We start from the raw sequence: 116,235 nt of genomic DNA, 5'->3' as shown, positions 1-116,235 counted from the left end.
ATAAAATTATGATGGTATTCAGCATTAACAAAATTGTCAAAATTCAATAGCTCGATAGATCATATTAATATCACAAAATATTACATAGTGCGTACTGTATAATTTAAGTAAAAACAAAAAATAATAAAAAGCCAATGGGGGGTGGATCTGACCCCCGCGTCCCCTTTGTACCTCTTACCTAATCTAACGCCACTGATAACATTATTCTTCAATTAAGCTTTGATGATTTTCCTTGGTATTTATTTTTGATATTTATTTATTTTATAGAAAATCTATGCTAAATGCAAGATGTATAAAAGGAAAATATGATGATAGATATGACAGAATTATTATTATTGAATGATATGATGAGGGAAGTCAGCCAGGGATGAATCCCAACGTAATTTTTTTTTATTGTGTACTTATTTGCGTAGGTCTCTGCACTATTGACATTTCAAACGGCGCGTTAGATTTCCGGGTACAGATTTACAGAGAGAAAGGAAATTGAGAAAAGGGCTAGGGTGTGTTTATAATTTTGAGTGGAATGTGGAGTAGTGTTTGGAGGCTAGTTATCGTACTGTTTCGATTTTTAGATCGTTATGGAGTGAGTCGTTGGATGTGTATCAGTGAACAAAAGTGATGAGATAAAGGGCTATTGATTGAAACGCCTGTGTGGTACCGGTACGGATTTGTGAAAGTTTGGCACAACCCCAAATCTGAATATCATAAGCTCACATAGGTCTTAGGAATAATTTCCCTTGATAGTTACCCTAATTTCACAGCCATTTTAGGACATAAGTAGCTTGTATATATACTTATATATAAATATTCATGAGATAAACATATTGACTTAAATTCAATAGGTCATAAATCATAATAGTAATTATTAGCACTTGCCAATTTGCCTTTTATTTCCATACATATAATAATTATTGTATTATTTTCTTTATTTCACTTTTAAGTCAATATTTTTTACTTTCTTCTATATTTCTGATAATTTTCTCAATAGCTAAGATAAACAATATTAGATAATCGCCTTAATATAGCCCAGTCTGTATTAAGAGTTGTATTAATATTTAATGACTGAATCGTAGTTTAAAGTTGGTTCAACTGTTACACATCTTAATTGATTTTAAATATTTATGAAATATTCTTAAATTTTTCATTGCTTTCCAATGTTCTTCCTTATCAATTTTAGTCATATGAATATTTAAATCCACAAATACTAAGCGTAAGTCTTTGTTATATGCATAATATTTCCCTAATTTTCCTACTATTCAGCGGATTGCGTGTAAGTGTATGTCAATGGTTAATTTACTCTTTTTTAAATGAGTATTGATATTTCCCAATTATTTCAAGGACATAAAGATTTAATTATTTTATTACCTATATGTCTTGTCAATATTTTATAGACTCAATGTATTACAAACATTTCTCCGTAGTTTCTATTTATCATTTGCTATCCATTTATCTTGGTTTTTTAATAAGGTATGTTATATAGGTTACGTCAGGCATAAAAAGGTCATAGATTATTATGAAACTAATACATTCATCGCTCTGCTCAGAATCTACAATGAAGGAAAAATGTATGAACAATAATGAAAAACAAGACAACTAGGGTTTTAAAATGAGAAATAATTGTTCCTATTGTTCCAAACTGCTATAAAATACCTATGTGAAAATAGAATAAAATATTTAATATTGTATTTAGAATATTCAACTGTATATTGATGATCTGAACATAATTTAATGAAGAATTAAGACCATTTAAAAAATTGAAGAATTAGTCATCATTCACTTTTTTCTAATACTCAGTTTAGTCAAACTTGAAACAATTTGTTATTTTGTTTGATACAACCGCCATTATTTTGCATGTTACAGTGCATATGCGAATCGAACTTGTAATTAAAATATTGAAACATATTTTTTTCTTCGTATAATTTGTATAAAGTAACGTTGTCGAAACGATTTTGAGAATCCAAAATCCTCAAAATAAAAAGTTTCAAAGTTCAAGTAATCCTCGTGACATTGATTCGCGGAGAGATTGATCCCGAATTCGAGAGCGCATTAAAGTATCCAGGAGAGGAGGTTAAGCTCATCGTCGTGCTCAACACTACATGCGATGCTCGGGACGTGTATACCCCCAACGTGTACTTTAGCCAGAATTATTTGTTCCGACCACCACAACGTGCGTCCTATAGGTATACGCCCGTCGGTCTGATAAACAGCGGGTAGCACGTGATCTACAAAAACCACAGAATTTCTCTACATAGTACATACACACAGATGTTAAACGATAATTTTACCTGCAATTTTATAAATCGTTTGCAATGTTTGCATACAAATTTTTAAAATGGTCGTAGTAGTATGGTACGTTTGTGCACAATTTAAAATAGCTATCGGAAAATTGATTTACGCATAGACATCAAATAAACCTATAAACCATTTGTACATACAAAATAATAATATACGATTATTGGTTTTGATTTCTAGTCGTGATTTTGACATTAAATTATTATACTAATGATGCTATAGGTATGTTATTACTTATTACTATGCACGATACATAAACATTCAAATCCAAATATAATTTTGTTTTAATTTTCAATTATAAAATAATCTTTATTTGTGAAATTTGTAAATTGTAATTTGTGTTGTTATTATCAAATAAATAATTATATTAAATTATTATACCAAACAACTCTATATAAACGATGATTTACAAAATTTCTGATAAAATGTTTAACATTTGTTTAAACAGTAGTCACTCACACAAGACGATGTATGATTGTATATTATATTGATAGAATTCTTCACGTGTCCGTATTTTATTAATACCTATTATTGTGTACCGTTTATAAACGGTCTCGGCGTCTCGCTGTAATGCTGTATTGTTGCAGTACACCCGTCGTGTTATTGGTCAATAATGGGATGATAGTAGAACGTCGACGTCCGCCGCTTATAATATTCCAAGTGCACGCATACGTCGCATACAATCACGCACTCACGCACGTCGGAACGTGCAACTACACGCACGCCCACGCACGTTACAATAACTTTAAAGTCACACGTTTTCCCTTCGGCATGATATAGAATTATACAAGCGTAAGTATTTCTAGTACGCATTGACTACGTAAGCGGTGACCTCCTAGTTTTTTACTCGCAATCACATCAGCATATTAATATTTTAGACAGTTTACGAATTGGGGACGTGGGTGTGTGTTGGGGGAGGGGAGAGGCTTTAACTATTTCATTTTTTCATTTGAATGATGACTGATGGAGACGGCACAGTAATGACCGAATTATTTTTTTTAAACGTGGATTTACATTTTTGCCATTATTATATTGTCGATAAATTAATCGGAAAAATGTGATCAATATTACTATTATTATTATTATTTTTTATTTATATTTAATCGAATTTGTTTATTTTGTAACACGCCAGTACAATTTCTACCGTTCCTATTCGTGAGTTGTGGGGGTCCATCTATCCGTCCAACGGGCAACGATCCCTTTCTTTCACAATTGCCGAAAACAATAATAGTTCTACCATATATTTATTGCTTATGTTTACAGTTATAGGAATTTTTGTTCGTTTTTATTCAATTGTCATTTTTTTAAGTGACACTAAATTTAAAAAATGTATTAGATGATAGACGAATATAAATATGGATTCGATTTTTAGATTTTTTTATTCTTAAATATACAGTAGAAAATATTCAATATTTAAAATAATGTATGAATGCTTTGTGATGTTGGGGCGTCATTGTATAATAACTCGACACAACCGATTTTACGAGAGAAAAAAAAATCTATACTCATATTTTATGTCTGTATATAACCGTTCAAAGGGCGCGCACACTGATATATATATATATATATATGTATAGCGTGGTCCGAAACCATATAAACCGCGAGACGGGCGTGACTCACTCCGATTCTTTAATATTATTATTAATATAATACACTTTATCATATTATGTACGCGTTCTTTTATACTGTATTCTATTAACGATAGTGCTATACATATATATATATATATATATATATATATATTTATATAATAATATCATAATAAGGCGGTATTAAAAATATAATATATATACATTTTGAAGTTTACGTCGCTGGCTGGCCGGCTACCTCCCGGGCGACGGCAATAACAGTACTTCTATAATAATAATAAAATAATATTTATTCGGTAGGTATATATATTATATATTTATACATAAATTCGAATGTTTTCTTATTATTAAGTTTGAGCATTAAAATTATCCACCGATAACACGGTTATGGCATATTTTGTCGGGACGCAATCAAAGAGGACGCATGCGGCGGTATTTGATGTCTCGATGCGGGCGGAACTTATTAAAGCTGCGTTTGATGTATTCTTACCCACGATATATACCACCTACCTCTACTTACCCACGTCATATACATAATTAATATCGAAAAGTACATCGTGGTATTTATCGGAAACTAAAAACAGTAGCTGGACTTAACGGGCTGTCTTGTTTGTGCAAAGGGATTATTGGCGATGAGATGGTCGGAGGAGAGGAAAATCGTTCGAAATCATTAAAATCGCTTACAAATATTGTATATTTATATATATATATCTAAAGGTTTATGTATATGATTTACCTACCTCTCGTTTGTCGTTACGATGACAACGACGACGATAATGATATTATCGTAAGACTATTTATATAAATATATATATATATACTATGAGATTGCGGAGTGGTAGCGGTTCAACCCTTATATCACTGCAGTATTATATATATAGGTAGGTATGCTATATAACACGGGGTGACCTTGGTCCTACCGCACTACGACCCGGATCGACGGAGGGATACGCGAGCGCCGCAGCTGTACATAATAAAATAATAGTAATAATAATCGTAACCCCGTGTGTATAAAATATAATATACCTACACGGGTGTATTTTATCTAGCTATATATATATATATATATACATTTATATATAATATGTGTGTCGGCGTTGGCCGATCGATAGACTTTGTCAGCGGCGGCGGAGCCGCGAACGCGCTCGAGGGGTCGGCGCGTAAAAAAAACTTAAATGAAAAAAATTCACACATATACTCACACACACACCATACTCACACACACACACCATACTCACACACACACACCATACTCACACATTTATGTAATATCGTTTTATATATAGCGTAGTGTGTATGTGTGTTCATAGAGGATATCGTCATCATCGCAAAGGCCGTTCTTTGCGGCGGTCGGTCGCCCGGGCGCGAGCGCGCGCGCGCCATACAATACGCCGACGCACCGCTCGGCCGTTGGGAAAACCCAAACAGGCGAAATACTGGTTTTAGGGGCTGAGGATCATAAGCGCTGCCCGTCGTCCCTGTGCCGCCACCGTCGTCCCTGCCGCTGGAGGCACACCCCGTTCGCGCGTCCGCGCACTTTTGCGCACAGGCCCCGCACACGTACATATACATATATATATATATATATATAATATTATTACACTACGTATATATATATATATAAACTGTATTGTACATTATACATGCGATGTACATAATATATATTATTATACCGCGTACATACACACACACTACATCGCCCGCAGGCACGACAGGGTGCAGTGGGTGTGTGTATGTGGAGCCGGGATGGGGGGGGGTGTACGTGTGGTTGGCGCGCAATATTTGTCGTGCACGTTATAATGTGTGTACGCGGCGAATTACAACGCGTCCGCGGGGGCATTGTACATCGTATACGAATTTACGTTTGTGTACCTATTATGTACGTATATAATATGATGTTATTATAACATGTACGCGATATAGTTGGGTACTCTGCAGCGGGTACCCATTATACGACCTGGGTGCGCGCACCCACCCGGACGAGTGCACATCGGCTCGCACGCCGGCGCGCGCGCGTATTGTTTACAGGGCGATCGTTTTTAGTCGTGCGGCCCAATATATAATACAACGGCGGCGTGTGACCAGACGATTTATATAATGCCTAAAAAATAATAATAATATTATTTAATATTGGTAGTGGGGGGGGGGGGGGGGCTGCACGTTACCGCCGTCGCGTGCAGAGTCGCCGCGACACGGTCCTCCCGAACCGTTCGTGAAAATCTGCCTCGGCGATTTTTTCATCGCCTCGACGGAATTTTTTCCGACGATTTCGCGTGTACAACGCGCGGGAGCCGAGCGGTTTTTCGTATAAAAAAGTTCAAACATCGGACGTCGAACCCACACCGCGGTCACTGCGGTTCGACCGCGGTGTATAGAAGTGGTTAAAGTATATATATATATAAATGCGTATTGCGTATGTTATGTGGAGTGTAGCGCGTCGACATTTAGCGGGACATCTCTCCCACGCGCTCTCGTACGTGCTTCCGCCTGAATCCACCACTTAATACTGAACTTTGACCTTTAACGGCTACAATGGCAGCCTATAACTATATCAGTTCGTCGACAATCGATATACCCCAAACACCAAACGTTTTGGAGTAAAACCGAAATAAAATTTAATATATTATCAGGTGTAGGTACGCACACATTTTCTGGATACGTTTAATTATAATAGCCGTGCTCGACACGAGAAACACTCTGTATAATCAGTTATTGTATATGCACGTAATAACTATAAGTGTTTGAATATTTTTTTATCGCCTCTCCGCCGCCCCCGCCTCCTCACCCCACACCCTTCTTTAACTCGACGACCTTTTTTTTTTTTTTATTCCGGGCGTTCTCTTCCGTCACATTCCGAGAAAACTTTTATTATACTTTTCATTCCTATCACTGCCGCGCGTTCACCGCCTACGTGCGTCACAGTATTACATATTATTATTTATTTTATACATATATATACGTAAACAAAAAAGTATACGCACACTAACAAACAGCTTCCACCTTAATCTCGTAATTGAAAACGATGACGATTTTTTTATGGTTTTCGATAATTTCTTTATTGTCGCTTTTATAGAGCCTTTGGAGTCGGCTTTATATACATATATATATATACAGAATATAGAAAAACAATACACTCTAAAGTTCAATAAAACAATTTTCCGAGGGTATTGTGTTCGAAAATATAATATATACCTAACATACATAGACACTTTAAAAGAGCAAGCCTTTTATCGTTGTCTTTTATTTTTATTTTTTCCCTTTCTCTCTATCTTTATGTTTAGCATTCTTCTATCAGCGATGGATTTTTTTGTTAGCGTTAAAAATAATGATTATAATATAATATTTATTACCTATAACTTCTATCGAAATACGTATGCAACCGCATCTGTAAATCGTTATTATTACTGTATACATTTTTATTAGAATGCCTCGCAAGATATTTACACAATCGCGTGGTCAAATTCCTTCTGTTTAAATGTAATCACGATAAGCTCACATTTGTATAAATCCAAACAATTACTAATTAATATTCGTAATTTGTATAATATATTATATAAGCGTAAAATAGGCCATAGTTTGGGACGGGAATACAATTCGGACAGGCGAGTGGTCGTTTTAATTAAATTTCAAAACTGCAAATCATCGCATTTGATGAGCAATTATTAGGAACAGACACTGTTGAATATTTTATTCACAAATAAATCACGATTTACGTATGAGGCATTCCGTATGAATTTCATGAAATTCATTTAAATAAATATATACTCATACGTAGGAAAATTTAGGTACTGCTATATTAAATTTCTAATGAAAATTTAAAAATAATTATGTATAGGTAGAATTTAAAAGTTGACATTTTTTTTTTAGAACACTAATAGTCTAAAATAAGTAATAAAAACAATAATTAAACACTATTTATAAAAAGACTTTTTAAGCTTATGCTTGCAATTATTTGGAAAAAGCTTTACTGTTGATTAACAACTCTAAAAGTTACCATTTTTGTAGCAATTAGTTTATTAACTTCAAATTACTTATTAGTTATTACTTATTTGTGTTCACAAATTATAATTACATTCTCCGTAAATGTGACGTTTGCATATTAGTTATTGGAGAGGGAAATCAATATCGTGAATAATTCGTAGAACAATTAAATGTGGGTGATGGTGACTATACATAGATTTTCCAATTACCTATACATTAAAAAACGATGAATAATGACCAAGTTATTACCATATAAATCGTACCAATTTATCCAGTTGATTAAGTAAAAGAGGAAGAAGTGTAGACAATGTAATAGTACAATGATGTATTTTTACGAACAGTTTTTCGGGTAGAAGAGGAGTTCTCGAATAAGTGCTTTGTGTGACCCCTACCTATCGATTGGAAATCCAGTGTAGATGGTATTTGTGAGAGGTCATTTTTCGATTTCTCATGCGCAGTGTACTCTCACTATAATCGTAAGAAAAAACTATAATAGCACAATTGTTGGAAAATGTCGTTAACAACTTTGGTTAACTCAACTAAGAATTGTTTTTTAAATGTTATACTTTTAATCAAAAGTAATTAACAAAAGTAGTTAACTTATTACCAATAAAATATGTAACCACACCCGTGGTTTCTGATTTCGTTAAATATTTATTTGCTTACATTTACAATTCACTCAAAATATTATTAATATATAACTTCTATAAATTATTGAACTTTTTAAAGAAAAAAATAAAAATAAACAGTTTTAAAAATATTATACATTTATATGTATATCCAAATATATAAATATTATGTACGAATATATTCAAATAATGCAGTTTTTCGTATTTTGATTTCTATATTAGAAAACATATAATCAAATATTCGTAGTACCAAAAATTACTCTTTATCAAAACTGAACATAAACGAGTTAGTAAGTTGAAATTAAGTTTATTTTAAGTTTTCAACTAAACTAGTTATTTTTAGTATTCATTATCAATTTAATTTAAAACATATTAACTTAAAACATAATTAAGTTAACTTTGAATTAAACCCTATTAATATAGCTAATACATTTTATAAATTCTAAAAGTATTTAATTTTAATTTTATAGTTTTAGATTCATGAATAATAACCTATTATCAACCCATCACATACAATTAAGCTTAATTATTTTAATTTTATTATTGTTTTAGATATATTAATTTATGTTGACATCCCTGACAAATTTGTTAGCCGGAAGTCAAATCCCTGCGTTAGGAGAAATGGTGTGTAAACAATTTTTACTAAGCTTAAACGTTATTACGTTAATTAATTATTTTTTTCAAACTTAACTGAGCTGAAATTATTAATTAACTTACCCAACCTTGCTTTTCTCTGGTATTTATCAAAGGGCGGAAACCTTATCGGCCATTACACTATTATGATTAACAATATGAAATAGAATAAACTTTTAAAATTTTAAAATATTGTTTTTTATAAATCTAATGTACATAAATTGTTAATATATATATATTAAATGTTGACCTCTTTTTAAAATTAGGAATTTTCAGGAAAAATAATAAATTATATTTTTACCTAATAGTATATATATGTTGATGCGAAAATATTATAGGTTTCATATGACTCGTCTGGTAATGCATAAAAAACAAGAAATTATATATTGTGTTTATTATATACTCTTATTTAGGTATAATAAGATAGTTATTTTTAATTGGATGAATTTCCGTGGAAAACCGAAGAGAGTTGGTTTATATTTTTAAAAGTTCAAATAAATGGTACAATTTCTTTGAAATAATATTACATTTATTTGATATAATTGTATGGTTTTTCGAATCATTTAATAAACATATCAATATTTATGAAAATTAATTTCAACTTAAAGTATTAGGATTTTTCTTATGCATAATAATATGTGACATTTAAATTTGTAATAAAGTATTAATTCTTAATTAGTTAAATTTCACTTTATTCTTGATTTACATATTATTATTACCTAGTGTTAATATTATTATTATGTATACTTTTAGTATGAACACATGAAATAATTTTTGAAATGTCAGGTATAATACTAACATCATTTAATTTTTAAATTATATAATAAATTAGTTAGTTATTTCTTAATGCTTATAAAATATCAACGAAATAAATTATCAATGACACGTAATAAATGTATATATTATAGATGATTCAAAAAAAAAAAATATTTAAGTGAGATATTTTCCTCTGTGCATAAAATATAAAAATAAAAATCGCCATTTTCAAATGAAAAAAAAAATAGTTATTTGGATATCTGTCATAATTTTGTAAATTTTATACGTATTATTATAACATTAATTAAGTAATAACTAATAAGGTATACAATTATTAATTAATATTATTTACTATACAAGTATAATATTTACTATAATAAATGAATAAGAATTTGACAAACTTAGATAAGTCGTCAGAGACTACAAATTATAACAGTTAAGTATTATCAAGAATAATCTTTAAATTACTTAAAAAATGTATTTTTTTTTTTTTTTAATAATTTAAAATTTAATTTTTAACAATGATTAATTCTTAGTATTTCAAATTAAAAAGATACCTTATATTTAAGTATCTATATAAGTTTTTATTATTATAAAATAAAAAAGAGCATAATGGTATGGACCATTAACTTTGAAGCATATTATCGAGAATTAAAAAGTTTGACGTTAATGAAAATAATAATCGTATTATAATATAAATGATTTTAAGACTAGTAGGACTTCAATACTACTGTAATAAATAATTAAAATAAATAACGTAGGTATACTAACTATAGTTAATTAAATAGTTACTTGAATTGTGGGGTTGACGAAGTTCCTCTTCATTTAAAAAAAATATTTATGCGTACCCCTTCCAATTATATCATTATTAATAATATATATTTTAAGTATTCAGGTACTCACATTTTTTACACCTTTGCATCTTTTTTCAAATTTTATCCAATTTGTTCAAGCACAGATTATATATAAATGATCAATGAAAATTAAATGGTATTAGAATTAGACAATTCCATTGCTTATAGCCTATAGGTATAACTGTAGGTGTAACTGGTGTAAGTAATGATCTTTATTATATAGTTTACTTTTAAGAATATAATGTTATTAGGTACATATTTATATTAAATTTGTGTACTATCAAGTTGAAAAATGTGTATCTGCGATTAAGCGTTTTAACTTTTTCTATGGCATAATTAGATTTGAAAAAATGTATTTATAAAGAACGTGAGAAGAATTTTTAAATCTTAAGCTTTTGTACCCATGCTATTATATTTTATAAAGATAACAAAAACTAGGTTATTCTTTTATATAAATATTTGTAATTGAAAAAGTTTTTATTTTTAAATTACATCGAAAACATATTATTTAAAAAGTAAAAATACACAATATAATATTATCATTTTGTTTAAAAATAATTAAAATTGCCTATTTAAAACTCCTTAAAAATCAGGAGCAAGGTGTTATCTATCTGCTCCTTCACTCTTAATTATCTAAATTTATTAAACTAAATCCATTTAAAGAATACTAGTTCTTTTTGTGAATTCTAGTATTTATAACAGATACAAAATAAAACATGAGCACTAAGGTTGTCCAAAATAATAAATTACGTTTTTAGTATATTATTACCCGTGTACTAATGTCAGTGTGCCATGGTTTAGACAACTTTATCTTATGTTTTATTCAGAGCGTATAGCAAGATAACTGGTATATAGTTATCTATCTTATAGGACAACATAATTTTGGAGTGACATCACTTATACCATAAGTTGCATAATATATTAAAATTTTAGATAAAAATAAGATTGAAATCGAGTGGTAGAGGTACCTTTTTATTGATTGCGTTAAAATGTTCATTGATACAGATAATTTTAAAAATGTATAATTTTAATATTTAAAGTATTTTGTTATTTTTTTATAATTACACTTAAAACCAAACCTAGTAGTATTCAATTAGAACTAGATTACAAGTGTACCAGTGACGTGTTATCAGGACGCTATCAGACTAAAAGTTATGTAAAGATAAGAGATAACAAAAAACAAAAAAGGTCATTAGTATATTTTATTATAGGTTGCCTAAATTTAAATATTTTCTAAAATTGGTTTTACGGTAAAAAGTTTGGGAACCTTTAATCTAAACATTAAATATTTTTTAGAATATTTCATAAAATAATGAATGAGCATATTTTTGAATTTTTAGTCTGAGTTAATACGTTCGATTGTTGACTTTCTATTAAAATATAATATTATGCAGGGTAAAAGTGTAAAAGTAAAAATAAATATTTATCAAAGATTATGCAAATTCAGTGTTTTATTTATAAAATTTAATTTGTGTAGATGGGTTGTTTCATTGTTTGTAATTTGACCGCAGATTCATGTATTCTATCATGCTGTAATGCTGTATTTGCTAAAATTTCGAAGTTATAAAAAATGAAATAAATTATAGATACAGTAGTTTTAGGTGCTTCAGTACTAACATATTATATAAACATAGTAAATTAAAAACAAATTTTACTTTTAGATATATAACAAACATTACAAGCTTTCTACCAGTTATTTACGAAACGTTTTCAAAAAAATATAAATGTAGATATTACTTGAAGAATATTACACTTATGTAAAAATATCTTATTTAAACAGAATCTCGATCATTTTTGGGAAACTGAATCTCTGTCCGGAACACGAAATTTTTATAATCATAACTTTTCAATTGAAAAATTAAGTTATACTTTGCATTTGCGACCAAGCAAGCAAAGTAAGAGAAGTATATCTACCTTTACCTGATATATAGATTTATAATATTTATTCTGTATTAGATAGACGATGACGAACCGTTGAGTGTTGATCATAATCCACAGGGAATAATTTTACTGGTTTTGTAGTTTATATATTGTACGTTTGCGGCTTACTCTTATATACTCGAAAGGTATTTTGCACCTATTCTAACCAAGCTAGGTAGGTACTTAAGAATTAAAATTAAAACATTAAAAGGTTTTATTATTTCTTCAGTAGTCTTGACCTAAGAGTATAAAAAACATTTGATAGTAATATTATGAGATAAATGGAAAAATGTATACGTTATATGCTGCAGCTTTAATCAATTTTGACAGGTATGCGGAAATGATATTTTGCTCTGTGATTTCATGAATTGAAAACCACAATGAAAATAAATAACCTATATATAATACAAAACATTCGGTCTTGTTTCGAAAGTATTTCTGTCACATCAAAAGGAATGTTGAAGATGTTTGAAGTCTAGAAATAAGAGAAATATAAAATGTAGAAACTGACGGTGGTGTGCAGGTTACCAAAATTGATTTTTAGAGGTGGCATATAAATTCCATATTACACCTTTTCATTTTACAGCGCAGAAATGCTTAATACCTAAATAAGCTCTTTTATATTCACGCAACACAAATTACAAATTTAAAAATGGCGTAAATTGCTATCTCCAGTCTTCATTATAATAATTATTATATGTACCTACTGTCCGGATTTTTTAATATAAATTTAAATAAAGTTTGAAGAATAGATTTTCAGAGCGAAACGTATCTCATTTTATATTAAATAGAAATATAAAAAAAAAACGATTCTTTCTACTCTTATATTATACAGCCAAACGACGTTTGAAGTTATAAAAGGCTGTCAGAATTTCATGTCCCGAAAAGCATTTTTTAATAAAAATAATGAATCATTGTTAAATCAATAGTAAGGCGATTGCTTACTCTACATTGCTAAAACCATAATTATATTTTATACACAATGGAAACAGCAAGGAAATAAACATTTTAAAATAATTTTAAATATAATTTGATGTAGAGAATTTTTTAAACAATTATAACAATTATAATGGTTTTGAAAATATCAGTAAGACAATGTAAATTTAATTATATTGTTTGTAGAATGTAGATATACGTACATATTATAATATATTATATAGTATAAAGTGAATACATTTCTATAGAAGAGGGGATACGAAATATAGAATGGTGAATTCAATATAATTGGAATTTAAATTGTTTATAATTAATTAATTATAAAGCTAGGACATCACAGTGGAATGCTTATACGCTTATACATCGATGTGTATATATATATATTACCACAGTCTATAAATACAATATATCCAAAGGAATATGTAACAAACGCTAATAATTAATAAGCATATTACCTACCGATTTTAAAATGCTAAAAAAATATCATAAAAACATTTTCATTTTTATTAACTGCAGTCGGTAACTAATAGATATGAATAATTAATTAACATCAATATAATTATTAGTTATTTATTATATGATTATATTATATATATATATATAGGATTTGTGTGTATTATAAATAATATATCTTACTGAAATACTAATAATAAAATAAAATATGGTCAGCTAGAATACATATAGTGGCATCGAATTGGTTGTTAACCATTTAGAAGTAAAATTATTATTAAAGACTTTAAAAAGTGTTAAATATTTATTTGTATAATATATACCGATAAACTATTTATGTATTATTATGAAAAATATATCTGTGTGTATCTATATTTGATATACAGTATTCCAAATAGAAAATTATATAAAGTTATTTCTTTAAAATTAAAAACGAATATACGTAATATGCATTAAAATCTACTGTAAATTTGTTAGCAATTTTTGGTATCTAGTTTTACTTTAAACCATTTAAATATTTCATTCTTTGATAATTTAAATTGTTTAAGTATAATCTTATATTTTAAATACGGTCAATAAATCAAAATTTTTCATCAGGTTTTAAGTTGCTTCTGCTTCTCAAATAATAATAATAATAATAATAATAATATAAAATATACCTACTAAAGATGTACGTATTAAACAGTGATTTTCGATCTCATTACCAAGGTATGCCTGAAGAATGGACCAGTTAAAATGAGTAAATAAAATAAATAATACATTTAAATAAACTTATGTTATTAATAAATAATAATGTTAGCTATGTATGAATTTAAATTTTTAATAAACAAATATTTTAGTTTTTTTTTCATATTATATTTTTTATAGACAGGTATCAAGCTATTTATTAGTGTATTATATAATTATGTTTTACTAAATAAAACCAATACATGGCTACCGTTTAATATTTTATAATAGTCAGATGCCAAGGGGGGTTACAAAAGTAAATAAATAAAAAAGACGGCTCTCATAAAAAAATACAGTTTTTTATTTGGAAATTATATCATATCTATAAAATGGTAGGTAAGGTTAAATATTTAGTTAAAATTTCACGTTCCTGTTGTTTTTTAGTTTTTAGTTACATAAAAAATAAGCCATATCGGTTGTGTCAAAAATTTGTGTTGGGTTTTAGTTTTTAAACTGTATTACCTAACCTAACCTTAGTTTAATTATAGGTACCCCAATATCTAAGTGATTTCAGTGATTTCACTATCCAAATTTTTGTTTAATTTAAATACATAACCAAAATTGTTTAATTTAAATTTATTTAAAATGTTTATCATTTATTAATATGGTTGAGGGTTCGTAGGCGTATGTTTTTCCTAGAAGCGTTTAAGGATCACCAATTAGATTAATTTTATTTATAGTTAGATAGATAATAAATTGTTCACGGCACAAAATATGATCAAAATTGTCGATATGCGGCTGTAATTCAAAATATTCACATTTCACAATCAGTGTTTAGTGCGTTTTTAAACGGTCGACTGTAGTATACAAATATACGTACTCATACGCGTTTTGTTAATTTAATTTTTAATTTTTCTCTAAAAATACTAGAAGTTTAAGTATCTCTATTACCTATTATTTTTTTTTTAAAAAATTCGTGTAATACAAAATGCATATTTTTAGCGTTTAAATGCATATTTAGTATTTTTTTAGTGCCACAGTCCTCTCCCTAAATAATAAACTGTAGTAAAACTATAGTAAAATATACATGTCTCACTTCATACACAGAAATTTCAATATTTTATTATCATAACTTTATTAGGGCCAATATACATTACATAGAATTTAATGACATTGGAATCAGTAACAATTTATAATTATAACAAATAAATTACTATTTTGTTATTTATAAATTATAATTAAGTGTTATAATATCTTATACGTAGAGCATAAGACGTTGAATAAAAGCTGATTTCGTATAACATTATATTATATTTTAAATATTTTAAACTATGAATTATAGGAATATGCTGCTTATAATGTTTTATACTTAGGAAATTTACAATTTTATATACCCTATGTATGAAAATTAAATAATAATAAAATATATATTATAGTATTATACAATTTAAAACTAATAATAAATGTTATAAAACAAAAAAATATAGCCCAATCATATTACATTATTACACCTTTGTTCTACTTAATTTTATTATACTTTTGTTTTTTTAAATAATACACTGTCATATTACATTATGATAAATTATAACTACAAATTTATTTGCTTTTATATATCGAAATTACAATCGATAACTGAGATAATATTTATTCATGTTATATATTGTATACATACCGATACGAAATATTTTCAGTTTAATATAAAAATCGTTTTCATATAAAAATAGCAATATACGTTGGCGACAATATTATTCGATTCTTATCGAATACGAGAATTTAATGATTTTATAATGACGTATCCCTTTTTTTTTTTTTTTTGTTAGTTGTCTGTAAACACTTTGTAGTAATCTAATTCCTCGAAAACTTTGTCAAAGATAATGCGGTTGGATTTTATATGTTATTACGTTCGTTTATTTTATATCAAAAGCAATACTGTTTACAGAAGAGGGTAAACTTTTCATCAACAACAAAAAAAAAATATTACATTTCAAAAAAAAAAATATAAATATTTTGATACAATCTTATTGATTGAGTCAAATAAAATAGAAAGCTCATATTTGATATTTTTAAGACTGAAATAAAATAAGTAATCCAATCATAAAATGGAATATTTATGAAAAACATAAAATGATCTCAAAAGTCTCATGATTAAACATTCTTACGATAGAATAAAAATCTGCATTTTAATTAGCAAACAGATATAAATTACCAGCCCCAGATTAAGACAAAATATTAATCAAGATAAGACCTACAACGGCTACAAGGCACCATTACAGCCTTTACACACTACAGCTGTCAGTTTATATACTTTACTTACTCTAGCACATTATTTATACTCATGAGTTAAATAATATATGTATTTTAGGTACCTATATTTATTTAAAAATAAAAATAATCAACATAATTTATTAAATAGGTACTAGGTAATAAATAATTTAATTATTTTAATAATTGGGCAAAATTATTTATAATTTCATTTATATTGATTACCTACTTAGTGACTAGAAGGAAGTTTTTGATTTAATATTTAATGAAACTATATATTTTAAAAATTCAAAAATCCTCTTTCACTGTTGATCTCATATAGATATTAACTTTTTTTAGAACATAAAAAGAGCGTTTACTACGTTCACCAAAACAATTTTTTACTGCAGTGAACATTCCGAATATTATTTACAAATTAAGAAAAACTTCTTCTAACCTTAATATTTTATGTTAACATAAAGTATGGCAAAAAGCTTTTATTATACTGTTTTTATTTTAAAATCAGTTGCTTAAGATTTATTCTCAGCTAATTTAGAACCTTTAATGTCCTTTAGACATGCTCGACCAATTAACTGAAAAGTTTTTTTTTATATCATGAACTATGCTCTTCATTAATTATTTTATGTAGTCTTTTTTAAACTAAAACCATATTTTTCACACATTATACATAGTTCCGTCTTCAACAAAAATCAACTTAATAAGATAGATTTGAAACTATTATTCTTTTTTTGTAATGGGTATATTTAAAAACTATATATAGCAAACATGTAACGTAAGTATTCAATAATAAGGCATAATATTTTTTAATTATTATCTAAAATGTTTTTAAATTTATCTTACCTATGTATTCTTATTGAATAATATTAATATAAATTTAAAAATGAATTTATTAAAAAAATATGACTGGAATAAGTTAGAAATATATCAATAATATATAATTGAAACCTAGACTATACCTATCAACGGAAGAGTAAAAAAAACTATGGGCGCTTAAAATGTGTTGTGTTACAAATTAATGCTAAAAATAAGTTGGATTTTTAATTGTTATTCACAAATGCAGAAGTTCTAAATAAAATATCAAGATGAAGAACTCTATGAAAAATTTGATAAGAAGAAGACATTTTTAGATTGACCATATGAATTGAGGATCGTTAAAATTGATTATAAAGGGAGTATTGGATAGAAGAACTAAACAGGAAGATCTAGGTTGGGATATATAAAACAAATAATAAAGGATCAAAGGTATGACTGGTATTTACAGCTAAAATTAAAAGTGGACGACAGAAACGATTGGAGAGAATTGGCAAATCAATTTAGGAATTGACAAAAAGAGAAAGAATTTATTAACGTTTCAAAATGTCTCTTCAAAGAATATTGACAAATTATCCATATACAACTAACAAGTAACCTTAGAAATTAACTTTGTGTATCTAATCATTTTAACCTGGTATTGCAGATAATTAAATAAGCTGATATAATAAATAAACGTCTAAATGTATGCCCAAAAAAATACTTAATAAGTTATTGAACACAGGCCCGGCTCAAGGGGTAGGCGGCAGAACAATTAAATATAGGTACAAAACCGTCGTCGGGGGTTGGTTATTTATTTTTAACTTAAAGTTTAGGTTAGGTTTAAAGTGGAATTAATCTACACAAATTTGAAAATATTTTAAGGTATAATATAAAAAAAACTCGAATTATGTTTTATATATTAATATTTTATAATTTTTTTATTGTTTGATAAATTAAGTACCTAATTTTATAAAATCAATAAAAATAATTCAAATATTTTGTTATTAATGGCCACACTCGTATTTAATTTAAATTAATTTAGTAAAGAGAATAGAACAACATTTTTCTAACATGTCATTAATTTTATAACGAATTGAACGAATACAGATAGTAAGTTAAAATGATTACTAGAATATATTTAAATTTTTCAAATTTTTTGTGTATGATATTTATATTTTTAAAACTTATTATTAATTGAAATATTAGATAGTTATTATTATGTTAATTTTATTATTATAGTTGAAATTGTCAGAATATATTTGTCAATATATAGTTTTATTTGAGTTTACAGTTTTAATTACATAGGAAAATAATTATTTTCACAAATTTGGCTATATTAATACATTTTTTTCTTTTAAAATATATGAATTTATATCTTATGATAGCATATGGTACCTGTAAGAGATTTATAATGTATCGAACATTTAAGCAAAGAATATATTTTTACCTATTTTAAACATACCTAAAACTAAAAATTATATATTTGTTGAAGTTTAAGTATTAGGATAATATTTGTTTCGCTGTGATCTGTTTTTATATTTAGTTATTTAATAATTATCTCCGAGTTCCAAAAGTTTCATGCAGCCCTATCTATATGTTTAAAATTGAACACAGATGGTACTTTATTGATTTAATAACCTTTGGACCACGGGAGTAGAAAACAGAAAACAGGTTAGGTAATATATGTATTATGAATTTAAGCAGTTGCAGCAAAATAAAAAATATTATTTTATGCAATAATTTTTATTTATTGAAATAAATCGTATTGGAAATTTAAATGTCCATAATATTATATGAAGATAAAACAATTATAACTTTTACTAAAAAAAATTATGAGATTTTGAACTATGTTGAATATAGTTAATCTTGCCTAACCTAACATATTGGGGGTAATTTCTTGAATATGTTCTCCAAAGTTTTAAAGAAATGTATTATGATCAATTTTATTAAAAAAATAATTTATGTAAATAAATTACATCATGTATAAATGACCGATGAGCTTAAAACAATCAATGTAATATTTTTAATGTCAAGTAGCTTTTTTGATGTATTTATATTTTGACTAAATATTTTTCAAGTTATATTAGATCTATAAATTCAGATTGATGTTGATTTTAAATAATTCATCAGTATTTATAACATGAATAAACTACACAACATACAATTATATTAAACATTAAAAAAATTAATTCTAAGAAGTATGTTGTATGAACCTCAATAAACACAATCCTTTTCAGTATACATTATTATTCCCTAGCTACATAGAATTCCGATTATTATTTGGTAATTGACAAGTAATTCAATTATCAATTACAGAACCATCCTGAGTTCGTCGCCCAAATACCATTCCAACCACTGCAATAACGAGATGAATCCCTTTAAATGTTCAAATTAACACATCCATAGTTAAACCTGATTAATCTGATAACGTCTAACAAACCACTGACTAATAAGTCCAAAATACAATCTCACATAGTTCATAATTAATTCTGTAATAGTAAACGTTCAGGTTTATTTCCACTAACAAATCTGTCAATAAAGTCGTAATCACTGTTTTGTATTCATGACCTGCAAATTCAATCAAACTGAATTGTTAGTTGATACATTGACAAAAACTATTACTATCCTCGGAAACTCAACCAAAAAATAAATAGGATACAATTTTTCAAGCTATAACAAAGCATTTTTACCCCAAAAAATCCAATAAGACGATAACTATATCTGCCAACTGAAAAATATCAATTGTCTTCATCTTCTTACCCATCACAAAATTGTATCACACAACGTTGATTTATAAAGAATTTTAAAATTGAATAAAATCTATAACGGGCAATAATAGCCATTTATATAAATCTAATTTAAAGAAAATAAAACTTTCAATTTCGTGAGTAAATTGATATTATATCACAATCAAACTACTAAAGAAACAAAGTTAAGCATTATAAACGTACCAAGAAAATAAATAAAAGCCAAATAACTATAAAGAGTAGTTTTAAAAGAATCTAGACCCCTTAATAATTTTTGACTATACATTAAAAAAGAACAATCAAATATAACTTTACATTAATCGAAAATACAATATTAATTTAAATATTTTGATTCACCAAACACGATCAAACCCATTTTATACTTTAATTGTAATTTACGAATTCACCCAAATTTTGATTTTTGAATTATTGGTACTAATTGAACTAAAAATGTAAATAAATTTATCATATTCAGTTTTTGAAGATGTTATATATAATCTATAAAAAAAACTAACAATCTTTATAGTTTATATAATTATATCTAACTATCTTATCTGAACGAGAATAATTTAGGTCGTCTTATCAATGAAAAGTAACTAAATAGGTAATATCATTGATTATAAATACTAGTATTTATGTAAATTGTGGCGGGTTAAGTTAGAGGCAGCTCACAGGTCGAATTGCCAAATAGTGTCCTCAATTGACAATCTAGTATCATAACTATATACCCAAGTGTTTTGACCTACTACACAAACCTGACGTGTCTGTGTAAGAGAGCGATTCTTTGTACAAAGAATGAAAATGCAAATTCGACCAATACTATGATACTTGTATGATATCAATTTTTTTTACGTAAAACAGGAAAATTGTTCCATAGACATTGATGCGGATAAAGCTGTTAATTATTCAACAAAGTTTATTAACACTCTCTAATATACTACACCATCTCAAGCTTAAACTGTTGTGAAATTTTGTTCACCAAAATAGTTTAATGAACTCTGACTGCGTGAAGAAAATATTATCTCATGCATTAGCAAGAATTATATTGACTGGTAAGGAAAAGGGCGGGACGGTGTATTCCTCGTACCCCATCATTAATTTCAGAATATATGCCTTTAATATCAAACACAGTTACGATACTACTGGTATTCTAAATAACCATCAGTAAGTCACTGCAAAGGCTAGTGCTTAGTCGAATAAGTATTGTAGTATCAACTTACTGTATCCTTACTTCATTTATGTTTCACCTGTATGTGGTATATTTCTTAGAAATATCATATTCTGAGAATCTTTATATTTTAGTAATCCTTTGAAGTAAAAAATACTGTGTATCATCAAGTACATAGTGCAGGGAAACGGTAATAAAATATCTTAATCTTTTAGTAATAATGGTTTTTAATTATCAAAAGATAAATACCAGATTTACTATTATTTTATTTGATGTAATTCAATAATCAAATAAAATGTATACGAAATTATTATATAATATTTAGTATGTACAAAGGAAAATAGTTAATCGTTTCTTATGGTTGTAAAAATAGGGAAGAGAATGTGATTTTTATACAAATTTGTAATATGGAAATTTATAAAAAAAAATCAATCCAGGATCCACTTGAATGAAGCTTAGTAATTCAGCAAGTATAGTATATAAATATTATAGTACCTACTTACTACTTATATAATGTATTAATAATATACCATTATCCTACTTTATTCCTTAAAATCACTTTAATCTATACTTTAACTGTACCTATAATACATATTATATAAAAACTATAAATGTACCTCATATTATATATATAATATTAATTGTATTTTTTGTCGAATATTCGAATATTTAATACTAAATAATACAGTTTTAATATATAAATACGTGTGCTTAACGTTGTTCTTTAAGTGGAAATAATGTAAATATAATGAATAATGATTATATTGATAATTTTGTACTCTCAATATTGTACCTTTAGATGTTTTCAGATTCCAGTTTATAAATGCTACTAATCATTTAGTTTTCATTTATTTGCTAATAATTAGTTTTTTTTTAAATATTTAATAAATAATAAAGTTGACTTCACAGTGTTAACGGCATAAAAAAATACTCAAAAGCATGCTGAATTCTTTTAATAGCGCGTTATAGTAAAATATCGGATATAATATCTATCTACGATTACTTACATCTTTTTCTTTTTTATTGTTCGATATTTTGTTCTAGCATTAGTTGATCAATGAAATAAATTAAATTACTATGTCAATGTCATCATAATAAGCTGCGTTCACTCCGGTAATATAATAGGAACAAATAAAAAATAAAATACGTTATATAAGGTATTAAAAGTTCTATAGACGATTTAGAATGTATTATAAAAATCATATATTATTATTGGTGTGTACAATATATGTATACACAAGACATACGCTTTATATAAATAATATATTATACGTACCTATAAGACTGTTCAAAAATGTCATCTATTATATTATATTAATTGCTAGAGTCGGCAATAAATATCACGGCTAAATACTAATAATAGGTACATTGATATTATTTATAATTTATAAGTTAGGCGTATGTTATACACCCATATCACGTATATACATCCTGCATTAGTACTCACTACGCAGTAATAAAATTAGTGTTTTAAAATCGAATGAATATATTTTATTTAAAAATAAAAAATAAATTATTTTAATTTAAAACTACATCATCGAGTCACCTGATTATTAATAATGAATCAATAATATTATTCGACATGAAATATAATAAAAATTATATTACTTAACTACCTACCTAAATAAAACATCTATATAACTATTTAAAAAAATTTAGGAAAGTTAGTCTGCTAAATAGTATCTATTATAATATACTGGAAACCTTTCTTTAACTGCATGTATACGAATCAGCGGTACATCGATTACGCATCACTGTTATACATTTCGACTTTTTTTGTTGGCCAACATTCGATTTTTAGAACATGCACTTTTTGCACATCACACATTTACCTTACGTCAAATTATCAAGCAACATTTACGCACCAGTGAATTTAACAATAGAACTGGAATAAACTGGGAATACACAAAAGCGCAAGTTGTTTGCTTGCTTAAAATTTGACGCTCGTAATATTGAATTTTCAAATATTGTAAAGGTATTTCTATTTAAAAACATTTCCGTATATTACGACAAGATTAATACATATTTATCGTAGTATATCGTATGTGTAATATATATTATAAATTTAGCTATTAGTTTTTATATTATACTAATTATACTTAATTATATTTAGGTATGCAAGAATTATTGAATTTTCAAGTTCAATCAGCATTTAAAATTTGAAATTTTGTTTTAATACATGATATACAACTTAATATGTACTTAACTATATATTTCAAACATTTTAATTTATATAGTTCGATACGTTGATGATATTTTGGTACACGTAAACAAACGAAACATAAAAGATGATCAACAAAAGATAATTCTGGAAGAAGACTGTCTCTGCTTATCTATTGTTAATTGTAATTAATATATAGTATATTTATCTATATGACTATAACTTATAAGTGATTTATTTTTCTATATGTTATATAAGTATAATTGTTAAGTTTAGTAGGTTGAACTATAATTTTGACAGAATTTGAAATTCAATTATCAATAAGATCTATAACAACTAAAAAAGAGTCAAAATATTTTTAAAATAATATAAATGCTAATTTTCAATGGACATAATTTTTGAATTACAAAAAAAAATTAATTGATTTTATTAGAAACTAATGTAATGGAATATTCCCGATTTTTGTTCATTTTAACCCATAATTTTCTACTTTTGACTTTTTTTACTTCTACCCTCCTTAATCATAAAGATTCAATTTTCAAAAACCATCTCTTTAAAGATAAAGATTGAGGTATTTTTATTGCACCAAACAGTAAAAAAAAAATCATAATATGTGTGATTCTGGTGGTAATTAAAATCAATTAATTAGCTTTTCCATAACTGACTTAATTAAATATTTTTCACCATACAAACTTTAAACTTTTTGATTAAATTCATTAATTGTTAACTATTAAATTATAGTTTAAAATTATTAACGTTTAATTAACTTCATATTTTAACTGCCATTATCTTCTTAAATAAATAAACAAATACCTAAATATATAAACAAATAACTCAAGTTAATTTAACTTGGCACTTTTGTATATTACTATAATAATGTTAAAATTAAATTAATAATATTCCAAGAAACTTTAACAACCAATGGTAAACAAACATATTATATATTATGAAAATATAATATGAATACAAATGAAAAAAAAATATTCATAAATTTTCAAATGTTTAAGGAAAAGTCAATACAGTATTCAACGGTAAAACACTGTCATAACTACTGAATATTAACATTAATTATATGAGTACCTATTTTCCAGTCTAAAATAAGTTACATATATCATTATTATGTTATGCGTGTAACAACTGTAACATAAACAAATAATAAAAATTCCATGATATCTAATGTAAATTTATTAGTAAAAAGCAGTACAACTAAATAAACAAATGAAAAAAAGGCAGATTCAACATTTAATTACCAACAACGAAGAAATATATTCTTTTTAGCTTTTGTATAGTTATTATATATTGTTTTTCAAATTATTCACAATATATACTGTAACATTTAAACATTAGCATAAGTAAAAAAATCTATCTTCAAATATCATAATTATATGTATACTTAATATTTAAAATATTACTTAAACTATTGTGGTATTATATATTTTATTATATGTGCATGTATGTATTTATCTTTTTGTCTTCACAGATATACGATATAATACTCCGGAATTTAGTTCCATATTTGATATTAATACAATTTATAATGTGTAACATTAATATAAGATATAATATACGTTTTATAAATACTTATACATTAAAAAAAAATTAATTTTATATTTTATTAAAATGTTTTGTGTATAGGGCTTACAAGTATAAGTCTTAACTGATATTAAACATTTATTTTGTACTTCCACAAAAATACAAACAAAACATTAAGAATATTGTCAATATTTCACTCTTAAAAGTCATAATTCATAACTCTAAGTACAATGGGTATTACAATATGATGGTGTATACGACGACAATCCTCTAGATTTTTGCTACGATTTTATGGGGTATAAAAATGCTGAACAACATGATTTAAGTATTATATATTATATTGTATGTTACAATTACTTTCGGATAGGTATAGGTACTATAGCGAGCATAATAATATTTTAATGGATTTTCGTGTTTTTTTATGACATTCTATACGTAGATAGTATCTATGTATTATATTATATGAAAGGAGGTTATGGTGTCCTTTTGGCTTTTTGTGTATTATGAAAGTAAAAACAATATTATGACGTTAAAAGGGTAATTTGTCCGCAAACGCATGTAAGGTACTTTATATACATGTATATCAGCGTGTTTGTATGAGTGCCGTGCATACTTCGATCTCACTTGCGTCATTTAAATGGTTTTAACTGTTTTAAGTATCCGACCGGGCTTAAGTCGACGGTCATCGCTAATGCCAGTGCGGCACAGTTACGAGCTATATAGTAAATTGGTAAATACAAAGGCGATTTCAGTAGACTGCACGTTTTCGATAAGCCCTGTATTAAAAATTTCAAACATTGGACAGCCAATGAGTTAATGTTTAACAAATTTCGTTTAGAAATTCTGCGCACAAATTAAGTGATTATAAATTGTCGTCGACTGGAAAAGGTTCAAGGCCTTACTTCAGTTTCATAAAACAATGCTTAAAGCCTTAAAATATTTCTATTATAATATCTATTTTTAATATTTAATGATTTTAATTTATGATTGAATACCTATATACATTTATTAGGTACTTGGGATAACTTCTATTATAAATATAAAATGTAGCAGCTTTTTTTTACCTTCCAAAAGTTAATTTTTTTTTTCTTTTCTTATTTTTTTTTTCATCGAGATGGCATAAAAATGTTTTTCCTTGGTGAAACCCTTCTGTAAAAATTCTCCCTTAATGCCTGCCAGCTACAAGCATAATAAATCATCGGTTACGACGGCTTTTACAGTATAATCAAACTATTAATTTATAAACAAACATTACTGCAGACTATCAAATCTGACACCATTTCGGCCGTCTGTTATAATGATATTATATATATTATATGATTATTATTCTTAATGGACCCGCTGTCATTAGTAATGTATATTGAAGTATTATGCATTAATTCTAAAAATCAGATAAATTATAAAAAATAATTCCTAATGGACTTACATCACACATAAGGTACCTATACGAATTTTTCGCACGGAGTCAATATTTATGGGTGATCGCAACTGCAACTGCCCACTAGTGAAATTTTATAATGTATACTTATGTATGTTCATTATATGTAATAAGTTATCATTTATATTTAAAAGGTAAGAAAAACTCTGCCTGGAGGCGCAAAATATCTAAATTTAAACTTGTACATATATTAAAAATAGTTAATAATTAATAATTATATTATTATTTAGAACTTTTGCTGCAAGACAGTAGATATATTTTAATTTACGTAAGTTGAGTGTAATTTAACATTTAATAAATCCTCGATTCACATTCAATATTACAATAGTTGCGTGTCAACAATTAATTTCATGGAATAATTAAATTAGACAAGTTATAAAAGTATCTCAACACATAACAAAAACTCTTTTGTGCTAAAAATACATCTATTATTAATTGTTCCTTGGTTTCTTTGTATATATGACACCAACTGTGAATAAAATGGGGGAGAATGGATTGATATAGTTTGATCACGTTACGAGGAGAGTAACTCTGAGGCATTAAGAATGATTATATATAGAAATAAATATAAAAAGAAAGAAAGGAAGAGGAAACCCGAAAAAGATATAGCTAGACAAATTAGAGAACGAACGAAAGTAGTTGGTGTGAATAAAGGGAACAATATGACTGGGCTGTGGGAAGTGAGAGGTTAAGCCCTAGCTGTAGTGGTGTAGCACAAGAATGGGCAACCCCATACAGTTGGAAGAGAAAGGCGAAAAATAAGAAGAAAAATATATTGTATGTTAACTATAACAATATTAGTTCATGGGTCTTGTACATTAATACACTTTTGATATATCATCAATGGGTCTCATTATCTTCTTGAAGAATAAACACAATATGATATGTAATGTCCATATAGAAAGGTTTAAAAAAATATACGATTAATTATAAAATGTTAAAATGAAATTCGTAAATTTAAAAATATATAGTTTGGTACAGAGAAATCTTATATATGTAATATTATATGATGATTATTACAACTTAAAGCAACTATACAAATACGAGTAGTATTATATATTATTCAATATTGTTCAGATATTTGAATTATTTGAACGTAAATCGTGATTAATACTCAACAAAATATAAATGTTATTTTGACGCATTTTGAATTTCAAAATCTAATACCTGCGTCATACGCTTTATTCATATAGTAATTATTCACCGAACTCAGTACAAATGTTAATACCATTCGCTCCATTTATTCACTTCAAAATCGACAGGGTTGTCTGAGTTTCAATTGAAATGTAATCTCTGCATCGTTTTTGTTTGATAAATACGGTTAGGTATATAACATTATATATAATGTCAAAAGGTGAATGTTTCAGTGCAATTTTGAGAATGATCTATTATAATGTTTTGAGTCAAAAACCTATTTTGCGTTTGGTGAATATATTAGGGTGTTTAAGAATGCTCACAATACGTAGTTAAGTTATTTTGTTGTGTGCATATTGTAATACCAAATACCTACACCGTAAGGATCGTCATTTTCCAAAATCCCCATTTTGTTATATATCATATGATTTTTGAAATACATAAATACCCGTGACGATCGTCAGAAAATTGTGTTGTTCGTTGAATAAAGGATTCTGGGGGATGAAAAGTCTCGTAACCAATCATTCGATCAAAAAATATAATAAATTATAGCATATTAATAAGTATAAAGTATTTAGTGTGTTTTACATTTTGATGTATGAGTATAATTAGAATTCAGCTCATAAAATTTTAAATATAACTATGGTACAACATATAGGTACTATAACTATGATTATTATTATAAAATATCATTTTAGATAGTTGTACCTATATTGTATAGACAAAAAATAATTTTTTGTACTTGGAAATTTATCTTTATATTTAGACTTACATTTTCCATGCCTATTAACTATAATAATTATTAAAAAAACTCATTAAAAAATCGAATTAACATGTAATCATATTACATACACACACAACAAGACATATTTCAATATGTTTTTGTAATAAAAATACACAAGATTTTAGTTATCTGCAATATTTTTTTCATAGTTTTGACAAATCCCGATACCAAGGGTTTGAATTTTAGTTATCAACTAATAATTATATTATAGGTAAACTTAAAACTCACATTCGAAAAATGCAAAATAGATTTTTGATTCCACTAATTGATATAAGATCATTAAATATATTTAGTGCACATACAACTTTAACACACTGTATATTATATAATTTATAGTAGACGACGCAGTACAGTGACCGAAAGAAATTGTATAATACATGTATATAGTATATATATTTACAAGTAATAGCATGTACAGTGTACACCTACGTGTCACGTCCACTTGACTGAAATCGATATTTTCATCGGAGGACATCCGCCTTATGAAATGTCGTCGTCACGGTATATCGTGAAAATGTCGTTTAACTGTAATATTATACACACGAAATACGAACTATGGTATTTTTATCTTTTCGCGAAATAGACAAAAGCTTTTATCCACATGGGCTTTTGAAAACCTTTAGGTTTTTAATACTTTAATGTTTTCCTGGATAAGTGTATTTTACTAAATATAATATTGTCCACAGTATTATATTCTAATAGTTATTGTTTACTATTACTTTTATATTTAACAGTTGATTCGTTGCTGAGCTATTATAAAATTAATAGTGTAAAAGCAATACAAATTTGTATTAATAAAAGAGTTGCATTAAGTTATTATTTTATTACAGTTTTTAATAATATGATGTTATTTGTTATTTAATCAGAGCTACGAAATATGGCGACAACTATCATATGACAGTTTTATTTTTTGACAATAAGTTTTTTTTTATTTGCCTAAACAAGAAGATAAGCACTGGTCCCCAAATATGATTTATATTCTTGTGACAAATGATAAACACTTTTTCTATGAATGTTTGACACATTTTCACACTATTCATATTGCTTGAAAAATGTATGTATGGGTCCTAACTTTAATAAATTATATTTTTTTTTCTAATTAATAATTATTATTTAATATATGATAATATAAAATTACAAGTGGATGAAAAGGCCAACTGTCGACTTTTCACACTGCATAATAACAGCAAATTTATAAACACCTCAGTTTGATTAATTTTTATGTAAATTAATAATTATGTAAATAACAAGAAAAAATCTAAATATTATATGAAAAGGCTCTGAAGTAATTAAAAAATGTAAAGTATATAATATTATACTGAAAGTCGAAATATTTATTTTGGTATTTTTTTTTTTAATCTACATAAAAATGTGTACCTAAATATAATATTATTGTTAAGTCCAAACATTAGATAGTGCCATAGTGGATAAAATTAGTTTCATATATTTCATCAAAAATTGGTCTTATCGTTTTAATACACCGTAAATAAACGTCATTTTCACGATATGGATACACTTCATGAAATAAACATATTTTGCACATCACTTCACTAAGTGGATGTGACATAATATACAACACGGTAGGGTCGGCATGTCAGTGCGCATTCATGGTAAACTATTATAAGTCGTACCTACATTTACCGTGTTCTATAATATAATATAATATAATATAATGATACTGTGGTTCGCGGGTTATTTGCATTGTATCATAATACACGTAGATATTATGGAATTGACATTAATTATCAAGTATATAATATTTAGATATAAATACCAGTTACAACATATATTTAGAATACATCATATATATTATTACCAGCTAAGAGTGCTAAGACTACAATTAAATCGACAATTAAATGAATCATATATGAATAATAAATATATTTATTATATTCACCGTGCGCTGGAAAAAATATTCACGTATAATATTCTGACCTCATTCGTCGAATGTTGATGATTGTTGTAAATAAGGTGCGGGTACTCTTCCCCAGCCATTGCTATAGATGAAACTAAAAAATAAATAACATTTTGAAAATATTTCAAATAACCAAAATCAGAAATTCAACTAAAGTATTTAGAATGTATGTGGTGTTTTTATTATGTTAAAGGTTCAATAAGTCGTATCTTTGATATAGTGAAGCGACGAAAATATTTTATACATTCACAGCAACCCAAAGCTTCAAAACTCGTGATCAGTAGATATGAAGCTATGGAAACTTTCGTGAATTTACATATTTTTTTCTCTTAGATTTTTTATTGTATTCTAATAAGTAAAGGGTAGTTTGTAGTATAAAATACATAACAATTTTTGGTATGCATATTTTGATGTTTTAAAGCTTAGTGCATCCATACGATAAATAAACACTGAATATTTTAATACTTTGAGGAAATAGCATATAATTATAAATATTTGTCATGGGTCAAAGTTATATTCATCTCGATTGCGATTTTTGTTTTAAAATTAATCGAAAACAAAATATAAAAATATGCAAATATATTATATTGATATAATAATGATATATTCTGATCACTGAAGCTGTTGCATGTTACACAACTTATATGCCTGTAATTATTTGCCTTGCAATTTCTTTTATATACTACTCCTAAGAATCGAAATAAATAACCGATAAACAGTTATTATTTATTAGATAAATGCAATGTAGAGTTATATAACACGTCCTATACAATAATAAGTATAATTTTGTTTAAATTTGAATGCGATTTGATAGCGACGGGGCTATGCAGTTACGCCGACGTCGATATCGAAAAGGAAAAAACCAAGAATATCGACCGACGAGAAGATGATCACTCTGTAGGTACACTGCAGCGGTTCGTGCATCGGTGTACATGCGGCAGATAAAATGAAATACCACGACGGGAGTGGTGATACGAACGGGCGTCGGCGCCTCGCCATTTTATTTTGCCAACGAACTGTGTAATGATATTATGTGACCATATACACACATACCACATACCAAATTGCCATGTATACCTACATCAGGTTAGGTACCTATCTATAGTTGGTTATAATAATCAGTGCGCTCACGAAATACACGTGTTCGTGGTTATAGACGATATGGGTGCCGCTATAGCTAATATTATTAATTAGATGCTCTAAAATGCTGAGGATGGTGATTATGACGATAATGATAACGGCGATAATAATATTATATTACACGTGGGCGTGGCAATAAAAACCGCGAAAGATTAAAAATCACGGACGAAAGAATACCGCTTATATGCAGAAATTAGTATATCTATATTATAATAAATTATGTATAATAATATTACAACTATATTATTATGGACGTAGGTGCAGAGTAGGTGAAATTATTATTATCGATAGTCGATACACGAATATTGCCGTCGCTGTATCGAAATTTTTTGCCGAATAACACACGACACAGTAGGTATAATTACTTATAAGAAGGATGTGTTCACATATCATTAAAGAGTCAATAGGACAAAAAAGCTCCTTGAATTACAGATTACAAATTAAAACAATACACAACTGTTAGATTTAAATATTTAGGTGCCAATGGATAATGGATAAACTTAAGCAATTATAGTAATTGTATTCTACTTTAAGTTTCTGAAAATGTTTATTATTACTTCAGTATCTATACCTACCTACATCTTTTCAATATGTATCAAGTTTAATAAAAATTAATATAACATGAATCGGCCAAATGACATCAGTGTCTATATTATTATGAGTTATGAAAAACATAATATTATTGAAAAGTTACTAATATTTGAATAATAATGAATTTTTAATTATCTTATTATTGATATCGCAATATCATTGACAATATGTGTTATGTGCAATGTGCATTGAATAAAAAACAAAACAAAAAAACAATCAAATGCGCATTAAGTTTATTTACCTATAACTAACTACTCTACAATAGTTTTTTGAAACTTATTTAGAATGTAAGCAAAAATGTTTTTATTACTTTCTGTAGAATTGTTGAGGAAAATTCTTAAACATTTTATAGCGGGGAAGGGTTTTAAACTTTATATTCGCATTCCAACTCCTTACGCCTATCATAATAAACGTTATAGTACAGTGTAAATTTACAAAAACCGTTTTATGTACCTATAGGGCTATATGATAAATGAATTCACTACCGTCTCTGAAGTTCAAAAAGTTGCTAACCCAGTAACCCATACCATCGAAATAACCTAGTTATATAATATACAAAGTATCGTATATTTAAATATTCAAATATTTTTTAATGCATTTTGAATGGTGTACCATATAAGAAATTTAAAAAAAAATAAAATACTTAAACTCATAAAATACTATTCAAGTAATTACACACATGATTTATACATATATATATAAATAGTATGCAGTAGCCGATGGTGGAATGTTAAAGAGCTGTTATTGTAGAAGTAAAACGTCCATGTCTAGTTTTTAGTGCAAAACGAATTCGCATATGCAATTGTATAATACTAAAATATTTAACAATACGTTACGGCTGTTACACGCTACAGTGGTGGTACGTACACGAACACGGCATTTCTAGTTACAACTTTTGGCAACATTTTCAACCGTTTATCAGAACGTGTAAAAAGAAAGTAACATTTTATTCATAAGTGTATCGTCTATGTATTCAACTTTACAAAATATAAATAGTTAGTACCTTTAGGTATGTATTATAATATTATGTAGGTTATCGGTTATCGCGGTTATAGCCGGTTAGCTGTACAGCCGTGAGTCGGTTCCACGTACGCGGCAATCGCTATTTTATATTTGTATATTATAACATCACTATTTATTTCATCTTATCTCATGGTCAACAGCGATAGTGTATATAACAAAATACTCACAGCGAGTTGCAGCTTTATTAGCTGCTTAAACATATTGTACAACGTGCAACGTAATTTCGTCAAGTATAAACGCGAAATCGATAAACTATTATACCGCTGTTATACTATAAGCCATTACGATTCGCTTTACAAATTTCAGGAGCACTTCCCGCAGCGTCAAAACCGAAGTATAAATAGAACGAAAACCTGAGCGTATTATGTTGGCTTATACTTTTAATTATCGATATTATTAATATTATACTTTGTTTCCAAAATCAATTTAAAGGAAATGGAAGTTTTTCAATAACCGTTTGGGTTATATATTTGCTTTACACCTTATATATATTATCAAAGTGAGTGGCGTGTTTTCATAAATTTTCTGATGGATGCCTGGTTTTCATAAAAACAAAAATTGTTTAACCATTTATCAACAGTAAATCTATTGATTGAAAAGGTTATTAATTATTATTTATTATACACCTAATAGTAAAACAAATTTTACAAATTAATTAATTATGTAGTTTTAAATTAAATTTAGATTAGAAAACTGTTTACAATATTTATTTCTATCAGAAAATGTAGAAAATATTTCTGTTTTGTATCGTTAACAATAGTTTGTAATAGATAATTGTATCGTATGAAAAACAAAATAAATAATTAGGTAGGTAAATTTAAATTGTAGTTAGGTATTTAGTTTTTGATACAGTGTTTATCAATAAGTTGCCTCACTAATATATATTTAAACAGCCACTATTTAGATATTTTTATCACTAAGTAAACATAAAAAATTTTCCTACCCCTAAAATTTGACTCTTGGGGATTTTCCCTAGTCACTTCCTTAAATAATCTATTCGAAAAGGGTAGAATGTTAACTAATTCTTCAGGCATTATGAATATCGCAAACATTACAACTGTGCAGTTAACCAGTGTATAATGATTAATTAATGAATGAAGTTATTTAAAAATGTTAAGTATTTAGTATTTACTTAGATTTATTGTGTTACTAAAAATACTAAATTCTAAATAAGTCGAGTATAAATAGTATTTAAATATTTTTATTACAAGATTTAATTGTATTTAAAATACTATTCATCCCTGGTTATAACTAGCTTTTAGACTATACATTATATATAAGCTTGCCAAAACATCTAGCCTTCAAAATAAGCATTTAGTTCAATATAAGCATTTAGATGATTTTATAATCGAGATAAAAAAAAATAACAAATGTGTTCCTATAACGTATATACGATTGGCAACTTTTACTTATGTATAATGTACTGTAAATATAAATTTTGTAATTCCGTTAGGACCCACTGCAGGTGCATGAACTTTGTCTGTAGCGCAGACGTACAATATATTACAACGTCACAAAACGTAGGTGTATCATATTATTATTTTCAACTTTCCTATATTTATTTATTTGCAAATATATGTTTATTTTCATCTCTTATTTCTCGATATTTGTATCCTCGAAAAAAAAATACTACGTAATATACGGTACAATACAAAATAATATAAATGAGCGTGTATATTTATATAGGTTTATGTGAATATATATATATATATATATATGTATATGTACAATACCAAATTGTGTATAAAATATGTAATATATTATGCTGCATACCAACTTATTACCTAGATACATATTATGTAATTGTAATATGTACATGCGAATAGCGCGATGCAGGTAATAGAGCGTATAACTCGACGGTATCGAGTATATAATATGCACCGAGTCGGTGTGTAACGAGGGCGGCGGCACACAGCGGTGACGGGGTTGAAAAGTTGCCCGGATCGACGAGCTCTTATATAATATACATCGTACTATATATTATAACAGCAGCTAGTAACGACGCAGAGTCGATTCATGCATATTTATGGGAACGCGTTTCCCGGGCATTTAATAATATATATATATTTATAGGTATACCTACGTCGTACGCGTTGGAGAATTTTCCATCAGATTATAAATATAAAATTTCGTTTATCAAAAGAGAAACGTTTAACACATACACGCGCACATCAATTGGTATATATACGTATATATATATGCACAGGTAAATAACGTATAAGATATCGTAGTTATAACTTACAACGTTATATAATATATATATATATATATATGTTAGACGTGCTGATATATTATAAAGGTAGTGTAGGTACACACATTTATATTTTATGTTTATTACATTTTTAATTTTTTTAGTTCGAGATAATGAGCGAAGCGAAGAATGTCGAGATTTTTATTTTTCTCGTAACCTACGTAAATAGTTATATAGTTGGCCCTGTCTGTTATCATTCTTTCTATAATAAAACGTATCTTATCTTTTCATTGGGCGCATAATCTAGTCGTCGGTTAAGGTCAAATCGCACTTATTTTTGTCGAATTTCATTCGAGATCAAATTTTTTCACTCGTTCTGATCATTATACATAAAGGTAAAAACTTATTTAGTAAAGAATCAACAGTCTGGATAATTATTTGTATTTAATAGCTTAAGTTAATTGTTTTTATTATAATAATTACATAGGTATCTAGCATAACATTTAAAAATAATAAAATATAAAAATATTTATGTTTATTTCTAAATTAATTGTGGTATATACTAACGTCATTATTACTACTAAATCGATATGCATACGTGTAATTTTTAAATATAATTATTATTTATAATATATCTATAGAATCTAATGATCACAGATCCACCGAAATTCGATAATTTTTGTTTGGGTAATAGAAGTGAAGTTCGACAATCCCCATGAGTATACAAACTAAAAACTATATCGACAAATTATGGATGGTAAAATTTACAGTTTTTTGTACAAAGAAATCGTTTTTGCAACTTTCGTAATGTTATTGGAATTAAAAAAAATAATTACTCTAGATATAAACATTTTTACCAAATATTTATTTAAACATTTCTGAAATTCTAAGATTTGACAGTTGAGACATTCTTCAAGAAAATTTAATCATTTTTAAGCCTCTAAGTCTAGAATGTTATATTTATATGAGTTTTATAATTATAGAATTTTTGATTTTAATTACTTAGACTATTAAACATGAAAATGTCATATTTAGTTAACCATACGTCTATACGTTATTTGCACTTATGTTATCCATAGTAATTAAAATCAATGTCAACACATTTCTTATAGTAGTTTAAAGTCTGGTGAAATGGTAAATTTGTCTAGGTACCGGATATTTCGATATCTACTACCGATATAAAATCGATAACCGAAATATTTAAAAACAAAACCTTTGGTCAAAACCATGAATGGATAAGTATACATGATAAAATCCATTTTATTTAATTAAAATAAAAATAAAAAAATATTATTTCTTTTTAAGCAATATACAAATTGTCGAGTACTTAATAAACATAATATAGAAATATTAAAAATAATATCTTTTAGAATTAAAATAAAATACAAATAAAATGTAAATACTTAAAATCCTAAAATAAATATTAAATAATAATAACAAATAACTGATAGCTATAATGTTTATATTGAAAAATTAAACATACGACAATACTACATATATACAAAATAAATATAAACATTAAAAAACTATTAATACAAGACACAAGTAGAGTCCTATATCAAAACAACTGGGAAGTCATTCTGCTGTACCTTATTATTAAATAGGTCACTGAAATGAATGCATAACATTTGAATTTAATATTACGTTATTGCATACGAAAAACGATTCTGAGCGAAGACAATCTGTCGACTATCAGTTTATATTACTATTTATTGAAGATATCTTACTATTGCTATAAGCAGTGACCAAGAAGTTACCAAGAAGTGCAATTTCACTGGTAATTATATGGGTGGGTGGATGGGTCATGATTTGAAATTTTAAACACACTTTGCTGATAGAATATCTAAATTTATACCTTTTAAAGAATATACCTACTGAAAATAATGTATATTTATTCCAAGTATTTAGATTAGTAAATAATGTAATGTATGTGTTAGTAAATTTAATTATTGATATATAAATATATGTAGTTATTATAATTTATTCATAAACAGAATAATCCTAAATCCCTTTAACAAATATTTCTATTTATACGTTTTATAAAATAGGTATTACAGACACCACGGAAAGTGTATCAACTGAAAGATGTAATTTTGAGATTAAAAAAAAGATGATTTCCAATTATTCAAGAATCGTCTTATGTCAACAGCGACAAAATGTACCCGATTGGAAAATCTCATAATGATGGTATAATGTGAAAATTATACAGAAATTAATATTATAATAATGCAATTTAACATTCATTGTAAAAAAAAAGTAAAATAATTCATCACATATTTAAAGTTTTAAACTTAGAAAGCTGTATACCTAAATATTAGTATCTGTATTTTATATATTACATAATAAAAAATTCTGTTGAGTTAAAATGAAGGGAATAATTAATTTCATTTTTACCAGTGGAAAGGTAGGGTCCCATTTTATTCTTTACAACTTAAAACTATTTATTAACTTGTAGTGGACAACGGTGTGTTTACAGGAAGATCCCGCGGTGCTTCCTATAACCTAAAGGAACAACTCACACTGCGTGTATAATAAGTGTCAAGTGTACCTCTTCATTCAACATAGGTCTCTACTCACTGCAGTAATGAATATGTTGCATTTAATTTTAACAATAAATCATAAGGTAAGTCCATAAGAAAAACCATTCTTAGCGAACAGTTAGCCTTTATTACTAAGGAATAAGGATATTTTATTATACATTTATATGGGTATATTGTTATTATAGTAATTTATTTTTCTATTAGCAATGTGGTAGATAAAACTTATTATTCACAATCTTATATTATACTGATGGTGATTATTATAATAGTATTAGCTACATAGTATCGACTTATAAAGTTATAAGTAAATATCAACGTATACCGTAGAACAGTGTTTATATTTTGTTCGTGGTATCTATAAATATTTTGAAAATTGAATTGTGTAGTTATAATCACATAATGATGAAAAGCTTCAAGTTCGAGTGAATAATTTTTTTTTAATTATAAGAAAATAATAATTATTTTTTATTTAAATATTCAATTTCCCACAAAATTTAAATTTAAATAATCTCAAGTAACTTACATTATTTAAGCTTTTATATATATAATATAAGTATATATATATTTTAGAACGATTTAAAACTTAATTAGGAAGAACCTTAATTTAATTTTTCCAGTCATAGCTATGAAAATTAAAAATTAAATGGGTTTGTAAATTTTAGTCATTATATCGAATTTTCTCAAAATATGAACTTCAAACACTTATATATAAAAAAAAAAAAAACAGTACAAATGTATTTTAATATTTTTATTTTTGAACTACTGTAGGAAGTATTTACGTGGAATTTTCAATTTTGTGTAACATTTTCAAGCTTTTGACTGAGTATATTTTTTTTATTAACACTTATTTGAAAAAGAATTCGAAAATTTCAAATACCTATTAATAGTTTAAAATTAATATAAGTATATATATACTATATATACTACTAAATATATTTAAAAACGCCATTGTGTATAGAAATTGATAATTTAAGTAATAGTAAAATGATTCAAGTTTTTACGACAATACCTTTATAATTCTACGAATATGCACAATGTGAAAGGTTTCAAGACTTTATGATAAATATTTTTGAATAAATAACGAAAATTGCAAGTGGATAAATCGTTTTATTAAATATTTGAATATCCAATGTCGTTAAATTTGTACTTCAATTGCTCATATATTGCTTTACACTAAACTTTCTTTTATTAAATTCTAATAAAATACTTATAAGGAATCTTGTACTGAATTTTCAAGCCTTGGGTATTAAAATATGTATATATATTTTACTATAGGCACCATTATTTAAATATTTTAGTGATTTTTATGGATTCCTTAAAAATTTTAACTTTAAACGTTTGTACCGATATCGAGTATCGGTTTTAGTTTCGGCCCATCCCCACAAATAAAACTCGATAATGTTATTTATTGTGATTTCTTTTTGATTTAATTTATTGTATCATCCCACGATGATTTATTATTACATTCAAATTGTTTTTAATAACACACCGCTGTGCAGCGCTGCGGTGAGCTCATTGAAACGATTGACCCCTCTTTTCACCCAACATCCAGGGTTCTGCAGCGGTTCGTGAAATGTGTATATATTATATATTCATATATTATTTATTATACAACAGCAAATCAACAATACCCATTACCCGCACATATACTATATATGCAGATAAAAGCGCAGCGAATCCTTGCAAGTTACATCAATTAATTTAAAGCATGTGTGTTGAAATCGCAAAATGTCAGTAGAGAACAACGGAGAACTGTCACGAAAGAAATCGATGTTAACGCGGTGATAATACAATGCGGTACTTTGGACTATTTAAAACGTACACTGAAAGTCACACTTCCTGCAGCATATTACATATTATGCATTATAAAGGGCAAACAGTTGGCATTTAAACGAGGCACTTGGAACCGGACGCTCTCCAAAATTTCTGGATAGTCTACCTTTACCATAATACCATACTATCATTGTTAATTTATAGACAAAATAAGACTGCACATCTAACTGTATAAATGTATTTTTATTATATATAAGCTAGGTATGCCTATTTAAATAGCCTAGATTGGACGTATATTATATAGTTTTAATAAGGTTAACCTGAAATATTCATTTATGGTTATGTAAAAGAAATCCTCATTATCACAATATACCTATTGTATTATATAAATGTAAATAATTATATTTAAATTATTATATAATTTATTTATTATGTACATAATATTATGTATTAAATTAAACATTCATACTTATGATAAACTTTATTTAACAATAAGCTTCATTCTTAATTCTTATCTATGTATTATTACTTTTTTTTAAGTATATACCTATAGATAAAAAAAAATAAAAAATTTTTTTAGATTATATATTATAACTTTTACATGAAATATGAAATAATAAAAAACCAGTATTATTTCTTATTGGCAATAAAATATTTACTTAGAAAAAAAAAAATCACCAAAACAAAAAAAATAATAAATGAATGAAATGTTCACAAAATTACTCATATAAGCATTTATTTTTTCTTAAAAACTAATTTATATAAATTATAAATCAAAATTTGAAAAATTATTTTCCGTGTTATCAAACGTTATATTATATAAGAATAATATAGTATAATATGTAGTTATTTAAATTTTGATTAAGATATATTAAAATTCGTAATTTAACATTTTAAAAAAATATATTCGCTGAATAATTAAAAATAAAAAGTGTGGTACTCATTTGAAATATTTTTATAATGTTTATTGTTTATATTACCACAGAACACTTCTTAAAGGATTGTATAAAAATATCAAATAATTTAAAATTTGATGTTTAAGTATAATATGTATAAAAGAATTCTAAAAATCTGATTTTTAAAACTACGCATAATTAAAGAAAAAGGGTGTTCGAATGTTGGTCAATCACTCTGTATACGAATTTGAGCTGCAGTATCCGTAGGCAAGTATACTTATACATTGACATATATATATATATATATATATATATTGTATACCTTTTTATGTTAATTATGTTTAAGTCATCGATCAAGTTTTCACCGTCTCCGGAAACGCAAATATACTGCCATCAGTAAATATAAACATTTACATAATATATATTTCTGCGCCATCAACCCTTTATAAAATACATTTTTTACATAATTTCAAGGCATCATAATGATACCGGAAATTGGTTATGTATTATTGAGCACTGGCTCATGGCTAATGCATAATATGTAAACACATGTGAATAAACTATAAATATAATTTGTTCACGACTCATATAATATGCGTATGTACCTCATAATATATTTTATGCAAAAGGGTAATGAAGAAAATCAAAATATTTTATAAAAAGCTCGAACACTAATTTTATAGAATGTCCAATGTAGACGGGTAATGTGTAAAAAATGTATATATTGAGTACCTATATTAATATTGTTTATTGAGTAGTCGTTAACTATTAATTAAATGGGTATTATTTGACCTTTTTTTAATTAATATATCATTAAATTAACTAAATGAAAACAGAGAACTATTTGGTAACCATAGTAACCGTTATACTACCTACGTAATTATAAAACACTCGGTATACTAACTGTACGTTTCGGTATCAACGTAGGAGAATATATTCTATCGTATAGAATACAAACGAAAGTTATAAACTATACATTTTGGAACCAAAAAAAATCAATAATAATCACAAACTATAGGCACTCACAATCGCCTCGACATTTGGTTATTAATTAATTATTATTTGACATGTGACAATTTCCAGCAATATATTTTTTATACTATAGATCGTATTACCCATAAATGATAAAAGCTATTAGTAGTGGCCTACCAATGGTGCATAATTGGTAGGGGAGTGGTGGCGAAACATGGAAATAAAAATTAAAGGTTTAGTAACAATTTTCCACTATAACAGTTATTATATATATAATAACTAATTGTATACTTAATAGTTAATATGACATATTATATAATATAAATGGTATAGTTACTATTTTATGTTACATATAGGTGTGTAATACGTTAAATTATATCATCACATTTTATTTATTTTTTATAAAAAACTATAATGGCATTTCATTTGGTTCAATCATCTATAATTGCATTCTTCTGGGTAACTTTTTGGAAATTAATGTAATATTAATGAAAATATATATAGTAATACATTTTTTTTACGTAGGACACTTATTATTTCGAAAATATAAAACTAATATTATAGTTTTTATCTATTTGTTATCATTTATTTTTATTTTTAATGGTAATATACAATATATATTTTTAATTTCAGATCCAAAGCTGAATATTCCCCAAGGCTGGAGTATTTTGATTTACAGGAATTAAATTTCTTAATAGTAGTTAATTTAGTAATTAGTTACAGTGCTTAATATGTTTAGCGTTTAGGTAAGCTCAGTATACTAATATATATAGTGCAAGATAAACAAATTATTAAGTTTTAAGTTGATATAATTAAATTTCAACTAACGATAAACTATTATCACATTTTAAATGTGATAATAATATGTTTATTTAATCTTTGGTAATACACTTAAAACCTGATTTGACTAGTTTTCAATATCTGAAACGTTTAAAAATTGTTTATATTATAACGTGGCCAATTAAAAAATAATAATCAAAAGTGGTGAAGCCTCTTCTGTCTCCACGGACACGAAACTTGCCAATAATTAAAAGTCTAAAAAGTAATATTAATTAAAAAATATAGGATATTAAACAAAGATTGTGTTTAACACTTTGTTTTCGGGAGATAGATTTTAATACGAATTTAAATTTTCGCTCAACTGAACAATATAATTAAGTACTATAAAATGAACATTTAATTTTATTGTTAAAAAGTTCACATTGCACTCGATTTTCCGGACAGCATTCTATCGCATCACCCGGATATTTTAAAATAGATTATGTAAAAAATGTTTAAATGTATATTGCTCGGAAATTCCGACAAACAAAATGCCGGATTCTCTAAATTGTTCGTAACATATCTGAAGTCCGCGTAAACAACAATTGCGTATCTCCGAGGACTAATCTCCCAGCTAAATGTCCTACGGCTTTTCAGTGTTTAAATGTTTAGTGCCGCATTATAAAAAAAAACAAAAGTATAGAATCAACTTCAAATAATATTATCGATCAACTTTGCAATATACGTAATCTGCGATAAAGTTGAAAAAAAGAATTAGGTCAACGATGTTTTTAAGACCGATTTAGTGCAGGGCCAGGGATGCTTAATATTGAAAAAAAAATATTGACGCGTCATTATAATTTATTATCTCAAACGATTTTGTAACGTCTAACGAAACAATTTATTTAATACTAAAAATATTTAATATTAATATAAAAGTTTTATTTTAAAATCGCATAACTATATATTTCGGATCGATTGCGGGCGATGTGGTGGCTGGGCAAAGCTCCCCCCGCGTCAGCGAATTATTGGTCTCCAGCCATCGTCGATTTAATTCCTTTTTCGCATCCACGACTGTGATTACTGATTATATTAAACACATTACTGAGATTATTATGTACAGGGTGTTTCCCGTCTGTGAAACGACTCGCAAAGAAGAAGAAAAAATGTGTTGACAAAATTTTTTTTTTTCTATCGCAAATAACAGAAACTACAATATATTTTGCACGTCGTTTACAGTCCACAGAGGTTAAAAATCGCTGCACGAAATTATTACGGAAAATATATTTTTGTGCTGTACACTTCGCTTTGAGGATTATTATTCGAAATTTTCCCGTTCTCCCAGAACGGGGCACCCTGTGCAAAGCAGTTATTCGGTTTTTAAGTGATTAAATTCGATTTGTGCACAGGCGGAGACCACGGGCGCGCCAACTTTTATATATTATTATTATAACGCCCTTCGTCCCATTGTCTGTCATTATAGCACCTAAGCCGCGCCGGCGGGACAAGAGCGAACGCCGGATTGGCCTGTTTCGGCGCCAGGGCGGATTTGTGCTTTTCTGCATGATGGTGCGTCTGCATGTGGCGGCGAGCGGACGAGCGACGACGTTTTTCGGGCGTCCGCGTCGTCGACAGCGATATACGGAGCCGCCGCCGAGATACGCGCGCGGCTATATAGAGCGATTCGTCGCGGATAATACGCGCGCACGTTATATCAATATCATTTATATATAAATCACGAAACATCTCTCACGTTTTTCTACCGTTTTTACGTCAATCCGCGTATAATAATTGTGTGCACCCACCCACACACGCACACCCGTCACGTCGTCGTACGTATAAGCCGCGACGTTACAATCGCTGATAACGGCCGTGTTATAATACTATATATATATATATATACACTATACGAGTATACCCTGCACATATCGATCTCGTCAATATATTATTGGTGCAGGCCCGCGACGACGATCGGTCTGTCGCGAGCCGTTAGCGAACCGTTTAATTAATATATTATATGCATTTTTCGTGCCACTCATATAGGCGTATAATATCATACGAGAATAATAATAATAACTGCACGTAGGCATTTCGTGTCTGTGTTTCTGTCCGCGTTACGCAACGGTTTTTAAAAAAGCTTATCGGAATGTAAATATGATGTGATAGTATTTAAACTCGCGGTTCTCCCACTACACGCGGGGCTGGCCCGTGCGACTGTCTCTCATCGGTCTCCGCGAGAACAGCGTGAAGCCGGCGTACGCTTGTCGTTTATTTATTTATATTTATTTTACCTAACGTGACGTAAGACGGACCGGGACTGAGAAAATACGCTTGTGCTCTGTACACCGCGTGTCGTATCTACTGTTATTATTATTATTATTATTATTATTATTATTACATATATTTTCGCAGATCGCGGGTGCATAGTTTCTCACGACGTTTTCTGGAATTTTTTTTTCTCGCTCTTCTCGCCAACCGATCAAACTCAAAAACCCTCGACGCACTTGGCTATATAGGCGTAAGCGTGTGCGTGCGTGTGCGTATATTACACGGTGATCGGTGCGCGCGCGTCTGCGACCGTGTTTGTGTGTGGGTGTGTGAGTACGTGTGCCGTGTGTGCTTGCGTGTGTGTGTGGTGCGTGTGGTAAACGCGAACGCTGCCGGGCCGCAACCGTAACCAGTAAGACCAGCCGCCGCCCGAGGTCTTCCGTCACCGACACCGCCGCCGCCACCCACTATCGATCGGCCACCACGCCGCCCGGTGACCTAGCGGCAGACTCTTCTCCGTGCGTGTGTACATGCACGAACCCACACGCGCGCGCGGGTGTACCTGCCCCGAATAATATCGTACCCGTAGCGCCGCCGCACGCCTATAGAGAGTCACCGCCGGGGTGGATATATAACACCGTCTTTAGACTTCAGCCTTCGCCGGCCATCCGACTCCGCCGAGAGACGACAGAGGTGAGTTTTATTCGATATTTATTCGATTTTTTATTATTATTATTATTCTAATCGATCGTCACGGATGCACGCCGTGCACCGCGACCGTTTCAATATTTTTAATTAAAATTTTCTTTTCCTTTTTTCTATATCATCGCCGTCATAGTGTATTATTTAAAGTATATACATTTATATTATCGCGACGGACGGGTCATCGCCTCGGCGTGATATACCACACATAGGGTGGCGTATCGTTGATCGATAAGTAGAATATCATAGTAGCTAATAGTATTGTGTAATAAATATAAGCCATTTAAGGCTATCGCTGCAGGTCTATCCTTATGACGTCAGGCGAGTGCGACTGGCAATTTTAGTATAACATTATGCAAGTTAGGTTACTGAAATGTATACCATATTATATATACATATATATATTACTAATACGTGTACGAAACCACGTCATATTCTGCACGTACACTATCCGTTGCAGCATTTGTGAAATCAAAAATCGAAACAATAACCGTATAGTCGTAGGTATCTCGTGTTGCAGGAGTGCGTGTACTGCATTTTCCGGACACCGCGCAAGACTTTTCTTTTTATTTCCGTCGGAACCGCCAAAATATTCTACATTAAATATTATTATTATTATTATTATATTGCCCCGCAGTGTTCGCGCACATTATTTTTAGCCATACTCCTTTCGATCCATGCCGAATCGGATCCGAGCGTGACCTCGCCCGGGTTTGACGGATTTTCGAATAAAAAACGTAACAACCGCGAAACGTCCGCCCGCGATTCACATTATTATGATATTATTATGTGTTCACGGTTTTGGCGGGCCGCGGCCGTGCGCGCATGCTGCTATACTGCAGATGTGCCGCACGGCGGCGGCGGCGACGTACATAATATTATATACATCGTATACAAGACGTGCAAGCAAATAAGTAAACTTGTGCGTGCGTGTCGCCGACGACGGTGCGGTGGTGTGTGTGTGTGCGTACAAGCGGTGGCCGCGGCGGCGGTGGTGGTGTGTTTTTGGCGTCCGCGCCAACCCGGGAGGTCGTTATAATATGCAATTTTCGCAATAATACCGTACGGCGGCGCGTGTGCGACCGACCGGCCATTGTCAGAAAGAAAACCCATATTATAATATATCGTCGTTACAACGCGCTCTTGTTTTGCCCATTACACCGCCGCCGCCGCCGTCGCTGGCCGTATAGTCGTATAACGCGGCGTACCGGAGACTGCAGTACGACTATTTTTAACCGTTTCCGAGGGTCTGGCCGCCGCCGCAGCAATAATATAATGGTCCAGCACCGGCGGCTGCGGCGGCAGCGCCGTCGTCTCTAAATTTAGAGACAGACACACGCACACACACATTTCGTATATGTTGGCCGCCACCACTGCCGCCGCCGTCGCCCGATCGCCTCTTTTTCTCATTCTTTCTTTTAATTCACCGTGTCCCGTCTCTCTTGCTCTCTAATTCGCGCGCGCGTTTGACCGTTTTAGTGTTGTCGGTCGCCGCCACCGCTAGACTAGTGTGTGTGTGTGTGTGTACATACGATCGCAAAAACCAACCCTATTCGCGACGCCGACCCAATCCCGCACTACTGCCACCACCACCACCATCACCACTGCCAACCACCACCTCGTCGACCAAAAGTCCGCTGTACATTTACTATATGACTCCGATCGTCCAATTATAATATTTTAATTCATTAAATCACCGCGTCTACGTGTGCCCTGTAAGTCGATCGAGCAGTATATGGCATAGGTATATTATACTTGATAATATGCGGTGCATATAATAATATCATACCGCCGGTGGTACGTTGTCGCCGCCGTGTCGTGACCGCCACACGCGTGTAACGGCCTCGGGACACGCGTCGAAATCATGGCAACTCGTGGGTAAAGGGAGGTTTTTCGTTTCTTTCGCAAAATATGCTCGTCGGCCGCCGACACCGCTTCCAATGGGTATATTTCACAGCGGACGATCGGCAGCGGCTGTGCACGGCAGAGGGATCGTCGCGGTTACGAAAATAACTCTGTGGCGATTGTTATTTTTATCATTCGGTGGCGGCGACTTGCGTGCACTATCGTACGCCGGCGGAGTCGTCACCGCCGATTTTCAGATTCGTATACGGTTTTTTTATCATTATTATTTTTACGAATTTCAAACACGCTATATATCTACACAAACGACGACTACCGCCGCCGCCGCCGCCGACACTCGATTTTCCCGAGCAGACGCGCTTACGATTTACAATATTATATAATAATATATATATATATATACGTGAACACCGCCACGGCGCCACGCCAGCTAGGGCTGGGCGACTGGGCGAGACGTTTGAAAACGTTTTATTTTTTTTTTTTTTTTTTATTGTTATATATCCAATCACTTGTCGCGACTTTGATACACGTCAATTATTTCAAAATTGTAACGCATTGAATACTAATAAATGTAAACGTTAATGTTGTTAGCGATCTGTTCAGCTTCTACCAAATTTAATTTTAAAATTAAAAATCAAAATCGTCAGTGGTGTTAACGAAACCGTCGAAACCGATAACAATTGAAGGAAACTGTTAGTATATCTAATATAATACCTAACTTATACATACCAATTGTTCTGTGTTGTATAAAAAAACTTTATAAAGTGAAGCCACACAATTACACAAAAGAAAAATCTGTGGGTATATATTAATTCAAATATTTTTTATGGTATTTTTTCTCAATTTAAATTATTGTATTCGAATATAATACTCGTTGCTGAATTAATCGAAACTGTCGGTTCCCCAAAAGCGTTATCGTAAAATATAAACTATAGTGCGTATACGAGTATATGAGAAAAAATGGAAAATCAACAACTCTAACCATCGCTCTATAGTATTTACAAAGGATATAATTCATAATTTTATAACTTTAGTTACGTGGCTTTATTTCTCAATAGTTATGTATAATATTATTATCACACGACTTGTTCGTTTCAATCGACCGGAAACGTGATGTATGAAAATGAACTAATATGTAATATATACTATAATGTATCAAGAAACGTATAATAATATTAATCTTCTATCGCCGGCACATTTACTTATGACACTAAAAGTTTGAAAAAAAAAATTGATATAGTCATGCACAAGATATGTGAGTTACCACTACAAACGGCTAAACGAGTACCTCCGTATGGATAATATTAGTGCCCAGCCCAAGCACACCACCATTGCACGCAATTATTATTGGGTGGCGGCGTTGCTGGTTGTATCGTGATTTACTGTCGTCTATATTATTATTATCGAACCGTATAGCCCACATTATAATATATACTTTCATATATATAATGCATACGATGATGACGACGAGGTGTATAAATTTCGACGGGAGGTACATGTTTGTGTGTGTGTTGTTGTTGGATCGGTAAAAATACGACATATATCACCGTGAAGCGTATATTATACGCGTTTGGCTGGCACCGAAATACACGACGAAATGCCCGTGGACGATTGGAGTGGACTATTTTTGAACTTTTGATTTTCATGCGTTACGTTTATTATGCGTATTTATTATTGTTAGTTTACCACTGTTATCGATTAAACACTAATGTGCTTCAGAGTATTCTGCTTCTATACCATTAGTGCATTCAGTTTTGTTTTCGTCTAGTTATCTATTTTACTAAACCTATAACCATTACGATTGCTACGTTTTATTTTTCGGTATCGCAGACAGTCGTTTGTACGTCCCACGAACCGCAACCCTGGTAGTAACTGTTTGAGCAACAACTTGGACGTGCCTTTAACGCCTTTAACATTAAACACATATAATTATAGTCTATATAAAGACCCACCTATCCTTAGGGCTATACAAACATAATATATAAACATGTAACTAAACAGATAGTTATTACTATTATTAGATAAGCAATTTTAGTATTTTACACACCCATTTGCCGTGTTCGATACCTTGTCGTCACGAAATCTTATACTCAGCACGCTAACCCTTCAAGACTTCAACTAGATGACCCGAAACGTTTTGAGAATCGTTCAGAGTATTGTTGTCATCAGTCCTCTGCGTGTATGCCAAATTTCAGAAAATAAACGCGTATGGTCTTAAATTCATATAAAAATTTTATAAAAAAAAAACACTTACAGTTTTTCTCAATTTTTTAGATAACTTTATACATTTTTTTTTTCGTAAAAACTTTATTCTGACTTATGTTTATTTTAAAAATCAGTTTTTAAGCGCTTACCAATGAACAGTATTTAATTTTTATATTATAAATTATATAGATACACCATGTAATAGTATGCCACCACGTTTATTTTCCGTGATCTTTCTTGTTGATTATCAGCTATATCTACCGTAAACTAGTAGTTATTTATACTTATTATTCGTATTGTAACTCTATAGGAGAGATAGATATTTTGGGAGAGAAACAGACACTAGGATATTCCAATTTTACATAAAAAAGTTAAATGTCCAGGTATAATATAAGTATCTATATGAATACATATAAAGTGATTCACTATAAGCATCATGTTCGCCCCTTTTTATCCTTAAATAATATAATTACTTAAACTAAGACGGTTTATAAATTATTTTATTTAAATTTATTAATTACTTAAAGAGTTAGATACTTGGATAATGTACCTATACTATTTAAAAAGGGTCTTATTATGTCAACTTCAGATTCAGAACGGAGAAATAAATTTATTGGTTTTATAATGATGTGTTTTAATTTTTATTTCTGACGTCACCTTTAGGAACAGTAAAACTACTTTAACCTTCCACTTTAAGGATGGTTTCTGGTAGCAATTGGATCTAATAGGTACTTAAGGGGGAGCCGGGGAGGGTAGTAAAAAAAATTATCATTACATATTTTTCACAATAATCGGTTAATTGTTGTAATTTAAAAAATAATAACCGTGACTTGAATTTTCTCAAATAATTTTATTATAGAAGACATTTTTTAAACGTAATAATTATATTTTGTATTTTGTAATAAACATTTTTAAATTTTTAACTTTTCAATTTTACGATTTTATACTCGTATTTAATAAAATATATTATATATTATATATAATCTAGTATAAGTACTTTTTATACTCAGATAATGTTTACTTATTTTGTAAAATAAAAATGCTAGTTCCTATAGGAACTATATATAATTACTATAATTATTTTAAAATCATCATAGGTCGATATCTTTAAGGCAATATTTACTAATTATTACCATAAGTACATAGTCATATAATTCAGAAACTAAACTGATTGAATTTTTTTAAATGCATTGACATTTAATTATTTATGTAGTAAATAATGTTAGTTTTCGTTTGAAAAAAAAGAGGATACCTATCGATTAAATTTGTTTTAAAAGTATAGGAATACTAAGTTTATACTTAAGATAAGCTCATTTTTGTTTTCCTAAATGTGATGAGAGCTATTTGAAAAAATGTTAAATCAGATATCAATAAGAAGTCTATGATAATATAGAAAGTATTAGTTTCATTTTAAACGTTTGTCTTTAATACTTTAGTATTTAGTATAATAATATATCATTTTAAAATTGCCGTGGACAAAGAAAGTGAAAAAGCCTGTTTATACATAAAATGATAAAATTTGCTTAACTGTGTTTGAACGCTTAGTGTGCGCAGCAGTATAACACAGAACAGATACCTATATACAATGCATAATATAGCCGTGTATACTATATATATACAGTTGTCAAATACAATCGCTGAACAGACGATGTAATATAAATAATATTATAATACACCACATTATACAACGATACATTATGTGTCCCATATCACACTAAACACACAAACACATCCCTCTATAGAAGGTTATTATTATGTAAACAGTTAGGCTTCTGGTTTTTTTTTAATCTCGACTCTATAATCTTTAATATTATGTATGTTGTGTGTGTCGCTTGACATACCCTGGAACGACGTCTATCGAGTATCGGCAGTTCTAAAACGGTAATAATAATAATGGCAAGTTCTGTTTTGTGGCTTTTAACACATTACGTCTGTACAAAAACTTAATTTACTCTAGTATATACCTTTAATATTCGACAATAACGCGTCGGGTGCGTGCGAATTCACAATAAACTAGTTTCTACCGACAATATAATAATAATAACGAAAGTAGCACGATTTCCACCGATTTAAAATGTACTTTTCGGTATAGTCTGCCATGTAAAATTAACTTGACTTTTCTACTTGTCTCTTTTGATTTATCAACGACGCCAATTTTTAAAACAATAGTCGACGGGCATTTTTTTTTAAGCAGTCAAAGCAGACGATCAAGTGGCTGTGCCTGTATTATAACATTTATAAATTCTACGAAAAATCGTTTGTGTTTTTAACAAGTGGAGAACTACCAGGTGAAAATTGTTCCATTATGATGGTAAACTTATAAAAACTTTATTGTATAGCCGTATAATATTTTTACGTGCAAATATGTCTCAATGTCATCCAATTTTTACGATTGATGACTATTATCACTGACAATTTTTGTGTTTTATGTTTCTAACAATACATTTTTTCACGCAACTCAATATTTTATCATAACATTTTTTAAATTTTAACTTATAATTTATAATACAAAGTTAAATGTATTGGGATAAATAAGTATGAATTATATTATACTAATAATATATAATAATAATTAATTATATTTTTACTGGATTGTATGTCGGTACACAATAATAACAATATATATCGCATTATACATATTATTCTATATAATATACACAAACACAATTCAATTAATAGTATTATATATTTATATTATAATATTATACAGGCTGCAATCAAAAGAAATATTCACGTATCAAAGTATTTAAATATTATGTGGTTTTTAAATAATTGTCTTTTAATAGCAAATCGTAGTGTAACGGGATTATGGATTAAATATAAAATACAATAATATACACATAGCCAAATCATGTGTGTGTGTGTGTGTATTTATATTTTATATATTTAAAATACATCGATATATTTTAACACTGCGTTATATACTTGATATTTTTAAAGTTTTAAATTAATTTCCTAATACCTATAATGTTTATTTTTATTTTTTTTATTTTTACAAGAAAATATACAATCTATATCATGACATGGACATAATAAGTATATGTGCTATAAGATAGAAAGAGAAAAAAATAATATAGAGCATGAAGTACATAATTTGGGGAAAGAAGCCACCCAGTAATAATATTTTCATAAGTTTTTATATTGTGATCTGTATTAAATTATTACAATGATGATTAAACAAGATATATTAAATTACACATATTATATACGGTATCTATAGTTATAATATATTAATATCTATATAGGTATAGGTGTAACTTTGTGCGAATAATAAACTGCAAACAATACATGAAACCACTTCACATGACGTATCAGTCGTACATATTTATTTTATATATAAGTATTAAAGTATATAATATTATAATACGCCGTACAACTAACCCCCTCGCATTGAAGCACGACCACCCTATTGCGAATCGTTGTTGTGCCACTGCCGCGAGTCGTTCCTCCCGCGTAGCAGTGCGTTCCTGTCGTGGTCCCCACGGACGGCGCGGAGATACGGCAGCAGCTGTATATGCGACGGATTGAGCGGTTTCAGACTTCTAGAAAAATTGGCCGGGATAGCGAATCCTGCAACTAGCTCCTCCACCCCACCACATACCGCCAGCGACGGCATTCCCGCCCAACACCCACTTTTTATACCCGGGGATAGTATATATAATAAGTATTATATTATAGTATTATACGCGTATATAGAACATCAGACGAAAAGTCATAAACAATTTAATGCAAAAAAATACGACATTATTTATATCTTTCAGCTATAATATATAATATATCGTTATATTATATACTGTTGCAGCAGTCGTGTAACAATGCTTATTATATGTCTGTGGCCAGTGGACATTATACGTACTATGTATAGTCGCTTAACAAACAAAATGTATATTATGTATAAATTTATACGCGTACCTATATGTATATGGTGATTATTAACTGGGCTACGATTGATCGTCATATCATCATACATAATAAATAATATTATTATATATTAATTTGTGATTGATTCATTTTGGGCGTTTAGTCGTCGTATAAGTGTGTTTTATACTATAGAATTCAGAATTGTATAAATATATTTTACTGGTTGCTTAAAAACATTGCTGTTGCCATCGACAAACGAAATATACATTTAAATTGTATTCGTTTTGTATAATTAATTCTATTATTATACTGCTGTACTGAGTATCACGAATTCACGAATTCAACTCGAAACCACAGCGTTAGGTATTGATTATTTAAATTTTGTCCAAATCCGACAGCCAAATATACATTATATAATAACAATTCGTACGAAAATTATCCATTGGCTGTGATCGCCCACTCAGCTTGAACAATCCAATGATGGACTTATATTTTTACATCACTTAGAACTCTGATGCGAATACAAAAAAGTTCGGATTACCGAAAACAGTTGACAATAATATTCCAAATCTGTATTTTCAGCACACGATTTGCATACCTACTTCATGTTTTATTTAAATTAAAAAATTACGTTCAGTCGCAGTTCGTCGTATAAGTATGTGTATGAATACGATATTCGCGTGAATCACCGACGTCTGACTGTATAATGTATATTATTTGTCCAAGTAAATAAATTGTTCATTTGTGTAGGTTATGTACGTTGTATTTCACAATTTATTGAATATTTTGTGTTATATACACGAGCATCTGTCACCGCCCTACTCGTATCCGTAAAAATTGATTTCAAAAATGAAATACAACCTTCCTGTCCTTTCTACTATACAATATATAGTGATATGTTATGCGAAATTTGTTGATCGAAAGACGAACCACGCCCGCATTCACTCTTCGTCGTCACCTCCAGGAAGGGGTGGCAGCAGCGTGATCGTAGTCTACTAGCCGTGCGCTTTTCGCTCGCCCCGCCATCATATTAATACGATATTTAAACATTATAATTAATAATATACATGACGACGGTGCGACCGCGATGTCAGCCGCGGTTGACTGCCGTAGCGAATGAGCGATGACGTACGCGGCCCTGCATGTATTTTAATATGCATATTATTACTCGATCTATAACAATTTAAATTGCATAAGCATAATCTACGCCAAAACCATTATCAATTGAATTATGATCGCAGCTGCGGTAGCAGATTTAAGGGAGATGAGTAGGTTAGGTTAATATTGTTAATAAACAAGACCATTTTTAATAGTTGTGATGTATAATAACTTAAAAGTACCAACATTTAAGATTTTACTACCTACATGTATTGCAATAATAGCAATTGTATTGATTGCTCTTAAAAAATTCAAAGAGAATAACAAAATTTACCAATATTTTTAATCGAAAGGTTTATAGAGCATATGATATGTTATATATTTATATAAAAATACCACAAATATTGAAATTTAAAATGACGTGCTTCACTAATCAAATTAAACCTTTTTAACCTCAAAAGTGCATTTTTTAAATTACAATGCATTTCACAGTTAAGGATGAATTTATAACGTGTGTTCAAACTATTTTTTTGGACAATCAAAATTCTACGCACTATTCAAAATAAACCTATTTACTCCAAACTATTAAAATATCTTAAGATGATATTTTATTATAATGCAATATAACTATTACTTGTATAGTTTCATTACCAAAATGATTTTTTTTTATAAATAAGTATTTGATATGCGGTTTTGAATAAAGTATATTGTTTTGGGACCCCCTCAATCAAAAAAGAAGTCTTAGATCCATCGCTGATTGGTGCCGCTACTACATCATATTATGAGAACGACAATCTGACGACGATGTTTGTTGGCGGATGAAAAGGGGAAGGGGGAAACATTGGAGAACGGAAACGATTGCGACGGCTCCGCAGTAGTGAGGGGGGGTCGTGTGGGAGCCGGCTTCGTCGAAGATGACTCATTTTTCCATTGTGTGTGTGCACCAATAGCTTCCCATATACATGTATATACATATACATAAACTTTACGATGTACACTGCACACAGGCACAAGTAAACACACACGAGCGCAATACAATCATTATTATTTGATTCACCACTGTCGCTAATGTTGCGAGCAAGCGGTAGACCAATATTATTATAATAATAATGTAATGACGTGAGCGTTGGGGGACAGAAAAAAAAAATCATAGTCGTCGTCTTGTTCGTGTCCGGTCCGCCTCCCCCCACCCATATGATTGTATATATACACACGTAGAATAATATTATTATCGTCACGGACGTCACTGTTAACTTACTGCGACGGCGTGATGTGAGCCACCGAACGGGGGCGCGAGTAAACGGCCGTCTTGCACTGCACGTCGTATAATATATTATAATGGTTTCACTTGTGTTATAATTTATCTATAATAATCGTGTAAATATTGTATTATACACTGCAATAACATAATAATAATAATAATAATAATATATAAAAACGGGCGGTCTCCGGTCGGTAAAAAAAAAGTGTGAGGCCGAGCTGACCGGCCAAATTAGTGGTAGACGATGGTCACAGTCGTATGGTCGTTGTCGTCGTCCGTCTTATTTTGTGACCCCCATCAATTAATATCCCGAATGACCCGAAAACAAATTACCGACGTCGTGCAGTCTCTATTTGACGGCGGCTCGTGTAAGCGTATAATATTATTATCATCATCATAATATCATACGATAAATTCTAATCGAGTCATCGGCAGTGGCGGCCGCCGAGGCGGTGCGCGGTGTCTGCGGCGGTGGTTCAAATCCAATCATACTGTTAATATCAATTAGTTAGCGAGCTGTGTCGCAAGAGCTACCGCGTATATATTCATATACATATATATATATTATAATTATTATTGCTGCTATACGTGTTCGGGCGCGCGGAGAGGGATAAATAATTAAATCAGTGAAGGGCCAAACGGGTCAATGGGGCGCGTCGGCCGTTCGTCATTGAGCAAGTGCCGGACCGGCCAAACTGGCGTGGATAATCGCCCGCTCACCCCGCCGCATCATACCTCCCCTGAATATATTTTCTGCGACCCCCGGTTTCGCCACCGCCTTCGCCGTCGTAGTCGTCGCCGCCGCCGTATTATATTATGCATAGCGCCACTTTGACTAACGAGAGGGTTGCGCGCGATCGCAGGCCTGTGCGTATAATATTATGTATACGTGTATACGTATATATCTATACGGTCGCGCACTGCATAATATTGTTGTTCCCGCGGAGAAACGGCGAGCGGAAAGCGGCTTTTCCGCTATCGCGCGAACCCGCTCGCCCTCCGCCAAAACTTCGGCGGGTCTGCGAGCGAGCTGACGGACGGGCGGGACGGGTGTGGCGGCGGTGGTTGACCGACGATGACGGGGCGCGACAATGTACGCGGCGTATGGCAGCAGCGCTGCGAGCGGTGCGCGGTGGAGGCGTACGCGTTGCGAGCGTACTACGGCGGCGACGACGACGACGAATATAACGATCGTCGCTGCGGCCGCAACCGCCGTTGTCGTAGTCGTCCGATCGGTGCCTTTTCGTTCGCGCCAACGCCGCCGTCGTGCTCCTCCAGGCCGCCACGAGACCGCCGCCTGCAGTCGCGTAAGTATAACAGCTCGCAGACGCGATTTTTTTTTTTCTTATATTATTTTGCATAATATTAAATACTCAAAACTACGTCATTGTAGTCGTAATAATAAAACGAAATGACATTTTTAAATATATATTTTTTTCCTAAGCCATGATATAATATCATTATATAAACGCGCCGGGGACCGCGAGGTCGAGTACAAAACGTTAGGAATGCAATTACGATATATTCGCGATTTATTCGGTCCGTTTTTTTTTTTTTTTTCTAATATAGTAAACGATATATAGGAATAATAATTATTGTCTAAAATAAATTATATATATTTATCGTAGAGCAATAATTATTGCTCTATGAAATTTATATTTTGATATGTATAATTATACACTATATAGCATGGCTGTAATATATAATTCCAAAAATTATAATTTATAATAATTATGATTATAAATAATTTTCGAACACTAATATTATTTTACGTTCGTACGATAGTGTTATTATTATTGTTATTGTTATGCGTGACGGGAGTCGTGACGATCGTCCGGCCCGCGATAAGCCGTCCGCAGCGGTGGTCGTCTGCCGTCGCATACTATCATATTATCGTATATAGAGGTGTATATCATTATGTTATATTATATTATTATATGTGAAGCGAATATATGAGCAGCGGGGGGAGCGAGCGTGGGAGTGGGGGGTATAGCGCTAGACCGGCCACTGAAGCCGCGGGTACGCGATTATTGGAAATTGAAAGTTTCCCAGTGCCCTAGTGCTTCAACGCGGACGTCGCACGTGCGCCCGTCGTAGTCGTCGCAGCAGTCGCATCGCTGTCGTGATATTCGCTACGTTTTTCTCGATTTTCCGCGTCCCGTCGTCGCGCGGAATACTCTCGCGCGCTTCCTGAAAACACTGTCCAGTGCACCGTAATAGTTTTTAATTAGTGTACCACCGTATCGCCACCGCGGAGCACACGAAATTATTATTATGTAAAAACCGCCCGCGCCACCGACCACACCTCCGCCGACTCGCCATTTAGGGCGCGCGTATTTCGCTGCCGAGTGCACGTCATATCGTACCGATACCGTTGCACTTATAGAGCAATAGACCGTTCGGCATTGCACTATAACGTAACGCTGGTTGGCGTTTGTTGCCGGGAAGTGGAAAACACGAACAACGGTACATGATAGATTGTAGACGAATTATTATTATTATTATTATATTATATAGGACACATATTATTATTATTAACACCATAACGTCATATAACACAATAATATAACGACACGTCGTAGATATACCAGCTCCTCTCAACGACATTTTTATACGGGCACACTTTAATATTCGACGATTTTTAAATTTTAATAAAATATAATATATTATTATATTATAATATAGTTAACACACACACACACACACATATACATATATTTAGTCAAACGTAGTTTTATTGGTATCGTTTTTAACGTTTTTTTTTTTTTTTGTACCATATATAATAAAATATTAATACGATAACATTGTATAAAATAAAATAACGTCTGCTCTTTGTTCGAATACATATTATTTTGTTTTCAAAAAGCGCTTTGGCCGAGCAAAGGGTTTGGTTTTTTTTTTTAACATTATTTTTACTTTTTTACTACCTATTTATATATAATAATATCATGATTATTTTTAATTAAATGTAACAATTTTTTATTTACGTTCTCTTTGATGTTTTATTAAGATTGTTTTTTCCCTCGACACACCGTATACAAAGCCAGTACCTATCTAATTAATAACCTTCGTGTTATACATATACATAAAAAATAATAATAACTTTATTATTATAGATTTATTGGCGTCATAATATATTCGTATAATAAGTACCGAAATGTACGCTTAAGAACATGTTTTCAAAAACAATTATATTATTTTTTAAAAACTTAAGCACAACAAAAGAAAACAGTCTACACGACGATAATTAGGAGGTGTACGCATTATTGTGTAAACTGTAAAGACATTTTACACGTTAATCGAACATTATGCACTCGTAGATAGGTAGGAGATAGGTAGACATCTCTAGAGACCACTCGCGCAAATTATCTCTATATTGTAATACATATTGTCCGCGCTGGCATAATAATAACAATAATAATTATTGTAATACATGTCGTGTTTGCCCATTGCGCTTAATGCAATATATTGTGCGTGTGTATTGTTAAGGTAGTACGTGCGAGCATTTTCGCCTCCGACAGGAGCAACACAATACAATATTATTGTTGTATTATATTGTCGTTGGGCATGTACAGACTATACAGAGCTTTTAAGACCGTTTTGTGTACCGCCTACGGGCGGGCAAATAACAAATACTCGTATACAGTCAGGCGTGACGGAATCAACTGGGATGAGTCAACGATAGACCTAACCGATTTAGTGCGTTTCGAGATTGTCAACTGCATCGTATAAAACTAGCGGTGTTAAGTGGGTTTATAAAATAATATGGAAATAATGTCATTATTATCCATAACTATTCGATAGTATTTATGTAATAATAGTATTATCATCGCATGGATTACTCCACAGATCCGGGATTGAGCAAAAAACCACTAATAGACAATAGAGACAAATTAATAATGTTGACTGTTTATTAATTTATATATATAAAAATATTATTATTATTTTTTATCACTGTAATACACTTTCACCGTATAGGCACATACGCGTAAAATAATTATAATACTGTCTACGGACGTCGCGTGAAACCAAAACGATCGATAACGATTGCGATCATCAATTACTTGAAAATTGAATTACACTTTATCGTTGGCCATTTATACATCGATAAACGTCACGGGCAGCCGGCGTGACCGTTTGTTCGCACTTCTGGGAGATTGTTAAGACTCGAGAGGCAACGATATTATTATTTTTTATCATTAATTAGTTATTGCGAAAATCAGAACCACCCAGTAACGCATGTATCGTGAATAGTTGCGGTGGTGCGACTCGGCAGTGTGCATAATATCGTTTACCCGTCACGTCCAAACAAATTACTATCTGCCAAAGCGAAAGCCGCACCGGACGGTTTTAAGTTTTAATAGTAGCGGTATGATGGTCGTATAACTTATGCACAAGAAATATACCAGCTGTGATACCTATACATAATATTATGTTTTTGTTATTATTGTGGTGTACATATTTTGTACTCGTTTCTCGTATTGTGACGGAGAGTTTCAAATGTTTCAATGACCCATTATTGACCCATATGCTATATTAATATTATTATTATTAATTACGAAAATGGAATCGTTATAAATTATTCGTTTAGACATAATAATCACACACGTGCGCCGAGAGCTGATGTTATTATTATTAAAACTAATATATTTTTGCTTCTCTACCAAGAGGGCAGAGGGACTCGTGTACTACTACTTCTTCTACTATTACTACTACTACTACTACCACTGCCGACTACTACTACTACTACTACTACCTACTACTATTACTATTTACTACGAGCACTACTACTACCGCTGCTCATCTTGCAGCTGCTGCTGCCGCTGCAAACACGATTAAAATTACAACACTCGTCTACGGTTGCCGCGTGCATCTAGGTTGGCAGTACTGGTTCTACGGTGCCAGCGCGGCCCGGCTGCAATGATTTGCCGCGGTGGCAGATATGAACGGACTAGCGGGCGGGTGGGATGTGGGAACGTCGTCGTTGTCGCTGCCGCCGCCGCCGCCGGTGGAACGCGCTCGCGCGCTCACACACGCACAAGTCACGGGCGGTGGAGAGGTGTGCCAGGCCGGCCGGCGAGTGGGTGAACAAAATGATGTGCGGTAGGGCGCGGCCGCCGAGGTGGCCGGGCGGGCGGTCGTACGAGCTGTACAGCGAGCCGTCCGGCGGACCGGCCAGCGGCCAATAGTTGTTATACTCGTCGGATAGGTGATAATAATAATGACAAAGAAGAAAACGGTGAAATAATAATATTGTAATTGCCACCCGTTCAACAGACCCACGAAATTATAATTAAAATAAAAATATTAAAATGAGGTATGAAAGTAAAAATAAAAACTTAAACGCTTATACTACGTCGATGATGATAGTACATTTTTTAATAATATTATCGTAATTATTGTTGGAACGTTTGGTTTTCCGACGGTCGTCGTACGCGCTCGTAAGCGGTCGTTCCGTACGCAACGCACGCATTCCGCGCGCACCGGCAACGGACGGACGTCGGCAAACGCGGCAGTAGGAGTTGGACGTGGAGAGGAGGAGGACGACACCCGCCGCCGCCGCCGTTGCCGCGATCCCGCATTTGTTATTTTATTTTTTTTTTTCGCATTTTTGCTCATTAACCGCTTACCGCACGGTCGTCGTTGTGCGTGTGTACGATTTTTTCTCGTCAGCTCGCGCGCGCGTGCGTGTATGTGAGTGTGTGTTTAGCTCGGTGTGCGCGCACGACAACGTTACGGTTTTCGCAAACGAGATATTCGCGCGACGGCGTTCAGACGTGTCGCAATCGCAACGACGGCGAACCGGCGTTTGCGTGTTGACGACGATTTTCCGTACACTGACAGTTGTAGACCACTCGTATTCGCCTAGTGTAGCCGCCGAATCGGAAATAGTATTTGAACGCATTCGTTTTGTAAGACGTTCACGACCACACGCAGCACACCGGTATCTCTACGTACCCGGCAAAACCGCGACGACTGCGACACGACCCAAAGGTGAGACCAAACACAAATCCGACGCGCCGTAGGCGGTTGTTAATAATAAACTATGTTTTTGTACTTTATACTCGCGCGACCGTTTTATTCCGAATCGTCTCCGTTCTCAAATGCTCTATAAAGATTGGCCCGGTGTTACAGATATGACGCGATTAACGTAGGCAATACCCCTGGCGGCGAGACGTGTACACGAAAAATGTGATACGGCATTATCGGCGGGCATTATAGGTACGGTAGACCCAACGGCAATAATAGTGACGACTACTCCTCGATAACGACGAAGAATAGCTAGACACGCGACATGCGACGACCCGTTCGCGGTTTATTTCGACGTTTATTACTATTATTATTGATACTTTTTTCGTTTTCGTTCCGTTCCGATGGCGAAAGAGAGCGGCGGAAAAATCGTTACACGCCAAGCGTTTAAAATAAAACACGATACCGCGTACCGAAATGCGCGAGCGCCGTGGTTTGTGGATATTATTTTTATCGCACGCACAATTCCCGTCCGTTATACTATTAGGAACGCGGTGTTCGTGGATAGCGTTATCGCTCGCTCGAATCGCCGTCGTCGTTGTTTTTCTTTCCCTTCGTTCGCTACCCACAGCCGTTCTGGACATCCGGTTTGCAAGTTATCGTTTACAAGCGGGATAATTATTTTCGTGTAATATTTTCGTCGATCGATACATCGCCGATCACGGCGAGATTTCGCGAAAGACCAAATGTCGTCGACGATGGAACGGTTATAAATTTGTTCTTCCGTTCAAATCCAAATCACCGCGAACGGATCGATTCGTCGTTAAATCACAAGTCCATAGATCCCCAGTAGTAGTTACCCGCTATGATAAACTACCGTACGCCATCATTTGTCATTCGGGTATTGTTACGTCGTCACTCTCTTTATGATAGTATAATATCGTTATCACATTTTCGGCATCGTCTTTACTGGGCGGCCTACCGCCACCTTTGGTCGCATACGACTTTAAATATTTTTATCTGATCGAACTGCTGTCACGTCGCGTACAACGTACAATGTCTAAAATTATGAAGCAGCACAACGATTTAACATAATAAACTATTACACCTGTAACGGAGCCGATAATAACATTTTACGTTGGCCCGCTACAATAATAATTGGTATACTGGTCATGGCGGGGTCAGCCGCACACGTACGCGGCGGCCGGCGACCAATGATGTTTTTGTAACCGAACACATTGGACCGTGTACACTACACCGAGTACATCAGCGTTAACGATTGTTGGAATTATATTGTAATAATATAACTCCAAAGTAAATAAATAAGTACGCTCTACATGTGCACCGGTGCGCATACGTCATATTATTTTTTGTACGATATCATAATACAGTATTCGTTTCATGCACCGCAACGACGGGGTCCGGTCCTCGGCCGGGTCCGCCGGTGCTCGCGCCCGTATACCGACGAATACGCGCGTTTATTACTAATGATTATTGGCTGGCGGTCGTGCTATAGTGAACATTTTCTCGGAATCAAAACAAATACGGCGTGAAACAAAACAAATCGTCACGATGCGTTTTGCTTTTACGTCGCCGGCACGTACCTAATCGACGATTCGAATCCGAAAGGTTTTCATAGATAATAAATTATAATATATATTATGCGGATAGGACGTGCATTGTATTCAATCGTGATTGAAGAGCATACTTTAGTTAACAAAGTAGTTCCATGCAATTATTAATAATGTATCCTCACTATTGATAATGTAAAATTATATTAATATAGGATAATATCTTAATATATGAAAAATAATACTATGGCCACATATTACAATTACAACAAAAATAAATAATTTAGAAGTTTATTAATTTTTAACTTTGGCACATAGCGAACTGATAAAATGTTTTTTCCCAACATAAATTATGATCATAACCACATATAACACATATAACCATTATGGTATGTAGTAGATACTTCGATCACACCAAAGTATACTGTGTAGGTACACCAATTATAAGGTTATCCATGAATATATTCTCTATTATCGTTTTTCTAAAAAAGTCATGCTTGCCATCTTCTCAAAATTGTTTTAAACGTACTTGCAGAAATCCATATTATTTTTCTTTCATCTGTATTATGTTATTACCGTTTCTTATAATCGCTGACGTGTGCTCAACCGCCACGGTTCGTTTTTGATTTGTATCCGATACTATTTGGCTGTAAAACACAAGCTACTCAATTTGTTTTGTACTTTTAAGTGTTTATAAGTTATATTTGATGTAAATAACTCGAATAATACACAAGTCGAATTTATTTTTATTTTTCTCGAGATTCAAGTTATATAGTATCGGCTGTATTATGATTAAAAATGTTGTACCGCATCATAAGATTTATAACGTGCGTACAAGGGAGTTAAAAGTTGATGATCGCCGTGTTAGGTAAAGTCATAATATCATGATTTAGAAGGCATTATTTCTAAAATTTGTTATACTATAGGTAGGTAACATAATGTTTACCTAATGGTTAATTTCAAAAAATAATAAACATTACTATTACAATACTATTTATATCTTCTTGTTACTAGAATAAATAAATAATAATAATAATTATTATTAAATTGTTATATTCGCGGGTTTCTTAATAATCGGAAATAGTCAATTCACAGAATTTAATTGCATAGCATGTACATTAAAAGTAAAATTATTTAAATTTGCATTAATTATTTAAATAGCCAAACAGTAATATGTTGTACTTTTCAAGTTTTTGCGAGAAGTGATTAAAGATCAAAGTAGGTAGTATATGTATGGCTTAGTGGGGACCGGGTGTCTATGAGGACCATCGCCTAGAAACACTCTGTATATAGTTAACGTGTCGTCACACCTTTGGAATGTCTTCAACCGGGCATGATTACATTATATTATATAATTACCTAAACTGACTAAACCGCTATGCACAACAGCCGGTCATATCCAATAACGCGATTTGAGTATCGTCGATTTATCGCGTAAAATGGCTACGGTCTAACAATCAACTATCCGTTTTCGGAACGGTTTATTAATCATGCACCGTAATAATAAGATTATCACTGTTATCGATTAATAATGACATGGTTGTTCGGAGCTTTAGATGGAATGATATAGTGTGAGGGCATTTTTATGCATTTGTTAAAATCATTTGAATTCTTTGGGCGTAAATCCTAGGGAAAGGAATATCCGTTTTTACCTAATGTTGTTGTAGATAAGAAAAAAGGAGTACACAATTCGGTGGTATTATTATTTAGAAATTTAGAATAGGTATCGATGGTACATTTTTTGTTCGACATCACGTATATTATGTACGTAGGTCCTGTATATTACGGTAATACGGTCATATAGATGACAATGTCAATGATACGCGATTTAAAATAATTTAATAACTTAATGTGTTGATATGGTGCATAAACTCTCTTTCCTCTACGCGATCTGTATGTAATATTATTATACACCCTGTCAACTTGATAAATAGGTAGGACCTATATATGATGTACGAGGCGTCGTGTCAACAAAAAATATAACAACTGTCTACGTGACCATGATATAATATTATAGCCGGTGTTTCGTAAACGGTGTAAGTACGTAAGTATATACACACTGAAGCCCTCAACTGCGGCAGTTGTATAATAGATCTTTTAGTTTTGAAGGTCAGAGTCGGATTATGTCCTCGCCCGCACCCCACCGAACCCCGTGTGTGTATTATTATGTTCTATTTCGCGCAATCACAAAAATAAAGTTATATTATCGCGAGCATAGGTTAGGGCCGCGCCTGACGTCGTCATCGTTCATCATAATGGTCGGCTTACACACCTAATGTATATTAATATAATATAATATGTATTATAATCTCATCATAGGCTACTGCGGGTAAATTATAAATATATATGTATATACATCGATACATTTAGGTCTTAACAATATGATTTATAAATATGTGCCGCGATTGGCGACGACTTGCGACCGTGACCTGCCTTGACGTATGTATTTCACTCACGTTTGACACTAGCTGTATTGCTGTGAATCGGTCATAATATGTAAAAGTTAGGTATAATAGGTATACTGACTACTAACTTATATTATTAATATTGTGCCCGCGCAGCCATAAATCACGACTGTTTGTTAAAACCTAACAAATTTTCTTTATGAACCTTGTAGTGTTAGCACTATAGTGATGTTTTTGGTGCTATCCGATACATTCATAATAAATATTTTGGTTCGTCCGTTTCGAAATTACTAGAAAGATTGGCTATAGATAATACTACAATGCACTACAGTGGCCGAATTAATGTAGAAGACTTGGCATACAAGGTGTAACTCGTCTAATTGACAAATTCAATTATAGTGCAAATACAATAATGTCAATTAGACGTGTTACACCCTGTATATAGTAATAGTAATGTAGTTTTTGGTATATTACATTTATATGACTTTAAGGTCATTAAATCATACAAAACGCTCATTTTTAGAATTTTTCTGCATATTTTTTCTAAATCGTTAGCTGTTTAGATATCATAGGTTGGTATCCTCAGGGTTAGTTGGTTTAATATATCTACCTATTATCTGAGATTTGTAGGTATATGACGTACAACTTGATTCTTATTCGTATTTATTTGCATTTTTTGTTTAATATAAGTTAAGTACATTAAAATCTAAAATAATAAAATCATATTTATCTTCTATGACCTTCTCCGGTATGTCGACGTAACTATATAAACTATATAAATGCTGTGTTAATTTTTATAGTATGTACCATAGTAACATTTACTATATTAACACAGATAAAATATTTCACTCCTCTGATAACATTTTCACTTTAACTAAAAAATTTGAGTCTTTTTGATTTAGTAAAAAAAAATTAATAATAGTATTTTAGCTAGCCATTACTAGATTTCGTCTACATTAAAATAAAGTATGATCATTTGGTCACCAAGAAAAAATAGAATCTATTAAATGTACGTATTAGCACACTGCCTACTAGACAGTAGAAACTACAGAAGAACACAATTCAAAATCTTCTAATTTTAGTATTGGATTCAACTTTCAAAGATTTTTATTAGCTCGACGATAAGCCCTAACCTAACCTAAAATTAATTCCATGGCAGAACTAGTTTTAAATTGTCAAAACAGTTATTTAATGTCATAAAAATCATACATTTATTACATAATTTAAATGTGCCTTTGCTTTTCTGTTTCCGTTTAACGACTATTTTCATATAAAAATAACCAAGTAGGATCAACTTTTTAGACAATCTATTTTAAGAACTTATTTCTTGGAAAGGTAATCAAAAATTCCTTTAAAACTTTAAGTACTTTAAGTATAAAAAATTGTGATAAAATCAATTAGAAAACTCAAACTTAAATTTTGTAAAGTTATTATTTTTGCATAGTATTTTTTTATGCTAACAGTCCGTTATGGACTTTAGCACGCTTCTATCAAATTTCTCCATCCTGTCTGGCTCACTGCGTCACCTAATCACTTTGCTTCGTCTGTATCTGAAATCAGGCACGTATACAGGGGGGAATTTGGGGTTCAGCCCCCCTCGAAATAATTTCGAGTAACGAAGAAAAAATTGTTTTATTATGTTGCGGCATAATTTGTATTACTATATTTTGTTAACCCCTCCTCCCCACGATTTTTTTTTTTTTATACATGTCTGTCTGAAATATCCTTTTTTATTATATCAATAACTAATGCTGGCGCGGTCTTCCCCTTGGTCGCTTTTTTATAGGATTTCTGATAAAGACATTTCATATGAGATTTTTACTAGGTTGAACAATTTAACCGGCCAATTCTAATCATTTTGCTTTCAAAATCTGATATTTGGCTGGTTATATGGTACTATTAATAATTTAATAAAAAAATATATACTGCCAAACATTTAAAAGTATCTTTAACCTTTAAGTCCATAATAAATGTTTCTTGGAATATCAATGTATTTTATTTTCAGTACTTATTTTCCATCAATTTTGAGCACCATATTTATAACACCTATGTGGGTATATTACCATTATAATTTTTAATAGGTACCTATAATATCTATACGGGTCAATATCGAAAAAAATAAATCGAATGTACTCAAAAAAACCAACTGCGAAATTACACGAACAATGAAATCACGTCTATAGCTGTCAATTTATTTACACGTTTTCTTCTACTTGTGTGTGTGATTAAGGTAAATTGTGTTTAAACATGAATTTATTTTTGTATAGTGAACGGAACAATGAAGCGAGATTAAAATATAAAGTTGAAAAACATTTCGTTTTGGGCGAACAAATTGTGTGTAAATAATGTCGTCGATTGCTATATTCTGTATGGTGAATAAAGTTGAATGGACATATAACACAGTGAGGTTAAACGTAAGCTCGGGTGTATTTTTTTAACACTCCCTAGCCTGTTAACCCTACGATTCAAAGTGGCGGCAGTGCTATATTGATTTTAATTTTCCAAGTGCTATAATAAATCGTATTTAATAGCATTATACACCTGCATTGTTATTCTAAAATACCTATAAACAGACGGAAGTTAAACATTAAATTATATGTACAGTTAAGTCCATTCAGTACCGTATGTGCTCGTTTCTTGTAATATAATAAAAAAGAAAAAACTATTCAAAAAAGTCATTTTGTACTTTTTTATTCAAATTAGGTCTTATTTACATTGTAAATACGGGGCGTGAAATTATTCATTTTTATTGAACTGTATAGGAGAGTATACTCCTCCTATTCTGCTACTAAGAGGGTGATTAGGTCAAACTTTATTTTCATTATTTGTATGTTATATGGATAATTTATTTTCAATCACAGTATTTATATTTAAAAGTTTTCGACGTTTACAATGATCGGACATCGGTTAGAATACAAAAGAAATCCAAATTCGAAATATTGCCAAGGTTGTTTATTTAGTTGAATTTATATTTATTAAAACACTTAGTAAGTATTTCTGTATGCTTGGTATCGTATACTGTTATTTAACATTGTCATTGTGAATAACTATACAGTTCATACAGATATTAAGCACCTACTATTAATATTTTCGTGTAGTTGTCTCAAACGTGTTCACGCTGAAATCTAACCAATACATAATAATACAATATGAAGTATACATAAACATTTATAAATTCGTTTGCAACAAAACATTTAAATTAAAAAAACAATAATTTCAAATTATGTTTTTTAAAGAAATATATTATAATTAATAATATATACTCGAAGGAGACTCATAAATACTTAATTACAAGCAAATATATATTTTACTACCTTATACTCCACTAATTTTTATGCATATATATTTATGTGGGTATTTTTTTTTATTATTTACACAAGCCTTCACCTTCACAGTGTTTGTCATCAATAATTGTATAAACATTTTTGAAACAAGATTGTGAGAAAAACTTATTTTATTAGAGATCTACAATTATTAACTTGTATTTTCGTGTTTCTTAATTATTATAGTGATAATTAATGTATAGGTACATAGAGAAAATTTATGTAAATATAATAAGTCCAACTACCTACTAGTTTCCACAACTAAATATTCAAATAGTCGCTGTGCAAGTTTTAAAGTTTTTAACGGCAGGCGTGTAATGGACGGGGGAGACAATTTGCATGTGCGCGCGTTATATTTAAAAACATAATAAAATATTATATAATTGTTGTGGAGTACTATGTATACGTGTGGCCTCTCCACTATACGACTGCAGTAAAATACGTATATAGTTGTATTGAGTTCGAGATTTTGTTTTATGTGTAGACCAAGTTTTTTGCAACAGAGTAGCTTTCCCTAGATCTTAAATTATATACGTGATTTGAACGTACAATAATAATAATAAACTAGTCGGTCGCACGACTAGATTACTGTAATGTATATACACATATAAGCTTATGTATTTCTCAATAAGTCGTCAGTTAGTGTGATTTCTCTACTTAATATTCTTGAGGCGATCTATGGAAGAAGAACGACGTTTTATCGTCGGCGATGTTTAAAATTTAAAACAAATGTCAGTTTGAAGTGTCCAGTCAATTTTAACGAAATAATATTTATTAATAAATAATAATTAATACTTAATAAGTATCAATATTGTATTATAATTTATGACTTAAAGAGGAGTATTGCTTACTGCACAAACGAATGTTTGGTTTTAAAATTTCAAAGTGAGGGTCCGGGAACGTGGATGAGCTGCACTATAGCGCCGAATCCAGTGGCTGGGGAAATTGTATTCTATCGATTTGATCGACTGCCAGTAAGCGCGTTTGGCGGCAGGCAGTGTAGACGCTATAGGTACTATATATAGTATTGACTAAATGGTATAGTTACTTTATAATTATTTTACTTTTACAATCGACATTAGAATTACTATAATATTCAGTCTCATAAAGATTGCTTTTTTGTTTTTTACGCAGAATAACTTCGAATAAAGAATACTTAAAAAATGATTCGAATATTATTTTTTTTTTACATTTTATATTTAATAAGTAACAAAAATTTTAATTTTTCTATCCATTCCTGTGGCTTTGGGAAACTTAGGTACCTAATTTTTAAAAAACTTTTCAAGACAAATATAAAACTTATTTTTAAATAATTATTTATATTTAAAAAAAAATGTATTGCTATTTTGTAGCTTAAATTATAATTATCTTGAAAAGTCATAAAAAGACTTGTTTGTTTGTTGCACTCTGCTTATTAAATATTTTGTATTTACTATTCTATATAAATCCAATTTATATTTACAAATTGATGGTCCTTAGACACTTTTTCTTTTGAAAATTTTTCTGGTTTCTTTTTTGTATTAAAGTCTTTTTTTTATTTAGGCGTTAAATATTGAATACTAGAAAATGAATTTTTATAATTCGTATGTAGTTATAAAATATTTTTCTTATGAATTAAAAATAACAAAAAAGTGTGTAAAATATTTATGTAAATTTGAAAAGTTTATCTCAAATATGGATTGAAAATTGTATTCGAATACAAAAGTATTAAAATAATAAAATATTTATGTTTGAATAGTTTATATTAGACTGGTTTTAATATTTTATTTTATTATATTGTTGTATTGGTTCGGTTGTATACGCATTTCAACCATCGCTGGCGCGATTATTATTCGTGTACTACCTACCTATTTTCAAGTGTGTATAATAGGTTATGCCTTATGCGGTGTTTGATCAATGTCGATTCCACGTGTGCACATAGTAACGACCATAGACGGTACCCGTTTCGTTAACGAGTTCGTTTAAGTTTGGGTAATGAACTTTCGTCGCCCAGCCAATTCACAATCATTCTCTTACGCATACGCAGACGATTTTAAAATCAAATTTCCATGGTCATTTTATTTAATATGTTGCATTTTATAGATAGGTGTACTTGATTAAAAATAAAATTGATCGTGAACTATAGAGTAATAATATAAATAACAATCAAAATAATTGGTTTCAAATTAAACACTCAACATCTTAAATAAAATATAATATTATCAGCTATTTATTTTGATGTTTCGCTAAATTAAACTTATGTTATGTCATGTATATAGTTACAGCAATACAGTGTTATAATCAGGACTGGATCAAGGGAGGGGGATAGCCCCGGGCCACAAATTGAAAGGGGCCACAATGCGTTCAATTTACCCAAATTGTTTTGGATAAAGTGCCTCGCTAAAATTAATAGCTCCCTTATAATATTATGACCATAATCCGGCCATGGTTATAATATATTATGAGTGTTATATTCATGAATATATTACACATTTACACACGATTCGTGTTGTTTTATTTTTTTATACTGCTTATGTTATCTGCTTTTTTATTTACAGTTATTCTTAATAAATTAATTGATTATTTTATCGGTTTACTAAGCACCTAATGTATTTTTTTAAGTTTTTTTTTTAAACATTCTCTGTGAGCCCTGGGATAACAGCTATTGGTAGTAAGGTGTAAGTAGTTTGTAAAATTTGTTCACGTTTAAATTCATTTAACTTTTTAGATTTAATTTTTTCAAAAAGTTCATCAAATTGTATACTTTGTAAAATTTATATACCTACTTATTAATTCAATTTTATTAGATTGTATTTGGTAGTTTAATGTAGGATTTTTTAAACTTCTATTTAAATGTTGAATTAAATATAGGCATGCTTTAATATTTCGGTAATTGAATAATTTATTTTGAAATAAATACATCGATAAAAAATATAGTACTTCTAATCATAACATTATTTATAAAAATTTGATTGATGTATTATATGATTTATGATTTATGATTTATTATGATGTATGCGTGTATCATTTTTTTGAATGTTCCTGAAATTATGAAATGAACTTTTAAATACAAATTTATTTGCATTAAAATTCTATCCATAACCATTGTGCAGAACATTTTATTTTTAATTTATATTATTACCTATTATGTTATTTATTACTTCTACTTTTTTTTAAATATAAAAAACATTCCGTGTAAAATTGATATTATTTCGTGTATCCTTTTTTGACAACTAAATATGATTAAAAATAAAAATATCTAATTTCGTTAAAATTATTATTGTTTTTTATGTTTATTTTATAATACTATATAAATATTTATGTCTGTACATTTGTGTATATTAAATTCGTGAGATTTTTTATCGGAATATACGAAAATAGAATGAAATGTATATTTATATAATTAAATAACAGTAAATGACATGTCTACTAACAAAAGTAATGCAATTAAAATATCTTTAAAAAAAAGTTCCAACAACCGTTATACATTTATGATATTGTAAATTTAATATATTTTTCAAATAGTGTCAAAGATTATGATAATTTTCGTTACCTACCTATATCCTTTGTACCCTAAATTATTTTAGAAAATTAAACATTATTAACATATTATTGTTAGAAACAGATTTAGGACAGAGTAAAGGTTACTGATTTGATAATATTTGTCTCCAACGCTTTTTGCTAACAGTAAACTAGCTTAGTTAATTATATATTATACAAATGTAATCATTTATAAATGTACTTATTAGTGTTTTTAACTTATTATTCATTCAGTGATCATCGTGTGAAAACATCATATTATAAATTTTACTTTGTGTAAGTAATATAAACATTAAAATAATTGTATTGTAATGAACTAAGTACAAATAGGGTAAGCACTAAGTACAAGACGTGTTTATCACACGAAGGCATTTAAATAAAATAAATATAGTTTTTAATTTGTTGTAAATATGTCTAAAAAAAAAAATACATCGAATATTAGCATCAGAAATCTATTTAAGGTAATTATATCTTAAAAGATAAATTAATTATTATGATAAAATATTTCATTTTAAATGATTAAAAGAAACTACTCAATGCGAAATGTGGTTTCCTCGTATACCTATCTATTATAAGTTACAACTATAAATTTAGTTGATGACTACACGAAGATAAACATTCTTATTACTCACACAGTTCGTTATATAATACATTTAAAATATGCATAATATGCTGATATGAAATTATGCAAATTGAAATATTATCTTTGTTTTACTTAAATGTAAATTAATAAATATACTTGTATCTACAAATTAAGCATTGACAATATTGTTAGTACTACAAGTGCGTTTATAGTTTCAAGTATTGATCGATGTTTAAAATACTTATTTTCGTCAGATTTAATGTCATCTATTTATACGAATAGATAAACAATGAATGAGTAACTTAAATGTAATATCATGTTATATAATATAATTTAAGTATACTTGTAAGTTGTAACAGATTAAAATTTTTCAAAATATCGATGATAGATATCAGAAGGATTTCATTTGCGTTATTATGCAGAAATATATAGTATTTGTAAACCGAAAATAATATTACTTTTTTTTTATAGATATTTTAATATTTTAATATAATATAATAAGCTAATTTTATATATATTTTTATTAAGGATAAATGCTTTTTATAGATTTAATTGAATAAAAAAAAAAAAATAACCATGACTGGATGACTGATTACACATTTTATCTTGTACATATATGTTAATATAATATATATAAAATTGAATCTTCACCTTGTTTATAACAAATTCGTATTTTGGATTTTTAAATTTTCTTTTCCCGAATGAAAATATTGTAATGAAGTTACTATTAATCAGTTGGATTGTTCATTAATTGAAAATAAACTCACCTTCAAAATATGAAAAATAAATAATCTTATTAATAAGTAATAGTAATTTGTTAAGACCATAATTTAATTTACATTAGGAAGTATTTATGCATAAATTGAATAATTGACTATAGATGCAAATGTGGTGTATAAATATATTCATAGGCTCAATTAAATAATTACTTTTAAGTTCACTGTTTGGTGTATATCTAAAAATTAATAATAAGCTTTTGGATAATTGTTAAATGGTGCTAACTGTTAAATGCTAATATACTGTCCAGACGGAATTTATGCTAATCGTTTAAGAAAATTAATCAAGTGTAAATGTTCTTACTAGAGGTGACTCTAAAGTTAATTATTGCTTATTTAGTATGATAATAAATTAAAACGAAACACACATATTTACATACTTAAAATAAATAAAGTAATAAGTAGTAATAAACGATTATAATTTTGTAAAAAATTAACTTTTGTCTTTTTGGATTTATGTGTATATGAGTCTATGTTTTTGTTTAAGGTATTTATAATATAAATAATTAAAAATATATATGGTTTATTTTAAACTAATTAATAACGTTTATATACATTCTAAAATCATCATTTTATGTATTATACATCGATAGTATCATACATTTAAATTACAGGAATTATAATTATAGTATTTAATTAGGTATGTACTTCTTTAAAAATAACCCATTTTAAATATACCATTTTACCTAGCTAATTTTTAGTAAAGAATTGTAGAACTTAGTGAACATTTCTACGAGAATTATATATTTTATTGATTTAATATAGTAAATATTTTGACCATTGTGCTTTCAATAATAATTGTATAATAATATGTACCTATTAATTTATGTTAACAGAAAAATTTTGCTATCGGTTCAAAAGATATCACTAGCACCACTGCAGCGGAAGCAGTAGGAGCTACTGCCGCCACTGGCGGTAAGTTTGCCGACGTCGTTTGTCTGTCGTGTCGTTAACGACAAAAGCAACCACGACGGCCGCCATTACAATTATCAAAACGACGGTCGCCGCTAAGACGACCGCCGCATCCACCACCACCATTCTATCAAAACGTAGACGACCACGAAGTTCATTATTATACTTCAAATGATTTTGTGGTAAGTAAATCGATTGCGTGTGGAATGTGAATGTTGGCACAAGTAATAGTTACACTATAATAGTACGACTCAAGTTTAATTTAGCTAGACAAAATCAATACTATATTGTGTATTCATTCTCGTTGAGTATTTGAATATATTTTATCAATACATTAGTAAAATATAATTTATTAACCGATAACCATTATTTACATTTTTTTGTGTGTACATAATAGCGGAATAAATAAAAAGTTATAAAAGTTAAAACACAAAACAGTACTAACAATTAAGTCAGTTGACTTGTTTGAAGATTTTAAATATTGAGATTTTGAGGTTGTTACGATAAAAATTCTGCTGTTATACTATTTCTTATCGCACGGTTTACTTTTTGATTTATTAGAACAACATATTAAAACCAGTTTTTCAATAGCACGTCTATTACTGCTTGTACTTTCTTATTTTTTTTTATCTGATTTTGTTTTGTTTTATTATCTCGAACTTATCTTAAAATTATAACTTTATTTTTGTAATTAAATCAAATTTGGTCTATATTTTTATTGATCGGTCATAACTCAAAAGCATAAGTTCGTCAATAGAATTATCTATCTTTTTACTTTTTATTTTTCTCATAAGTCCATATATTTGTTCTTTTATCACGAATTATAGAGTAACACTACTTATGTTTTTTATTTACTTACTTATTATTTAATAGATAAAAAAGTATATATTTTATTCTGAGAAGTATTTATTTTCTTTGTTCATGTTATTTTTAGTCATAAAAAAATATTTTGGTTTTATTTTATGGTTGGTGGGTGTAAACATTTTTGTCGTCATACCAGTAATCACTACAAAAATCTTACAACAACTATATTATGTGCTTTCTTTCTGTGTATGGAAAATTCTGTTTTATTTGAAAATGGATTGAATGTGAATAACCTTTTATTAAATGTATAAATTAATTTTTCATTCTACAAATGAAAAAATTATGGAGTTTTGTAACTTTGATTTTCCCATAAATACAATTTTTGTCTATGGTTATATAACAATATTATCAGTTAAAAGTTAATTGTTATATAGCAACATATTACAAAGTAGATATTAACTTATTTTAATATAAATTTAACTTGATCCAATGTACTATTTTACAGTATTTTTTTTATTTATCAGATAAACGTTGTAAGATTACATTTTTCAACAGGGGTTAATGTTTTTCATTAATTCTTAAAACTATTTTTTTTAATGAAAGAAGTTAATTAAATATTAATTATATAAAAGCAAATGTGTTATTTTTTGAAGTTGACAAAAGTCAAATAACTTTTATGATATATTTTAGTTTTTAAAGCAACTTTGAACCCAATAAACTATAATGTAATATTCAACTCGTTTGTACCTAAAAAACCTTTAGAGAAGTTTGAAACTTTTGAAACACGGAATAGATTAAAGTTGGCCATGGAATATTAAATTACCTTGTAAAAATATAATTTATGGTTTGAAAGTTTTATGAAGTGTATAATTTTAATATTGGTATTCCAAGAAGTGACTAAAATAAAGCTATATTTTTTGTTATATAAAGATCTTTTATACGCCCATTAAACCATTTTGTCTAAAAAGTATAAGAAGTTGTCAAGTTAGGGATTATGTAAAAAGTTATTTCAATTTACTGTTCTACATTTGTACATGAAGTGGTATTTTTGTTTTAGTGTACTTTTAGTTATTAAAATATGAAATTAAATTAATTACTAACGACTCTGTGCCAACGACTTTGTTACATTTTCTAATATTTTTAGCCTAGGCCTTACTAATCGTATCATTATAATTAAGGAAAACTGTAAGAGAATCCTTTGGTGAATGTTCATTTATAAAATTGTATAAAGTATTGCGCATAATCATAATGTTTATTTTAGGTTTTGAATATATTAAAGGAGTAATTAAATGTTTTAAAATATTATAAACTAACTTATACTAACTTTTGAATCATTTTATTGATCGATCTGTAATGATCTTCTATTTGTGTAAGATTAAGTAATGTCAATGTAATTACATTTTGAAACAATGTTTAATAACAACTCAATATAGTGATTAATAAATAATGTAATTTTTATATTATTAAGAGTTTCAAAACTGTTGTACATACCTACGCTTTTTTATTAGTGTATTTATCCCTCGCATTGCTAACATAAAATTAAAATTATTTTTATACGTATTAATTTTACAAATTAATCGTATTGTATTACTCACACTAAATTACATTTACTAAATTGTACGATATGTATTTAACATTTTGATCAACCCATTGTAAATGCAAAACTAATGCACCCTAATCATGAACGACTATGTTTAATTTAAAAATAACGCATTAATTAAAACACATTTTTCGTTGAAAAACATTGAGTATAAAAATAATAAGTGTCTTGATACTTATGAAATTATATCTTTTCGATGTATACAGTATACAAATTAAATAATACTATACTATTGCAATGTATGGGTGTATTTGTTGCTGTCTTTAAGAATAGGATAAATGCTGTATTTCTAAAGGAATTGCTATTAATATTAATAGGACATATTATCATAATATAAAGTTATGTAGATGACATTGTTAGATAACAATATTTACAGAGTACGTGATCATTGTATAATTCACACAGACAAATTACCATAGAAAAAAAAATCTAAGAAAAATACGCGTTGGCAAATATGTTTTATGAATAGATGGAATTGCGTAATTTATGCGTTCATTTATGTATGTAAAAGAATACCGTTAGGTATATTGTCGTATAAAAATAATTAATATTGATTGGTCCTAATTATTTTCTAGATTATCAAAATATATACTTACTGTATGTACAATGTATAAGTATATAATAACGTCAAATTCAACTGGCTCTTTAAGCCAATAATTCTTGCATCACCTGAACTATTATTTAAAGAGACATGGGAATTACATGACTTAGGCTGTAATAGGGGGATGGATCTGTGATGTAATTTTCCGAGCACCCCCGTAGTTTTTTTTTTTATTTTATTTGAGTTTGAAAACATTTACAATAATAGTAAAGTAATTTGAATAAAACAAAGGAAAATAATTTGCTAATGATAACTCTTCCTACTTCAATTATAACACCAAAGTGATTTATTCTGTAATATACGGAAATTGGCACACAGTTGCTAATAAAAAAATTTTTAATATCATTTTTAAAATTTTTTTTTTTGAACAGCAAAGCAAAAATCTAAAATCTAAAATAGACAAAAAATCCTTTTTTACGTATCAGTTATTTAAATTAACAATTAAAAAAAAAAATGACGCGTACCTTTGACGAAATACTTTGGTAGTTTTTTTATTTAGTCCTTTGAAATATAATATTTTTATAATAAGTAAGAACTATATTTTTTTCTATCTCTGTATTTTCTTTTATTACTAACAATAATAACTTCTTCTATAGTAAGCCAAGTCATGTCTTATTAATAATAGTTTATTTCATTTCGGAATATTGTATAATAATTTACTTTTTCACATTATTAACTGAAAAATATAAATACCTATATTAAATCTTTTATCGTTTATATTTTCCATGGTTTTACTTTGTATATGTTTAACTTCTTCTACAATAACAAAATTTATTTATTTTATTATTTAAAATTTAAAATTTTTATTTTGTTACCTTTTATGAAAATATACTGTCTTAGGTACATTATTAATAAAGTACCTATTACTTAAAGCTTTTTTATTTAATGTGACTCAATTTATTATATTCATAATTTAAATACGGTTGAATGCTTTGATAATTGTGAATGATTAATAAATTTGTAAGTGACTACGATGATTAAATATTTGAATTATATCTTTTTTAAATAAATAAGAAACGAATCATTGAATGTTAGATTATCATAATATTATTATTCAATTTTTAATAATGTAAAATTAATATTTATAGAACCAAATTTAAACTGTTTAATAATAAATAATAAATTAAAAATATTGATAAAATTAACTAAATTAAAATCTAAAAACATTTTAATATTGTATTACGCAATTAATGTTTTTATTAACGTGTTTATCCTAGTTGCTTATTATGATAATTTTTACTTGTAGAAAATAATTCAAAGTATAATATTTTATCTTTATATACTTGGTGATTCTATTAAATTAATTACAATAACTGATAATGAACACACCTCAATTTTAGTGCCTTCATAAAAATAAAAATAATATTATTTGAATGTACAATTGTAATGGAAATTATTATTTTTATATTAACTATTTATCTTTTGTAAATTAAAAAAAAATAAATTAGTGTGATCCTATTTGTAAGCTCATTTGGTTATAGATTTGTTGTAAGAATAAAGGGTGTCAAATAATATTTAAAAATAAACAAAAATCTTCCAAATTATTTAAAAATAGCTTTATTTTCACACCAAAAGCGAACTTTTAATAACCTAATATTACCATTTAAATATATCATACACAGCCGAGATTGTCTAAGCACAATCAACAGCGTTAAAAATTTAAATCCAGGTGATATAGTTTATGATTTTCTAAAACAAATTAAATCTAAAGGAAATCACCACAAAAAATAAACCAATAACCCTCATATGGATATCTGATTAAATTGGTAAAGAAGGCTATAAAACAAGTCAAAATAGTGATATCCAACCTAAACCACCTAAACTGGTTAAAAAAGGATATAGTAAATCTATGGAATAACATACATTAAAACATCAAGTTAAAAACAAAATATTTAAACGAAAAATATTCATTTCAAAGGGAAGAAAAAATTTAATATAAATTTCCTTTAAATACGATACTCACATCCTACCTACAGATTTTTTAGGCCAATGAATAATCTTTCCAATATGAATTCTGTGGAGTTATTTTTTTAACTAAATACATTAACTGAGTTTGGAAATACCAAAGAGAAAGACTAAACACATTAAAAACCTTGATACTTCTATTATTCCTAGCCCAATGATCAATGAGACAATTATACTGTTTTTAGAAACACCATCTTATTCAACAAAAACAAAAATAATATACAAAAACAAAATATACCAATTTTTTTTTCAAAATTTCGTTTTTTTCCTTCACGACCACATTCAATTTATTATTTTTATTATTTAATTTACATTTTCATAAATCAAATTGTAGCTAATGGTGTTTGTGGTCGTTGTTCAAGATTAATAATAACAATAAGAAAAAAGATTTACTGTAATGAAATTGAAAGAATTCATATTCTTACTGTGGGAAAAAAAGGAGAAAATGTTATACATTAAAAATTAGTTGAATAGCGGTGTTTTGTATATTATTAAAATAACAAATCAATTATGTCATGACTGAATACATTATAAGTTGAACTTTGATAAATTCACACATTTTCCTTTTAATAGATACTGCCGTTTTTTTATTTAGTATTTTAATTATGTATCTGTAAATCGCAATATTTGTTTACATTTTAAAGAAATTTACTGCTAAGAAAGAACAACTAATTTAAAAGGTACTACCTACGAAAACTATTTGTTACAATATATAGATATCTAAAAATGGAATATAAACCGTAACAATATAATTACATGATTGGTATTTTTAATTATAAATAATCTAAGTAATTTATCATTTCCACGATGTACTGAGAGGTATTCTTTTTAAGTACACTAACAGTCTGAAATATGTTTATATGTCCAGTCATTTTTATTTCCCGTGATACCATTTTATCTTGTCATACATATTCTTCTGGATCAAAAAGGACAGTTTTCTTATTAACAACTTAGATACGTGAGATCGCAACGTATTAATAAAGAACGTGTACTGACACAACGTGTACGTGTATTGTGTTATTTGGTTTGTCATTGCTCATTTGAGACAACTGCCATATTTGGGTTCAGTAATGTTATTATAATATAGTGGCTAACAAATTCTAAATTAATATAATACGCCTGTGTACAGTTCGTGCGTCATCGCTATCTGGGATCATCTGACGGCGGAAAGCGTAAGCGTTCTCGTATTATATTAGTATATTATATTGTATAATATACATTCGCTGACGCCAACGGACGGACAGTAGGTGTAAATTAGTAACGTCCGGTGATGATGAGTACAACGGTGGTTGTATATGTATATGTTTATGTTAATAAATGTGTTTAGTTTGTGTTGGTGTACGAGTACGGTGGTAAATGTGGCCAACAACGATGTGTATTCGGTGGTGTTGATTATATAGACGTGCATGTGCTTGTTACTCGAACCAGTATGTGATCATGAATTTGTCTCGTTTTATAACTGTTAAATGAACTGTTACTGTTATTGTGGTAATTAAAAAAAAAAAACTAAAATTCGAATAAAAACTTAATGGTTACGTTAATTTTATGATGGAAAAATATAAAAAAAAATTAACAATAATAGCTCACATGAGATAATGATGCGTTTGAATGAAATACGTCCTTAAATGTGTACACTATGGCGATGACTGCATTTATTAAATTGGATAATATTTATTTATTTATTTTTTCGTTATTTTTATTTTATTTTTTAATTGCAGACTACTTTTGAAACGGAGAAAAAAAGGCGAACGTGATAAAATTTAGTCGGACGATAAACAGTCCTCAACTGCAACAAAACACTTTTTAATCCAAAGTTAGTTGTCTAATCACACAACTAACCCAAAACAGATAAAATGGCCACAATAGACGGGCGACCTGCCCAATATGGGGTTACGTTGAAGCAGTTACGTGAACTCATGGAACATAGAGGCCGTGAAGGTATCGCTAAACTGAACGAACTGGGTGGCGTTCAGGATGTTTGTAAAAAGCTGTATACATCACCCAGTGAAGGTAATTATTTGGTTTTAAATATAATTGTATAATGTATTTTTAATTGATATTATATTATAATTTTTATTCTTTACCGTTATGCAATTATTTTTTGTAGGATTAAGTGGATCTACTGCTGATCTGGAACACAGAAAAGAGACGTTCTCCTCAAATACTATACCTCCTAAACCTCCAAAGACATTCATGCAACTTGTCTGGGAAGCTTTGCAGGATGTCACTTTAATCATTTTAGAAATTGCTGCTCTCGTGTCATTGGGATTATCACTTTACAAACCTGCGGACGAAGAATGTAAATTTTGTTCTAGAATTTCTGTGTATATAGTTATTATAGTTTTATTTTTATTTTTACTAAATTTACATTTTTTATTATTATAGCAATGAGTGCAGAAGACGATGAAGCAAAACATGGATGGATTGAAGGATTAGCTATATTAATATCTGTTATAGTGGTCGTTATTGTAACAGCATTTAATGATTATACGAAAGAAAGACAGTTTCGTGGTCTTCAAAACCGCATTGAAGGTGAGCATAGATTCAATGTCATCAGGCAGGGCGAACTGCGACAAATTTCCGTAGGAGAAATAGTAGTTGGTGACATTTGTCAGGTAATTATATTTTAATGACTAAATCAATGGCGAATAATTATAAATAGTAACCAAACGTCGATATTATTTTGCAGATTAAATATGGAGATTTGCTACCAGCCGATGGTGTGCTAATTCAAAGTAATGATTTGAAAGTTGATGAATCTTCTTTAACTGGCGAGTCAGACCATGTAAAAAAAGGAGAAGCATTCGATCCAATGGTCTTATCAGGTATGAATAATTTGGTATTTAGTTTTGTAAAAGACACGAAATAATGTATTTTTTTTATTTAAGGAACTCATGTAATGGAAGGCAGTGGAAAAATGTTGGTCACTGCGGTAGGTATAAATTCTCAAGCTGGTATAATATTCACACTCTTGGGTGCAGCAGTAGATCAACAAGAGGAAGAAATGAAGAAACAACGAAAAGGTACATTTTCAATTTTGTTATTACTGGATATTGTTATAAAAATACATTTCTGCATATAATTTACTTTATTACATCTTTGTTCCTAAAATATAAAACTGGAATTTTCAATCAAATTAGTATATTGTAACAGTTGAGTTTTAATAAAAATTTAATATTTTATAAATAGAAGCTAAAAAACTAAAGACAAAAAAGAGTTTAACTGATGAAGTACCACCTGCTATCAATAATACTGATATTGGTATGAAACAAATGGATAAGGGAGGGGAAACAGATGATGATGCTGCTGGAGGCGGAGGACAATCTGGTGAATCAGAAGAACCAGCAAAAAAAGACAAGTCTGTATTGCAAGCTAAACTCACAAAATTGGCCATTCAAATTGGATATGCTGGTAAGTAAATCAATTGTTATCCTATTGATTTTATATTACACATATTTTATTTTCATTCTAGGATCAACAATTGCCGTACTCACTGTGCTTATATTAGTAATTCAATTTTGTATTCATACATTTGTTATACAACAAAAACAATGGAAGAACCATTATGCTGGTGAATTTGTTCGTCACCTTATTATTGGTGTCACTGTCTTGGTGGTGGCAGTTCCTGAAGGACTTCCTCTCGCTGTTACTCTGTCTTTAGCATACTCAGTCAAGGTAATTAAAATCATTGATATAATTATGTGATATCTGTCATAATTGGTGTTTATAAAAACAAAAATGTTTTATTGTATTTTTTAATTATTAAAATTTGTTTTGTAAATTTTATAGAAAATGATGAAAGATAACAATTTGGTAAGACATTTGGACGCTTGCGAAACTATGGGTAATGCCACTGCCATTTGTTCTGATAAGACCGGTACACTTACAACCAACCGAATGACAGTTGTCCAGTCTTATATCTGTGAAGTTCTCAGTAAAACAATGCCTCAATTTGCATCGATACCATCAAATGTCGGGAATCTGTTAGTGCAAGCAATATCTATTAATTCAGCGTATACGTCTAAAATTATGCCACCTGACGATCCCACCAGTGAACTACCTAAACAAGTTGGTAACAAAACTGAGTGTGCACTTCTAGGCTTCATTCTTGCTCTTGGAAAAAATTATCAAACATGGCGTGACGACATACCCGAAGAAATGCTGACACGTGTGTATACATTTAATTCTGTACGAAAGTCCATGAGTACTGTCATTCCAAGAGAAGGTGGTGGCTACAGATTATTTACGAAAGGTGCATCTGAAATCGTACTAAAAAAATGTTCATATATCTACGGTCGAGATGGCCGATTGGAGAAATTCACACGTGAAATGCAAGATCGTTTGGTGAGAAATGTTATTGAGCCCATGGCTTCTGATGGATTGCGTACTATTTCTGTTGCGTACAAAGATTTCATTCCCGGAAAAACCGATTCACCTAACCAAGTGCACTATGAAGGTGAACCCGATTGGGATTCTGAAGATAGTATAGTATGCGACCTCACTGCACTGTGTGTAGTAGGAATTGAAGATCCTGTTCGACCGGAGGTAAAATTTGCGCTTATTCTATGGCCAATAAAAATAAATAAATTTTTTATTTGGTATTCAATTTTAGGTGCCTGAAGCTATTAGAAAATGTCAGCGAGCTGGTATTACTGTACGTATGGTTACTGGAGACAATGTAAACACAGCTCGATCAATTGCCACCAAATGTGGTATATATAAAACAGGCGAAGACTGGCTTGTATTGGAAGGCAAAGAATTTAATCAACGAATTCGTGATGCTAATGGCGAGGTTAGTTTTCCTTGTTATTTTAATTTCAATAATATATATTAAATTGTTTTGTTCTTGCAGGTTCAACAGCATTTATTGGACAAAGTGTGGCCGAAATTGAGGGTATTGGCTAGGTCATCGCCAACCGATAAATACACGCTGGTAAAGGGTATAATTGACAGTAAAGTGAGTGAAAGTCGTGAGGTAGTAGCAGTAACCGGTGACGGTACCAATGATGGTCCTGCATTGAAAAAAGCTGACGTTGGATTTGCTATGGTATTAAATATAAATAATTATAAAATAAAATCTATAAATAATAATTATATTTATCAACTACTTATTTTTTCTAAAAAAATTCTGTTAATTGTATGATTTGTATTTATTTTATTTGAACAAAATAAGTGGGGTTGATATTATTTATATTAATTAATTTAATATAAATATATTATTATGAATTATATGCATACAAATTGTATCAATATAGCGTTAAAAATATCCATGTCTATGTCATTTTGACATTAATAAATTATAAATATACTATATAATTTTTAAATATAACACTTGATTTACATTAAAAGTAATTTTATCAAGTTCCGTTTGATTACTATAATATCATATCTTACTTAATAATGGTCATTATTTCGCTTTTAGTGTTTGTAAAATGTTTGGTCAAACCATTACTCAAAATTAAAATAATAAAACTCACATTTGAGGGCAATTACGTTCGTGACGTATCTATTTAAAAGTTATTGTTTTTAATGAAAACAGAAATTCACACATGTGAAACTCTATAAGCGTGTGATATTTATTTGAATACATTAATTATTTAAAAGTAATTTATGAATTCCCTCCCGTAAAAAACCACTTCACTTATACCATACACTTAGAATACTTCCTTAAAAATCACAATTCACGTTTCGTATTCTAGTCATACTTGAGAAAACCCATTCTTTTATAACGTCTATTTTATTTATAACAATTTGTCATAAAGATGAAGGACGTTCAATTCCCATATGATTTTTATAAATTTACATAAAAAAAAAAAAACAAAGATAAGTTTAGATTTTAGTGCAAAATGCTTTTTTCAAATTATGGTATTGTTTAATAAATTCTAGTCATTTTTACTATCATTATTAATAAAAATAGTAATTTTTATAATAAAGATTTATTCTCTATTATACTACATTCTAATGTTCAATTAGACAATTTACCAAACTTTAAAATATAATTTACTAGAACTTTTTAATTACTTAATGACACAATTTTTGTTCTAAGCGTCTTCTATTAATATAAAGTCAACAAATCATATAAGTAATTTTTTTTAAATATTGTATTCATTTTTAACTGAAAAAACGTAATAATAAAATAAGTTGTAAGGTTATAAATTTTTGATTGAATAACTCCCTGTGGTTTTTTTTTTTATTAAATTTGAAATGTTCACTTAATATACTCCTGTGTTTTTGTGAATATATAGGGTATTGCTGGAACAGATGTAGCCAAAGAAGCTTCAGATATTATATTGACAGATGACAACTTCAGTAGTATTGTTAAAGCAGTGATGTGGGGTCGTAATGTTTACGACAGCATTGCTAAATTTTTACAATTCCAGTTGACTGTGAATGTGGTAGCCGTTATTGTAGCGTTTATTGGAGCATGTGCCGTCCAAGACAGCCCGCTAAAGGTAAGTGTAATGGCAAACCCGATTTAATTCCATAAGTTTATTATAAAGCTGATCAATTTATTCATTTATGAATCTAAACAGATTTATGAGTTAAAAGTAAAATATTGTTTGTACTCTGTTTCATTATATAAAAGTAACCTCGGAGGTGAGCATTTACGCTCAATGGCGAGGTAATGTGTGTGTGCACATTGTACGATACCGAGGCCTAAAGCGCGTCACTTTATTATTTCAACAACCGCCCATCTTGTATTTTGCTAAAATTAATATGTGATAAAACGATTTTTCGATTGCGGGTAATTATCTGAAATGAAACTGATAATGAAAATTGGTGACTACCTTAGGTTACTCTTAAAATAAAAAAATGTTATGAACGATAGTTTAAAATTAATTGTTAATCAAACGATAAAATATTAATAACATTATGGTTGTTTTAAAACTTGCCGAGATCACGCGTATTTTAAACATAATTTGTTTTTTATTTTAATTTTTTTTTTAAATATAAAAACTGCGAACTCAGTTATATTATTTGATTGTGTATAAAAGTTTATTATTGGAAAATCTTAATGACAACGTCAAACTCAACATGAATGTTTTTATATCAAGCAATTCGGGGAAAATTTTAAATTTTTTACAAAACTATAAACTTTATTATAATAATATAATATGCATTGTTTGTTGACGTTGAGTTTTGTTTATGCGCTGTTACCCAGGCCGTTCAAATGTTGTGGGTGAACTTGATTATGGACACGCTAGCCTCGTTGGCGTTGGCCACGGAGCTGCCTACGTCCGACTTGCTATTGAGAAAACCGTACGGTCGTACGAAGCCTCTGATATCGCGCACCATGATGAAGAACATCATCGGCCAGGCCGTCTACCAACTGACGGTTATTTTCTCACTGTTGTTCGCCGGTGACAAGATGCTGGACATACCAACCGGTCGTGGAGCCGAATTCGGCTCAGAGCCCACACAACACTTCACTGTCATTTTCAACACATTCGTCATGATGACGCTGTTCAACGAGATCAACGCGCGTAAGATCCACGGCCAGCGCAACGTGTTCCAGGGATTCTTCACCAACCCGATATTCTACAGCATATGGATCGGCACCGTATTGTCGCAAGTGTTCATCATCCAGTACGGCAAAGACGCGTTCAGCACCAAGAGTCTCACGCTGGAGCAGTGGATGTGGTGTTTGTTGTTCGGGTTTGGCACCTTGCTGTGGGGTCAGATAGTCACCACCGTGCCTACCCGCAAAATCCCGAAACTTCTTTCGTAAGTAGAATGCTATAAAAAATACCAGGCTGGCCGCAGCAGCTCAGTGGTATTTTCTAGGGACACGCCAAAAATATTGTAATATGATGATTATAATTAATAAAAGTGATTTTTGTTGCACAGTATAAACTATAGCTAGAATTTAATCTCCGTTCTGATCGTCCGTGACGTAGTTAAATTAATTTTTTTCGTCTCGGAATTAATTTACCGCACCACTAGATCTACTATTAGATCATACAATTGGCTGATTTTTATTTACGACCTTAGGTCAAACAACTTAAGGTTTGTTATTTTCGTATGACGTTGTTCGCGTAAGAATGGTTATAGTTGATTTTAAACGAATTTAATTAGATTTCATACTAGAGACGAACCCTCATAATACCATGACCTCAGATCAAATATGTATAAATGTACATTCGATCTATCCCATTACCAGTTCCTACTATTAAATATAAACTAAATGCCATTCTAATAATTACATTTTTGTTGCATTATTATACTGATTGCGAGACGAATCGCACATATTAACAACTTTGTCGCTTTGTGATTTTTGTCATTCGCAGATGGGGACGTGGACATCCAGAGGAGTACACCAACGCTATAAACCTAGGTGAAGAGAACAGATACGATCCCGATTCCGGGCAAAAGCCGCGGGCCGGCCAGATCCTGTGGATCCGCGGACTGACCAGGCTACAGACTCAGGTTAGAGCATCATTGGCTGCATCACTGATTGCCGCCAAAATAGGGCGGATAAATGTTGATTTTTTTGTCTTTTGTTCACGTCGTTTTTCTTGTTGTCAATGTCCATTCTTATTACTTTAAATTGTCCTTAATTTTTGTTTTTATAGATTATTTTATTTCTTCTTGCCAATCGATATATACGTTACATATAATTTATTTTTCATTAATGTCTTATCGTCGTATCTCTAATAGTTATTTCGCGTATATATCTTCACTGCAGTGCAACCGTATTATATATTTAAACATAATACGATACATTCTTCATGAATACGACAATTTTTTTCTTTTCGTCGTTTGTTGTTCGTTTTTCTAAAATTTGTGTGCAAGTTATTTTTACATACATCGTTTTTTCAGTCGTATTATATTGTTACTATACACTCTGTCTCACTATCAATTTCGTCATTTTTCTCTTTTCTCTCTTAGCTAGTATATTACATTCAGTTTTATAGTTTTGTTTTTTTATTTTATTTTAATTTCTTTTTACTACCATGGTTCATACATATTGTTACCAAAATGTAACATTATCTTATACGTATTTACCTATATTATATATATTTTTATGATGGTGCGTATTCGTTATCGCATTTTACATGACACACGTCATGTTTTAAACTATTGGTGAATTATTAATTAGGGCAACATGAAGGGGTATTAAAAGTAATTTTAGCCCTATCATGGGTCTATAAAATTACTTTATACTAATATTTATAATCATCAGTTATCATATATTTCTAGTATATGTGTATTGTGTATGTGTTATATTATATAACAACGTATACAAACAACCGAAAAAAAGGAAATAATAATGCATTAAAACCAACATTAATGATATCTGTGGTATTGTATTGAAAACTGTCGATATTTTTTCTATTATGTCTTGTAGAATTCTTATTGTGGTCAATAATAACTGATCACGGAATATTATAACAGGTGTAAGTAGCATTGCTTAGCTAGGTATCTTCTCACAATGTTATAATTTAATTTTATACCTACCCCGTGTGAATATAGGTAATATATTAAGTTCATTACAATATATTATCTGTGACGATTATACAGCATGATAAATACTGCTGTACTTTCGTAAATGCCCTTCTCCTATACACTGTGGGGGGATATTGTAAGTATAACTTAAAAATTGTGCACGTCATTATATTTACAAAGATTTATCATTCATTGGGGTGAATTTTTTTTACATAAGTACATATATGCGTGTCGCTACGACCGGTATAACATAGGTGATGGGTCCATTTTTATGTATCTAGTGGTTTTCATCGATAACACCAAAATTATACTTATTTTAGATATTCCTGAATCCATGTGTTCGATATCGTTTAGGTAAACTATTTTATGGTATAGAATTAGTTGTTTTGGTCTTACGCGAAAACAAGTATATGAATAACACGTTTTATCTCGGTCGATTGAGAATGCATGTAACTCTCCTGCCCATCAGTAGCCGAGCGAGCGAGCCAGCTGAACCTACCAATGTCCATACATGTTATTCGGAAAAACCTAATAACTGATGTGTTGTAAAATAATAAGATTATTAGTTCTGTTTTTTTTTCGGATAATCATCGAATACTTTATTACATAATAGTAGGACTACATGTAATATACATATTATTAATGAGTGTATATATTTTATGTGCTAGTTTTCTTTTGTTTATTTTTGCTTCCACTAAAACGATTCATTATATCAGAGACAGTATAACAGTGAGTTCCGATTTTTCTGATCACATTGGTGCTTATATCATTTTTATACTATTATCATAGAAAATATTAATATATACATATTATTATTTTACTCTTTATATTTAATTGATGTCAATTGAATAATTTATTACTCGTTACTCATTAGTAATTTTTTCATATTGGCTTAAGATTAAAACACATCCGAACATTTATTTAGTACTTTATCGTATGATGAAATTAAATAGTGGCCCTGTAATTTACGGGGTAACTGAAAAATGTTGACATTCATTTGGCGCATAACATCATTAATAATTATTTTATATAATTATAATGATTTGTTTTAAAAGCCATACATACCTGATTAAAATATTTGGTTCACAGTGATTTTTATCAATGGTAATTTGCAAATATATTATTTCACTAAGGTTTATCCTTTTTGATTCCAACAGTAGATTATACAACCCAGTGATCATTTAAAACGGCACTCACTATATAACATAGTTTCATTATCATAATTGCCCATTTTATTATTTTTTGTAGGTTCTAGTAGAATTTACATAGATATCTAATAAGTAGATAGTCCGCGTCTTAATTACTAACAATTTGTTTGGTATATTACATGATTCTGGAGTTAATAACATAGGTGTATTATTATCTTTTAATTTGAAGTTGTAGATAGTTAAAAGTTCACTGCGCGAAGTAAATTTTGAATTTTTAAAATAACTGATTAGTGAATTTATACTTCAATGCATAGACGCTTATATAAGTGGTTTTATTGTTTTCGTTATAGTTTACGAATCATAATCAATGAGTTTCGTAGTAGGTAAAACCGTAATAACATATACCATGTTTGTAATTTGACAATAATTCTGTCGCTGACCAGCCTCTTTGCCCCCTCTAAATCCCCACCACGCCATACAATATTTCTAATTATATAAATTGAATAATAATAATAATAAAAAAAAGTATATACATGATACATATAACATTTATATCATAATTAATAATTTATTGAAAAAATAAAAATAAAAAGTTGTTTTACACATCACCTAAAACAAGATAAAAACACACTTCGCATGACACGCGTGTTGTGTTTGTGTGTTTGCAGCTGCGTGTCATTCGGGCTTTCAAGTCCACACTAGAAGACCTGGAAGAACGGCGTTCCATACATAGTTTCCGCACCACTACCAGCTCACGGGGCCGTCCTCTGTCCGACAACATCACGTACATAGATGAGGAACACAACCACCACCAAGCTGCCCCTCCTACTAACAACAAGACACCACTCAGTGAGGGATAAAACAAAAAACAAAAATAATATACATAATAACGAATAATTGTCCTATAACGGTCGTGTGTAAACGTCTCGTTTATATAGGAAAAAAAATATCGAAAAAAAAACAACAAACAAACAAACAAACAAACGAGCAATTTCGTAATAATTTATTTATTTACATATATTATTATAAATATAATATATATGTGTATACATTATATAACGATAATTATTATTGTCATCGTTATTTTTTATTTAACTATATACATAATACATATATATAAATATTTTTATTTTTATTTTACTAACGTCACATTTTTTTATCGACTTATTATTATTATTATTATTATTATTATCATTATCATTATTATTATACTTACGTACAAATTATATGAATTTTCGAGCTTGGGTATATTTTGTTTTCGTTATTTTTCTGGTATAGAACATTTTTTTTTTTATAAACATACTGGGTGGTTATGAAATCTCTATATATATATATATATATATTATGTCTCAATATCTCTCTCTCAATCTCTCTCTCTCTCTCTCTCTCTCTCTCTCTCACACTCACTCACTCACTCAATTTCTCTCTCACTCTCTCACACACTATCTGCCTTTGCGCGTGCCTCCCTGCAGACTGCATTGCGTCTACCGGTCAACTCGGGAATTTGTACGTGGTGTCGGCTGAGCATCATTTAAGGCTTATTCCGTGTACGCGCGGGCTGTGCTTGAATCGTGATGTACCTATATATTATAATACTAGATGGGCAACGTCGACCGATTTAATACTATTCTAAGCTGTCTTTTGATTATATTTCGGTGCTTGAGTTGGTTGTCAAATTAAAGCATAAAATACGTATTTGAGATGTTTCCTATGTCTATAGCTGAGTTGCATACACAATTTGTTAATCGAATGGTTCACTAAAATGTAATCGACCAACGTCATGGGTCACTAATTCAAGTTTACAGTACCAATAATTCACAATTTATTCACTAAATATTTAGTGATTGTTTATTCAACCCAGCACTAGACTGTCTTTTACGAAAAGACAATATTAAACTATGTTATCTAATCGTCAAACACGTTTGCTTTCTAACGTTGAGGATCCACGATGCCTATTTAGTGATAATACTTTAACGCTAATAAACAATATTCTTATTTCACATACATTTAATCATAATACCATGCTACTCGTACTAACAAAAAAGGCCAACCTGGTTTTACTAACACAATTTACATTTACTATCATGTCAATATAATATGTGAGTAGGTTACTAAGGCAAAATTATACCATACGTATTATTTACATATTTATATTTATATTGTTACTATTATTCTTATACTATTATTATTTTATTTTTATTATTATTATTTTATTATTTAATAATGTGCCGTATATTTACTTAGGTAAATTCGCCTGCGCTAATAGCTATCGTTTAATGTATTATTATATATATATTGTTTGATGTCTGGCTCTCTCGCTCACTCACTCTCTTTCACTCTGTCACTCTTATTTCTCTGTCTCCGTATGTCTATACCTTGTTTATTATCTATTTACACACTATATATAATATATACTTACTTATAATCACAAACTTTTGTGCACATTCGTGATTATGATACTTATATTATTATTATTATTATTATTGTTGTTGTTGTTGTCGTTGTTGTTGTTATTTTGCTCTTGCCGAATACCGGGCATTATACGTTAATTCTTGCACACCAATACCATATAATAAATTATGTATTATCAGTATTTTTACTTGGGCCTCAACGTGAGGTGTCAAAATTATCTTAATATTGCGAAATAAGCGGTGTAGCTTCGCAAGGGAAATAACGCCGTTAATAACTCAAAACGTATGGCTTGTCCGGTCGTGATTCGAATTATATGAAAAAGAACACGCTTATCATGTCACATACTGTAGTCACAATAATCATTATATTATATTTCTTAGATATTTTGTTTATTTTTGAATATCTACCGCGTCGATTATTGCGTGTCTCTCTTGTGGGATATAGATTTTGTTTTTTAAACTCTTGTGTACTAATATTGGATGAAAAACGGAATACTCATATAGTTTAAATAAGACTACAAACGGTTTGCATATAAAAAATATACAATAATCTCATAACTCCAGCTTAATCTTTAGGTTGTATTTTAATGCTGACGGTGATGTCAAACTGGTGGCTGCTTTGGGTTTTTGATCTCTGTGTGTTGTCTGTATACGATGTTTTTGAAAATAGGGCTTTTTTATTATTATTATTATTATTATTATTATTATTATTATTATTGGTGATGCAGCGGTAATATTGATTTGGTTTGGTATGCGTATACGCGCACTAGGTGGTTATCTTCATTATTTCTATCGCATTTTTTCAACCTTTATGCTACATACATTTCATTCATCCTCACTATAGTTTATAATATATACTGCCAGTTTTAATATGGATCATATAGCATTATTATGATATGTGTAATATGCAGGGAATGAAATTGTAATTGTTATGGATCAAATTTAAACATTTAATATCATGTTTTTATTTATAACAGGAAAATAGTCAGTCTAATTATTATAATAATATATTATTATTATTATGATAATGTAAAAATTATTAATGCAATGGTAGAAAAAACATATTTAACGTGGTTTTGATGAAAATTATTCGTTAATCTAATACAATTAATATTAAACGTTAAAGGTGATAGGCGGTGAATTGCAAGAACGTTTGATTCCGGTCCCATACAGCAAGAGCTCCACTGACCAAGCTGTAAGCCGCTTTCTTCCTTAAACTGATTTTGTTTTATTTTCTTGTTTTCATTTGGTTTGTTTGTTATTACTACATTTTGGTCTGCTATTACTTTTTCTACTAATGCTACTATTACTACTACTACTACTACTACTACTACTACTACTACTACCACCACCACTATTACCATTACAATTTTACGCCATGTTTGGCACATTTGTCTTCGTCAATTTTGTTGTTGATATATTTTCACTATATTTAACTAAGAGTAACGCGGCCATGATTGTACAGGGTGAATACAAGTCAAAAACTTTTATTTTTGTTGTATCACCGTAACTATGAAAACATATATATTGTGCTTATATTTACTTAGGGTTATTAATGATTACGGTATATGATACTATTATACATTTATAAAAATAAATGCTCTTTATACACAAGATAAAAATGGTTCATTACACTGTATTGGAGGGTTTATGTGCCAAATGGTTGTTTTAAGTAGATGGGTATACTAACTCATATTCACATCTGTATAATTGTCACTAATAAGTAGTAATTATAATATTACACGCATACTAATCAAACATTAAAGATATAGTGTACGAAGTTCGGGGAGTTCGGAGTTTTTGCATGTTTAATAATTTAATAATTTAACGATTTAATAATTAATATGTTCCTGTTAACATTATTCCATTAACTTAAGTATTATAAGGCTGGCGTGTGAGTGCTCGTGTGCGTGCGTGTGTGTGTGCGTGTGCGTGAAAAAGAGTTGATTTATATTTTGTCTGGTATTTTAGTGTGCAATCTTGGTCGTGTTCTCACTCCAAAGTAGACGGGTCAATTGGTTATCCCTTGGTGTTAAAATTAATTTTAAAAAAAAATTCTTAAAAAAACTTCAATTGTATTCATATTATTTGTGATGGGACTATTCGAGCATTCGTTAAAAATGTAAAATAATCCAATTTCAATTTCAAACATTTTCTCTGAAATTATTACAAACTGATGCCACACGCACTGATTTGTTCTTACTAAAATATCGTCTATGCGCGAAATATAAAATGTATTATCTATATTCTATAAGATCAAAACTAAACGTGGAGTGGACTTGACAAAAATTAACGCGCATGTGCGTAAATCCACCTGCTATATTGTCAATGACCTTTCTACAATTTCATTATAAAGTAAATTAAACCTACACGTGATTCGCTTAAAATAACAATTTCAGAGGTAGCCTACGGGTTTGGTTGTATTGTCATAGTGTTGAGCGCATGACAGACGATAGGGGAACCCAAAATCAGGAGCGTGTGTTGGCATGTGTCATAGTCTTGTTTTAAATACTCAAAAATTGAAAATGTACTAACAATGTCCTATCCCTGATATATTTGAGTACAATATATAATATTGTTAATTATTATGACCATTCAAACAAGTAATAGTAGTAGTGGTAGTAGTAGTAATATTAGTAGTAGAAGTTGTAATAGTAGTGGTAGTAGTAGTAGTCGAGGAAAAGTAATACAAATATAAAATGTTATCATAGAATATATATGTATATATATTATATATATATATATATATATTATGATTTTATAATATAGTACAATTATTATGCATAACAATAATGACTATATTATAAACTAATGCTGCTGCTACTGCTGACCCGATCCTTGATCCCTTTAGATTTATTTTTGAAATTTTATTTTTGCACGGTGTGTTGTTTTTATTTTTATTTTTTTCTTTATACAGCTTTTGGTATCAGTTGTTGTCATTATTGTACTTGATAAGTGGCTTGCTCGGCTTTTTTATTTGTAATACTCTATGTATACTAAATTCTTATTTTCCCACGCGCACTTTACGTCGGAGACAATGAATCGTCGAATTTTTTCATTCTAAATGCAATTTTCATACATTGTCAATCGCCGTTACGTTAAAGTGTGTGTGCGGGAGTTGTGTGTGCGTGTGTGTATGTGCGTGTATGCGTGTGCGTTTACTGCCTTTTAATATCTTCTTGACATATTATTACCTATATAATACATATATTTATTTATTATTCAACAAAATAATATACAATTATTTTCGTTATTATTATTATTATTATTAAATCAAAATATATATAGTAGTAGTGTTCAGGTATATTTAACGCGAAAGCGCGTACGCGCGCGTGTGTGATGATACATATAATTATATATAATATATAAATATACTTATTGATGGTAATGTGATAGGAATTGAACGATGTTTTTCGTCGTTGTTTTGCGTTATACACATATAATTATAATGGTTTTATATTTCAATATGTAATGATAATAATATATAAAATAAATTTAAACATATTTATTGTTTGGTACAATATTCTGGGTTACGATATAAATATAATAGATGATAAAAAAATTTAAAAAGTCCAGATGCCGCTGTATTTAAGGGGCATTGCAACAAACGCCACCCACACTCGAGGTAAGGGTATATATTAGTAAACCTAATATATATAATATAATGTATAATGATTATATTTTGTAATTATTATCGCTGGTGTCGCCGCTTAATATTACCTACTCAAAATTACTTAACACAATAATTTATTTTGTAATATATTCCGTTTAAGGAATCGGCTACGTCATTAATAATATAATAATAATAATAATACTAAGTATTATAGTAATATACCTATTATTAATTAGGTACGTTTAATAATAATAATAATAATAATAATAATAATAATAACGTTGTTTGGATTTTGATTTTTGTTCGGTATTTATGTGTGTGTAAGTTTTGCGTGTGTGTGTGTCATGTGTGTGTGTTTTGCGCGTGTTTGTATGATGTATGGGTGTGAATTTTTTTTTTTAAGATTACACGCGTGATTTCATGCTTTCATAATATAATAATTATTGTACTTTCGAGATGATCAATATACGTAATGTTTAACAATTGGCTGCTCGATTTTGAGGTTTCCTCGAAGGACTATTTGTTTTTCAGTGGAAAGCAATTTCACTGCGGCTTATGCGATGAGTAATGCGAATAATGTGTGTGGATAATTTTTTTTTTTATATATATGTTATATATATTGATTTTTTCTTTTGGTTTGCACTTAATTTTTTTTTTCGATTACGTTGGATTTAAAATATTGTAACGCACACGTATTTCTTTTCAGAGAATGTGGCAAGGTCAAATGGTTTGACCGGTTGTTGTTGTTCGTCTCGGACACAAGGCACCACACACACGTTAATCGATAAATACCGCGATATTATTATTATTATTATTATTATTATTATTATTAAATGTAAAATTATTATTATAATTAATTTTATAATACATAATAATAGACGCGAAACATCTCTCTTGAAACTCAAACGCGATAATATTATTATTATTATTATTATTATTATTATTATACTTTACATTTATTGATTATTGTTAATATTTTTTTCACTCGGTCTAAAGCCGCCGCTGTTGGTGGTTTTTGTTGTTCTTGTTCTTCTTGTTCTTGTTATACTTGTAATAGTAGTTATGTATGGTTATTATTAATATTATTATGTCATCATCGTTATTGCGTTGATAGTATCACAGCAAATTTTAACTACCCTTCTTTGACGACTTCTATAATTTTAGTAGTGTTTTTGCTGCAATGTCGTCAAAAAAAATATCAGTGAAATTCTTTCGATTGCTATCTTCTTATTCTTCATCTTTTTACACGCAAGGATGCGTTTGATTAATGTTTTTATTCTTTTATTTCCAAACTGTCGTTTAATACAACACACCATTAAATAATATGACAATCGGCAGCAATATATAATATTAGACCTCATTACCTTTTTAGTAGACATATTCCATGATCGTAATATTTTATTTGCCAGCGCGTTGAGGCAACTATTAGCGAAGTATTTGAACATAATTCGCATACACCACTATCTCACCGGGGAGATGAAAATATCGACAAAATCTGAGACCACCTGTTTCGCAACCTAAGCTTACTTAACCGCGTGCACGTTTACCTTGTTTCGATACAACAATTGAATCAAGTATAAAAATGTAGGTACTCACCATAAATTAATTTCGAAAGTCCCGGGTTCAATCTCGTTAGATTTAAATTCGTCCTCGATCCTTAACCGGGACTTTAAGACTGTACGCACATCGATGTGCACTTAATACGTATATTGCTTATGCTAATATATTATTGTAGGTATTATGATATGAATTTTTGGAATTATTCTGCGGCGAAAGCGTTCGTTTACTTGTTCGAATAACGTAATAAAGTATTATTATATAAGCCGGCTCTTAAAGATACATCATGACATCAATATTTCTGTTCCGATATTCTAATAATGAGACCGTACGTTCCCTATTAGTATATGTAATGATAATCGTGAACCATTTGACCAATCCAATGCCACTATTGATGTAGGCAGTAGGTATCTAACAAATCCATATACAATAGGTATTGCTATTCGATGTTTTTATTGTATTGTGCGTATATAATACCTAAAATATGCTAATCTGTAATTTACATTTTCGGCAGAATTCGATTTAATGAACGTTCCAATTCCAACTACTTCTAGATGTTAAAAATATTTAATTGGTGTAAGTTGTAACTAACGTGGGCTCAAATCCATTTAACTATTATTTTAGTAATAAAAAAATTAATTTATACTTAACTAACGCTTTATTAATTATATTAATAACAAATGTTTTAAAAATTAAGAGATTATAATATGTTCTCGCTGCCAACAAACATTATTTATTATAACAATGGTTATAATGAGTAATGATGGTGAGGAAGGGGAATAAATGGCTGTTTAGATTTTATGTACAATTTACTATTACTTATCTTCAAATGATAGTATTTATTATACTTATTATTATTATTAATTATTATTATTATTATTATTATTATTATTATTATTATTACATTATATTATATTATTGAATAGAGTTTTTATTGTTTGTCGATCTAGTCACCACCGCAGAGCATTATATAGTACTCTTCTTTATTTAGTGTTTACTTATACCGATTTTCAAATTAATTATAATTATATAGTGTAGATAAACGCTTGCTATTATATAATATAGTTGATTATTATATTATTATATAGGTGGATTCCGTGAATAAATAATGAAACAATGTTTCTGTTTTATATTGAAAAAAATAAAAGTGCACAGCGATATTATTATCGTTAAGTTTATTTAAATGATATTATTTTAAATTTATACACCATTTGATATTACAATACATTCTATAATATACGTACACCAACAATTTATTGGTATATCGGCAACAAATGGATACAGATGAAATGAAGTATGTCACAAACGGATAATACAGATAATTTAAAACTGCAAGAGTAGCGTCAACTGCAATGAGTGTCGGAGAAAATGTCCATCGCATGTATTAAAAACGGCAACTATATTACACGTATACACTCCCAAGTATGTTAACAATTAAATGTGTTATGTTTCTATCTAGTTTACAGCAGCTCACTTACTTGTAATAATACTTTAAAAATGGTACCAGTAATTTAATTTATCTTTAATATTTTTATTCTTCTTATTTTATCGTGGACTTATTTTGTAGCCAATAGGCTGCGAAAATTAATAGTTACCACATTAAATTCTCTGTTGAGTTTGTTTATAGACCTAACAATTTGCATAAACTAATATTATTGTGTTATTTTATTTATATATATATATAGAAAAAACAACAATAGAACAAAATGTTCTATAGTTACTTTTATTTATTAACATCATCGTTGAGTTGTAGGTATAATGTGTGTGAGCGCGTGAGACAGCGTTTAATTATAATTAGTGTTTTTAAACATAATAATTAATACTGTTTAGACATATTTTGTTTGAGTGCGTGTTTTAGGTTACTTATTATTATAATTAATATTATTAATCTGCTTAACTTGCGTGTCTACATGACACGCATTGTTTATTTTGATTTAAATATATAAACACATTTATGTGTATATTATCAATGACTAGATTATTACATTTCGCTGCAACACAAACAAAATATTAAAAAACTTCAATCCTTTTAAGGCTTGTTTAATATGAATGCGTGTCACACCCGCGCATTTTGGTTTATATTTTTTAAGTTTAAGTACGCTATTCCAAAAATTCATTGCCGGAGTGGCCTTTAAAGATAGTATAGGTACCTAACTATTTATAGTATGCCTGTAAACTTATAATTATTTTTATTAAATTAACGTAATCTGCTAGTGAATAATTATAAAACAGTGACTAATTTATATATTCAATTCAAGAAATGACTCAGTTTATTTCATGATTTTTTTAGGTAATTGTGTGTAAGTTTGCAGGGTAAAAACAAATTTTGATCATGTTACCTACTACTATATAATATTATAGCTTTCGGAGGTTTTAATTGATTTGAGATTAATTACTAAAATAACACACGCGCGCATCGATCCTATTATATTATATTACGAAACATTACTGCACGATAATAATTGTAAAATAAAATAGGTACCTATTAAATTGTTCTGTACAAAACAATTATTTTTAAAACAAAATCACGAAACATAAGAAATACTTATTGTGTTGTCTTAATTTTTGTTTTCTCGTATTTTCGTGCATGCAAATATTACTTACATCATCATCATCATCATCATCATCATATAATATATTATATTTATACATATTATGTATATAATATATTTCTCATTTATACACACTATCCAACCGCCGCCGCAGCAGCACTAGAATATTTTGTTATTGTAGTATATGTATTTAAACTTTCATGTTTTTTCTTTTAAGAGTAATATTATGGCTATATAATAATAATATACTTGTTGGTAGTGCTCATTTGATATATTTTTAACCTTACCGTAATTTGTTTTCTTCCCTCCCCCGCTTATTCTATATACTGTAGTCGTATTGTTTTTATTTTAAATCAAACGATTATTATTACAAATCCCGTCGTTGTTATACCTGTCGCTCAGTTTCCATTATATTGATTCGTTCTATAATTATTTGGTCTAAAAAACGTAATATATCCGATTACTATCAATATTATATTACAATATAATATAACAATTGTCCGTATAATATATAATAACATTAAACTCTATTGAATTATTAACTAATTAAATCTCCATTGATGTGTTCTAGTTACTCTTATTTTGTATAATAATTTAATAATAAATCCTATCAAATTTACAGAGTAGTATAATATTGCGTGAAAAGCTTTGTTTGTTTTATTTTTTATTAAGCGTATACTTAACGATCTATATCTTACGTTGTATTTGGTGTGTTGGTTTCGGCAATTTATTTTTTAATAAGTAATTTATTGTCACATTACTGATGATATAATAGTCATCATAATAGTAGTATATAATATTATAGAGTTATTTTATACTGATATATATTATATAATATATATATTTATTATAGTTTGTCATAAACAAATTTTTATGCTCAGTTGTCTATATTGATAATATATTTCTTCTTAATATCTTCGTAATTTCATTGTATTTGACCGTATTTTTTATTAAGTACCTTTCAAACATAATATTGATCACAAATTCTGTGTGTGATGGTATATTATATTACCATATTATTTTTAATCATTTTTGTTGCTCTGATTTTTCGGTGTTGCTGCTGCTACTGATGCCTTTAAAATTACTTTTACTATATATATTATACTTGTTAGTATTTTTTACTTTATTTTCACTCTCGCCATACGTGTACATACTATGTATATGTATAATATATTATATACTACTAGGCGATTTGTCGTTGTTTTTATTTCTTCTGCTACATAATTTATATTAATTACTTATTAATTATTATCAAAAGAAACTGTTTTTTGACTTTTAAAATTCCTCTGTCGGTTTTTGCATACGAACTTATACGTTTTATACGTAACCATGATGATTTGAAAAAAAATAAGGATAGCAGTAGGTATATAATATAGTATATTGTGAGGATGAACGTAGTGATGAGCGAGTGTGGTATGTGTGCGCATGTGTAACGTGTAGTATGTGAATATTAAATATGTTTAACTATAATCCAGTATTTTATTATTATTTTAATACCAATTGTATACATGCATTTATTACAATCATAGACACTCGTCAATAATCTTATTTTCAAATCCATTAAGTTCATTTCGATACGTCACTGTGTCTTGTATAAAATGACATTATTTCATCGATACTCCCGTACTACAAATCACTGCAGTAACATATACCATACACGCATACACGTCATAATGCAGTGTGCGGTTGCACCAATGGTCTATACATAATATTATGTTATATTATGTCATATGACAATAGCATAATATTATTATGGTTATACGTGTTATATGCGCCTGTATATGATGATACAGTATAGTGTGTTTACGTTTACTGTGATATGATTTCGTCGATATAACACGTCATAATGATTATTAACAATGCTCTATTAAAAAATGTTAATACATTACTTGGATATTACTATTCATTGCATTTTCGTGTATGCCCGACATAAAATAAAAAGTATGGTGGTGATGCTGCTCTAAACTGAGTCTCCGCTGCAGTTGCTCTTTCCTCCCGTTTTTCGTGCATAGTGTTGTTGATTACTATATCAATAATACAATAATACTATGCACTATTTTTTTTTCTATTCTTGTTCACTTTCAATAATAATTTACACAAATCCAATTTTTTTTTTTTTTGTGGCGATTATTGATTTTGTTCAAAGGTGGCCGTGAAGAATAATAAAATACAAGTTTGAACAAGACAACTGCCAACTCGACACACGCGCTCGACGTCACCTCAGGATTCCGATACATACCGATAAAACCGCGAGCGCGCGCCCGCATGTGTGTGTGTGTCCCGCAGTAGCTAACGCCCCATGTACACACGTCCGTGCTGTGGCTGCTGCTTTTTTTACTACAGTATAACAATAAAATAGGTGTGATCGTCTAATTTTAACATATTAATATGATTATTACAGTTTAATTAAGGTTATTATTATTATTACTATTATTTATCTAGTTTTGTAGTAGGTAAAATCTTTCCTCGGCGACAATATGTATTATTAAATTATTATTATTATAACCTGTTGTACCGTATAATACATATAATATTATTATTACTATTATTATTATTATTATTATTATTATTATTATTATTATTATTATTAGACTTACAAAACGATTAGTTTTTGCGCGTGTATAGTGGTTGAGTGCAAAAAATCAGCAGAGAACATGATATTTATATTTGTTGTACAAATATAGGTATAATATACAATATTATTATAATATATTATATTATAGTGTCACGTGTTCTCGTTGATGATGTTTTTTCTTATTATTTTGTCGTCGTCGAAGTTATTATTATTGTTACGTGTAACGTCATTACAATCATTATTCTCATATATTATAATAATATATATATTTAATGCGCGTAGATGCTATGTTTATTGAATACATTATACTTATTTAATTGTGTTAAATAATATGATACGATTAGGATAAATTATTATTATTATGTGTATTCAATATACTAGGTTAGTATAGTAAGGCAGGTATTATGCGTGTATTTTTATGACTTGTATACGCCATGTACGCGTATCGTATATTTTAAAAGTTTAAATACGATTTTTGCTCATCGTCATCAGTCAGTCGTACGACACGTCATTATCTCGTAAATAATGAAAGCATTTTTCATTATCGTTTATTTATTTATTTATTTATTTATTTTTTTTTTTTTTTTAGAATCGTTACGGATATTGTTATTTAGTATTACTAATTTATAACATAGTTGTACGTATATATTACATAATATAATATATTATATTTATATAGTTTCTAGTGTTATAATAGAATCGTTGTTGTTGTTGAGAATATTGTTACCTATACCTATGAAGTAGGACCTAATATTTAATAATGTTGACGACGGTGTTTATTTTGTATAGTGTTGTTGCCGATGTTCAATACCTTTTTTTTAAATTTAATTTACACACGTCACACATTTACAAGACTCATATTTTTATTATAAAAATTATTGCGATTACTATATTAAAATAATTATAGTATGTATAATTATATAGAAACAAATAATTTTTTTTATTTTATTTTAAACAACTGCGCTGTTGACAGTAAAAACTGATCACTCCACCCAGAAATAAATAATATAATATATAATAAAAAAAAATAACACCAAATTCTTAAATTACCTATGACGAATATAATACGCACCACGGAGTTCACTTTTAATGTTTTTATAATAATATAATATATATCATTGCGCCCTCCTTTGGTCTAAGACCCGTCATCGTACACGACGATATGTCATCATTCATCATAGTGTTCGCTTATTGTACGTACAAAATAATACTATTTTAAGACATAATAATTTTTTTTTTATTCATGACTCACGGTGTGTATTATAATTTATTTATTTTTTATAGACGATGGTGTTTAATAATTTTACGATGACACAGGTAACATGCATTCCCCGGCAATACAATTATCGCTACAACCTCTACCGCGGTATATTCGTTTCCCCGTGCATACAGTCAATACACCTTCAATGTGACGGTGTTTAAAACATTCAGTATAACGGTATATATATTATATTGTTTTGCGTATGGCCGGGGTCCTAAGTCTCCAACCCTATCCGCCGCCGCCCACCTGTGAATAATATTATACAGAGATGATAATTTCACACATGCGCGCGTATAATTGGTTTTACTCCTTAAAACACTATTATCAAAACCTTTATATATATATGTGTGTATATATATATATATATACCATTCGCACTACTACTATCATTACTGTATATCACTGCTACTATACTATATTATATACATATATAATCATGTGTACAACTACTTATATATATTGTACTACTGTTGTTTACCGTTAACCATTATGTTACCCGTACTTAATATAATATTATTATGGTGTGTAGCTGTCGCTTTGAACTATTGCTTTTGTTGCATGAATAACACTTATCTGAGTATATCATGTATTGTATATACTTACGTAGTAGCCTCGAGGGAGATTAAAATCGCCGCATTTTGCATTAATGCGTTGTGTCGTGTCGTGATGTACAACACTATACTTGACGTTTAGTATACGTAAGGGTAAGGTGTATCTAGGGGATGGAATCATTTGAATTGTCGAATCCTCCAGATACACCCATGCATTCGTGTATACACATCTAATACCGTTTTTGCATGCTAATCAGTAATCACATGCCCAGCTCCCCGTCAGTATAATGTATTAGGTATAATAATATACTGTTCACGTTCCTCGATCATAATAATATGCATATTTTAATGGTGTAACAGTGTACATAAATCGTCGACATGCGAGTATAAAATATATGTACACTTACCACTGTGCAATAGGGGGGGGGGCATCATGAACGATTTTGTATACCTCCCGACCTGAGCAGGTTGGTAAAAACGTTCTGGCTATATGGGAAATGGGTGAAGGGTAAAAAAAATCCAAGGGAAAATGTATGACAAGTGTGAGGAAAAACCCCCACCCTCGGGTGTATTATTTGCAGCTAATTTCCGTGCCGGTTTTCGCCAGCGTGTTCCATTTCATCATCATCATCAATAAGTTAAGATGTACATTTATATGTTTAACACACTAACTATTCTATCATTTGATCATTGTCATCATCAATCGTCATCATTATCGTTTTGTACACACTTATACGTGCGACATTACACTATATGCGTATCAATGTACGCTATGTACATGTCAATATTTTCATATTTATATATATACGTCCACACACGCGCGCGTCACATATTATATACTTATACATATAATATATATTGTTCATAATCACAGCAAAGCGTGTTGTTCTAATCGGCTCACAATTATTGTCCGCAACTAGTTATCATTACGATTGCCTACTGTTATCATTATACTATTTGTTTATATTATTATATTTACGCTCATAACACGCATATTACATATTAATATACAATCATCACTATGGTGTAGTAGTATTATCGTAATATTATTATAATATATATACAATGTGACATATGCATACATACTGCCGCTGCCGACGCCTCCGCCGCCGCTGATGCTGTTATTGAGTTTTGATTTTTTTTTCATTACAACTAACATTATTATAACACAATCGTTTATTACTCATCCGTCATGTGTATCATCGTAATCATCATCATTAATACCTATAATATAAAATTATATTCGCACACCGCGTTATGGTCGTTGTTCTATATTATATTATAACGATTACTATTATATTATTTAATGTAGTGATGATGATTATCATTTATTAATATTATATATTTCGCGTACGCACACACCTGCATTCGAGCCGTATTATAATATAAGGTACCTACATAATTATTATTATGATATTATATATTATCGTCGCTTACGCGTATACCATTTAATACGTCCTCGCTACATAATATAATAATATAATGTACATAGTAGGTACGATATTATAGTATGCGTATTTTTTTTTAAATATAATATAATACATTTGTTGACGGCGCTCCGCATAATATGTACAGGGCGTACGTTCTCTCGACGACGGGAACCAGCCGGCTATTGTTTTTTATTTTTTAAAAAGCGGCGTCAATTTTCGTTTCGGCCGGCCACCGCTTATTATTGCTGTTTTAATTTCCTGTGCGGTAAATGTTCGCGGGAGTCGCGGTACCACAACCGCGTGCTGTAGATACTGTGTGTACATCATCTAATCGCCGCGGCATTATTATTTGTGCCTATACGAGCACACGCTGATTATTTTATTATTATTATTTTTTTTTTTTTGTTTACCTGCGTAGGCGCATTTATATAATACGTAATATATATTGCGATATATTATATTATATGACATTATAATAGAGCTCGGTCAATTTTTATAGTTTGTTTGTTTTTTTTGTTTTTTTTTTTAGAATTTTTGTTCTTTTTTACATTAATCATACAATTAATACGCACAAGCGAGCGTGCGTCGATATTCTATATAACTGCATAATCAATAACACAATTATTTTACTAAAAATCCAAAACTCAACGGTACAAATTATTGTTTTCAAAAAACGCAATTACCGTTCTGTTTTGATTTAAGATGAATTATTATATTCAAGTGGAATAAAATATAATGCACAGGTATATGAATAACGACGCTCGCAATCATATTTTTGTTTTTTTTTTCTTACCATCGTTATTATTTTAAAACCGTACACATGTAATATATTTTATTACGTAGTATATATATTTATATAAATGCTGTTTTTTTCCGACAATTTCCACAGATACGAGTGGTTAACGCTTTCCGGCAGGGTCTGGACGCACGTTACGGCGAGTCGCTGGCCGAAGTGTTGCGTAAACAGCCGTGCTTCAGCAAGAGACTGTCCGCGGCGACGGGCGGCGGCGGTTCGTCATCAAACACCGGCGGCGGAGGCGGCGGCACCGGCACAGGTGGATCCATCGAATACGCCGATAGCGACAACGCCATCAGCGTCCCCCACATCGACGTAGAACGTCTGTCGTCACACAGCCACACGGAAACGGCCGTGTAAATTATTTTTATTACTAATTATTATTATTATTATTATTATTATTTTACATTTTCTTTTCGTCGGGCGAAAAATACGACATTTATACCTAAACCTAAACATTATCGAAATCGATTCGTTCGTTTCCTCCCTCTCGTACCAAATCACACACGAGCTTTTTATCGTTTCTTGTAGTGAATTTTTCATTTTTCATTCACAGTCGGTACATATAATATCATATATATATATATTTACCGTCCAGCAGTTTACTCGTTATTATTATTATTATTATTTTTTTTTTGAGACCTTAAATTTATTTGAGGGTCACTAAGCGGTTTTATTTTAATCGACATAATTTTATGATTCTAACCCTCCGAGTCTTGCCATGTCGCGCGATAAACCAGCTCGCTATAACTTTTATCCGTTTCACTCCTAAATACTACTAATAATAATAAACAAAAAACAAATCCCCTAAACCAAGTACGCCAACAAACGTCGTTGTTGTTTAATATTCACATCACCTATATTTATATGATACGATAGTATAATAATATGCGTGCTGTATATTCATTATGAAATATACGTATTGCTAATATTTTAATTTCAACTAAAAACTCGTTACGTGCCTTAAACAAACAACAATAGTTTATAATATTATTGAAATATTAAACGTATTATGTACATTTATTATTATATACACGTATTATATTATTATTATCGTCACGTTATATATTATATTTGCCGCGTGGCATAGGAGGGTTAGCTTATATCGTTGATTCGTCATATACCTAGTTTTATCGTGAGTACGATTAATAAACAATTTAATTTAATCAAATCTGCAATTATTATACCATTCCGACTTGTCCGTTTATCGTAATAATATTGTTTATTCTAATATTATTGTTGTATTGATCAAGCGTTTGAGCAGCTCCCCCGTGTGTACATCGCAAAGTACAAAATATTACAAAAAATTAACCAAATGCCGTACGGTGATATAATTTTAATATTATACTCTTTTTTCCTCTGTGCCCTTCTTGACTAAGTTCTACTCTATGATATTATGTATTACGATAAGTGTGTTGTGTGTGTTCCTTTCGCTAATTCTCGTAAATGGCATTATCTAAGCATCGTTAAAAAAACAAAAAAAAATTAATAATAATAATAACAGTAATAATGATATCAATAATAACTGACTTCGGAACACGATTTATATAATATATAATATATATGCTATATATATACTGCCGCCGACGTTGCATTTATCATAAATACTAAACATTTTTTATTGTCGACGCATTGTAGAAACTCTCGGAATGTGTTCTCTTAAATACATAAATAAATCTACTACTATATTATATTGTTAATACACAATTTTATCGCGTATATAATGCCGTGTATTTGTATACACAATATTATATATCCCTATCATTACATTTATTTCGTTGGTAATAATAAAAATAAAATAATAATATTTTAGAAGTGTTTCGATCAAACAAAAAAAGTTTTAAAAAATTAGTTTTGTAGTTTTAATTTTTTTTTTTTTATACTTAACGTAATATTATTTGTTTTGTGTACATATATATAATAATATAGTTTTTTCTTTATTTTTTTTTTTCAAAATCATTTTAATTAATATTCGATTAAAATATTATTATTACCTATGTTTTCGTTAAGCGTAATATGTATATATTAATACTTTTGATATGATATATTATTGTTATTTCACGTGTAGTTTATTTTATTAGCAACACGGAGTCGGAAACGAACCATACGACGCTTTTCGTATTAATAATAATAAAAAGTTTTAAAAAAATACTCCAGAATGATTATGTAAATTTGATGTATAGTCATGTATACAATAACATTACATGTACACTAATATTATAATAGTATAATGTTAAAGGCGTCTCGTTTTAAATATATATACATATATATTTGTGTGTGTATATATGTATATGTATAGTGTTAAGTAGTAAGTTTTGAAACTAATCGGCTCAACATTTACCACATGGTTCTCATATTATATATTAATATTTAGATATATAATGTATAGATAGATATATATATTATATATAATAGATACATTACCCGCGTACCGTCGACGGTCCGGCCTATTTTTTCTTAGCCTACCTATTAATTTTGTTGCGCTTCTATGGCCGCCCAAACGAATAGTTTCGCTTTCGTATGTGTTATGGGGGATGAGGGGTGATAGCTTTAGAACGTATCGATTCATATACATAGGTGTAGCTGTCCCTCCCCGTGTTATTTTACGGGTGATGAGAAGGAATTTTTTATTAGTTATACATGGCTATAATATTATATATATTCGAGTAAAATCAGATTTAATTTATTCGTCGTCGTTTCCTCATAATAAATAATAAATTATCGGCCTTGATGGTTGTGGTTGGGGGGGGGAGCATGGGGCAACCTGGTGAATATATTGTATGTCGTCTCTGACACTGCCGCGTTAATAATAAGACGAACATTTAAAAATGAAAACCATTTTCATAGACGACGGGATAACACATCCGAGTTGGCAATTCGTTGATTTTTGACTTACGTATTCGCAAGTTGAGATAAACCATTCTAAAAAAAAAAAAATTCTGCTGCAATTTATATTACCATTCCTACGATAATATCCATCATATTATTATACTGTGTTTTGCATTGCATGATTTTGATAGATTTAACAAAAAATTATACCGATGGCCGTCGATCGTGTCGCGTTTGGGTCTCGGGTGGGAATAAAAATCGTAATAATTAGAAGCTGTTAGCCAATGATTGCAATGTTGACCAGATCTAGGTATGTCGATATTATATAATATACAATATATACACACACACAACGTCAACGTTTTACCGTTGTTGGTGCCATGTTAATTGTTTCGGGTCCGTTACTAAATATATATACATATAATATACTTAATATTACTTTATGTATTGTTATAACTGTAGTTTAATTACTATTAATTTTGTTTTTTTTTTTGTTTTCGCATATCGATGATAATATTACTGCTGGAACATTCTGGAGTATTGCGTTCGCCTTATTATACTTAAATACAATATTAATTACACGTATGATTTAAATAATTAATTAATTAATTTAATATCGTATATTATATTATATAAGTAAATATTTATTATTATGCAGTAGCAACGTACTCGTTGGAAGCTATAATAAGTATATATTTAAGTGCGCCAAAATATATAATATGTACTTTGTAGACGGCCCAAATGGATGTCAAAATGTCAAAATAAAATGCAATTTAAATTTTGTATTTAATTTTTTTTTTCTGATGATAAAACAGTTCAAAATGTTAGAAGTGTAGACATTTTAACGTACATACGTAGTGATGTACAATATTATAATAATATACATAATATGTGTGTATATATACATATTACATAATATATACCTATAAAATATATACATAGTAACACCTCGTAGAAGTATAAGAAAACATTCGATCAACAATATATAAGCAACATTTCGTTATAAAATAATCACAGTTGTTGTTATTTATTATCTTACCGATTACCATTATACATGATAACAGATTTAATATTATAATTTATAATATTACATTATAACGGCTTACGTATAAATCATAATATAACACAATTAGGGACTGACGAAGACTGCGTTGACTTTGATTGTGTTTTGTTATTTTATAATAAATATTAAGGCCCAGCATAGCTATGCAAAAAAACAATGATTATATTTAAAAGTGATACATTTCAATAAATATATTTATTAAAGATTTCATGATGAAGTGATTGATGTTAAAATGCGTTTACAATACGACTGAGAATGTTTTACCTTTTTTGACAAATAATTTTTTTTTCCGATTAAAACTGATTCCAAAACTTTTCTCTAACAATTTTTCAACAATTTCAACAATTTATTATTGGTACATTTCACTTGTCGAGACTATCTCTCATTCGTCTAATAAATCTTTATTTGTGGAAGTTTAAAACAATTAAATTTCTACCACGTTCGAAGAATATAAGTACCATATACTATTAGTTTTTTTTTTATGCATTTGAAGTGTTTTACAAAATTCTTAAATATTTATAGCTAAGGTTTAAAAAATTAGTATCATGTTCCTCATGAGTAATTCATATTAGAACAATACAATCTAAAAATTATACTATCACAATATTATTTTTATAAATTATTTTAGATTAAATTTTAAGGTATTATATATTTATACTATGATGGCCTATGTCGCCTATTCACACTTTACTACGGTAAGGTAATATTAACTCAATAGTTAATAACAATAATATTATAATATAGTTTAAATATATAATAAACAATATTTATAAATGAAAGAATTTAACTAACTTACCATAATAGTATAATACTAATAGCAAATTAAATTATTAAGACAAATAAATTTCCTTACTATCAAAAAAAGTTCAAAAAAGTTTTGAAGACAGTTTAAAAATTATTTGTATTAATATTTATATTTTTTATAATATGAATTTTCTACCGTACCTATATTAGAATTTTTTAAATGTGACATTTTATTTTCTCGTAATTTGAAAAATAATAATTATATCGAAAACTAAAATACAAACAGATAATATTCTTAATTTTAAATTTTACAATTGAACAGTAAAGTTCATTCACTCAAATATTATACCTAACATACTACAAAATTGGTTCTATAAATGCTCTGTGTTATACAAGGACAATGGTCAGAGATCGAAAATAAAAATTAATGCGTTGTGGTGGGGCAGAGGGCTAAACTTCCTTAAAATAGTCGCGTAATAATAATTTAATTCAAGAACACTGTAATTTAAAAATTAAAACTTATAAATAAATGTATTAAAACTCAAACTTACTAAAAGTTCAAAATTATTAGATATATTGTATCGTCAATAAGTATAATGATTCAACAGTCTTAAGAGCGAAGTGAAACAATAGATTTTATTGTAACTTGAAAGTTACGCTCATAAACTCATCAGTCATCACATTTTTTTTCTATTAAATCCATATTTATTTTTAACTCATTTATGTTGTAAATAGAACTGAAAATTAATTTAAGTAATGATATAAAAAAAACATTAATAATTTTCTATTGTTTTACGAAATTATGATGTATAATTAATAATTATGCATTATAATCTTAAATAGTCAACCCCATAACAACGTACTATAAAAAAGAAAGATATTAAGTTCTAAGACGCGTGAACAAAATTTGTTTGCATTATTCAGTTTACGATACTGACCGTCTTTAAGGAGCTTAATAGGCAATTTTATGTGTGTGCCAGTCGTGTAAATGTATGCGTAGCAAGTGATTATTATAATATAATGTATATTATTATGACTAAAAGAAATTGCGGGTTCCTCCTGCACGTGCATGCAAATGTTAATTATGCACTTCACGAATATTAATTATTTATTTATTATTATTATTTGGTTAATAATATCAATCTTTTTCAGATCGTTATATAAATAACCAATTTATCCAATAAAATTTCTGAAAAACTACTTTCTTACACTTTTAAATTAATTTTATTATTTCAATATTATTAACATTTTGTTTTTTAATATTCAAAATTTAAAAATCTACTTTAGAAGGATTTCTGAAAAAATAAGATTTTAATAATAACAAGAATTTCAAAAAAAGTACAATTGTCGTTATCTTTATGGCGAATGTAAATGTTTTCAAATGCTTAATCTGATGATTTGGTACAATAAAAGGCATTAAGTGGCAAGTGGGTCTATTTTGATAAAAAATTTACAAACACTATCGAATCCCCTTAATGTACTTACATTAAACCAGTAATGATATCGATTTGGTGCTAAAAAGGCAAAAACAATTTTAATTCGATATTATCAAATTTTGATATTTCTCGTTTTATCATTAGAATTGTCTAACCAAAACCCCTTTAAACCGAGCGTATTGCGAACCTTGGTTATAGTTTTGAAACAATTTAGCGTATAGTCCGCGGCGTCCTTCGTCTGACCGACGTCGGTAATGACTTAAACCCGCGGCGTGCATATTAATGGAGCGCCCGATTGTTCGGCAACCGTTCTAAGTTGCATATGATGTGTACACATTTTATATTTACAGACGCAAAAACGCGGCCACCTCTCGAAAAACCGACCTCCTATTTATTCCGCCCTTTCAGCCGGCCCGTTTTGAATACCTCCTTGGTGGTCGTAGACACCTGTGTTTAATATACTCGTGTATACATACCTAATACCGTCGTGCTAATATATTGCTCGAACTATATATTGACCTTTTAACGACTATGTAACCTTCTGCAGTCCTTATACGATCGCAGCACATTAGTGTAGTATCATATACCGTCTACTAATAGACGAATATAAATATAATACAGGTGTATTAAATAGATTATTACCACACGCGACATTATACCATGCTACTTGGTATAAGTAGCATTGTTTTTTAACGTCAATGAAAAAAAATCATTACTTCTATACGTATCGCTGTTTAATTATTATTATAGGTAGTTACTGTTCAGCGTCAATATAATATACAGGGTGATTCACCAAACATTATAAGCAATGAATACATCTAAATTCTAGTTTTTGGAATATATAAGTAGGTGTACTCGCTAGTATATATGCGCTCGAGTATCTATATTTTAAAATATTTAGACTTTTACTCCACAAAATATACGATAGCGATACAAACTTCTTTTTTTCAAAAAAGAACCAAATTTTTTTACTTTAAATCACGAATGACTATTCGAAAATGTTGAAATATCTACCTTTCTAAATACAAATTCAAACGAGTAGTTACAGAGTTATTAAAATATAACTCCTTAAAAATGTTTTACGAAACTACTATAAATTAAATAATAGGTAATTGCAAAACTCAATCTAGTGCTTATTTTATTAAGACGATTTTTACAAAATAAAAAATGTTAATAAATTAGTTAATATTAATTAGATACTTTAATTTTAAAATCATCCTAGCCTATTATTCTTAAACCTTTATTTCTTAGTACACGCACTTAAATACCTAACTCAAAAACTATTCGTTTGAATTTCGATTTGATACATCAACATTTTCAAAAAATCATCTGCTTCATATTTCACAATATAAACGGTTAATTCTTATTTAATAAAAATAAGTTTATATTATCGCAGGATACTCCTTAAGTGGTGTAAAAAATCTAAGTATTTAAAAATATGATCCATAAGTATACTTTAAATTTTGAATTGATTATTAAATAAAAACATTAAGAGTGCACATAATGTACTTAGTGCATCACCCTGTATATATTACAAAGGGCATATACATTTTTGGATTAAGAAATGTTACAGTTGCAGCACGTGTCGTAATGTCGTATACTTTCAATAGCAATGCGCCATTAGTCGTAAATTAATATAAAAACAATAAAATGTCAATTTTAATGAGTACTTATTATTTTTATATCTACTGTAAGAAAAAATGTATGACTACAAAAGTCGAACAATTTTTGTAGTTAATATTGTCAAACTAACACGCGTTTACCTAAGTAATATTACGGTAAAAAAGGACACCAACGCCTGCATGTGTTAAATTCTGCAAAATTGTACACAACAGTTCCAGTTTAGTGTCGTTAGTTTAAATACTGAAGTACCTATGTGAATTTACTTTTATCAAATTTAAAATTAAAGCTAATAACATAATCTGTTTTTTAATTTTAAAGCAAAATATAAGTAAAATGTTCGAAATTCAATTTAAAATTAAAACATATATAAATAAAAAATCGTATAATTAAGAATATGATCATTAATACCATGCATGATAATAAGTCAATTCACTTATTTATTATTAAAATTAAGCAATCCAAAATTGTAAATGCTGGATGAAGATTTGCTATACTGTACGTTTTTAAAACAGATAAGATATTATACTGCAGATATTATGCTACTTAAAAGTATAACATACAATTATTTACCAGGTGATCCCATTAAACGCAAGACACTCATTATTTTAAAACTAAACGTTATTGAAAAATACTTTTTACTATTTTTAACGCTATATCATTTTTTAATTAATTGTATGGCAACGACAAGATACATTTTTAATCACCTAAATCACCTGATATTCCAAAGCAGACTATTTTATAGATTACTTTAATATGTAACAAATTACGATTAATTGTAGATGAGTAGTTTATGAGGTATAACTTACGTAAGTAATATTTTAAATGGCGAAGTGAAGTGGTACAGGAGTACCCCGAAAAATTATAATCCACCATTCATTGTTATACTTTAAGTACTTATAACCAGGGCTCGGGACTTAAAGTATTTGCTTATTTTTATGGATTGACTTAAAATGTAGCGGAGTGCTATGGAAGAGTATGTCATGTTACAACACGTTCAATTATGAAATTTAAAAATGATTTTTTGCTTTTTTCAACCATTTTTTAAAAAGATACTTATTTCCAGTTTTTCTACTTTTTATAATTTTTTCAGAAAATCCCTTGGAAAATCTATAAACAATAAGGCAAAATATCTCGAATGTGAAGTTTGATTTTTTAATATAATATAAAGATTTATTTTTTTTTTTTTATTAAATATTTTTGTTCAAATTTAAGTTTTTTAAAGTTTGAGTGCTTATGATGTTTTCAATCGCTTAGTTTAATGATTTTAAGTGCTTTAAGTCCCGAGCCCTGCTTATAATGAATAAATAACATGATGTCCGAGATTTGATTTTTATAGATCGAAATACTCTGAATAATATTCTGCGTCGGAACAAGAAATTCAAAATGT

The 116,235-nt window shown here is 29.6% G+C and overlaps 1 protein-coding gene across 12 annotated transcripts; it reads left to right on the top strand.

Annotated features, from left to right (window-relative positions):
- The first annotated feature begins 45,134 nt into the window (after positions 1–45,134).
- On the top strand, positions 45,135–110,767 carry LOC132926964 (plasma membrane calcium-transporting ATPase 3). 12 transcript variants are annotated; one of them, XM_060991395.1, is made up of 17 exons: positions 45,135–45,486; positions 74,767–75,024; positions 81,531–81,822; positions 81,920–82,111; positions 82,198–82,427; positions 82,502–82,637; positions 82,701–82,835; positions 83,002–83,223; positions 83,285–83,487; positions 83,602–84,357; positions 84,425–84,604; positions 84,665–84,859; positions 86,058–86,264; positions 86,975–87,537; positions 88,101–88,239; positions 93,945–94,013; positions 107,247–110,767. In XM_060991395.1, exons 3-17 carry the CDS (start codon positions 81,666–81,668, stop codon positions 107,511–107,513), a joined length of 3,651 nt encoding a protein of 1,216 aa, XP_060847378.1. In that variant the 5' UTR covers positions 45,135–45,486; positions 74,767–75,024; positions 81,531–81,665; the 3' UTR covers positions 107,514–110,767. The 12 variants fall into 12 exon arrangements, with proteins under 12 accessions (XP_060847378.1, XP_060847376.1, XP_060847381.1 ...); XM_060991393.1 differs by lacking the exon at positions 45,135–45,486 and adding an exon at positions 56,932–57,090; XM_060991398.1 differs by lacking the exons at positions 45,135–45,486; positions 93,945–94,013 and adding exons at positions 56,932–57,090; positions 91,076–91,256 and having other exon boundaries at positions 107,247–107,396.
- Positions 110,768–116,235: the final 5,468 nt, after the last annotated feature.

This window comes from Rhopalosiphum padi, chromosome 3 (genome assembly GCF_020882245.1).
Source record: "Rhopalosiphum padi isolate XX-2018 chromosome 3, ASM2088224v1, whole genome shotgun sequence".
Classification (NCBI taxonomy): domain Eukaryota; kingdom Metazoa; phylum Arthropoda; class Insecta; order Hemiptera; family Aphididae; genus Rhopalosiphum; species Rhopalosiphum padi.
This window is presented reverse-complemented; position numbering and strand designations above follow the sequence as displayed.

Coding starts and splice junctions, on each gene's coding strand:
- LOC132926964 (XM_060991395.1), top strand. CDS start 81,666: ATGGCCACAATAGACGGGCGACCTGCCCAATATGGGGTTACGTTGAAG. Junction 84,605..84,664: donor TTCGTGATGCTAATGGCGAG/GTTAGTTTTCCT, acceptor TTGTTCTTGCAG/GTTCAACAGCATTTATTGGA. Junction 94,014..107,246: donor AGAGCTCCACTGACCAAGCT/GTAAGCCGCTTT, acceptor CAATTTCCACAG/ATACGAGTGGTTAACGCTTT.